The following is a 144,179-nucleotide window of genomic DNA, read 5'->3' as shown; positions in this document are numbered from 1 at the left end:
GTATCATCAGTTTTCATGGCAATCTTTAGGCGTTGGGTTTTTAAAGTATATTATCGTGAAGAAGTGTGAGGATCATAAGCACGTTCCAAAGGCAAGCCACACATCACGAGATATAGTGTCGTGTACATGTTGAAAGGATGGTTCAGAGATAGTGGAGACGAGCAACATATGAACACATCATTCGAAATCCAGATGGCATGGGTAGGATTGGGTGCGATTTCTCCTTCTTTGATGGATATTGTTGTTGCAGGTGATGGAATTATGCTATCAACATAGCCAAGAAGATTGTTTGCTTGTAAAAATGGATGGATCATTGTCTTCCGGTATCCATAATTATTAGGGTTTAGAGTAAATTCAAACTTGTGTGAATTGTGGATTGTTTTCTCAGTAGTTGTGAAGGCAATGAGTTGCGCCATTGTAGAAGAAAGAGGAAAGAAGAAGACTTCGTCAACAACAGGTTAAGGGGAGGCCGACAATTTCAGTAGGTTGTTTAGGGTTGGCTGCTACGCCCTGATACCACAATAGAATCGGTAATGAGAATTGTATTATCATTAACAAAATTACATAGGTTTACAAGGATATATATATATATATATATATATATATATATATATATATATATATATATATATATATATATATATATATATATATATATATATAAGTTTAATAGAGAACCATAAGAGCATCTCCAACCCATTCCCATTTTTCAATTATTCTCCCATTTCTCTCCAACCCTACCTCATTTATTTTCACATTTTTGGGGAAATGAATAGTATAATACCATATTTGGTGTTTACTATTCATTTTCCCCAAAATAGGGATGAACTTTAAGTTGTCAGTTTTAGTCCATCTTTTTATATATTTATACATTATTAGTTTATTTTATCTACTATTATACTTTAAATCTATTATTTAATACTTATAATATTGTATTATGTATTAAATTATATTAATTAATTATAAATATACAATTTATTTTTTGTTTATCAAAAATCATATGAAAATTTAAATACATATTGAAATTTTAAAATACGATATCATATTTTGCAAAAGCTTATAATTATGTGTTATAAATATAATCTTATTTATTTAATAGTATTGTAATGAAAAAAATATAGATTATATATTTGTTAAAACCAAACTAGTAGAAGGGGTATAATTGACAATCTATATAAGTTGGAAAAATAGAATATACTAGGAATATACTTTTTGGGGGTAAAAATAAGGTAAAAAATGGAGTAGGGTTGGAGATGCAATACTTATACTCTATTTTTTACTTCATTTTTGGGGGGAAAAATGAAAGTGGATTGGAGATGGTCTAATTATTGGTTCTTCAAGGAACCAAATATTTTTTTTCAATATCTAGAGCTTATTCTTTATCGAAAAAAAAATTTAAAAATATCTAAATTCATATAGTAACATTGTGAATGTGAAAAATATTTTTCGGATTCACGTTGTGAATTTGATGTAAAAAAAATCGAATTTGATATCATTGGAAAAAGAATAAAAAGTTATGAATTTTTGTATTTTTAGTTTTTTTTTTAATAAAAAGTAAGTTTTAAAAGTTGAAGAAAAGATTGGTTCCTTGGTTAATTGTGGCTCTCTATTGAACCTCACCATATATATATATATATATATATATATATATATATATATATATATATATATATATATATATATATAAATTACACTCTAATCCCTCAACTATCACTAATATAAATATTGTCTAATAATGTGCGATAAAAATCAGACAATTGATCGACGCTTGAATTAAAGCTAACCCAATCCAAACCGATTAAAATGCGAAGTAGAACAACTAAATATGTGTCGGTGTCGGGTTCTTTGTGTCGGTCTTCATCGACCTTGCTTGCTGCCGCGCTTCTCCTCCAATAAGATCCTCGACCGTCAAAAGATAATTCCAACTTAAACACATTGAAATCTCCGTCTTCAACTTCCACCTTCCATTTTTATCATCACCCGGAAAGAAAAATCATCACCCTAGAAATCAGGGCAAAAAGCAACCCATGTAGGTGATTGAAGTCAAAGGCGTCGGTGATTATGAGGAAATCGCTATAGGTAGAACAGATAGAAAAAAATGAAAGCGGACAAACCAGAGGTGGAATCCATGGAGGTTTGGAGTCGGTTGAGGAGACATCGAGAAGAGATCGAATATAGGGTGACAGTGGTCGGTGGAAACAACCCGTTTCCAAACCACCTAGTATTGGAGTCGGCTCCAAACCGGGTACTATAGATAAGCATGTTGTGATTTAATTGTATATATAATAAGATATTAATGAAAATACATAAAACGCACTATGGTAGTCAAAAGCCATGACAATATTCTCATGTCCCACCAAATCACCTATCATAAATGACTTTACTGATGGAAAATGTTTTCTAGAAACTTGATTATACATACTCATTTACTTTTCCAAAATTATCCTATGTTTGTATATATTTATCTCTCTATTTTATCTACTAAGGGAATTGTAAACAAAAAGCATGATCATAACTTCCCACGTATTTGATAATTATTAAAGAAATTCTTAGATTTTGACCTAATTGAAGTATGATGATAATGACCCAAATAATTTAATGTTCGTAAGCCATAATTGCATAGTATTGCCTCAGTAAATGTGCATGTTGATCCTTACAAATATTCCAAATATATACACCAATATTATATGAAAAATCAACATCACATCTAATTTGGATCGGAAAGATTGTCAAAGTTAAATGGTTAATCATTGAAGATTACTACCAAAAATGATACATTTCCTTTTGTGCCTTTAACATGGACTATCTTCATCTTTGAAATTGACTACTCCAAATCCATAATCTGTAAGAAATATAAGGTTGACTTAAATTAGGAGTGCTAATAAGTAAAAACATTACTTGCATATTTCAAAACGAAGTATGTGTTAGAAGTAACTAATATCCACCTTAATGTAATTGAAGGGTATCTCCAATTTAACCCTGCTATTACTCATATCAATATAAGTTTTCTGATTAATCAAAGATGAAAAAGTGTCCCTTGCTTCGTCAGAAACTGAGACACTACTTGATTAAATGGATCCACATTAAAAAATCTTCACCAACACCACTTAGTAAAACATTGAGTAACAACTCCAACATTCATATCATTTTAAATTCAAAACTTGTGAAATTAACAAAGTGTGAGATTAAAAACTCGTCTTGATTTGCGAATTTATTTTAAAATTAAATTAATTTAACTTAATTAAATACTTAATGTTTTCCTATTCCAATTTGACACTAAATAAGAATTGTATTTTTATATGGTGAATTTTCATAATATACATTAAAAATTCACGATAAAATGAAAAATTTCGATTGATTAATTAAATCAGATTGATGGACACATAATGACATTGATGTCATAGAAGAAGCTTCTGGTGGTTCGGTAATTAGTAACCGTTTCTACCCTTGCTTGAGTTTGGGTAATTGTGAAATAATCTGCTGCTCTCGTCAATCTTACTTGGCTCTCTCCTGTTGATTATACCTGATCTGATTTGATGGAGGAAGAACCCCTCTTGATCCATAAGTCGTCGATATTTTACAAACTATGACATATGTTTATAATAGGCACATTTATTTGTTACGTCGTAATTCGTCTGTCTCTAAAAGTGTTTTTTCTACAAATGTACATTTCATACAATTTAATCAATTTTTTTTACATTGCATTGAACTCTACAAAGTTCAATAGAAAAATTACAAAAACTAATTTATAGTGTGTGCGTGTGTGTGTGTGTGTATATATATATATATATATATATATATATATATATATATATATAAGAATAAAAAAATTTTCTTTTTTCCCATTGAAGAGTTCATTGGCCATTGAACTTCAAATCCATTAAATGTCAAGATGACATCTAATTATGATAGAATTTAATCTATTGAATGACAAATAGGTTTGCCACCTCATTCAACTCTCCCATCGAACTCACGATTGTGGATGCTCTAACACATAACACACTCACTAATAGATTAAGCATGAAAAAGAACGTTTAAATTTTTTAGCACAAGGCCATGTGGTTTATAGCGTTTGGCTCTTTCTAGCTCACGCTCTTCTTCACATAGTAAAATTCATAGTAAAATTTTTATTTTTAAAACCATAAACAATATGATGGGATTTGAGCATTACAACATTCCTATGGTGCACATGCAACTCTATTTGCTTTGGATCTAGGTTTTCTCAAGTTATACATGCAATTCAATTTTCCAAAGCAAGAATCCTAAACTAGCATACAATTTTCGGATTTAACAATCAAATAAGAGTTATAAGAATACCTTTCTTGTTACCTAGTAGTACCAAGCAATCCATTCCTTGATCTTGACCTTCAAGAGCTTAATGACTCAAGCGTTGCACCTCTAATGGAGTCATAAACACCACTTAGAAATGGATGAAAAATAGAGAGGAGGAGGCTATAGAATTCGGCTAGAGTTTCCTCTAACGAATCAAGTGGCTGATTTCAGGAGCCTTGGGGTTCCTTTTATAGTTGAGGCTACTAGGGTTATCAACTGGAAACCCTAATTCCCTTGGTTAGGCCCTAAGCAACACATGGACCCCCACATGGTATGCCTTGGACGAAAACTCTATGGGATTCCCATAGATTTCCGTCCATCCTATACCAATAGGATCCATTAGCCTACACTATAACTACTACCGATTTACATAATCAGTCCCCATTCTTTTAATCAGTCTCTTTTGATCTCTAAATTAATTACAAATTAATTTCTAATCAATACTAATTAGATAATATGATTTCTCAATTAATATATTATTCCTATAATATATTAATAAACCATTTAAATAACCTCTTTCTCTTAAACTCATTCTGTCCAGTTGATATGATGAAGTCAACCCAAAAGGACCATGTTATTATCGGGTCAAGTACATACCAATTATAGTTATGGGCTTAGACACCTAATCCAACAGTCTCCCACTTGGATAAGTCTAATAATTATTGTTGGGTGTTATGCACTATAACACTCCTATGGTGCACATGCAACCCTAGATGCTTTGGATCTATGTTTTCTCTAATTATACATGCAATTTTAATTTTCCAAAGCATACATCCTAACTAGCATACAATAAAGGATATACAACGTAAAAACCAAGTTAGATGAATACCTCTTGATGTAGTTTGTAGTTCTTGGAATCAAGTGTGATGCCTCTAATGTGTCACAAACACCAAATGCAAGAGGAGTCTAGAGAGAATATGCTAGTTAGCTTAAAATCGATTATCACACTCTTAGAATGAATGTGCAATCGATTTTAGCTCTGGGGGTGTGCTTTTATAGTGTTACAAAGGGTAGGGTTTCAACCATGCAAACCCTAATGCATCATGACCTTTCATATTACTTAGGCTCCATAGGTTAAACCACCATGGACTATCATATTGGTTTAGCCCATCCTAATTAACCATGAGTCATTGGTCCACACTATAAGAATCATTAATTTACTTAATCAGTCCCCGTATATTTAATCAGTCTCTTTTGATCACTAAATTAATTCCAAATTAATTCTTGATCAATACTAATTAAATAATATGATTTCTTAATTAATATATTATACTTATAATAAATTAAAAAATCACAAATAATCTTATTCTCAAAAGTCAACCCTATCAAATTGCACTGGTGAAGGCAACCCAAAAGGACCATGCTACTATCGGTTCAAGTACATCCCAGTTATAGTGATGGGCTTAGACACCTAATCCAACAGTCCCCTACTTGGATAAGTCTAATAACTATAACTGCCAATTTAACTTCAAAATCCGATTAGCAATTGTAGCTTTCAAAAAGCTGCTGTCGAACTATAACGTAGGCAGTGACACACCCTTTAGATAAGGGATCATATATTCCTCTGTGTCTTCAAGATATCATGCGGAAAAATACATGGAACGTAGTCATACTTATTGTATTTCAGTTTGTTTTCTGATTTCCGATTTGTCTGAGATAGAACATAATTGAGCACATCAATTTAGTTATGACCTGGACCGACACATAAGTCAAAACAAAATCATCGAAGGCCCCAATATATCGCTTTTAATCCTTTTAGGATAAAAGGAACACATAAACTTTGACATTATATGCTTGTACTAACTACTCGTTAAATCATGCACAACTATACGTTTTATAACATCAAGTTACTAATGTGTTTTCATATCATCAATGCGCAACCAACTCGTAGTCAAAAACTCATATATCTTGGTTTGAAGACTAAAGGATATTATCGTCTCGCAATCACTCGTGATAAATTCCATAAAGTGATTCATGTGAGCGTGAGTTTAATCCAATAGTCAAATCTTATTTCACGAGCACTCATGAATGGTGTAGCAAAATTTTTCTATGTGTAACACTGTAGACAATCTACAAGCCAACTCATGACAGTCTAGCCTCATAACCTACTTCCAAAGTATGATCGATTGTGGATAGTTTGAATAATCTTATTATCCTGCAAGTCAAAACATGAAAAAGTGAATCAATAGTTAACTTTACTTATAAATAAAACTCCTATTATGCAATCATCAAATGCTAATTACAATTTAGCTATTTACAAGTTTCTAAATATTTATCTAATCACCAAACTAATATCGTCTGTTAGCCTAATGCCCCTTGCATGCTGGAAGTGCCTAACCATACTCAGTCCCTTCGTAAGGGGATCTGCTTGGTTGTCCTCTAATGATATACTCTTCACCACGAGGTGTCCTTTTTCTACTTGATGTCTTATGAAGTGGTACTCCCTGTAGATATGCCTGGATCTACCATGATCTTTCCTTGGTTAAGGCAAACGCCCCTTAATTATCGTAGAAAACATCCACAAGCTTCTTTATGGATGGTACAACTCCAAGGTCTCCTGCTTGGAACTCTTCGATGTTGTTGCTCCTCCATTTAGGGTAAACACCCAGCCCGATTGAGAGCGCAAATTATATTTGTCCATCTGAAAACCAGCGTTACAATACCCTGTCACTCTCAAGTCATCACTCCCACTGAGGGTAAGAACCAGTCCTTAGTCCTCCGTAGGTATTTAAAAATTTTCTTTACTGTAGTCCAATGAGCTTTACCGGGATTCCCTTGATATCTACTGACCATGCTCAAAGAAACGACCATATCAGGGAGAGTACAAGTCATAGCATACATGATCGAGTCAACCGCGGATGCATATGGTACTCTACTCATCTCTGCTATCTCAGCCTCTGTACTTGAACTCTAAGTCTTAATCAGTTTAGTATTGCTTTGGATAGGTAAGTCACCTTTCTTGGAGTTCTCCATGCTGAAACGCTTCAACACCTTGTCCAAGTATGTACTTTGACTAAGTCCTATTAGTCTTTTACTCCTGTTTCTCAATATCCTTATCCCTAGGATGTAAGCAGTTTCCCCAAAGCCCTTCATACCGAAACACTTCCCAAGCCAGAAGTTAACCTCCTGCAAGGTTGGAATGTCGTTTCCTATGAGTAGTATGTCATCCACGTACAACACTAGAAAGCTAACTATACTCTCTCTAGCTTTGACATACACATAGGACTTGTCCTCACTTCTCGAAAATCCAAACTCTTTGACTTTCTCATCGAAACAAATATTCCATCTGCGAGATGCGTATTTCAATCCATAAATGGATTTCTCAAGCTTACACACTCTATTAGGGTACTTTACATTGACAAAACCCTCTAGCTGACAAATGTAAACATCTTCAGCCAACTTTCCATTAAGGAAAGCGATTTTGACATCCATTTGCAATATTTCATAGTCATGAAATACAACTATGGTAAGAATAACCCTTATAGATTTAATCTTTGCTACTGGTGAGAAGGTCTCATCATAGTTAACTCCCTCAGTTTGAGTAAAACCATTCATAACTAGTTATATGTGTGTACTTTCCCATCCATGTCGGTCTTCTTCTTGAAGATCAATTTGCACCCGACTATCTTACGACCCGGTACATTGTCAAACAAGTTCCAAACTTCATTGTCATACATGAACTAAATCTCGCTATCCATTGCCTCTTTCTATTTAGCAGACTCGGGGCCTGCCATGGCTTCCTCGTAGTTGTTAGGTTCATCCAGATTTATCAATGTACTATCACTAATAAATATATCACCTTTAGCTGTTATATGAAAACCATATAACACAGGTGGAACACTAACTCTACCGGAACATCTTAGAGGTACGGACTCATCAATTGGTTCAACAGGAGATTCCTCCTTGGTTTGAGAGCTAGTGTTTGAGGTTCCTTCATCACTTAACTATTGAAGCTCTTCAAGGTAAATTTGTCTCCCGCTGTCGTCCTGAAATATGAGTTCTCTCTCTCTCTCTCTCTCTCTCTCTCTCTCTCTTTCTCTCTCGGAAAACCCCTCTCCTCGCAACAAAGAAGATATTGTCACTTGGTCTATAGAAGAGATATCCAAAAGACTTCTATAGGTAGCTGATGAAAATAAATCGCTCACTTTGAGGTTCAAGCTTGTCGTGAGTCTCGTGTATCACGAAAGCCTTGCAACCCTGAACTTTTATGTGATCTAATGAGGGAACCTTTCCTGTCCACATCTCGTGAGGTGTTTTAGCAACTTTCTTAGTAGGGACTAGATGAAGGATATGTGCGGCAGTCTCTAAGGCATACCCCTAGAATGAAATAGGAAACGAAGCTCGAATCATCATGTAACAAACCATGTCCAAAAAGGTTTGATTTCGCCTCTCAGCCACACCATTAAGTTGTGGTGTCCTAGGTGGCATCAATTATGAAACAATTCCACATTCCTTAAGATAGTCTAAGAACTTGATACTAAGATACTCTCCTCCTCGATCGGATCAGATCATCTTTATCTTCATGCCTAATTGATTCTCCACCCCCTGCTCAAATCTTTGAACTTTTCAAAGGTTTCTTACTTATGCTTGATTAAGTAGATATAGCCATATCTGTTGTAATCATCAGTAAAAGTCACATAGAAGCGATTATCATCCCTTGTGAGGGTTCTGAAGGGTCCACACACATCAGTGTGTATGAGGTTCAACATACCTTCACCTTTTTCACAAATACCAGTGAAGGATGACTTAGTCATCTTTCCAAGCAAACAAGTTTCTTAAGTGTCATCCGATTTCAAGTCGAATGACTCCAAAACTCCATCCTTTTGGAGTTGGGCTATGCACTTCTTGTTGAAATGTACAAGAAGATAATGCCATAAGCATGCCTTGTCCAAAACATTAGACAAATCAATATTCAACTCATTATTTCCTAGGTTATCTACGACCATCAAATTTTCATATATACCATTACAAGGTAATGCTTCAAAATAAAATGTACCATTATAATAAGCATTGATACTACGAATTTCGTTATTGAAAGAAAAGGTAAAACCTTGTTTATACAAATTATGATAGGAAATAATATTTCTCGTCATATATGACGAGTAACAACAATTATTCAATTCTAATTCTAACCCACTACTAAGAAATAAAGAATAAATTCCAATCTTGGTGACAGGCGACATTTTCCTATTTCCCATGATTAAGTTTATCTTCCTGTGCTCCACATCCGTACTTCTTTTTAGTCCCTGCAGATAATAACAAATGTGAAATCCACAACCTGTATCAAGGATCCAAGAATTAGCATGTGATGAGTTATTATAATGAATCATGTAAATACCTGCGAAGGTGGGCTTTATCTTCCCATCCTTAATGTTTTGCAAGTATTTGAGGCAACTTCGTTTCTAGTTCCCTTTTTCATAAAAATGGAAGCACTCTACTTCCTTTGGATTGGTAGAGCGATTGACAGAACCAGATTTGGTCCCACTGGAAGAGGATCCATCATGAGACTTTCCCTTGCAGCGCTTAGAAGGAACCTTCCTCTTCTTCCCTTTCCCATGTCCAATTGCCAGAATAGGGGCAACAATAGTAGAAGTAGGTACAACCGACTTGCATTTCAAGTTACTTTCTGTAGTTATTAGAAGGCCTTGAAGCTTGCTAAGAGTGACCTCCTCCTTGTTCATATGATAGGTCATATGGAACTGATCATAACTAGAAGGTAAAGAATGTAGGATGATATCAATGGCCAACTCTTCATCAAAGTTCACATTCAACTTCAGCAAACGGTCCACATATCTCTGCATCTTTTGCAAGTGGGCCGTGATGGACTCTCCATCCTTCATTTTGGCTGTGATCATGGAGGAAATGATCTCATACCTTTCCTGCCGAGCACTTTGATGGTATGTTTCCATCAAATCTTGGTGCATTTCTAAGGGCTAGAAGTCCTCATAGGACTTTTAAAGTTCAACAGTCATGGTAGCAATCATAATGCACGACACCTTTACCACGTCCCTCTCATGATTCCTATATTCCTCGATTTGTTTGGGAGTAGCAGTTATTTCATCAATCTCCTTCAGCTCTTTATCGAGAACATATTCTTTGTCCTCGTAGAAAAGGGCCATATGAATGTTTCTTTTCCAATCGTTAAAGTTTGACCCATCGAATATAGTTCTCCCAACCAAGTTCATGAGGGAGAATAAGCTAGAAGGGTTGGAGTCTGAAGCATTGTTTGGGATAGACATCTGAAAAGAAAGAAGAACAAAGTTTAGATTAAATGATAATCCTTAATATGATACCCAACTGAAATATTAAAACTAGGACCCAACACAATATTTTACAATTCGGAAGAGGGATGTCGTAATCCAATTGCAAAATATTTGAAGGTAGGTAAATGACGATTTACCCATTTCCACCATGAAAAATGAAATTGATTATTAAGTTTTAATTGGATTGAAATTCCTAGATTCTTTTGAGATTCATTGAACTTTTCAATGGCATGTTTAAATCTTGATTGAGCCATTCAAGTTTGTGACTGGGATGCCGAGCATCACAAACAAGGTGTGAATTGATGGGTTTTGGTCCTAAGAACATCCTATGTGCTCATACAAACCCTAATGCTTGGATCTAGGTTTCTCTATTGTACATGAAAGTTATCCAAGACTATAAACCCTAATTCTAGCATTCAAATAATCATATTAACATGAGAATAGGTTTATAATGTTACCTTGATTGTTATGTAGCAATAACAATCCCAAATCTCCTTGTATTGACTTTGGAAGGCTTAGAGTCACAAGTGTCACTCCTCTAATGGTTCACAAACACCATAAGCAAGAGGATGAAGAGGAGAGAGGATGGAGGCTACCAAAACTCGTGTGAAACCATATCAAGAAGCTTAGCCACGTTTTTGGTCCTTAAGGGATCTATATATAGTTAGGCAATTAGGGTTATCTAACAAGGAAACCCTAATTTGGATGCTTAAGCCCTAAGCAACCCATGGAGCCCTTTCCTTAATGCCTTGGACGATTTCATATGGGCTCCCCCATAGAATTCGTCCACCTTATAATATAAGGCAATCCATGGCCCAAATTGTAAATATCTAATAATTACAAATCCAGTCCCTTAAGTTTAATTAATCTCTTTTAGTCACAAAACTAATTACAATTAATTATTGACTAATATTAATCAAACAATATGATTTCTCCTTTAATATATTATTCCCGTAATATATTAATAAATCATATTTAATCCTTTCTCTCCATAATTCATCCTATCATGTTGCTTTGGTGAAGGCAACCCAAAAGGACCATGCACCATCGGGTCAAGTACATACCAAAATAGTTATGGACTTAGACACTAATCCAAAATGAATAACCATGCAAGTGTATTTGATACTCTTAATGTTACAAATCACCTAATCAATGTGCCGGTTAACCACACACGCTCCATTGTTTTATGATTAACATCAAACTACCCTTTGCCACGCTTTTTAGTCCCAAATTAGTGTGCCGGTTAACCACACACGCTCCACTAACGACTTGACAAGGTGCAAAATGCAATTTCATGGAATAACACCATTTTCACATTTTTCCTAAAGTAAGTAAGGTTGTAAATTTAATAAATGATTTAGTTACTTTATAATTATCATTATACTTTAACGAGAATTAATGGCCTATCCTACCCATTCGGATAACAACCCTCCGCCAGTCAAGGAAGCGGTGGATGAGAGTGGACACCCATTAAACCACCATTTTATAGGCAGTAACCTTATACCTCTCTTATAAAGCGACTTCGTGAATGAGGCCTACTAACGGTAAGACTGACTTGTCTTATATATATATATATATATATATATATATATATATATATATATATATATATATATATATATATATATATATGTATTATTATTATTATTATTATTATTATTATTATTATTATTAAAACTATAATATTATAATAGTATAAGGGTTGAATTTTAAACTTTTAAAATTCTAAGGTTTGGAATTAAATGTTTCATGAGTGAGGCTTTACAAATTCCAAAATTTGAGGGAAAGTTTTGTAACTCTTCAAAACTTTTGGTTTCCATAACTTATGAAAACTTATGAGTTTTAATTTTCATGAATGAGACTCTTCATATAACTTGAGGACAAGTTACAAAACTCACTTCAAGAACAACTTAGCTTAAATTTAACTAACAACATTATCATATAATATAATACTGATCTAATCAAACTCATATTGCAAGGCAATTCATATCAAATAATACAAATAATTATCTTATTATCTTAAAATTTTGACAATTGTCAGAGGATCATCATTACCAAATCAGAAAATATGATTTTTATGATTACAAAATAGTTTATGGTAATGATCCTAATCCAATTCTGGCCAAAAACTCAAAATTCTGCAACCATAAGCCTCTACTCGACGAGTACATGAATTGGACTCGTCGAGTTGCCTTTTTAGTGAGTGAACTCATCGAGTCAGTTCATGGACTCGGCGAGTTCATCAGTCAGAGGCTAGAAAATCGAATTTTTTTATCTTTGAAAAATTACCAAGCATCAAATATAATAGCAAACAATCCTAGACATTGATATCACTATTGGGTTTTAAGCACTTATCACTCCTATGATGCACATGCAACCCTAGATGCTTTGGATCTATGTTTCCTCTAATTATACATTCAATTTTAGTTTTCCAAAGCATACATCCTAACTAGCATACAATAGAGGATATATAACATAAAAACCAAGTTAGATGAATACCTCTTGATGTGGTTTGTAGTTCTTGGCCTTAGAAAGCTTTAGCACCTCAAGTGTGATGCCTCTAATGTGTCACAAACACCAAAGGCAAGAAGTGGCTAGAGAGAATAGGCTAGTTAGCTCAAAATCGATTATGACTCTCTTAGAATGAATGGGCAACCGATTTTAGCTCTATGGGTGTGCTTTTATAGTGTTACAAAGGCTAGGGTTTCATCCATGCAAACTCTAATGCACCATGACCTTTCATATTACTTAGGCTCCATGGGTTAAACATCCATGGACTATCATATTGGTTTACCCCATCTTAATTAATGATGGATCATTGGCCCACACTAAGATAATTATTGATTTACTTAATCAGTCCCCATATATTTAATCAGTGTCTTTTAATCACTAAATTAACTCCAAATTAATTCTTGATCAATACTAATTAAATAATATGATTTCTGAATAAATATAATATACTTATAATATATTAGTAAATCACAAATAACTTTATTCTCAAAAGTCAATCCTATCAAATTGCACTGGTGAAGGCAACCCAAAAAGATCATGCTACTATCGGATCAAGTACATCCCAGTTATAGTTATGAGCTTAGATATCTAATCCAACAACTATAACTGCAAGTATGACTTCAAAATCCGATTAACAATCGTAGCTCTCAAAAGCCACTGTAGAACTCTAACCTAGTCAATGACGTATCTTTAGATAGGGGATCATATAATCCTCCATTCTACAAGATATCGTGTGGTAAAAAACATGGAGAATAATCTTTCTCAATGTCCAACAATTTGTTTCCCGACTTCTGATTTGTATGACATAGAACTTAATTGAACACATCAATTCAGTCCTGACTGGGCCCGATACATAAGTTAACACAAAATAATCGAGGGGCCCAAGATATCGCTTTTACCCTCTTATGATAAAAGGAACAAATAAACTTTGACTTATATGCTTGTACTATTTAATCATGAAATCATACACAAAAACACGTCTTATAACATCAAGTTACTGGTGCGTTTACGCATTATCAATGCATTACCAAGTTGTAATCAACAACTCATATATCTTGATTTAAAGATTATACAATATTATCGTCTCACAGTCACTCGTGATAAATTCCATAAAGTGATTCATGTGAGTGTGGGTTTAATCCAATACTTAAATCTCATTTCAAGAGTACTCATGAATGTTGCAGCAAAGCTTTGCTATGTCTAAACACTTAGACAGTCTACAAACCAATTCATGACAGCCTCGCCTCATAACTTACTCCCAAAGTTTGATCAACTTTGGATAATTTGAACAATCTAATTATTCTAGAAGTAAAACATGAAAAAGTGAAACAATAGTAAATAATTCACACAAGATAGTAAACTTTACTCATAAATAACTCTCCATTATTTAATCATCAAATGTCAATTACATTTATCTATTACAAGTTTCTAAACACCTATCTAATCACTAAAACTAATATCGTCCTTCAGACTAATGCTCCTCGCATTCTGTAAGCACTTAAACTTGCTCAGACCCTTTGTGAGGGGATTTGCTGGGTTCTCCTCAGACGATACCTTCATAACCACGAGGAGTCCTTTTACCCAATGTCTGATGAAGTGGTATTTTATGTCAATATTTTTGGATCTACCATAATCCATTGGTTCCTTGGTCAAGACAACTGCTCCTTCATTATCACAGAAAATCTCCATAGGCTCCTTTATGGATGGTAAAAATCCAAGGTCTCTAATGAAGTTCTTCAACCATATTGCCTCCTTCGTTGCTTCGCTCGCTGCTACGTACTCTAATTCTCACATTGAATCAACCACGGTCTCCTGCTTGGAACTTTTCGAAGTAACTGCTTCTCCATTTAGGGTAAATACCCAACCCGACTGAGATTAAAAAGATTATCTCTGTTGGTCTAAAAGTTGGCGTCACTATACCCTATCACTCTCAAGTCATCACTCCCACTAAGTATAAGGACCCAATCCTTAGTCCTTCGTAGGTACTTAAGAATGTTCTTCACTGTTGTCCAGTAAGCTTTACCCGAGTTCCCTTGATATCGAGCTAACAACGGAATAATATGACACTCGACTAATTTTCCCTAACTTGGCATCGGTACTCGGAATCTGAGCCTTACGTTGCTTGGTATTGCTTTGGATTGGCAGTTCCCTTTTCTTGGAATTCTAAATGCTAAAACGTTTCAACACCTTGTCCAAGTAAGTACTCTGACTAAGTCTTATTAGTCTTCTACTCCTATTTCTCAAAATCCTTATCCCTAGAATATAAGCAGCTTCCCTTAGATCCTTCATAGTGAAATACTTCCAAAGCCAGGACTTAACCTCCTGCAAGGTCGGGATGTCGTTTCCTATGCGTAGTATGTCATCAATATACAAATTAGAAAGCTAACTATACTCCCACTAGCCTTGACATATACATATGACTCATCCCCGCTTCTCGAAAATCCAAACTCTTTGACTTTTCATCGAAACAAAGATTCCATCTACGAAACGCTTGCTTTAATCCATAAATGGATTTCTCAATCATGTTCCAAACAAAGATTCCACTTGCACTCGACCATCTTACGACCCGGTACATGGTCAACCATGTTCCAAACTTGATTGTCATACATGGACTCAATCTCGCTGTCCATTGCCTCCTTCCATTTTGCAGACTCCGGGCCAACCATGGCTTCCTTGTAGTTGTTAGGTTCATCCAAATTTATCAATGTACTATCACTGATAATCGTATCACCTTCAACTGTTATATGGAAACGATACAACATATGTGGAATACTAACTCTACTAGAACATCTTAGAGGTAAGGACTCGTTAACTGGTTCAACAAGAATCTCTTCCTCAGGTTGAGTGCTAGTGTTAGAGTTTCCTTCATCGTTTGATTCTTGAAGCTCTTCAAGAACAATTTGCCTCCCACTTTCCACTTGGGATATGAGATCTCTTTCACGGAAAACCCCTCTCCTTGCTATGAAGACCACGTTGTCACTCGGTCTGTAGAAAAGATATCCAAAAGATTTCTGTGGGTAGCCGATGAAAATACACCGCTCACTGCACGGTTCCAGATTATCGTGAGTCTCTCGTCTTACAAAAGCCTCACAACCCCAAACCCTAATATGTGCCAACGAGGAAACTTTCCCTGTTCACATCTCGTGAGGTGTTTTGACAACCTTTTTAGTTGAGACTAGATTGAGGATGTGAGCGCCAGTCTTTAAGGCATACCTCCAAAATGAGATATGTAACGAAGCTCGACTCATCATGGAACGAACCATATCCAAAAATGTTGGATTGTGCCTCTCAGCCACACCATTGAGCTACGGTGTCCTAGGTGGCGTCAATTGTGAAATAATTCCACATTTCTTAAGATAGTAATGGAACTTGATGCTAAGATACACACCACCCCTATCGAATCTGAGCATCTTTAGCTTCTTGCCCAATTTATTTTCCACATCATGCTTAAACTCTTTGAAGTTTTCAAAGGTTTCCACCTTCTGCTTGATTAAGTAGATATATCCATATCTGCTATAATCATCGGTAAAAGACACATAGAATTAGTTAGCATTCCTTGTGGTGGATTTGAAGGAACCACACACATCTATGTGTATGAGATCCAGCAATCCCTCACCTTTTTCACAAGTATCAGTGAAAGGTGATTTAGTCATCTTTCCAAGAAAACAACATTCGCATGTGACTTCTGACTTTAGGTCATATGAATCCAAGACTCCATCCTTTTGGAGTTGGGCTATGCGCTTCTTGTTGACATGTCAAAGACAACAATGCCACAAGCATGCATTGTCAAAACTATTAGAAAAATCAATATGCAACACATTATTTCCTAAGTTGTCTACAACCATCACAGTTTCATATATACCATTACAAGGAAATTATTCAAAATAAAAATTACCATTATAGAAAGCATTAATATAAAAAATTTCATTGTTAAATGAAAATCTAAAACCTTGTTTGTACAAACCATGAAAAAAAAATAATCGTCATCATTTCTGACGAGTAGCAACAATCATTCAATTCTAATCGTAACCCACTACTAAGCACTAAAGAATAAATCCTGATCTTGGTGAAAGGCGACAATTTCCTATTCCCTATTATCAGGTTCATCTTCCCATGCTCCTCATCCCTACTTCTTCTTAGCCCCTACAAGTCAGAACAAATGTGAAACGACATCCTGTATCCAGGACTCAAGAACTAGCATGTAATGAGTTATTAGATTGAATAGTATAAATACCTGCGAAGGTGGGATTTATCTTCCCATCGTTGATACCCTACAAGTATTTAGGTCAGCTTTATTTCCAATGCTCGTTTTCGTGACAGTAGAAGCACGTTGCTTCTTTGGGATTGGATGTGGGAGATGCAGAACCGACTGTAGCTTTGGATCCATTTAATGTAGATCCATCATGAGACTTTCCCTTGTGGTTCTTGGAGGGATCTTTCCTCTTCTTCCCTTTTCCATGTCCTATAGCAAGGACCGGGGCAGCAGCAGGGGTGGACTCGACAACTTTTCTTTTAATTCTATTTTCAGTAGTTCTCAATAGGTTTGCTTAAGATGACTTCCTCCTTGTTCATATGATAAGCCATCTTGAACTGATCGTAACAAGGAGGTAAAGAGTGGATAATGATATTAATCTCCAACTCTTCATCAAAGTCGACATTCAACTTGAACAGTCGATCCACATACTTTTGCATCCTTTCCAAGTGGGTCACGATAGACTCTCCATCTTTCATCTTGATTGTGATTAACGAGATAACAATCTCATATCTTTCTTGATGTGCACTTTGATGGTACTTTTCCATCAAATCTTGGCATATCTCGTAAGGCCAGTAGTCCTCGTATGTGACATCCCCAATTTCACGGCCACAAAAGACCAATTTATTTATGCTTTGTTTTAAAAATCAGAGTAATCTTTTAAATAAAAGAGTTGCGGAATTTGTTTCGAAAACAAAATATGATAAAAATTATCAAAGCATTTCTTTAAAGAAATGTATTTTCATTATATAACAAAATTTCGAGATGTCATGTTCGATACAGACCAAAAGCATAAACAGAACAAAATAGACCTTACAACAGTTATTCATAACCACTGGCCTATAATCCAAAATCTCCCATCAAGTCCACCAACTTATACTCTTGTGCCATTACCTGTAATGCAAAGAAAACTGAGTGGGTCAGGCTTGGGAGCCTGGTGAGCATATAGGGTTTTCAACCCACAATAATATAATTATTATATTTAATGATCAAACAATCAATTCAAATACCCACCCCCACTATCTCCATTTATTTCTTAAAGATTTATCCTAAGAACTAATTACCCTTCTCCCATTCATTCCTAAGGATTGCCCTAAGGAACTTGCACAATGTCTAGTGCTGCCAAGGTTCTTAGATTACCTCTGGTGAACACGCAATTCACAATAATTGATGAACACCTAGTTCAAGAACACCTAATGAACACTTAGTTCCAATATTACCCAACGAACACCTAGTTCACAAACACTTAATGAACACTTAGTTCAATTATCCCTGATGAACACTAAGTTCAAATATCTAATGAACACTTAGTTCGAATATCCCTGGTGAACCCAATCACCTAAGGAACATAGAGAATGAAAGCTCTTAGTTCAAACAACATGATAATAATGTATATCTCGATCCTGCGAAACCACTAATGTTATAAACACGTATAAATTATATTTCTAAAAGAATATATCCCATATCGTCGATCCCCACATAATGATCCTATACAATGATCTTACGAGATCTAGCCTAAGGAATCGATATGAACCAAAAACTGACGAAGTTGCTTCGAAAATTCCCTGGCAGCAAACGAGGATCAATAAAGACATAAATTGAGGGGAATGGTATAAGTTTCACCATGAACCTTTGTTCGTAGAAGAAAGAACCACAAGACAGTTAAGTCAGGGGTAGTTATCTAGATAACAATGCCTAGGTGTGGTCCGATTATCATGAGGTATTATACCCCCAGACTCTACCTATCCCATCATCGAACTTTGCCTAGCAGTGACCTGAATACATGAGGTATTTCACAACCAGACGCACCCTATCCAGCAATATAACACCAGACATACCTAGCAGTGGTCTATTACCGACACACTTTACTAGGCAGTCTACGAAGTTCCCTTAATTACTTCGTGAAAGAAAATGCTGACATATGAAGCTCGGTCGATCACCTTATAAAAGAAACGCTGACTCCAAAGCTCTCTCAAAATAAAAGTATGGGGAAATACTACTAGAGTACTCCCGTACACTCCCGTAACCGACACACAAAATTGTCAAAAAGACTTTGTACATGATAGTACTTCTGGCACATTATAGTACTCTGGTATGCGAAAGAATCGTACCCAAGAACATAATAGTACCCTGGCACAAGCAACACCCAAGACACAGAGCTTTGAAAAAGACTTCGTACATAAAATGTACTTCTGTACGTAGGACGTACTCCACCAATCATCAATCTCACAACACACATACTCTTAATAAGAGGCTACCCTATATCCAAACTTATTGAACTAAAAATCCCTATTTAAGCCTTAACCCGTCACTAGGCAAGCATACAATGCTTATAATCAATTTTCGATATTAACTCCGTTTAGGAAATGCTAACTAGTGTATACTTAACATAGAGTTTTAGATAATAATATCATATTCACATCTATTGAACCATAACTGATTTGCATGTTGTATATTGTCAAATATATCTAACCCGTATTTCGGACAATAACAAATACTTTACATACATATGTATATTTCATACTTTAGTCAATACACGTATAAAAATCACGTTCCTAAAAGGGACTATATGCATGATACCTTATCGTATGAACATATAATTCAAAAATACATAATCCGTACTCCCGGATCTAAAACTAACCTCTTGATTTAATCCATATTCTCAGATCTAAAACTAACCTCCTGACTTGATCCATGCATCCAGATCTAAAACAAGTTTATCTCTTTATCCTTTTATTTCCTGGTCCAACCCACCTTTTATCACCTACCAACAACCTCATCTACTCATGTTCTACCCAACATATTTTTAGATACAAAATACGTATATAGTTTCACTCATTAAAAGTTATATAATTCATCCATTCCATAATCATCTCAAATAAACAACAAAATATTATACACGTAGCACGTATTTCATAGCAAATACTTAATATTTATGTGTTAGAAGAAAGTGACCACATACTCACTTGATCAGAAGATGATTGGACAACACTACGGTTTGTAGAAGTAGTATTCTTCGGTAGATTTGGAAGATCTTCACAAAAATTGGCTTCTCGCGGGCAGAGCTTCGGCTCGGGAATCGCACTTCTCGGGATCTTCGGGGCTTTGGGACTTGCTTCGGGTCTCGGGAATGATACCGGGGCTTCGAGATATTTCTTGCACGAAAAATGAGGTAAAAACGCTAGAGGAAGGAAGAATGGAGCAATAGAACTCGGCCGCCCTCGACTTCCTTTTATAGGGGGCTAAAACCCCGAATTACGCTGGGCGTAATTCTATGTTATGTTGGGCGTAACCCGGATAAGTCCGGTGACTCCCCACCTTGGATAATATCAGATTTTATGATTAAATTAAATACTTTAATTATTTAATAAACTTCAAAATTTTATATCTTCCTCATGCAAACTCTGTTTTCGACGTTCTTTATATCCACGTGTAGGTGAGACTACACTCTACAACTTTCATTTTGACTCCGTCGGCTAATTTTGAATTTATTTTTATTATATTATTTTAGTAGACCGGGACAGGAAAACTCCGTTATATTATATTATGCACGTAGCACGTATTTCATAGTAAATACTTAATATTTATGTGTTAGAAGAAAGTGACCATACACTCACTTGATCAGAAGATGATCGGACAACACTACGGCTTGTAGAAGTAGTATTCTTCGGTAGATCTGGAAGATCTTCACAAAAATTGGCTTCTCGCGGGCAGAGCTTCGGCTTGGGAATCGCACTTCTCGGGATATTCGGGGCTTCGGGACTTGCTTCGGGTCTCGGGAATGATACCGGGGCTTCGAGATATTTCTTACACGAAAAACGAGGTAAAAACGCGAGAGGAAGGAAGAATGGAGCAATAAAACTCAGCTGCCCTCGACTTCCTTTTATAGGGGGCTGAAACTCTGAATTACGTTGGGCGTAATTCTATGTTACACTGGGCGTAACCCGGATAAGTGCGGTGACTCCCCCCCCCCCCCCCCCCCCCCCCCCTTTGATAATATCGGATTTTATAATTAAATTAAATACTTTAATTATTTAATAAACTTCAAAAATTCATATCTTCCTCATACAAACTCTGTTTTCGACGTTCTTTATATCCACGCGTAGGTGAGACTACGCTCTACAACTTTCGTTTAGACTCCATCGACTAATTTTGAATTTATTTTTATTATATTATTTTAGTAGGCCGGGACAGGAAAACTCCGTTATAAATTCATAACTTCTTCATCTGACGTCCGTTTTCGCCTATCTTTTTATCGTTTCACTACAATTGACGAGATCTTCGATTCTCGTTTAGATTGTTTCTGCTAAAAACCGCTCGATGTCAAATCGAGTATTCGCGTTGCATACTACTAAGTTGAAACTTAGAAAATTCATAACTTCATCATACGAAGTCGGATTTGGACATTATTTTATGCACACTAATGGTTTAACGAACTCTACGAATTTCGTTTAGATCGCTAAGGCTAAATATCGCTCTAACATAAATTCACTTTTTACGTCATTCAGCGTCGTGTCGGTTCTGTCGCGAAACTTCGACAGGTCATAACGTCTTCGTTATAACTCGGATTTCGGCGTTCTTTATATGCACGAAAACCTTGTAACATATACTATAACATAGTTAATATTATTCATTCTAAATAACCTTTCATCAAAAATTCATTTTTGACGCCTATCGTCTTTAAATTGACTAGCCTGGATCTACGGGCGTTACATCGTAGAACCGTTGTAGCTTAGGAGTCATAGTGGATACCATTATACACGAAACCTTTGTCGCGTCCTTCTCGTGATCCCTATACTCATCTATCTGTTCAGGAGTAGATTTAGATTCATCGATCTCGTTGAGTTGCTTATCGATAACGTATTCCTTCTCTTTGTAACACAAGACCATTCGAATGTTGCGAATCTAATCATTGAAGCTGGATCCATCCAAGGTGTTCCTCTCACAAATTTTCATGTGAGCGAAGGGGCTTGAGGAGTTAGAGCTTAAACCAGAAGCGTTGTTTAAGCCAGACATCTAAAAAAGAAAAAGGGAAAAGGTTAGATTAGATTAAGAGTCCTTAATATAACACCCAAACGAAATATTAATGTTAGGACCAACCACAATAATTCACAATTCAAAAGAGGGATGCTGTAATCCAATTGCAAATTATTCGAAGGTAGGTAAATGACGATTTACCAATTCCTCCATGAAAAACAACATAAAGATTTAGGTTTTAAATGAAATGAAATTCCTAGATTCTTTTGAGATTCATTGAACTTTTCAATGACATGTTTAATACCGATTATGCCATTCAAGTGTATGATTGGGATACTGAGGATTACAAACAAGGTGTGAATAACCATGCAAATTAGCTTGGCACTCTCGAGCCATTTACCACCTAATCAATGTGTCGATTAACCACACACACTCCATTGATCTATGATAATTCTCAAGCTACCCTTTGCCACCCTTGTTAGTCCAAGTTAGTGTGTCGTTTAATGAAACATGCTCCATTAACGACTTGGCAAGGTGCAAAATGCAATTTCATGGAATAGCATCATTTTCACATTTTCCTAAAGTAACTAAGATTGAGAATTTATAAAAAAAATTTAGTTACTTTATAATATTCATTATACTTATTAATGAGGAATTAATGTCCTATCCAACCAATTCGGCCAACGATCCTCCACTAGTCAAGAGTGCGGTGGGTAAGACGGTTATTTTATAAGCTGTTTCCTTAAACACCCCTTATATACCAGCTCCGTGAATGAGACCTACTAATGGTAAGACTGACTCATCTAATATATATATATATATATATATATATATATATATATTTATATATATACATATTAATCTTTTAATATTATAATAGTATAAGGGTTGTATTTTAAACTTTTAAAACATTAGGGTTTTAGAATTTAATATTTCAAAATTAAAACTTTTAAATCAAATTTTAAATTCCAAAACTTGAGGGCAAATTTTGAAACTTTTCAGAACTTCTAGATCAAATTTTAAATAATTAAACTAATCACATAATTTTGAACATTATCTTAAAATTTGACCATTATCTTTCAATTAGATGAGGATAATCATTACCACAATAGAAAATTCGAATTTTAACAGTTAAAATAGTTTATGGTAACTATCCTTATCTAATTTAGGCTTTAAATTTGAAAAATATGCCAACAGACGAATCAAATCGTCGAGTCAGGGCTGACTCGTCGATTCCATCTTTGGACTCGTCGATTTCTGCTGTCAAAAACCAAAAAAGATTTTGTTCCAGCTTTGGCAAAACACAATAGCATCAAATATAACAGAAAAATGCCCTAAGCTTTGATACCACTGATGGGTTTTGAGCATTACAACATTCCTATGGTGCACATGCAACCTTATTTGTTTTGGATGTAGGTTTTTCTCAAGTTATACATGCAATTGAATTTTCCAAAGCAAGAACCCTAAACTAGTATACAATTTTCAGATTTAACAATTAAACAAGAGTTAGAAGAATACCTTTCTTGTTAACTAATAGTAACAAGCAATCCTTTCCTTGATCTTGACTTTAAGAGCTTAGTGCCTCAAGCGTTGCACCTCTAATGGAGTGACAAACACCACTTAGCAATGGATGAACAATAGAGAGAATAGGAGGCTATAGAATTCTGACAGGTTTTCTTCTAGCAAATCAAGTGGCCGATTTCAGGAGCATTGAGCTTCATTTTACAATTGAGGCTACTAGGGTTTTCAACTAGAAACCCTAATTCCCTTGCTTAGGACCTAAGCAACACATATACCCCACATGGTAAGCCTTGGACGAAAAGTCTATGGGCTTCTCATAAATTTTCGTCCACCTATATCTTATTAATACAAATGTTATAATAGATGTTTTTGTATTTTTATGTAACTAAAAATTGTAGTTCATATTTTTTGTCCATACATTTTGTTATCCATTATGTATAGATTATCATACGTTTGATATACAATTTACATAATTTTAAATGGTTTATAAAATTATCAAATAATTGTATATATCGCAATGATTTAAAAATTAAAAATATAATGTTTAATAAAACTAATATGTTAACAATATGTTTGCTTCACTACTAATATTTTATTTCAAAGTAGAAATACTAAATAATAAATTGGTAAAAATTATTATTTTAGCTATATAATTATATTATCGCGCAACGCGCGTGGATTCTCCTAGTAATATATATATATATATATATATATATATATATATATATATATATACACATACACACACACATAGAGAGAGAGAGAGAGAGAGAGAGAGAGAGAGAGAGAGAGAACTAAATTAAGGAAAAGAAACAACAAACTTTTATCTTCAATTAATTTAGTTACTAGATTATATATCTAAGAGGATTACAAAAAAAATTGAAAAAAATTATATGCTTGTGTATATATATATATATATATATATATATATATATATATATATATATATATATATATATATATATATATATATATATATGAATTAAAAATACATTTTTTTGAAAAAATCCTCTTTTTTAAACCTTATTTTCGAAATATAAGCTATATTATTATTAATATTATTATTACTATTTATTTATTTATTTATTTATTTTTTAAGTCTACGAAAATATTCCTTAAATTTCAAAATTAATATTTAAAAAAAGATTTTTTTTTAAGAAAAATGCATTTTTAATGCACATGCATATTTAAAAAAATCATTTTTAATCTTTCTATACGCATAAGAATAAGGTATGCATATGCATATCCATATGATTAAGTATATGCTTATCAATATGCATATGCATAAGAGTAAGTATATGACATATGCATATGTTTATTCATATCTTGACAACCCTATTTTCACGGTCAGAAAGACTGATTTTGTTATGTTTGTTTAAAAATTAGAGTAACATTTTAAATAAAAGTATTACGGAATTTGTTCCCAAAAGAAAATATGATAAAGTTATCAAAGCATTTATGAAGAAATGTATTTCATTAAAAACCTTGGGATGTCATGTTCGATATAGATCAAAATCATAACCAGTACAATATAAGCCTTACAATATTTATTCATATCTACAGGCCTATAATCCGTAATCCCTCATCCAAACATCACATCTATGCTTGAGTGCCACTACCTGTAATACAAGAGACTGAGTGGTCAGACACAGAAGCCTGGTGAGCACATAGGGTTTTTAACCCACAATAAATAAGTTTATTAATTTCATCAACCAACAATAACCCGATTACCCGTTCCCGTTATCCTTACTTTACGTCCCTAAACACCTATCATAAGGGACCTAGCCTAAGGATCATCATCGGGATGGATATTACTGCTTAGGGGGTTCCTCAACAATAAATGTCCGTAAGGCAACCATGAGGGAGATGGAGTACACTGGTGAACACATTGTTCATAAAACACCTATAGGTTATGAGTTTGCTAGCGTTCCACTGGACTATCTAGAAACGTTTTTGATCGTCATCTATAATCTGATAGATGACTGGAAACACCGTCTACATTGAAGCCTCTCATCATTTTATTTCATCATACAATAACTATTACATCTATTTATGTTTTACCCAACTCATTTTGTAGATATAAAATACATATACAATTTGAATCATTTAAAACATGTATAAAAACATTTATCCAGCATAGACAACAAGTATTTAGATAATATGTCCACATAACACGTAATTTATATAAAATACTTCATATCTATGTGTAAGATGAAAGTAACTATGCACTCACCTGTTAAGGTGGTGATTCCGAACTAAGACAACGCTTCACTTCTATTAATTTATTTTCTTTCGACGAAACTAGTATCATTGCCACTAGATTTTAGTCTAATATTCATTGTGACTAATTATTAGTCTAGATTCATCATTAACTCAAAGTCTACTTCATGATCTATTAAGCAAGGAACAACCATGTAGGATCATATCGGAGGTAGGGTCCGTTTTGTATACAAAGTATACTGTTTGAAAATACCACTTTAAACACCTCGCTAAATCACAGCCTAGACGTCATTCTTGTAAGTAGATAAATCAATATAACGACTTTGAATCACTGATAAATCTCATCTATAACGATATTATATTTATATATAAGCTATATTTAATGTATGGTAAGCGTATCTCATTTACAGCGGGTTTCGCTGGAGCAACGTTTCTTAGCCGAAAAGCTCTTTTCTCGAAGCCTTCGGGAGCTCCGGGGCTTCCTTCAGGTGCTAGGGTGTTTACCTAGACTTTAGGAGGGCTTAAGGGGAGCTAGAGAGAGAAAGTATGGATTTTGGTGTGACAAACCGGGAAATCTCACAATCAATTTATAGGTAGGAGGTCCTTGGATTACGCAGCGCGTAATCTCGGACGCGGCGTGTTCGTACATTGATGTGTCACCTCGCTGGTGGTGTATCATGGCCACATTCGGAACTGCAGAAGGCTTTGGTGTACGCACAACGTTCCCTTCGGACGAAGGGTGCTCCTCAGACGCTGGACGTTCCCGTATACACATCATCAACCCCTCACAGATTCGTAATTTTCCTTCCCCACTTCTAAAATTCATAACTTTCACATACGAGCTCCGTTTTCGATGTTCTTTATATCCACGGGTAGGCGAGACCGTACGTTACCACTTTCGTTTGGACTCCGTCGGCTAGTTTTGATTTTATTTTTAAAGTTATATTTTCAACTGGCCGGGACAAGATTTGTCCGTGTTAAAAATTCATAACTTCTTCATCCAACGTCCGTTTTCGTCTGTCTTTTTATTGTTACGCTAGTATTAACAAGATCTTCAATTCTCATTTAGGTTATGTTGGCCAAAAGTCGCTCGATCTATTATTCAGACTTCGGGGTGTAAACTACTGACCCGAAATGTAGAAAAATAATAACTTCCTCATACGAAGTCAGATTTGGGTGTTCTTTTTATGTGTGCTCTAAGTTTAACGAACATTACGACTTTTGTTTAGATCGCTAAGGCTAAAAATCGATCTATCGTAAATTCACTATTTACGTCCGCAGTGTCGTGCAGGTTTTGTCGCGAAATATCAACATGTCATAACTTCTTCGTTATAACTCGGATTTCAGCGTTCTTTATATGTTCGGAATCCTTGTCACGACCACTACTACTTCATGTATCAATATCGGGTTTATCTAATACTTTATTTTGGATGCTTATTTTTATCCTTTATTTATTATTCCATTATAAATAAGTATAAAGCATATAAATTCACATAATTCACATAATACTCAGTTAATTCATCTTTATTACTTCAAAATAGGTTACAATGGTTGACCTATACTATTACATAATCTACTAATTCTTAGTCCAGAAACACAGGCGTTATAATTCTCTCCCTCTTAGGACGATTCCATCCTGGAATCATGCATCAACAAACATATGTGGATAGCGACTGATCATGTCACTCTCTGTTTCCCAAGTGAGATTCAGACCATTCAAAATTTTCCAACGGACTAGCACTAAGTCGACCATCTTGCGTCGTAACTTCTTAGTCTTACGTTCAACGATTGCCTCGAGCTCTTCGATTTGCCTCTTATTCTCATCCATCCTTAATTCTGAGATTGGAATTATGTTAGGAACTTCTCTTGTGAATTTCCTTAAATAACACACTTGGAAGGTGTTATGTATACCATCTAGTTCTTCAGGCAATTCGAGCGTGTAGGCTTGGTTCCCAATTTTTTGAAGAACTTTGAACGATCCAATAAACCTTAGACTCAAATTTCCTCGTTTCCCGAATCCTATAAGTCGCTTCCACGGTGAGACTTTAAGTAAGAATGAATCCCCAACTTCGAATGTCATTGATCGTCTTTTCTTGTTAGCATAGCTCTTCTGACGATCCTGAGCTGCTAACATATTTTTCCTGATCACCTTTAATTTTTCAGCAGTCTCATGGACTATCTCGGGGCCCATAATTTACCTTTCTCGAGCCTCAAGCCAACAAGACGGCGTAAGAAACTTCTTTCCGTACAAAGCTTGATAAGGTGCCATCTTGATGCTCGAGTGTTAATTACTGTTGTAAGAAAATTCTACCAGAGGTAAGTGCTCATCCCAGTTACCTTGGTATTCTAGGGTACATGCTCTTAACATATCTTCTAGTGTTTGAATCGTTTTTTGGCTTCGACTATCAGTCTGCGGATGGTAAGTTGTACTTAAACACAGTTTCGTACCCAATTCCTCTTGTAGACTTCTCCAAAACCTTGACGTGAAACAAGTATCACGATCCGATATAATCGTTAGAGGAACACCGTGAAGTCTTACTACCTCCTTCACGTAAGCATTTATGAGCTTATCCATAAACCACCTCTCGTTGGCTACTATGAAGTGTGCACTCTTAGTGAAACGATCCACGACCACCCAAATCATGTCGTGACCGTCCTTCGTCCTGGGTAGTTTAGTCACAAAATCCATGGTGATGTCTTCGCATTTACCCATGGGTACAAGTAAAGGTTCTAAACTCCCATACGGTTTTTGACGTTGTGCCTTAACTCTTGCACAAGTTACACACTCGACCACATACTTTGCAACATCGAGCTTTATCGTCGGCCACCAGTAGTAGGGTTTTAGGTCCCTATACATTTTTGTGCTGCCAGGATGAATTGAGTACATGGTCTTGTGAGCTTCTTCCATAAGAAGATATCTTATTCCTCCTGTCTTAGGTACCCAAATCCTTTCTTAGAATACCTTTAATCCTTGACTGTTTGTACTGAACTCTAATGTTTTTCCTAAACGTTCTTCCTTTCGGTCATTTTTCTCTGAAGCTTCTTCCTGAGCTTTCTTTATACTTTCCACAATTATTGAGACAATTTCTATTCTTAACGCTCTTGGCCTTTTTCTTTCAAGATTTACTTTTCGACTCAGTGCATCAGCTACAACATTTGCTTTACCACGGTGGTAAAGTATCTCATAGTCGTAGTCCTTGAGTAACTCTAGCCAACGTCATTGCCTCATGTTCAATTCCTTTTGATTAAAGAGATACTGGAGACTCTTATGATCAGTGAAAAGTTTGCACTTCATGCCATAGAGGCAATGCCTCCATATATTTAAGGAATATGCTACCACTGACAACTCTAGATCGTGAGTGGAGTAGTTCTTTTCGTGCTCTTTCAATTTTTGAGATGCGTATGCTATCACCTTTTCTCTTTGAGTTAGAACACAACCCAACCCGGATCCTGACGCATCGCTATATACTATGATGCCTTCAACTCTATCGGGTAAAGAAAGAATTGCTACTTCACATAGCTTCTTCTTTAGCTTCTCAAATGCTTCTTCATGCTTCTCACTCCATGTATATGTAGCTCCTTTATGGGTCAAAGCTTTCAATGATGCAGCTATCGAAGAAAAGCCTTGGATAAACATTCGGTAATATCCGACTAATCCTAGAAAGCGTCGAATCTCTATGGGACGTTTTGGTCGTTCCCACTTTATCACCACTTCGATCTTTGTTGAGTCAACCATTATTCCTTCTTGGTTAACCACATGACCCAATAATTGGACTTCTCGGATCCAAAAATCACATTTGGAGAACTTTTCATAAAGCTTCTCCCTCTTCAACAATTCTAACACTTCTCGTAGATGCTTGCCATGCTCCTCCTGGCTTTTTGAGTAAATCAGAATGTTATTTATGAATACTATCACAAATTTATCGAGGAATGGTTTACAAACCCTGTTCATCAATTCCATGAATGCTGCTGGAGCATTGGTTAATCCAAACAACATAACCAAGAACTCATAGTGTCCATATCTTGTTTGAACGCAGTTTTCTCAATATCCTGCTCTCTTACCTTCATCTGTTTATGTCATGACCTAAGATCGATCTTCGAGAAATAGCTCGAACCTTGCAGCTGATCGAATAGGTCATCAATCCTTAGCAATGGATACTTTTTGTTCAATGTTGCCTTGCTTAGCTCTCGGTAGTCTATACACGTTCTCATGCATCCATCCTTATTCTTCACAAATAACACCAGAGCTTCCTAGGGTGGTGAACTAGGTCGAATGAAACCGTTGTCCAACAACTCTTGAAGTTGCGTCATAAGCTCCTTCATCTCCGTCGGTGCTAATCGGTATGGTGCTTTTGGTATTGGTGTCGTTCCTAGTAGCAAGTCTATTTGGAACTCTACCTGTTTATTAGGCGCTAATCCAAAAAGATATTTGGGAAAGAATTTCGGATAATCACACACCACTGATATACTCTGGACCTCCTTTTTCTCCTTCTTTGCATCGATGAAAAAGGCCAAGTATGATGTGCATCCTTTGGAGAAACATTTCTTGGCTTTCATCAGGGAGATGATTCCAGAATTCACTTTGCATTTGTTCTCGTACACCATAAATGACTCTTTTTTGGGTGGGTTTACCCTCACTATATTCTTCCTGCAAAGTATCTCAACATCGTTGGCGCTAAGCCAATCCATTCCCAGAACGATGTCGAAACTGTTCAACTCTATGGGTAATGGCTCTTTGTGGAATTCGTTTCCATTTAAGTCGATGATGATGTTCTTAATACGGTCACTAATAGGTATGAAATTGTCACTGGCAACTTCCGCAACTAAGGCATTATCAAGTTTTTCTACAGGTAATGCGAATTTCCCACCAAATATATGCGACACAAAGGAGTAATTCGCTCCCTAATCAAATAGTATATTGGCAGCCAATCCATTTTCAAGAAAGGTACCTGCAGCGACATCTGCTGCCTCATTTATAGCCTTAATCTTCATCTAGAAGGATCTCACATTCGGCTTTGGTGGAATGTTGGGTCTTCCTGCCTCTTTCTTCTTCGGGCAGTCCCTCGAGATGTGCCCTTCTTCATTACACCCGTAACAGACATTCTGGGTGAGGGTGCATTCATTGGCATAGTGTCCGGGATTTCCACACTTAAAGAAATTAACCCTCCCCTCCCTCCCCCCCGGTCACATTTTCTATGGTGTTTCTTGTTGCACTTGTTTCAGCTGTCAACTTTATTCTTGAATTAAAACAATAGTTGTCCCATGCTCCAAGCATGTACACTATGTTTTTTCTAAACACTAGTCATGCCACACACCAAATATGCATATTATGTTTGTCTATGATCTTTACTTTGCAAAATAGACCAATTGAACAAAACTCCAATGATTCTCATTTCATTGTCCCAAATCCTTACTGCAAATGCAAGAATTCTAAATTCATGCCATTTACTGAAATTTGTTAGATTCTAAACTTATATGCATTGATGCTCTTGTAATGATTATGCACAAAGTCACAAGGACTTGACAACAAACATTACAGAGCATTCCAAAGGAGATCAACTCGTTGGAAACATCCTTCTTGCATTAAGTTTCCTAATCTTACACAGATTTATTGAACAACTTCCACCTATGGGATCATGTCCATATTCCGCTTCTAACTATCACTTCTGAACAAGAGTTGCCTTTTTTTTTTCTTTAGAAAATGTCAATATGGTCCCTCTAACAATTAACACTATACTTTCAACTGTCCTTAAGAAACCAATCTTTGGTAAACCTTAGATTGTCCTTAACAATTGTTTAATCCTTTCTGTCATATCCAGTTCTAGACCTTTTTCCCTTCTTAATTCCCCAGGCATTTGGAAAATTTTAGAAAGGATGAATATAGCACATGTAATCGATCCTATATCCGAAGCATATGGGACACGATTCATGATGTCTCACATAAAGACTAAACCAATCTTTTGCTATAATATTTCCATTTCAATTTGCCAAGTTCTCATAATTCTAATTATGAAAAGGGATGCCGTAATCATAATCGAATTTTAGAACGCAAATAATGGACCCATATATAGAATTTTTTTATGTTGAGCCATTCCAACATAACATTCATATATATACTTGACTAAATACGATTAAAACCACAATCTAATCTTTTAGATTTGAGATGAAGTATAATTTCCTCTCCATTAATTATAGCAAAACAACTTTTTCCCAATTGAAACCTTTTGTTTTCTATAATTAACATTGCTAACTTGCAACCTTTATCATAATTATCATGTTCCCACTAACATGATGATTATTAGCATAACACTTATGCTCCCACTAGCTTTGACATGTACTCAAAAATAATCTGGACTTCTAGAAATCAATATTTTATTGACTTTCTTACCAAAGTTTAGATTTCTGATATTAGATTGCTTTGATAAAACTTTATAATAATCATACACCTTATCTTTGATAGCTCAGAGATGTGTCTACACAATTTCAGAACTATGAAAAGGGATGCTATAATCATAGTCTCAATTGTTTAGACCTTTGCCACTTCTCACAACTCTATGTTAGTGCGCAGGTAAACCACACACGCTTCACTAACGACTTTGAGAATGCAAATATCACAATTGATATCTACTTAATAAAATCTACTTAGTGAAAGTGTTTCCTCACCATCATTTTTCATGAATCGGAGAGAATCCTTATGACACTTAGATTTTTATGGTGTATGAGTTCCTACCCATATGAATTTGTCAAAACGATAATCACAAGACAAGGTTAGTGACAAATCCAAACTCATATGGATTGAACTTGTGCAATATTAAGTTCTTGCCACCTGGCAGCACAAGGGCCGACCATAGCTTCCAAGTAGTTGTGTAACCAATTGAAAACTCTCAGAACTACTATGCAAAGTCAACTTGAATAGGCACAAAAATGTCAACACGATAGGTTATACACCTCAAGTCGTGTGCTAGTGAAGAATTTCAGGTTTTATTCTTGATTAGGTCTTGAAACTTTCAAAAGCTTTAGGACTCCCACTGTCCTCTTGACATATAAGACTCACTTGCAAAATATACAAGATATAGTACGGATTCTTTATGAAGACAAACACTTCACACAATTCGTCTAAGTTGGTCCTTGTTTTATCCAAAACATCACAACTTACCAATTTCAAATGTAAAAGAGTAGATAACCTTTTACTCTTACATTTGACAAGTGTTAATAAACCTTCTTTAAGATATATCACTCAAGTTACAATCTTGGAGTATGACTCTAAGAATTGTTTTGGAATTAGTCTGTAACACACAAAGTTTCGAAGGCCAAGAAAGGAAAGAAAAGCCCTAATTTAAGGGTAGACTCGGCGAGTCCAAGGAGGGACTCGGCAAGTCCGAGCGGGATCCGAGTCGAGGAGTAAGCGACCGAATCGGCGAGTCGGCCAAGGTGACTCGGCGAGTTTGGTCTAAACGAGGAAAACCCTAATCCTGGGAGTTGTATCCTATTTAAAGGGTGTTATGTCCCTCCCTCAGCCCCCATATCACCCTAGAGAGCCAGTGCACCCTTGAATTCGTGAGAGCTTCCATCATTTTAAGAGTTAAAGCTTGGAGGAAGGAACTTTGGGGAAAGGAACTTGAAGGGCAAGTAGGTTGCTTCAAGGAGGAGGTGTAGATCTGAGATCTACTTCAGTGGTGTTCATCTTGGAGGTAACAAGCTGCTATCTCCCCTCATTTACACCTAGATCTTTGTGTGTGTTTTGGGCATTCTTGGCTTAAGAGTAACCTTTGAGCTAGAGGTTTAGATCTGAGGTTGCTACCTCAGATCCATGCTTATTTTGGTCTAGAATTCCGTAAAGTATCAGCCCTTGTGTGGATCATGGAGCCTTTTTGCCTTAAGCCCTAGTTTATAGCATATTTTGCCTAGATCTCCTTCTCTACACGTAAAGTTTGCAACTTTATGTGGGGAAAAGGCTTGGGAAGGGTGGATCTACAGTTTGGAGTTCATGCATGACTCAAATGTCCTCTGCATGTAAGGAGATATGAAGGGACTCGGCGAGTCCTTTGGATGGACTCGGCAAGTAGCATGAAGTTGTGGAGAAACTCGACGAGTGGGATGAACAACTCGTCGAGTCGTATGAAGATTGCCTTGTACTGGGAGAGTCAGGTCACGAAACCCCAAACCCTTCGAGTTGAGACTCGAATCAGTGAGTCGGGTGAAGACTTAGTGAGTTGAACCGGTCTGGACTCAGAAATCGGTAGACTCGGCGAGTCATGGACTAACTCAGCGAGTCGAGTCGCGAATGGAAGGAATCTAAACATTATGAACTCGGCGAGTCAGTAGGGTGACTCGGCGAGTAGGGTTGACCTGGAAGGTTGACTTTGACCAGGACTTTGACTTTGGACCAGGGTGGACTTTGTTGTCTTTCGGGGGTCAGTTAGACTCAGTGTTGCATTGATATTGGTAGTTCGGGGAGCAAGGGGAGCAGGAGTTCCGTGAGTTGTTGGGCAGCAACTAGTGAGATCATTAGCAAGTTTAGCCAGTGCAGGTGAGTTTCCCTTTGTGTGAATGGGTCTAAGGCCACAATGCCGGCCCATGTAGTTATGAGTAGAAGACCCGGGGGTTAGCCCTAGGCACAGTATGCTAGTATTATTTTCAGGACGAGGTCCAGTAATAGTGGGCGGGTGCCCAAGGAATTGTTTATATGATAGTTATACTTGTTGTCTGTGTGATACATGTATGTGCCTGGTAGGGAGGTGAGTGTGGGCGAGGTCCCATATCTCACCAATAGCAGAGTGTGGATGGGGTTCCATATCTCATTAGTAGCAGAATAGGGGCGAGGCCAAACTAGAACAGGAGTGAGAGTGGGCTAGGCCCGTACCTCACTACCATTAGGAGCGTGGATGGGGTCCCATGACTCATCAGTAGCAGGACATGGGCGAGGCCCATGATAGGCGAGGCCTTAGGACAGAACCAGTTGTATGTGTTAGTTATGTGTTGTGAAATGTTTATGTGTTATTATTTGTTGACGGGCGAGGCCCTGTGACAGGCGAGGACTAAGTAAAACAGATCTGTATCCGAGCGGGGCTCGAAGCCAGGCGGGGCCTGGAGCGGCGGGGCCGTTGTAGCGGGAGAGGACCGAGGTAGGGGCGAGGCCTAGTATGTGCAGTATGTGGTTATACGTGGTATGTGGTAGGGTGGGGAACTCACTAACTTCGTGCTTACAGTTTTCAGTTTTGGTTTCAGGTATTTCCGGTAGCGGAGGGAAGAGATCGGGGTGATCGCATGGCACACACACCATAGATTAGACAGCCTGGGAATGTTTACTCTGATAATGAACATGTGTTTTGAAAATTGGAATGATGACTTTACTTTAAGTAATGATTTATTAAAAGAAATTTTTGGTCCTAAATTTTAGGTCGTTAGAAGTTGGTATCAGAGCCTTGGTTTGAGGGATTCAGACATGATCTCGGGTGTGTCTGAACTCAAACTGAGGAATTGGTAAGGAAGTTTTCAAAATGGAAAGACAGTTTTGTAAAAAGAGTTTTGAGAAAGAAAATGGTTTTAGAAAAGTAAAAAGAATTCAGAAAGAAAAGAACTTTGAAAAGAGAAAAGAGGTGTGGTGCATGCAATCAACCGAGCTCAAGTAAGTACCCCAAAATACCCATACAAGTTTATGGTTTGGTTATCAGTTAATAGAACAACATGCTAGATTAGGACTAAGGATCTAGGGAGGATGCCTTATGTGCCTGTTATATGTGCTTTTGATCTGCATGATAGTGCTGAATAGTCAGTAGTAGGATAGCCTGATTAGGTTATGCCTGAGTTTATGAGTTGTGTTGCATGCTAGTTCAGATTCTTGCTATGTGGATATGATTGCTTGAGTATGTTATCGTTAGATTTTCCCTTGTCTGAATGCTGCTTGCTTTGTGCATTGTGGGATTCTAAGTGACTGGAGTTAGCCATTAGGTGGATACGTCACGTCACATGTGATCAGGGTTGAATAATCTCAGAGTGTTGGATTTGGTCCTATTGCGCAGCTCTTGTTTGAGTCCAACCGTTATAGGAACGAGTCTTTTACTTGAAGGATTATCTGAGCCTCGTCACATGTGATGGTATCCAGGTGATGGCTAATTAGCATTGTGAGGAGGCCTTCAACAGCTGAGGACTGGTTTGAGTTGAGTCAAAGGTTTCCCTTAGGGTAAGCCTAGGATGAGGTAGTGCTGGGAGCAGTAGTAGTAGAAAAGGGACCTGGTGGAGTCAAAGCAGTTCTTGAGGAAAGTACGGATAGATGTGGAAGGTAGTATGGTCCTGTACTACTGAAAGCAGAGGATCCATACTCGATTCGGGAAAGGCCGAGACAAGACCGAGAACCTAGTAGTGAGTATGTTTGGTCTCGCGGCAGTGAGGAGTATTTTGATAATGGTTATGTTATATGTTTTAGTATGGTGACATTGCAAGAGGGACCAACGGGCGGATCAGGCGCCGGAGAGGGATTGGGCTCAGGTTTAGGGGCTGAGCAGCTCGAGGAGCGGATGAGAGAGTTGATATCAGCCGAGGTGACGCACAATATTCTAGCTCAGACTCATGTGATCTTTGGCACGGTCAAGGAGGGTATATTGGAGATTTTGGATGAGAGGCTGGGAGCCTTCCGTACTGAGATGATGGCCTTGCTGGGAGCGCGTACCTTGACATTTAGGGAGTTCAGGGCTTGCGGGGCACCAGATTATCATGGGGCTAGGGACCCCATCGCTAACAGCAGATGGTTGGCTGATGTTGCCAACGCATTCCGTACGAGCTGGTGTCCTGAGGAGGACAAGGTCAGACTCGCTTCCTTTCTTTTGAAGGACAGAGCGAGGGATTGGTGGGAAGAGATTGGTCATGCTTTGGGTGATGACGTCACGTTGGACGCGATGATTTGGAGTGATTTCTCAGCTTGGTTCAGAGCGGAGTGTTCGCCGATTATTGAGGTGCAGCAGTTGGCCCGGGAGTTTCAGGATTTGACGCAAACTACTGAGACTGGGGCGGAGATCACCGCCAAGTTCAGAGAGAGAGAGAGAGAGCCCTTCTTGTTCCGTAGTATGTCGCGGATGAGGAGATGAAGAAGGCACGATATCACGAGATGCTGAGGGATGACATCAGGGAGTTCGTGAGCAGGTCCGGTTGTAAGACTCTGGAAGATATGATTTCTCGGGCCAGGGAGAGGGAAATTGATTTGGAGCAGATCCGGAAGAGGAGGCCGGATGAGTTTCAGGTATCCGCAAGTTTGGGCAAAAGGCCCAAGGGATGGGAGTCGAGATCGAGGGATTATCAGGACCGCAGTCGATGCGGAAGGTGTGGCAGGACGCACGGGGGCGCGTGTAGGAGTGGTGGTGGTGGTGAGTCTGGCTGTTTCAGGTGCGGTCGGACTGGTCATTTTAGCAGAGATTGTACTGCTACCATCACTCAGGGATCAGACTTGATATGTTTTCACTGCAATCAGCGGGGCCACAAGAAGGCCCAGTGCCCCAGTTTGCTTCCAGCAGGACGGGTGATGGCACCTTCCCCTGCAACTTTGAGGATCACAAACGGCCGTTAGGGCCGTGCGGAGGCACCAGCAGTTGGACGCATGGCTTTTCAGATGGCTAATTTGGAGACGCGAGCAGCGCCGGACGTTGCAGGTATGCGACTTCCGTTTTCAGTTCTTTTATTTTGTGCATGATTATATTGTTATGGTTCTGCATCATTATATGTATGAGTATTTTATTTTTGAGCGGATTGATTATGATCGACTTATATGCCATCTGCATACCTTGGATATTGGTTAGTAATTAAGGGATGGGTTGTATCGAAGAAGGTTACTTAGAGTGCAGTATGTATAGCATGCCTTGGAGAGACTCGGTATGTCTCGCTAGTTCGGAGCCGTATAAGTTTTAGAATGGTCAGGTTAGACCCTTAGCTATGGTAAGCTTGGGATTCCTCAGCAGATTGATTATGGTAGCAAGGATTGGGATTTCTCTTCATCAAGCATCAAGGTGTAAGCAGGATCAAAGTGGGGGAGAATCCTCCGAGTGTATAAGGGTAAGGGCACGCAAATCCAGATCGGGATATATGATTTCTGAGAAGGAAAGGAGGTAGTTCAGCGTTTGACGGATTGAATAGTTTGGGGTTTGGAGTTTGAGAACTTCCCATCAGTGCGTGCGTGTAAAGGGTAATGGTGGGTATGTGGTTCGGATTCAGGTTAAAGGGCCGCATGTAGGACTCGTGTGAGTTGGAATGGAGATCTTGAGGTCAAATAGCAGGAGATGTTTTCGTGTTAGCAGTCAGTGGTGGAAAGTGATGTAAGACTACGGGGCGGCCGTAGCATTCACTAGCAGTCAGTGGTGGAAGTGTTGTCAGACTTCGGGGTAGCCGTAGCATTTTGTAGTAGCTTCGTTGGCGGAGTCGGGGCGAGGCCCTTATCTCCTAGCATTCAGATAGGGATCGGGAATGGGGAATGGATGAGAATGGTATGGAGTTGCCTGTATAGCCATTGAGAGATGAGACCTTGGAAGAGGCCGCTCTAGGATATAGTCGGGTGAGACCTGTGGGCGAGGCCCGTATGAGGATAGCAGTATAGGTGAGACCTGGGAGCAGGGTTTCTCAGTAGTATGGTTGGGTGAGACCCGTGGGCGAGGCCCGTGAGTTTTAGCAGTGCAGGTGGGACCTGTTAAGGATCTTAGTGTCTAGATAGGGGGGGTCGTGGATCCCAGAACATTGTAGTGCCAGCCTGGTAGAATAGATTGAGAAGTATATGTGGTGGGAGTTCCTTCGAATGTCGCTGGGAGCGACTAGTGGTTGTGTTGGGTCAGGAATCGGTGAGAGTCGGTAATCCAGAAAGATTGTCAGTTGAGTAAGTTGTGTTTGCAGCATGTTCAGGGTCAGGATGCACCCGAGATTATTATCGGTAAGGATCGGCGTTAGTCCGAATGACTAAACGGAAGGCCAACAAAGTTAGGCAGATGGTGTTAGAATGGATGGTGGGGCATTGGAGGCAGATCGCTGGCAGTAGAGTATATTAAACATCGAGGATGAAGTTTAGTTTTAGTGGGGGAGAGTTGTAACACCCAAAGTTTCGAAGGCCAAGAAAGGAAAGAAAAGCCCTAATTTAAGGGTAGACTCGACGAGTCCAAGGAGGGACTCGGCGAGTCCGAGCGGGATCCGAGTCGAGGAGTAAGCGACCGACTCGGCGAGTCGGCCAAGGTGACTCGGCGAGTCTGGTCTGAACGAGGAAAACCCTAATCCTGGGAGTTGTATCCTATTTAAAGGGTGTTATCTCCCTCCTTCAGCCCCCATATCACCCTAGAGAGCCAGTGCACCCTTGAATTCGTGAGAGCTTCCATCATTTTGAGAGTTAAAGCTTGGAGGAAGGAACTTTGGGGAAAGGAACTTGAAGGGCAAGTAGGTTGCTTCAAGGAGGAGGTGTAGATCTGAGATCTACTTTAGTGGTGTTCATCTTGGAGGTAACAAGCTGCTATCTCCCCTCATTTACACCTAGATCTTTGTGTGTGTTTTGGGCATTCTTGGCTTAAGAGTAACCTTTGAGCTAGAGGTTTAGATCTGAGGTTGCTACCTCAGATCCATGCTTATTTTGGTCTAGAATTCCGTAAAGTATCAGCCCTTGTGTGGATCATGGAGCCTTTTTGCCTTAAGCCCTAGTTTATAGCATATTTTGCCTAGATCTCCTTCTCTACACGTAAAGTTTGCAACTTTATGTGGGGAAAAGGCTTGGGAAGGGTGGATCTACAGTTTGGAGTTCATGCATGACTCAAATGTCCTCTGCATGTAAGGAGATCTGAAGGGACTCGGCGAGTCCTTTGGATGGACTCGGTGAGTAGCATGAAGTTGTGGAGAAACTCGACGAGTGGGATGAACAACTCGTCGAGTCGTATGAAGATTGCCTTGTACTCGGAGAGTCTGTTCTTGGACTCGGCGAGTCAGGTCGCGAAACCCCAAACCCTTCAACTTGAGACTCGAATCAGTGAGTCGGGTGAAGACTCAGTGAGTTGGACAGGTCTGGACTAAAAAATCAGTAGACGCGGCGAGTCATGCACTGACTCAGCGAGTCGAGTCGCGAATGGAAGGAATCTGAACATTATGAACTCGGCGAGTCAGTAGGGTGACTCGGCGAGTACGGTTGACCTGGAAGGTTGACTTTGACCTTGGACCAGGGTGGACTTGGTTGTCTTTCGGGGGTCAGTTAGACTCAGTGTTGCATTGATATTGGTAGTTCGAGGAGCAAGGGGAGCAGGAGTTCCGTGAGTTGTCGGGCAGCAACTAGTGAGATCATCAGCAAGTTCAGCCAGTGCAGGTGAGTTTCCCTTTGTGTGAATGGGTCTAAGGCTACAATGCCGGCCCATGTAGTTATGAGTAGAAGACCCGGGGGTTAGCCCTAGACATAGTATGCTAGTATTATTTTCAGGACGAGGTCCAGTAATAGTGGGCGGGTGCCCAAGGAATTGTTTATATGATAGTTATACTTGTTGTCTGTGTGATACATGTATGTGCCTGGTAGGGAGGTGAGTGTGGGCGAGGTCCCGTATCTCACCAATAGCAGAGTGTGGATGGGGTTCTATATCTCATTAGTAGCAGAATAGGGGCGAGGCCCAAACTAGAACAGGAGTGAGAGTGGGCTAGGCCCGTACCTCACTACCATTAGGAGCGTGGACGGGGTCCCATGACTCATCAGTAGCAGGACATGGGCGAGGCCCATGATAGGCGAGGCCTTAGGACAGAACCAGTTGTATGTGTTAGTTATGTGTTGTGAAATGTTTATGTGTTATTATTTGTTGACGGGCGAGGCCCTGTGACATGCGAGGCCTAAGTAAAACATATCTGTATCTGAGCGGGGCTCGAAGCCAGGCGGGGCCTGGAGCGGCGGGGCCGTTGTAGCGGGCGAGGCCCGAGGTAGGGGCGTGGCCCAGTATGTGCAGTATGTGGTTATGCGTGGTATGTGGTAGGGTGGGGAGCTCACTAAGCTTCGTGCTTACGGTTTTCAGATTTGGCTTTAGGTACTTCCGGTAGGGGAGGGAAGAGCTCGGGGTGATAGCATGGCACACACACCATAGATTAGACAGCCTGGGAATGTTTACTCTGATAATGAACATGTGTTTTGAAAACTTATACTCATATTATGTTTTGGAATGATGACTTTACTTTAAGTAATGATTTATTAAAAGAAATTTTTGGTCCTAAATTTTGGGTTGTTACATAGTTATAAGAATGCACTAAGATGACCTTAGAGGATCAATTGTGATATGGCATCTTAATCATTAAGATGATCATAAACATGGTACTAAAGTACTCTCTCATCTTTTCAGATTTGAGAAACTTTTATTTCTGCCAAATTTGATTCTGCTCATTCGTTCTGCCATAAATTGAAGCATTTTCAATGTTTCAGAATTATACTTAAACTTGTAAGTATAACCTTATTTACTAAGCTTTAGTAAATCATGAAAAATATTCTTTGTGGTTGACCTGACCAGCACACACCCAAGTAAACCCGATCCCTTTGCCCTTCCCTTGACTAATATATACATGTGAACAAGGAATTAGTCATAATTTTCCAAAGATGAAAATTCTCATTCATCATACTATACAACTTTCATGATTCCATGTTGCGGTTCAATTTAAACTTGGTTGATGAGAATCTTTCCTTATTTGGTAAAATTAGACACTACCACTGACGAAAGAATTAAATCCATTTTCAATATTGCTATCAATGGAATATTATAAGCAATAATATTTCACAAATTCCATTGTAAGGATACTTAAAAGAAATGAAATCAAAAATTTTCCTTTTATTTTAAAACTTTGCGGAAAATCTTATCATTACAATCCATATGAAAACCTTGTTATTATTTATACCTAAGCAATATATCATAACTCTTAAGCAACAGCTCAAAATTCTGATCACCGAACCATGCGTCGAAATCCATCTTCGCAATCAGAATCAACATATACTTCCTTTAAGTTTCTTTACTTTTCTTTCATTCTTAAAACATCAACATGTGATCCAGTCACATCATGTAATAAGAATCTTTAAGTAGGAACTTAATGGAGTTAGACAATGGACTTTACCTGAAATAAAGACAAACTTATTGCTTTACCATCCTTAGGTAAGTTTGGCAGCTTCGTAACCAAAGCCCCTTCCTTTGGCAATAGAAATATATGGACCCTTAGGTAATAGTACATGGGACTATCTCAGACTTATCCTTTCTCTTTACCATTTGGTCAACCAAGTTGACTATGGCCAATACCTTTCAATTGGGAAGAGAATGCTTTTCTGGATTTCCTGTGTCACTATTGTCCCTGTCCATAATGTTTTGGGAAGTTGATCTCCTAATCAAATTTGCTTTACTAGTACACCAAATCATTTCTGATTTAGCAGCACCAAGCAAATAGATAATATCATTTAGGGTCTTGTTATAGTCTATATCATAGGAGTCCCAAAGGAATTCACTATGTAACTTAGAAAGTGATTGAACATCCACTTCATGTAGACTTTGATACCTAACTCTCCCGGCTTGTCAATACGTGACTTCATTTCCAAGATGTGATCACACATAGACCTTGCTTGCCAATAGGGATTGAGTGACCTTAAACTTTTCAAGAACTTGTCGGTTAGGGAGAATAATTGGAGGAGGTCAAAGAAGTATGATTTCCATGGGACATCATCTTCATTTAGAAAACTTGTTTCAAAGGATTCAGGATGATCATAAATGTCTAAACTAGACATCCTTTGGGAAATATTCAAGATAGTTGATTTAAAGTCCTTAACATAGCACCCAATACGAAATATTAAGGCTAGGACCCAACAAACTATAAAATAATTTATTAAGTTTTTACCATGAAAAACGAAATAATTTATTAAGTTTTTACTTGGATTTGAAACTCCTAGATCTTTTGAGATTCATTGAATTTTTCAAAGGCATGTTTCAATCTCGAGTGTACCCTTCAGGTTTTGTGACTGGGATGCCGATGATCACAAAACAAGGTGTGAATAACATGCAAATATACTTGGTACCCTTAAGTGTTTACCCCTCAATCGATGTGTCGGTTAACCACACACGTGATGGGTTTTGGTCATAAGACATCCTATGTGCTCATACAAACCCTAATGCTTGGATCTAGGTTTCTCTATTGTACATGCTTTGAATCCAAGACTATAAACCCTAATTCTAGCATACAAGTAATCATATTAACATAAGAATGAGTTTATAATGTTACCTTGATTGTTATGTAGCAATAACAATCCCAATTCCTCCTTGAATTGACTTTGGAATGCTTAGAGTCACAAGTGTCACTCCTCTAATGGCTTACAAACACCAAGAGAAAATGGAGAAGGTATAAGGAGAGAGGAGAGAGGTTAGAATTAGTCCTTAGGACTCCTTGGGAAGGGATACATGAATTCATGAGCCAAGGGGTGTTTATATAGGTGTAGAGATAGGGTTTCAGTCATTATCCTTATCTAGTTGCTTATCCACAAAGCAACCCATAAGATAATCCTTGAATCATTATCATAGTCGAATTCTAAGGCCTTATCACCTTAAATTCGTTCACCCTAATAATAAGATAATCCTTACCTTATTTTGTAACTATCACATAATTACAAATCAGCCCCTCTAGTTTAATTAATTACACTTGATCACAAAATTAATTCCCAATTAATTATTGACCAGTATTAATTAAACAAATATGATTTCTCCTTTAATATATTATTCTTATAACATACTAATAAATCATAATATCCTCTCTCTCTTTATTTATTTCTCCAATCAAGTTGCTTTGGTGAAGACAACCCAAAAGGACCATGCACCATCGGGTCAAGTACATACCAAAATAGTTATCCACTTAGACACTAATCCAACAGTCTCCCACTTGGATAAGTCTAATAACTATTCTGCGAATGACTTTAGATCCTGATCTGCAATCGTAGCTTTTCAAAGCCGCTGTCAACTCTGATCCTATCAGATACGCGTGTCCTTAGATAAGGGATCATATATTCCTCCATTCTAGATATAGTATGAGATATGATTTCAAATCATTCTCTTTGTACTACTTCTCGATTTCCGATTTATGACGACAGACTAATTGAACAAATCAAATTAGCCCTAGCCCGGCCGAGCATTTACGTATGTCATCACTAAACCATCGAGGGGCCCAAAAGATATCGCTTTTATTCTTTGAATAAAAGGAACGGATAAACTTTGATACAATGCTTGCTTGCACTCACTCACCGAATTACACACAACAAAATGTTTTATAACACCAAGTTACTAGTGCGTTTACATATTATCAATGTGCAACCGATTAGCAAGATACAACTCACACATCTCGGTTTCAAGAATATAAGATGTTATCATCTCACCAATCACTCGTGATACAATTCATGGAGTGATCCAAGTGAGCGTGGGTTTAACCAATGCTCAAATTCATATTCATAAGCACTCATGAATGTTGCAGCAAACATTTGCTTATGTCTAATACTTTTCTAGACAATCCACACACATATTCATGATAGTCTTCATTCATATCTACTTCCAACATATGAACGACTGTGGCTCGTTTCAATAATTCGATTATTCTTAATAAACTCAATTATTCTGGAAGTCAAAACACGCAAAGTGAAACTGAAAGACCCTGTACAATGGTTTGGTCTAGGCATAGTCGTAGATAGCAGTAGATATGTAATTGTTTGTGATTTGCTTTGTGTTTACGGTCAGAATGGGTTTACGACCGTAAACTCTTTACGGCCGTAAACACCTTACGGTCTCTAGTCAGGTCTTTAGATAGCGAGTTGTGTCAGTCATTGTGGGTTGTTGATGCTCTCGTATACTTCCAAGTTGTATCAGACGTTTTATAGCATTAAAGCGTATGCAAGCTTGGCCTTTTTGCTCTATATTTGTTTATTAATTCGTGTTTGCATCTGTTATTATCTTTGATCATTGATAGATCTATTTTTCGGGACTTTACAATTGGTATCAGAGCTTTTCCAGTGTCAAAGGCGTTCAACAGCTGCGTTTTCAACTAAATCAACATTCACAACAGTATAGAGGGATTTATTTCAGTCGAAATCAAAGTTTCTAGAAGTTTACGGCCTTAGTTTACGGCCGTAAACTCCTCTTCACGGCCACAACTGAATATTTCGAAAACGATAGTTTTTCACATCATTCAAGCCTTCGTAATCACATATTGGTTCTGGCATTTAATTGAGTTGTGTTTAAAAATAAAAATCGAAATTTTTATTTGAATTTCATTGACCGTAAACTAAAGCATTCACGAAAAATTGATTTTCTGTTAATCGAAATTTACACCATTATTTTTCGGAGTTTAAATCAACAAGTATACTTGGACCGTAAACTCGAGTTTACGGCCTAAGGTTTACGGCTTAAGAGTTTACGGCTAAGTCAGTTAATTCCATAAATTGAAATTAATTCATGAGTTAAATTTTATTCATGAGTTAAATTTTAAAAACAAAATAATTTTTGACCGTAAACTCCAGTTTACGGCATAAAACAGTTTACGGCCTTTGAGTTTACGGCCTAGTGTTTACGGCCTAAGCTTACACAAAAAAAAAATAATAAATAAAAATAAATTTACAGCCTTAAAATTTTCTAGTAATAATTTTTTTAAATATGGATACACAAAATTCAACTCAATACCAAGAGCTTGATGCTGTGATGGGTACAACCACGCGAATTCCAAGACTTATGTCTGCTGATGGTTTTCCCGAATGGAAATATAGAATTGAAAAGTATATAAAGATGAAGGACTTTAAGATTTGGAAATGTGTTTTAAAGGATCCAGTCAGAATCACCACTGTAATTGGGGGCAAGGTGGTCGACAAGAAAATCGAAAACTACACTGATGAAGACTTTGAGAGTATAGAAGAACAAGAAAAGGCATTAGCCATTTTGACTATGGCCTTATCGCCAGACATTGCTCAAGGATTCAGAGAGTATACTTCTGCCAAAGCTCTGTGGGAAGCTCTCATTGAAGTATATGAGGGAAATGAAGACATGCGGGAAAGTCGCCAAGATATGCTGAGACAACGCTTCAATATGTTTAATTATGTTCCTGGAGAGACTCTCGAAGCTCAACTACAACGATTTACAACTCTCAACACTGAGATGACTGTGGCAGGGATTTTCTATACAAAGTCAGAAATTAATAAGAAGCTACTAAATGCAGTCCCAAAATCTTGGGACATGAATGTAGCAGTAATCAAGAAGACTAAGGATCTTAATCGCCCTTCCCTAGCTGAAGTGATGGCTGTCATCAAAGCGTGTGATATTGATGACAAGCAGCGAGAGATCAATCATGTGAACTCCTACTCAGCTGCCAATCTTGGCATTTCAGCTAATAATGCTCTCTCTTCTTTCTCCTATACTTCTGCAGGTTCATCTTCCTCTACACCGGTCATTCCTTACCCACAAGGCCAGCCTATTACATCTACCCAAAATGTTTCATCCTCTAATGTGGCTTCTTCACCAAAGGGAAAGGAGGGTGATGAAAACCTTGTCTTTGCAGCAGGGCTTGTAAATTGCTACAATGCTCTTGTAGCTGGGGAACTTCCTCCTCAATTGTCATTTGCAGATCTTGATCAAATCCACCCAGAGGACGTTGAGGAAATGGACATCACATGGCAAATTGCCATGGCTGTATTAAGGGAAAAACAGTTTGCCAAAAAGACAGGGAAGAATAATTGGGGAATGAGTGCTGACAAGAAGGTTGGATTCAACAAAGGAAAGCTTCGATGTTTCAATTGCCACGAGCCAGGGCATTTTGCTCGTGATTGCCCACACCCTGATAGGAGGGTTAATAATGACAGAACAATGGTTGCAGTTGGGAATAATCGAAGCAGTGGTCAAGCAAACAATGAAAAGGCTATGGTTGCACAATCATTTGACTGGGATGATCAAATACAAGCTTTAAATTTGTCTGGACCAGAAAATGCTCACGTAGCACAAGTGAGGGATGACGCTCAAGCAAGGACTGCAGCAGCTGAAGACAACATGATGAAACTACAATTTGGCTTGATGGTATCCTCCTCCCATGAACCTAATTCATCCAAGGTAAGTCTTCCATCATGCTCTAAGGCTTGTATAGATTATGTGAAAACTTTACAGAATAAAATTGAGACATTAAGTGATGAAGTAGAAAATCTTAGGATTCTTCGTGAACTCAATGACAAATTAATAAGAGACATAGAAGACCTTAGATATGAAGGGTACCGACTTCGAAAAGGACAAAAACCACTTAAAGCTCAACTAGAATAAAAAATTAAAGACTTTAGGAGACTCCAGGAAGACTACAACAACAAATGTGAAAATTACGATTATGTAGTCAAACAAAATGCTGAGCTTGTAGCTGAAGTTGAATCCTTGAAAGAAAAATTTGAGACTGCCAAACTTGATGTCAGAAAATATGATTTTTCAAGTGAGGTGGTTGCAAATATGATAGACCAAAGTATGCAGTTTAAAAGAAATCAATCAAAAGGTCTAGGGTATAATCATGTACCTCCTCCTTTCAATCATTCATACGTGTCCAAGCCCTTGTCCAAAGAAGAGATTGCCAATGAATCATTTATGATTTATGGCAAGCCCTCCGGTTTTGTTTCAGGAGGATTTATTAATGTTGAAAGTACTAACATTTCTACTTCTCCTGCAGATCAATCCTTGAATCAGTCAAAGCACAAAGTTGAAGGATGTGTTTCTAAAAACAAAATCGAGTCCAAACTTGAAGCTTTTATTTTAAATAAAGACAATTCTTTGTTAAATGTTTTAAGTGACAATTTTTCTTGTGGTGTTTTTAATTATCCTGATACAGTAGTTGTTACCTCTGATACGGTTTTGAATGTTTCTAATATGTCTGATAAATATTTGAACAGTTTGGTTGACAATTTAAACGTTTGTGATAAAAATGTTGAAATACCACTAGTCTCACAACCCTCAATAAGTATAGCACCCTCACTTGCCTCACAACTTGATAATATTGCATGTTTTTGTGAGACAAGCAAGGGTGTTTGTGGGGAAAACAAATCTGACAAATGCAGCACAAGTTCTAACGATAACAATCAGATTTGTTTTAATTGTGGCACTAAGGGTCATATTGCTAGAAATTGTCTTAATCGAATGTTTGTGAGTTATAATCTTCCAAGAGGAGAGAACGAATTCAAAGGAAGATCCTTAACTAGAAATTCCTCTAGAAGTTGCTCTCGAAATGATTATTGGGTAGATAAAAGAAATAGAAAAAGGGATATTTTTCACAGTCATAAAAGGTTTTTTAATCACCTTGTCCTGAACAGTCTGCCAAAAAGGAGCATAGCCATGCAAAGGTCAAGCTCATCCCAAAGCAATAATGGATCTTCAACCAATTCTGGTAGAAGTAACACATGCTTTAAGCAGATCGTCAGACATAAAATGACAAAGTTGACTGAACTTTAAAAAAAAACCTAATTATAAATGGAAACCCAAATCTACTCCCAATACATCATCGGGATCACCCAGGAAGATCATGACCTGGGTGCCCAAATCTAATTAAACCCGCACATTTTGCAGGGGCAGTTGCGGGGAAGTGTCGTCAGACCATGGTTCGTCGACAGCGGCTGTTCCCGGCACATGATAGGAGACATCACCCAATTGAACAACATTCAATCATTTAATGGGGGATACGTCTCTTTTGTGGGTGGAGATGGAGGAAAAATTACACAAAAGGGCACGGTATCAAATGGAGTTTTGAGTTTTGAAAATGTGAATTTCGCTCCAGAGCTAAAACACAGCCTGCTAAGTGTTTCGCAGATCTGTGACAAGGGCTATTCTACGCATTTCACTGACAAGGAATGCATGATCTTAAAGCCAGGTTTTGTCATCCCTGAAGAATGGATTCTCGTAAAGTCAAAAAGGGATGGAAATGCTTATATTATCGATATGAATAGCAATCTCCCAAAGCAAGTTACTTGTTTGTTCTCAAAGATCTCTGAGCAAACTGCAATGTTATGGCACCGAAGATTAGGTCACGCCAATGCCAAAAATCTCAATCGTCTTGCAAAGAATGAGATGGTCCGTGGATTACCTGTCAAAGACTTTATCACGTTTGAGAAATGTGTGTCCTGTGCTCAAGGAAAGCATCATCGAAAGCCACATTTACCGAAGCAAGTTAACTCAATAAGTCAGGTTCTACAACTTCTTCACATGGACCTATTTGGTCCAGTGAATGTGCTAAGCATCAATAGGAGTTCCTACTGTCTAGTTGTGATTGATGATTTTTCTCGTTTTACGTGGGTTTTCTTTCTATCCAATAAAGTTGGCGTCACTGAATTGATCAAGAGGTTCATCATACTTGTTGAGAATCAGACCAATCATAGGGTGAAGGCTCTTCGCACTGATAATGGAATGGAATTCAAGAATTCTGTTCTCAATCACTTCTGTTCTGCGAAGGGGATCCTACGTCAATTTAGTTCCGCTCACACACCTCAACAAAATGGTGTTGCTGAGAGGCGAAACAGAACACTTAAGAATGCTGCAAGGACGATGTTGTGTGACTCCAAGCTCCCAGTTTTCTTTTGGGTAGAGGCAATAAACACTGCCTGTTATGTTCAGAATCGAGTAGTCATCAACAAAGCTCAAATGAAAACTCCATATGAAATTTACTATGGTCACAAACCGTCAGTTAGTCATTTTCGAGTATTTGGCTGTCCTTGCACCCTTCTTCACCTAGATGCCAATCCGAAGTTTAATGCCAAAGCTGATGACTGCTATTTTGTTGGGTATGCTGCACGTACTGCTTATAGAGTCTACAACAAGAAAACCAAACAGATTGTGGAATCCTATGACGTGCGTTGGTTGGAAGAGAATGAGATAGACGCAAGAGTGGGTCCGGACTGGTTATTTGATTACACGTCACTTTTCAAATCCTTAAACGTGTGTTCAAATGATGTCTCAAGAACTGATTCGCATTTGAAGAGTATCTCTGAAGATGAAGTCGAAGAAGTTGTATACAAACCTGTATCTAAACCTTCCAATTCACTGAAAGGAAAGTCTAAAGCTTCAACCGAATGGAAGTCCTCCGATTCGCACAAGGGAGAATTTTCTGATCCATTTGAGGGGGAGTCTTCTGCTTCATCTGAGGGGGAGCCATCTGCAGAAATTGAAGGGGAGTCTTCTGCAACATCTTTCGATAAGTCTTCTGCTAATTCTCAAGGGAGGCCGTTATTGGAACATGACAATCCTCAATCAGACCACATTGATTCTTCGGATGCTGAATCAAGACCTCCCACATCATTAGAGAAAGAGTTCATTCCAAATGATGCTTCCGCTGTCTCTTCAACCCTGATGGAATTACTCTTTCCTGACCTTATTGCAGATGAGTATGTTGCAGAACCATCTAGTTCTACTTAAGAAGCAAATGAAGGAGGTCTTAACATTCACACTCTACCTGTCTCCATCAATGACATCAGCCAAGAAATACCCTCTAGGATTCAACGAGATCATCCGCTCAAAAACGTTATAGGCCAGCTAGATAGTGGTGTTAAAACTAGAAGTCAAAGTGGAGACGTGAATACATGTCTGTATTCTTGTTGTATCTCTCAAATTGAGGCCAAGAATGTAGAAATGGCTCTAAATGAACCTAGCTGGGTGGATGCGATGCATGAAGAATTGCATCAGTTTGAAAAACTAGGTGTTTGGAAGTTAGTTGAGTTACCAAAGGGCAAAAAGTCTCTTGATACACGGTGGGTCTATCGTAACAAGCAGGACAACTCAGGGGTCATTGTGCGAAACAAGGCCAGACTGGTAGTTCGCGGGTTTCGACAAGTCGAGGGTCTTGACTACACTGAGGTTTATGCTCCTGTAGCTCGCTTGGAGGCCATTCGTATCTTCTTGGCGTACACTTCGTATATGAACTTCACTGTTTTTCAAATGGATGTCAAGACTGTCTTCTTGTATGGCAAGGTGAAGGAAGAAATCTACGTTGATCAACCTCCAGGGTTTGTCGACCCGAAGTTTCCTAATCATGTCTACAAGTTGGATAAAGCGTTGTATGGGCTGCATCAAGCTCCTAGAGCATGGTATGCAACTCTAACAAAGCATTTGCTCGAACATGGCTATACACGTGGTACTATTGATCAAACATTGTTTATAAAGCATGTCGACAAGGACCAGATACTTGTTCAAATATATGTCGACGACATAATCTTTGGATCAACAAGCCAACAACTTTGCAAGGAGTTCGAAAGTGTAATGAAGAAAAGATTTGAAATGAGTTCTTTGGGAGAAATGACCATGTTTTTAGGGCTTCAGGTTAAACAGAATTCAAATGGCATCCTTCTTCATCAGGCCAAGTATGTGGATGATATTCTTGAGAAGTTCGCACTTCATGATGCTAAATCTGCCTCAACACCGATGGCTGAACGACCCCTCCTGACTCCAGATCCAGAAGGCGAACCCGTAGATCAAACTCTTTATCGATCGATGATCGGATCCCTAATGTATCTTACTGCAAGTCGACCAGACATTATGTTCGCAGTTTGTCAATGCGCACGCTATCAAGCTAATCCTAAACTCTCTCATCTTATTGCTGTTAAAAGAATTTTTCGATATATCAAAGTGAAACGACCCAAAAATCACGACCAAAATTTTTTTCTTTAAAAGCATTACTAGAATCATAATTATAAAAACTGTATCATAAGTCATAACATAAATTCTCGAGTATTAATTCAAAACATAATATCATTATCAGAGTCAAACATTCCCAGGCTAACTAACTATGGTGTGTGCACTGCAATCTCCCCGAGCTCCTCTTTTGAAAACTGAGTACCTGAAACCAAAACTGAAAACCGTAAGCACGAAGCTTAGTGAGCTCCCCCAAATTACCACATAGCATACAATAACATATAAACACATATTGGGCCTTGCCCACTGCATCGGGATGAAGCCCGGAAACTGCATCGGACCGGAGTCCGGAACTGACTGGGACCTTGTCCCCTGCATCGGACTAAAGTCCGGAACTAACTGCATCGGACCGAAGCCCGGAACTGACTGGGACCTTGTCCCCTGCATCGGACCGAGGTCCGGACTAACTGGGGCCTTGCCCCCTACATCGGACCGAAGTCCGGAAACTGACTGGGACCTTGTCCCCTGCATCGGACCGAAGTCCGGACTAACTGGGGCCTTGCCCCCTACATCGGACCGAAGTCCAGAAACTGACTGGGACCTTGTCCCCTGCATCGGACCGAAGTCCGGACTAACTGACTGAACATAGCATAGCATAACATATCAACTAGCATGAACACATATACTGCATACTACATCGGGCCGTAGCCCGGAACACATAACACATAACACATAAAACATAGCACATAAATCCTGTCTGAGCCACGAAGGCATCAAACATACTAACTACTGCATCGGACCGAAGTCCGGAAACTACTGCTAACTGAATGGGCCGGCATTGTGGCCTTAGACCCGTCCCTACTGGAAGGAAACTCACCTGATGCTGCTGAACTGTTGCTGCTAATCCTTTTGACTGCTACCTGACCTCTGACTTCGACTGCTGCTCCACTAGCTCCTCAAGCTACCAATATCAATATAACACTTAGTCCAACTGACCTCTAAAGGTCATTAGGTCAATTCTGGTCAAGGTCAAAATCCTGGTCAAAGTCAACCTTTCGGGTCAACCCTACTCGCCGAGTCTATCTACTGACTCGCCGAGTTCATCTGCTCTGGGTCTTTCTTATTCGCGACTCGACTCGCCGAGTCAATCCATGACTCGCCGAGTCCAACTAGGTCCAAGTCCTGTCCTGTCCAACTCGCTGAGTCACCACCCGACTCACTGATTCAAGTCTCCACTCGAAGGGTTTAGGGTTTCGCGATCTGACTTGCCGAGTCCAAGAACAGACTCGCCGAGTCCTAGACAATCTTCAACCAACTCGTCGGGTTGTTCATCCAACTCGCCGAGTTCATGCCTAACTTCATCCGACTCGACGAGTTGTTCATCCTACTCGTCGAGTTCCTCCTCATCTTCAAGCTACTCGCTGAGTCCACTCGAAGGACTCGCCGAGTCCATTCGGTTCTACATACATGCAGAGGACCTTTGAGTCATGCATGGAATCCAAACTGTAGATCCACTCTTCTAAGGTCTATTCCTTACGTAAAGTGGCAAACTTTACGTGTGGCTGAGGAGATCTAGGCTCAAAACATTATAAACTCGGGTTTAAGACAAAGGCGCTCAACAATCAACCCAACAACTGATGCTTTATGAGTCTCTAGGCCATGATACATTTAGATCTGGAGTAGCAACTTCAGATCTGAGCTTCCCACTCGAAATGGGTCTTAATCAACCATAAAACCCCCAAAACTCATAACAAAATAGATCTAGATGCAAGGAAGGGAAAATGGCAGCTTAATACCTCCAAGAAGAACACAAACTGAAGTAGATCTCGGATCTACACCTCTCTTTTGAAGCCACCTTCCTGATCTTCAAGTCCCTTCCAAGATTTCCTTCCCCCAAAGCTATTTCTCTCAAATGATGGAGGCTCCTACGAATCTAGGGTTTACAGTTTCTCTAGGATGATATGGAGGCTGAGGGAGGGGCATAACTCCCTTTTATATAGGATACAACTCCCAGAATTAGGGTTTTCCTCGCACAGACCAGACTCGCCGAGTCTCCTTGGTCGACTCGCCGAGTCGGTCACTTACTCCCCGACCCGGATCCCGCTCGGACTCGCCGAGTCCCTCCTTGGACTCGCCGAGTCGACCCCTAAACTTAGGGTTTTCTTTCCTTTCTTGGTCTTCGAAACTTTGGGTGTTACACAAAGGAAGCCCTAAATTGGGTCTTTGGTATCCGAAGAATTCTGAATTTAATCTTTATGCTTTTACTGACAGTAATTATGGAGGTTGTGAGCTTGACAGGAAATCAACTTCAGGAGGATGTCAATACCTAGGTGACAGACTAGTTTCATGGCAATGCAAGAAGCAGCACACTGTCTCGACCTCGACAACAGAGGCGGAATATGTGGCAGCATCAGCTTGTTGTTCTCAAGTTATTTGGATCCAACATCAGCTGTTGGACTATGGTTTGAATTACTCAGAAACCCCTATCTATTGTGATAATGAGGCTGCCATACAAATTGCTAAGAACCCAGTCCAACACTCTAAAACCAAGCACATCGATATTAAAATTCACTTTATCAGAGACTGTTATGAACGATCCTTAATTCGAATTGAACAAGTCCACACTGATAACAATGTGGCTGATTTGTTCACAAAACCTTTTAACAAAGCTCGTTTTGATGTGCTTGTGGGATTTCTGAAAATGATACGTTTTGAGGATTAATTTTTTTTTCTTTTCTTTTCCTTTTCTTTTTCTTTGTTTGGTTTTATTTTTTCTTTTTATTTATTTATTTGTTATTTTTTTTATTTTTTTTTTATTATTTATTTTTGGTCTTCTTAGTCTATTTTCAAATTTTACTAAGTTTGTCTTCAATTTTTGTTAGGTTTGTTTAAATTTGCGCACTTTTCTTTTGTTTAAATTCTCAACCATGCACAAATTTAGGGGGAGAAAGAAAATCCAAAAACATCAAAAAAAAAAAAAATCCAAAAATAGTGTCATTTCAGTAAAAAATCCAAATTAGTGTCATTTCAATTCTGAAATTTAAAAATTTTTGTTAGCAGCCTTCGTTGTAAGTATTGTGATGGGAAATGATATTAATAAGTGATAAAGGACGACCTGAATCGGCGTAACGTACCTAAGTTGAATCGTCTACGCTCTGTGCTCGATGTGCTGGTAGGCGCGAAAGATTTTAAAAAAAAAGGGGGACTTGACTAGGAAAGTTGAACCTAATGAACTTAAGGACTCGACAAATTTTGACCTAGTTAGATCCGTTTAATCTGACATCACGACGCTCGAATAGGTTGAGCAGGGAGATAAACATGAGAATCTACTCGTCACATTAATTGAACCCGTACTTGGAACCGTGGCTTAACTTTTCCTCGATGTGCGGATTCTGTCCTTAATTCCGGTTGGATGGGGCGACTGGTAAATTCCGATAAATTAGGTCTGTAGAAAATCATTTTCTTTCTTTCTTTCTGTTAGTCATATGTTGTCTCATTTGCGCGACTTCTAATCCGACCTGGTACACAACATATGCAACTCCATTTCTCTGTAGGAAATATATATGTGCTTGAAATATATGTGTGAACTGTATGTGTGAAAAACTTCTCATCTGTTAGCCATATGATGTCTCCTTTGCACGACTTCTAATCCGACCTGGTACACAGCATATGCAACCTTCTTCTTCTCAACCCCTCTGAAGTAGGTAGAAATAGAATTCTATATCCCTTCTCTCTCTGAATGATTGTTTGCTCACCCGGTGTAAGGAGTACTCTGGAAGTTCTTGATAGCTGGGGCATATCAAGAAGCGGGAAACACGTATCAGTACACCTAAAATTGAACTCATACAGATTGTCTGTAGATCTCGCTGCTCAATTTAGGTGGACAACAATATCCCTGGTTGTAGTCAATTAAATGGTCATAAGGTAATTTCACGTAAGATTTAGGAGTTTTAATAATTACCAGAAATTTACAATCAGGTATATGCCCGAATCATGTCATTGGTAAAAGGTCCAAAAATGTCACAAATCCTTCGCGCTTAAGTGGACCACAATACTGGCAATCGGTCAGACGAAGATGTGAAGATAAGGGTACCGACAAGTAGAATAAGGCCGTCCAATAACTTTGATCCAAGCATCACAAAAGAAGTGATAGTTAAAGTGGTTCTTAATTTATTTGACGTTGATTTTTTTTATTTTTTATTTAATTTTCAATTTTCTTCAACTTCAAATTTTATGTTAATTTTATTTTTCTTTTATTTTTCTAGCATTTAAAATTATGGTGTGTTAGTTTTTATTTTAAAAGTTTTTTTAAAATTAAATTAATCCTCAAAAAGTCTTCTTAATTAATTGGCGAAAAAAAAATAGAAAGACTAGGTAGCTATGAGGCATGAGGGTAAGAAAGGTGGAAAGGTAAAAAGGTAAAAAGGGGGAGTTCACGGCCGGAATCTCCCCACTCAACAGTTTCCGGCCGCAAACCACTCCCAAAAAGCTCTCAAGGTGTTAAAAAAAATTTCTTCGATTTTCAGAAAAAACGAGTATATCATCGTGAAGGTAGCATCGTGTAGATCTCGAATATATATTTTGTTTCACGGAATCACATCGCATTGTGTTTAAAATTAAATAAACTCAAGTCGAGGAGTTTACGGCCGTAAGCTTAGGCCGTAAACTCTGAAACTTGATGATTTGGGTTCGAAACTATTTTATTATGATGCTATTTCTCGTCATGATCACGACTGTGTGCTTTTCGTTCGTCATTTCAAAGAGAAAGACCAATTTTAAGTTTTTTTTCGGCGTAGACATTCATAGGCCGTAAACTCCCAGTTTGCGGCCCGTGAATTCGAGTGTAATTATTCTGGATTGTTTGAAAGATCTCTATGATAATTGTGCATCGTGTTTTCGAAGTAATTTCTAGACCGTAAACTAGAGTTTACGGCCCAAGAACCAAAATTGTCAAAAGGTTAATTTTTTTTTTTTGCAGTAAACATACATCATTAATAAATAATTTTTATTTTGATCAAAATTTTATTGTCATACTTTTGGTCAAAATAAGTTTTATTATTGGTGTCGGTTTCTTACAACTGTGTTTGAGTGCAGGAAAATGGAAAATCTCAAGTTTGCAGACATGCACAATCTGGCGATAGTTCTTGCTGATCCACCTGTCGTTCATTCCAATATGCTTTCAATGGTTCACAGGTTGCGTGAATGCTATGTTGCATCAGCATTGACAGTCAATCCAGTGATCTATCAGAACATCGTTCGTGAGTTTTGGGAGACGGCAAGGACGCAGATAGATGATGATGGAAATTTCACAGTCGCGGCGAAGGTGCAAGGACGAGATATTGTAATCGATGAAAGTTTTGTTCGAAACGCGTTGCTGATTGATGATCAACCTAACTATCCGACGGAAATTGGCATAGAAGATGTTCAGAGAATACTACGACGAATGAGTTATGAAGGAACCTACCCGCCAACATTGAAAAAGCTGCTTCATCCGTATTGGAGATTTCTGGCTCATGTGTTCATAAGTTGCATATCCGGTAGAAGGAGTGGGGCTGATGAAATTTCTCAACGCACAAATGGTGCATTGGTATCTTTAGCCTCTGGAATTCATTTCAATTTCTCAAAGTTCATCCTAGAGGAATTTGTCATAAACATCCGGGCTTCTACAAGGGATACCTTTCTCCAATATCCCCGCTTCATTCAAGTGTTTGTCGAGATGTAGTTTCCTGAGGTTAGAAAGGCGGGAGACACCTTGGATATGAAGTCTTTGGGTCCACACACTGTGGGACTCATTAAGCAAGACCGAAGAGGAAAAGTTGTCTTTCGAGGGCGTTATCCATTGGAAAAATTCGGAAAGTTTACAGAATTGGATGAGACGTCAGTGTCATATGAATCATCAAAACCAACTTCTTCTGAGAAAACGTCTACTGAGGGTTTGACTCCAGCAAACATTGTGGTAGATGTGACTGAAGATGATGAAGATTCACCAACTCAGAGAGATCAAAGTGCTTCTAGTCATGAACATGAGTCGAATGAAAGACAGGATGAAAGGGAAATAGGTACTGGTGATGATGGACATGACTCATTTGAAGATCTTGATCTTACGAGGTTTGATGATGATGATATTGCGGCTTCTTTAGCTAGTAGTGCTAATGTTGTGTCCAACGAGATATTTGACACGATTTTTCAAAATGTCGATGATAGTGTTTTGCCGTCAACTGAGATGAGAAAATCGAGCGAAACTCTTACTCCAACTTCTGAGCAGATGGTGTCAACTTCAATCCCAATGGAGGTAGGTGTGGGATGTTCCCCTCCCGTGTCTATTTCTCCTACATCTGAACCATTTGTTAGTATAATACCTCCACAGGCTGACCAACCTCAATCTAAGAGGAGAAGACTTGATGAAAGACAATCCAAGCTAATTACTAGTTTGGTCAGTGGTCTTCCTACACCACTAATTACTACTGCTACTACACGACTTTCCGCAACAAAGATGTTTGCAACTGGACCTAGTTCAATTTTTGATGTTGGTGGCCCTTCAGCTCCGCCTGGTTTTCTTGTTCCAAGATTTGATAGGGATGCCGCTTCTGAGAGACTAGCTTTGCATATGGCAGAAGAACAGCTTCATTCACCTAGTCCTCAAGGAAAGAACATTTCTATGAGTGAAGGGGGTCCTCCTGATGATGATTCATCTATTGATAGTTTACGAAAGGAGATCTCTGTATTAAGTCAGAAGAACATAGAGCTTGACATTCAAGTAGCTGAACTTCGTGCTCAGAACATTGAGCTTCGTACTCAAGTGTCTAAACTTCAGTCAGATAGAACTTATCTTGGCGGACAACTCGCAGAAGTTAAAAGGGATAGGAAAGTAAAAAATAAGCAGATTTTTGACCTTCAAGAACATTTCAATCTGCTGACTTCAAGCTACTTCGAATTGAAAAGGAAACTGGAGGATGATTTTGGTGAGAAGTATAAAACAAGCGTAGAAGAACAAAGAATAAATTTACATGTGCAAGCGTATCCAGTAGATGTGCCAGCTGGTCAATCTTTTGGTTCTGCTGAACGTATTGGAGCTGTTCCTCCTATGGCTTCTCATATTCAAGAGATCATTCAGAAAAATCAAGAAGATGATACTGAAAGTGGGCAGTTATTATTCAAGCGAAATGTCACTCAGAGCAGTTTTAAAGGGGAATCCTTGATCACTGTTACTGATCTTGAAATTGTTCGGTTCAGAGATACTTTTGGAGATCAATCGGGTGTAGCTGCTTGGGGATTTCATGATCCTCTTCGACTTTGGATTATTATTCGCAAGAGTGGTAATTCAGAGTTGTATAAGGATGTTCGTGCTTTTAGTTCATTAACAAGGGTTGATCTTGCGGAGTTATCACAAGCTCCTTTTATCAATCTATTAAACAATCCTCAGGTTTCGCAGTTCAAATTCTTTCTAGATGAGCAAGTAAAGAAGGGATTTCCTACAATGCCAACTACTGAGTCAGTCATTCTGGAACATCCAGATGTGTTTGAAGCTTCTTCTGATAAACCTCTACAGTTGGTTATGTGGCCACCCACGACTCAAGTTAAACAATTTCCCATTGTTCAAAGTTATAAAGATGGATCGCTCGGTTCTATGGAGTGCTGGGTTTATGATGAGAGTACTTGTGGTGCAGTCATTAAGCTCAAGAATGGGTGCATACGGTTGTATGATCGAAGAGACCTACTGCAGTTCAGGAAATGGGATATTCATTATCTGAGCAATTTTCAGATCAAAGTGGTTGAAGATATCTATGACCAAGGAGCCAAGGCGTATACCAGGATGGTTGCTGAAATTTTGAGCAAGAAGATGTGGAATGGCGCTATGGGCCAAATGGATGTCATGCTGGTAAAGAAAGTAATGGGGCCGAGCTAGTCCAAACCAAGGGGGAGATTGAAAGACCCTGTACAATGGTTTGGTCTAGGCACAGTCGTAGATAGCAGTAGATATGTAATTGTTTATGATTTGCTTTGTGTTTACGGTCAGAATGGGTTTACGGCCGTAAACTCTTTACGGCCGTAAACACCTTACGGTCTCTAGTCAGGTCTTTAAATAGCGAGTTGTGTCAGTCATTGTGGGTTGTTGATTCTCTCGTATACTTCCAAGTTGTATCAGACGTTTTATAGCATTAAAGCGTATGCAAGCTTGGCCTTTTTGCTCTATATTTGTTTATTAATTCATGTTTGCATCTGTTATTATCTATGATCATTGGTAGATCTATTTTTCGGGACTTTACAGAAACACAAGAATAATACTAATCCCATATGGCCTCAACCCTTGAGCATAAATAAAACACATTTTATTTATCACCATATCGATTACTCATTATTTGTCATTTCGGGTAATCAACTTCTTACTTGAATTATTACACTTGTCCCATGCTCCTAGCATGCACACAATGTTTACCTATGGTTCTTACTTTTGTGAAATAGACAAATTGAACACATTTCCAATCATTCTCATTTTACAACTCCAAATCCATTTTCTTAAGTGTAAGAATATCAAATTCTTGTTACTTATAGAATATACTAGATTCTAACACTTTATGCAACGATCATTTTGTAATGTCACTGCACCAAATTCTCAAAGACTATTACCAATGATATTACAAAGTCCTCTAACGTAGATTGTTACAAGACAATTCCTTAGATATGATGTCTCTCACTCAAAGTACATTCCTTTGAACATCCTTTTGCATAAAAGTTTCTAATCTAGTCATAGATTTTCAATATTTACTTCCCAATATGAACACGCTTCCATATTTTCCTCATGACAACTCATTCTTAATAGAATCTTTTCTATTTGTAATGATGTCGATATGGTCCATCCAATATGGAAACATTTCCATATTTTCCAATACTATACTTCCAACTACTCACAAGCGACCAATCCTCGTCGAACTTTGGATTGTCCTTTGATAGTTGTTTAATTATTTTAGTCAAAACCAATTCTAGTCCCTTTTTCCCTCTAAATGCGCTAGACATTTGGAAAATTTTAGAATGGTTAAACATTAAAGCATTTGCAATCGATCCTATACCCGAAGCTTATGGGACACGACGCATAATGTTTTATTTGCTATGTTCTCAAAATTCGAATTCTGAAGAGGAATGCCGTAATCATAATCGAAATTTTAAGAACACACTATGTACCTTTGACTAAATTTATCAACATTTCTCAACCTAATCCTTTAGATTTGAAATGAAGCATAATATTCTCTCCCTTAATTATAGCAAAACAACTTTACAACCCTTACGACTTTGCAAGGTATAAATCTTTTTTTTTCTATAATTAATATTGCCAACTTGCAATACTTTCTATAATAATCATACAATCATAACTTTTATGCTCCCACTATCATGATGATTACTATAAAACATAACACCTATGTTCCCACTAGCTTCGACATGTATTCATAAACATCTTAACTTTCAGAGAGACAATACCTATTGAATTTCTTAAGTCCATGTTTCTAATACTTAGTGCTTTGATAATCTTTTATCAAGGATTCTTGAACTTATACACCTTTGCCTTTAGTAGTTCATATGTGTGTCTAAACAATTAAGACTAATTGCCAAACCTCACAATTCAAATCATGGAAAGAGATACCGTAACCATAATTGAATTTGAGAATGCAATTTTACGATCACTATCTTCTTAAAATCTTTCTTAGTGAAAGCATTTCCTCACAATCATTTTCATGAAGGAGGAAATCTTATGACACTTAGATTTAAATGGTGTATTTGTTCCTATCCATGTGAATTTGTTAAAACCAAAGTTTACGACAAATTCAAACTCATATGGACCGAGCCTTTTTTTAATCTTGATTTCTTGCCTTATGGTAGCACAGCTGTCCACCACGTCTTCCAAGTAGTTAAGCATCTCACCCTTTTCCTATCAATGTACCTTTCATTGATCAAGGTGCTTTGCCTTTTATGCGTTCAAAATGAGTACTCATAGGACTCACATGCATAATTAACTCAATTGGAACAACACAGAATCAAAATATCGTCAACACGATAGGTTGTAAAACTCAACTCGTGTGCTAGTGATGATCGATAAGGTTTATTTGATTTGTTCTTGAAACTTTTCAAGACCATTAAGACTCCCACTGACTCCTTGACATATAAGATTCTCTTGTCAATAAACATTTGTTGACAACCAAATATTCAAGAGTTAGTGTAGCTTTTATCAAAACACTTCATAAATTGGTCCAAGTTGGTCTTTGTCTTATTCAAGACATCACAACTTTCCACATTTTATGAATGTTATAAACCTTTAATACTTTTCACTCATTGCCACAATCTTAACTTTAAGACTTGTTATTGGAACGAAGTATGATAGACTTCTTGATTTAACCATTTCTTCAATCCTTGATTCCTCTTCTTAAACATACAATTGTACTAAGACTTACTTAGAGGATCAATTGAGACATGGTTCTTAATCATTAAGACCTATCATAAAGCATAAAAGGTACTCTCCCTTCTTCTTAGAATGGAGAAACTTTTATCTTTCTGCCTACTTGACTCTTCTTATTCGTTCTGCTATTGATTTAAACATTTTCAATCAATTCATAATTAAACTTAATCATATTTACTAAACCTTTAGTAAATCATGACGAATGTCTTTGTTACTCTTATGGTGGACTTTGATCAACACGCAACTTTGTGTACTTGATCTCCTAGTCCTTCACTTGACACTTTGTCAATGAATTAGTCTAATTTCCAAAATATAAAATTTCTCATTCATCGTGCAACCAAGTTGCATGATTCCAAGTTTCTGTCCAATTGAAACTTGGGCGATGGGAAACTCTCCCTATTTGGTAAATTCTTGACTTTCCATAACACAATAAGAAACAAATCCATTATTGCTAATAATTTTAACATCAATTTTTCATACATGCCATTTTAAGGATAAATAAATAAAATTTAAAATCAAAATTTATTTTATGGCGGAAAAATTTGTCCTTACAATGCAACTCATTGAAAAACTTATGTTAATACATCTTTCTTAGCAATCTAATTCTAACTCTAAGTAGTAGCTCAAGATTCTAATCTTCGAGAAACGCGATCGAAATCCATTCCTTCACGGTTAGATTCTACTCACTTCTTCCCTTAAGCTTCTTTTCTTTTCTTCGATCCTTCAAAACATCAATTGTAATCTTATCACATTATGTATTCAGAATCTAGAATGAATCTTAAAAGAGTTAGTCAATGGATTTTACCTAAATTAGAGCCATATGTTTTGACTCTCCCATCTCTTAGATCTCTTAGGTAAATAGGGCAGCTTCGTCTCTAATGCCCCTTCTTTTGGCAATAAAAGAAAATTGACTCCTTTTGGAACAGGACATGGAACTACTTCAGACATCGCCTTTCTCTTATGATCACTCTTTACAATCATAGCATGTCTTTCGTTGCCATTGTCTATATCCATAGAGGTCTCGAAGGTATATTCACCAATCAACTTTGCTTTTCTATTGCGCCAAACCATTGCTGATTCAGTAGCAATAAGCATATAGGTGAGATCTATAAGGGTCACGTCGCGGTTCATCATATAGTACTCTCTTACGAACTCACTATATGAGTTAGGAAGTGACTGAAGAACCCAATCAACAGCCATTTCCTCAGATCCCAACATTCTTAACCTATCAATGTGTGACTTCATCCCTAGGACGTGTGCACACACCGACTTTCCTTCTTTATGTTCACTTGCCAAAAGGGCTTGAGTGATCTTGAACTTTTCAAGCCTTTGAACTTGTGGGTTAGGGAGAATAATTGGAGGAGGAGGAGGAAGTCAAGCATGATCTCTTGTTCCTCGATCGAATCGTGGAATATCATCTTCATGTGGAATGCTTGTTCCACGGGATTTGGGAAGACATTAGTTGTCAAACTTTGACATCTACAAAACGGGAGAAACAAATTCAAGTTAGTTGATTGATTGAGTCCTTAGTAAATCACCCAAATGAGATACTAAGGCTAGGACCCAACACAATATTCTACAACTCGGGAGAGGGATGCCGTAACCCTAATTGAAGAATATTTGAAGGTAAGTGAATGACGATTCACTAATTTCCACCATGAAAAACGAAAAAGAAATTTAAGTTTTAAATCTATGAAAACTCCTAGATCCTTTAAGATTCATTGAACTTTCAATGGCATGTTTAAATCTCGATATGCCCCTCTTGTTTGTGACTGGGATGCCGAGGATCACAAAGCGGGTGTGAATAACCATGCAAACTACATGGTGCCCTCACATGTTACAGTCACCTATTCGATGTGCCGGTAAACCACACGTGCTCCACCGAACTATGCCAAACATTGAGTCACCCTTTGCTACCTTTGCTTAGAACCATTTAGTGTGCCGGTAAACCACACACGCTCCACTAACGTCTTCGCAAGGACACAAAGTGTAATTTCATGGAATTGCATCAATTCACTTTTTCCTAAGTAACTAAGATTGGGAATTTGAAAAACATTTAGTTACTTTGTATTTCATTATACTTATAATGGAAGGTTTTGTCCTATGCTACCCGTTCAGCTAACGACCCTCCACTAGTCAAGAGTGCGGTGGGTAAGAGTGAATACCTATTCAATCGCCATTTTATAGGCAATTTCCTTAAACACCCCTTATAGACCAGCTTCGTGAATGAGGCCTACTAACGGTAAGACTGACTTTTACTCATACATATATATAATGTTAGACTTTTAATGTTATATATAGTATAGGGTGCATTTTATACTTTTAAAATACTATGTGGTTAACTTTAACAATTACACTTTTAATTCAATTAAATTGTTAACCTAAAATTTTATGGATTTATTAAATCTCTTATAATTATACTCCTTAATTAATTAATAAAACCATAAGGGTGTATTTGAACTTTTCAAAACATTTCTAGGGTTTTAGAATTTAACATTCCTAATTAACTTTTAATCAACTTTTAAATTCCAAAACTTGAGGGCAAGTTTTGAAACATTTCAAAACATTAGGGTTAGAATTTAAATATACATCAAAATTAAACCTTATAATCAAAATTTAAATTCCAAAACTTGAGGGCAAGTTTTGAAACCATTTTCAAAACATTAGGGTTTTAACTATTTAAATTTCAAAACAACAAAATTTTTGGGTTCAAATTTAAACTATAAAACCTAAATGGTAAAAATATGAAACTTTTCATAACAACAAGGATCAAATAACAAATAATCTAAATTAACATTTAATCACATAATTATCTATATTTGATTTATTTAATGATTTCTTGCAAAACAATTTATCAATTTAATCAAAATAATAAATTAATTATCATATAAGGAAACAAATATTTTATTAATTGATAATTATCTTTAATTAGATCAAGGATATAGTCATATATATCATAAAATCGGATTTATATTGATCTAACATGATAATTTAACTATCCATATGCAAAAACAGCAAGAAATCCCGAGATAAGCATTATCTGACGAGTTGACTCGTCGAGTCAAGCCTGGACTCGGCGAGTCCAGCCTCTAAAACATCAAAAATCGAATTTTTTAGGTATACAATGCATCAATACAATTGAAACCATCCTAGGCTCTGATACCACTGATGGGTTTTGATCATAAGACATCCTATGTGCTCATACAAACCCTAATGCTTGGATCTAGGTTTCTCTATTGTACATGCTTTGAATCCAAGACTATAAACCCTAATTCTAGCATACAAGTAATCATATTAACATAAGAATGAGTTTATAATGTTACCTTGATTGTTATGTAGCAATAACAATCCCAATTCCTCCTTAAATTGACTTTGGAATGCTTAGAGTCACAAGTGTCACTCCTCTAATGGCTTACAAACACCAAGAGCAAATGGAGAAGGTATAAGGAGAGAGGAGAGAGGTTAGAATTAGTCCTTAGGACTCCTTGGGAAGGGATACATGAATTCATGAGCCAAGGGGTGTTTATATAGGTGTAGAGATAGGGTTTCAATCATTATCCTTATCTAGTTGCTTATCCACAAAGCAACCCATAAGATAATCCTTGAATCCTTATCATAGTCGAATTCTAAGGCCTTATCACCTTAAATTCGTTCACCCTAATAATAAGATAATCCTTACCTTATTTTGTAACTATCACATAATTACAAATCAGCCCCTCTAGTTTAATTAATTACACTTGATCACAAAATTAATTCCCAATTAATTATTGACCAGTATTAATTAAACAAATATGATTTCTCCTTTAATATATTATTCTTATAACATACTAATAAATCATAATATCCTCTCTCTCTTTATTTATTTCTCCAATCAAGTTGCTTTGGTGAAGACAACCCAAAAGGACCATGCACCATCGGGTCAAGTACATACCAAAATAGTTATGCACTTAGACACTAATCCAACAACACGCTCCATCAATACTATGATAAGCATTAAGTTATCCTTTGTCTACCTTGTTAAATACGAGTTAGTGTGCCGGTTAACCACACACGCTCCACTAACTGACTTAAACAAGGTGCAAAGTATAATTTCATGGATTAATGCCTTATTCATATTTTCCTAAGTAACTAAGATCGAATATTTATAAAAGGTTTAGTTACTTAGTATTTAGGATTAATACTTTTAATGAAGGGAGATTTATAGTCCTTGTCCTACCCGTTCGACTAATGATCCTCCACCAGTCAAGGAAGTGGTGGGTGAGAGTGGACACCCATTAAACTGCCATTTTATAGTTACTAATCTTATACCCCTCTTATAGACTGGCTTCGTGAATGAGGCCTACTAACGGTAACAAACGTAATAACCTATATATATATATATATATATATATATATATATATATATATATATATATATATATATATATATTCTTTGTAAGAAGCATAAGTTAAATGTTTATTTTTTTTACAAATAATAAAAGTGTAAAAATATATTGTGTGTTCTCTAAATTAGTAAAAAAAATTGTTTTTTTATATTTATCATTTAAAATACGGTTGACGGCCAGATAAAACATAATTTCAATAACCATTTTGCAATTTTTTTAAATAAGAAACTACTTCTACATTTACAACATGTTTGAGTAATACATTTCGCCAATAAACACCATGACGACAATGTCTCATATTCATATGTATCAGTTTTATTTCAACCTCATTCTTAACTTTTTTTAGTAATTACCCTGCATCCAGTCCAAAAGACTCGGAATACGCATACAATTGTTCAAAGGCTACACTTAACGAATTAGCAACATCATTTGGTAAATGTTTCACAACCTGCAACATAGTTAATATAATCTTGCAACATATTAAATGGGGCAACTCTACAATAGCATATCTTTCTTTCTTTATAATCTTGCGACCAAAAATTTGGTTGCTTTGGTTATATATATATATATATATATATATATATATATATATATATATATATATATATATATATATATATATATATATATATATATATATATATATATAACAAAGGGTTGTATATGAAATATTTTAAAATTTAAAAGGATTAATATAGAAAATAAATTATATGATAAAGGAACAGAAATGTAATTTTGTTAATAATGGGTTTAGTATTGTTGGAGATTTTTACTGGTTCACATTTCAATAATTTCTACGTTATTAATTGTATATTAGTAGTTGTTTTGACCGTCTAAGTGGTTTTGACCTATATAATTAACAATACCTGGAATTCTGATACAAAGGTTTTTATAGATTCACCCTCAACTCCAAAGTAATTCCAACTTAAGCAGCCTACTATTTTTTTTATCCTTTTTTTCACCAATACTCTCAAACGTCATAGTCCATTTTAACAAGATATTACTTTTAAGAATCAAAGAAATTAACCATCAATTTCTCAAACTATAAGGTGGTAAACTGAACATTGCACAACGATAAATAACTATCTTTTTCTTATCATCTCCACAAGCTTCAAAAGCTAATCACGAGGGATGGAAGCAATTGCAGTTCTTTGTGTTCTTGGAGTAGCAACAATCATGGGGTTATATATATGGAGGATTTCCAACTGGTTGTGGTTTAAACCAAAAAAGATAGAAAAATTTCTAAGAGATCAAGGTCTTAGAGGTAACTCTTATAGGTTTGTTTTTGGAGATTTGAAAGAGATGATGCAGATGACAAGGGGTGCCAAATTGAAACCCATGAATCTTACTCACGATATAGTTCCTCGTGTGTTGCCCTTCATCCATAAGTCAATCGCAACTCATGGTACGTCTTTAGTTTTATTATTATTATTATTATTATTATTATTATTATTATTATTAATAAATTCGGTTACGTTATGTTTTAAATATGACCGTCAATTACGACTTTTTATGGTTGGCGAGTTATATATATATATATATATATATATATATATATATATATATATATATATATATATATATATATATATATATATATATAGGGTTAAGTTCATGTGAGACGGTCTAATTTAGTAAGACCGTCAGACATATTTTTTTATTTATTTTTAATTTTTTTTAGTTAATTCAAGTTCCGAAATTAATATTTAAAAAAAGAATTTTTTGATTTTTCCATTTATTTTACATTTTAAAATTATTTTTGGAATATGTACAGTGTAATATTCTATTTAGAATATTTCACGTATTTTAAAAAAAAAAAGATTTTTTTTTTAATTTTTTTAATTTTTTTTAGTTAATTCAAGTTCCGAAAATAATATTTAAAAAAATAATTTTTAGATTTTTTTATTTATTTTGCATTTTAAAATAATTTTTTAGAATATGTCAGTGTAATATTCTATTTAGAATATTTCATGTATTTTAAAAAAAAACGGGATTTTTTTATTCGTTTATTATTATTTTTTTATTTTTTTATTTATTTATTTTTACTTAATTCAAGTTCCGAAAATAATATTTAAAAAAGAATTTTTGGATTTTTTCATTTATTTTGCATTTTAAAATTATTTTTAGATTTGGTCTCACGGTCTCACAAAATTAGAATTGTCTCAAATGAACATGAACATATATATATATATATATATATATATATATATATATATATATATATATATATATATATATATATATATATATATATATATATATATGGAAAAGTTCAATAGAGAACTATAATTATTGGTTTTTTAAAGAATCAATTTTTATAATTTGTAGAGCTTATTTTTTATCGAAAAAAAATCTAAAAATATCTAAATTCATATATTAACATTGTGAATGTGAAAAATATTTTTCGAATTCACGTTGTGACTTTTCAAAAATTCACATTGTGAATTTAACGTAAAAAAATGAATTTGATATCATTGGAAAAAGGATAAAAAGTTATGAATTTCTGTATTTTTAGTTTTTTTTTTTAATTAAAAATAAGTTTTAAAAGTTGAAAAAAAGATTGGTTCCCTTGTTAATTATAGTTCTCTATTGAACTTCACCTTATATATATATATATATATATATATATATATATATATATATATATATATATATATATATATATATATATATATATATGTTCAGGTTCATTTGAGACCATGCTAATTTTGTAAGACCGTGAGACCAAATCTAAAAATAATTTTAAAATGAAAAATAAAAGGAAAAATCCAAAAAATATTCTTTTTTTAATTATTATTTTCGGAACTTTATTTAACTAAAAAAATTACTGTTTTTTTTTTTTGAAAAATACAAGAAGTATTCTAATAGAATATTACATTGTACATATTCTAATATGATTTTTAGAGTGTTTAGAATATTATATTAGATTTGTCAGATATGTAGAATATTCTAAATTTTTTACTAAAATACGTTAAAAAATGTATTTTTATTTTGTATTTAATTATTATTTTTTTGATATTTTTTTATCTTTTTTGGAAAATATATATTTCGAAAATAATATTGGAATTTTTTTTTTCCGAAAAATTTCAATTATTTTGCATTTTAAAAATGTTTTTGTTTTATCTAATAAATAAGTGGCTAGGATAGTGTCTCATGATATCACAAAATTAGGCCGTCTTACATGAACCTAACCTTATATATATATATATATATATATATATATATATATATATATATATATATATATATATATATATATATATATATATATATATATATATATATATATAGAGAGAGAGAGAGAGAGAGAGAGAGAATGAGAGAGAGAGAGAAGCTGGTTCAATTGAGAAAAAAAAGGTTGAGAATGAGGGAATTATTCTCAGCCAATCATTTAATTATCCTCTAAACATAAAGGACACGGTGACAATCTTGTAAATATGATATAATAACCTTCAATCACAAATACGTAAGTGTAGAAAATTAGATAACAATTGAAATTCAATCTAATCGATCGTTTATTATCCAAATTTCTCCTCCAACCTTCAGCAATCATTCATATTTCTTCATTTAAATCATCAACGTCATCCTGTGTTAATCAATCATCGATTTTCGTCAATAACACGTTTATTAACACCATTCAACAGTTGATAACAAAAATTCGTTTTTTTCTCTTTCAATCCAACCTTCAATTCTGCTTGAATACAAACATATCTTTAACATCTACGATTAATTATACTCCCAGCATCATTAGAACCACATCATCGATAATCAACAAAAAATTCAATTCGTATCATTTATTCAACATCGATCATCAAATAAAACATCGAAATTAAGGTTAGAAAAAGATCAAATCATTTTTTGTTTGAAAATTTTCATATATTTCTCTACCAATCAACTGTTTTGTAAGATTTAAATAGTCAAAGTATCATATTTATCACATTTTTAAAAATGTTAACTTGTATGCACTCCAACTGTTTGATGAAATGCATAAACTAAATTACCACTTTATATTTACATATGAATATGTGATTATTAAAACACAAAACAAATATGCAAGTCTGTATGTTATTCATATGTGAATAACATATAAAAATTATATATATATATATATATATATATATATATATATATATATATATATATTTCTGAAAACACCTTATAATATTCATATATGAATATACTGTGCAATATTCACATATGAATATATCAACTATTATTCATAAGTGAATATACGATCTAATATTCACAAGTGAATATACTATGTACTATTCTCATGTGATATACCATGTAATACTATATAATATTCACATATGAAAATACCATCTAATATTCATAAGTGAATATACCATCTAACATTCATAAGTGAATGCATCGTTTAATATTTAAATATGAATATACTATGTTTATTATATGCTATATTCACATATGAATGATACTAAACTGTAAAAAAAATTAATCATACTTTTTATTCATAAGTGAATAACGATGTACTGTAGTAAAAAACTGATTCGTTTTTATTTACTTATAAATAATGAAAGCTGAAACTATAAGAAAAATAAAAATTTTATTTTATCTTAAAACTATATCAATATAGATGTCTATTTGTAGAAAATAAAAAATTATGAATTTTGATATATTTAAAATTATTTTTCGATAAAAATAATTCCTTAAAAAAAAAAAAAACTAAGTTTTTATAATATATATTAAAGTAATGATTAACATAGTTTATGGAAACATATGCATTCATTTCCAATTTCCGCCGATACGTTGGAGGCTTTTGTGGTAAAAATAAATTATTGACTGAGAATAATTCCCCCATTCTCAATATTTTTTATTTTCTCAATTGAATATATATATATATATATATATATATATATATATATATATATATATATATATATATATATATATATATATATATATATATTGCTTCCTATATAAAAGTAGTTAATATATTTGGTGTGAAAATTCATATATCTTCAAAATATCATTATCCGGCATAAAATATAAATATCATATTTACCTTCTTAACTTTCAAAATATAGTATTTGACTATATCTATTTCTATAAACATTTTTAATTATTTTATGATCAATTCTACATCAAATTTACATTTGATAATCAATTCTTCTTTCGAGTATTCCTTACATTTTCCTAAGTAGAATGCCTTTGTATTTCATTTTATTATTTGGTCGAGTTGCACTCTTTGAATACACTGTTTGTTATCAGATTTTGCATTTCAACTCCTGCATATTATCATTTTTCTATTTCATATGTAGTAGTTAATTGATATATATATATATATATATATATATATATATATATATATATATATATATATATATATATATTATCTTAGGTTATTACCGTTACATTTCTAATCATAGTTAGTTTAGTAGTTAACTTAACCATACTTGTTAATCTGTTAGGTGCATATTAGTTAGATGTGCGTAGTGTAAGCTGTAATATAATAAGTATTTGTATTTGTAAGAAAGTCAATACAGTGAAGACAAGTAATTTTCTTCATTTTCTTTTCTCTGATGATATGGTATCAGAGCTTGGTTTTTGCTTCCACATCCTCAATTTCAATCTTGATTCTTGATTGTTCTTTTTTTTCAATCTTTGATTGATTTCTCTCCTCTGATTTTTCTTGATTGCTTGATTCAATCAATTTGTATCTCTTTGTCTTCTTCTTTATGATCGTTATTTTTTTCTCGATCTTTTGTTTTGTCAAAATGTCTGGAGAAAGTTCTCAAAATTCAAATGTTTCTTCAGATGATCTGTATTTTCTACATCACTCGGATAATCCTGGCACTCTTCTTGTCAATCAGCAACTTACTGGAGATAAGTATGCATCCTGGTCCCTATCCATGACAATTTCCCTTTCAGTCAAGAACAAACTTGATTTTGTTACCGGAGATCTTCCTCAACCTATGGCTACTTATGTAATTCGTTTCAAGGTCTGGAATCGCAACAACAATATTGTAATTTCCTGGATCCTAAACTCTATATCTAAAGAAATTTCTTCTTCAGTGATTTACCTAAAAACTGCTTCTACAATTTGGAATGAACTCAAAGAAAGGTTTCAACAGAGCAATGGACCTCGCATATTCCAAATTAAGCGTGATTTGATGAATACTGTTCAAGGATAGGACTCTGTAAGTACGTATTTTACTAAGCTCAAAGTTCTTTGGGAGGAATTATCCAATTTTGTTACTCTCTGTACATGTGGTTTATGTACATGCGGTGGTGCAAAACTATGATGTTTCTTATGGGTTTAAATGATTCATATGCCCAAATTCGAGGGCAAATACTTCTCATGGATCCTATACCTGCAGTTAATCGTATTTTTTCCTTGGTTATTCAAGAAGAAAGACACCGAGAAATTGGAAATAATCAATCTATGAACTTCCCAATGGCTTGTAATGTTCAGACTTTCAATAACAACTTGAACAATTCAAGAAATCGGGTTTCCAACAACAATTTCAACAAAGGTTCCAACAAGAATTCATCGATGTGTTCTCATTGCAAGCGTTCAGGACACACTGTTGATAAGTGTTACAAACTGCATGAATTTCCACCAGGATATCGTTCAAATCAAAACTCAAACTCAAATAATTCTCGTGTGAATGTTGTTTCTGCTGCTACTGAGGGTCAATCTTCTGGTAATGATACAAGTTCTTCTGTTACAAATCTTACCAATGAACAATGCCAACAACTTATTGCTATGCTTACTGGTCAATTGGCTTCAGCAAATTCTGTTTCACATGATCATGTTACCACTTCAGGTAATCATTATGTTTTGACTCTCTCTTCTAGTCATTACAATTCTAATATATGGATATTAGATACCGGAGCAACTAGGCATATTTGCCGTGATAAAAATATGTTACATGATTTGGTGGATATCTCACACACTCATGTTCATTTACCCAATCAAATGGTTATTCAAGTTGAATGCAATGGAAAAGTTAACATAAATGAACATATTACTCTCACTAATGTTCTTTATGTACCACAGTCTGAATTAAATTTGGTTTCAATTTCTCAATTGGCTAAATTCAAGACTGTTAAGGAAACGTTTTATCATGATTATGCTATTTTGAAGTAGATACACACCAAGATAACGATTGAAAATGCTAGAGTTCATGCTGGAATTTATGTGCTTGAGGATATGCGTATAAGAGTACAAGCACAAGTAACTGTGAATGAAGTATCAACTGATTGTTGGCGCCAACGGTTTGGGCATCGTTCAAATGAAAAGTTGCAATCTATTAGTAGTATCACTATTTCAAATAAAGATTTGAATAAAAGTGTATGTTCCATTTGTCCTTTAGCTAAACAGAAACGTTTACCTTTTCAGTGTTTCAACAATATTGCAAATGAACCTTTTGAGTTGATACATTGTGACGTATGGGGTCCTTATCATGTAAAGGATTATAAGGGATATCAATATTTTGCAACTATTGTTGATGATTGCACTAAATTTACATGGGTATACATGATGAAGCATAAATATGATGTTCAAAGCATAATTCCACGATTTTTTGCTATGGTTGAAACACAATTTAACACCAAAATTAAGGGTTTTCGGTCTGATAATGCAAAGGAGTTGGCTTTTACTGAATTTTTCAATCAAAAAGGAGTATTGCATCAATTCTCTTATGTTCAACGTCCAGAACATAATTCTATAGTTGAACGAAAGCATCAACACCTATTAAATGTTGCTCGGGAGTTATTCTTTCAATCAAATATCCCTACAACATATTGGTGTGAATCTATTTTATGTGCTACATTTCTTATCAATCGTACTCCTTCACATGTTCTTGATAATTTGTCCCCTTTTCAGAAGCTGTATGAGTATCCTCCAGATTATTCAAGGTTTAGGAGTTTTAGATGTTTAGCTTTTGCTTCAACACTTCTCAATCACAGGGATAAATTTACTGCACGTTCCAGATGTTGTATCTTTATTGGTTATCTAATGGGAATGAAAGCGTATAAAATGATGGATATTGAGACAAACGAAATATTCGTATCTCGTGATGTTGTGTTTCATGAACATGTTTTTCCTTTTAAGCATTCCACATATAACCATCAATCAGATCCTTTTCATTCAATGGTCATACCTTGCTCCCAGGAAGATACATTTATTTCTGATCCTTTACCTGATTCATCTGTTCCAGTTGATAATACATATCACATTCCCATTGTCAATGAAGATCATTCAATTGGAAATCAAAGGCCTCAAAGAAATAGAACCCGTCCAACTTATCTACAAGATTATCATTGTGGTTTAGTAAACAATGTGACCATTGATACTAATGCAAAATACCCTTTATCTTCTGTTCTCTCATATTCCCAACTCTCACCTAAATACCAAGCATTCACTCTTGCTATTTCAATTGAATCTGAACCACAATCCTATTCCGAAGCATCTAAATCCAAAGAATGGCAATTAGCTATGCAAGAAGAATTAAAGGCTCTCGAAGCCAATAATACTTGGACGATAGTACCCTTGCCTCCTGATAGAAAAGCTTTGGGATCTAAATGGGTATACAAAATCAAAAGACGTTCTGATGGTACAATTGAATGATACAAGGCACGCCTTGTTGCTAAGGGCTTCAAGCAACAAGAAGGTATCAATTTTTTGGATACTTATTCCCCACTAGCTAAACTTGTTACTGTCAAATTGTTGCTTACTTTAGCTGCTCAACGTTCTTGGCCACTTATTCAATTGGACGTGAATAACGCTTTCCTGAATGGAGCTTTGGAAGAAGAAGTTTACATGAAGTTACCGCAAGGGTATAGTTGTAATTTCGTATCTTCGAATGGTAAACCATTTGTATGCAAACTGGAGAAATCTTTATATGGTTTGAGGTAGGCATCTCGTCAATGGTATGCCACTTTTTCTTCATTTCTACTTTCCTAAGGATTTACACAATCAAAAGCTGATTACTCATTGTTTTATAAGGGCAAAGGATCCTCATATGTAGCCCTGTTAGTATATGTGGATGATATTGTGTTAACAGGTGCTTCTCTCCATGATATTGACTCTATCAAACAATCTTTAAGCAACAAATTCAAGCTTAAGGATTTAGGAAAGTTTCAACACTTCTTGGGTCTTGAAATTGCTAGATCAACAGATGGCATTTATATTTCTCAGAGACAATATGTCCTTAATCTTCTAGAAGAAATTGGCATGTTAGCTGCCAAACCTATCCATTATCCAATGGATCCTGCATGTAAAACATCAAATTTTAATGGGACACCCTTATTGGATCCTTCTCAATATAGACGCTTAATTGGCCGGTTAATGTACTTAACCATCACTCAAACGGACATTATCTATGCAGTAAATAGGTTAAGTCAATTTGTTACAGATCCAAGATTACCTCATCTTGAAGCTGCTAATCATCTGCTTAAGTTCCTCAAACTCAATCCTGGTCAAGGATTGTTTTTGTCTTCCAAACCTTCTTTGAAGATTACAGCTTTTTCAGATTCTGATTGGGCAGGATGTCCGGATACTAGGAGATATGTTTCTGGCTTTTGTGTTTTTCTAGGGGACTCAAGATCAACCAACTCAAGCGCCACCAACTCAAGATCAACCAACTCAAGCGCCACCAACTCAATATCCTTTTAAACATAGCATTTCTACTTATACACCTGATTATATGGGGTCTAATTTGTATGATCTAAACCATGAATCGGATAGACACAACACATACTCGTTCCGAGAACTTTTAATGTTCAACCCAACCTTTAATTAGGAACAATTGATTCATAACACATACTTCAACCAAGAGCAAATAATCTATAATTAGATCCACTTATGAATGAAATTCCAATTGAATTTCATCCATATGTCACATGCATACAAAACGCGATGGGAGATGGAAATAATGGATTTCGTATAATAGCTGTGTTTCTTGGTTACATTGAAGATAATTGGCATCAAATCCGTTTAAATTTACATAATGAGTTGTTAGCGCACTCGGTTGAGTACACACATATTTTTTTTATTACGATTTAAACACCATAAATCACCTACTGAATTTCAATAGATCACGTTTCGCGCCAAAATATCGTTGGTTGATTATGCCGCTCACCGGCTTTCTCATTGTTAACAAATATGGTGTAATAGTTCAATTTTTAAGCAAAGATAGCCCGTCAACATGTTTTCCATTACGGCTTGATCCCGAAGACATCTCAACTCATAGAGTTGTTGCTATTGCTCTTATTGGAGGTGATCATTATGTGAATGTTGATTTACAAATAACATATCCAATATCAACTATTTTTCCACTTTTGGTGTTACTACAGATCATTAAGGTCTGCTGGACGGGAATATTTATGCTGCTCGAGAGAATTCCTACATTTCTTTGTTTACAACACACAATAATTGTAATAATTTTTACAATTATAGTATCTTATAACTAATAAGATCAAGTTTATGTTTTATTATTTATAGTTATTGAGATCGCTATAAATAAAACAATTTTTTGTATTAATATATGAATGTGTTCTCTGTGTTATATTGATAAGTTGTAACAGCGTAAATTTTCAAACCAAAATTTTCATTTTTAAAACACATTAAACTCGTTTTACATTTTCTCAAAAACCACAAGTGTCTCAAATGTCAATAAATCCACAAGTAAAAATCACTATCCCAGAATCATAAAAATAATCTCGTTCCAGTGTGTACTATGAAGCTGGTGACTTCCCGCGATCCTGAGAAGTACCTGAAACACATATCACACAACAAGGTAAACATAAATCTGAGTGAGTTCCCCAAAATACCACATACACAAATAATAAGCCTCCCATAGCTATAACTCGGTGTGGACCCTTTGGTTATGTGTCTCAGTGAGGACCCTCCGGTCTCACAACTCGGGTTGGACCCTCCAGTCCTGTATCTCGGTGAGGACCCTCCAGTCTCACAGCTCGGGTTGGAACCTCCAGTCCTATATCTCAATGAAGATCCTCTAGTCTCACAACTCGGTTTGGACCCTATTGTCCAATCTAAGAAAAACACAGAATAACATAGCAAATAACACAAAGACATAAAAGCACAATATCACATAACTCAATATAAGCACATAGGACTCTCTGGTTAAATAACTCAAATAAGGCCCTCCGGCTGCTCGGTATTACCACTCAGGTAAGTATAGTGAGAAGACTCACCTCGTAAGAAATCAGATAGCCTCGAACTCAAATCACTGGTCTAGCCTCCGCCTAACACAAACGATAGTTATTTCTAATTATTAATGGCTCTCAAAGAATCTAGAGTAATCCTTCTATAAACTCATTGAAGGATAAAAGACCGTTTTACCCTTCCATGTCCTTAATAGTCCACAAATTGACCAAACCCTAAAAGTCAGCACAAAATCAATGATAGTGCGTACAAGCCCTCTACGTTGGGTGTACTCCTTTGCCAGGCATGCATCGGGGATTCTTTGTCATATGCTGCGCGTACTGGGATTACGATCAACGTACATCCCAATTTTGTTCTTCTCACTTGTTTAGTCTTAATCCGTTAAGACCTTAGCTAAAATTTCAGATTTGGACGTCCTAATGACTCTTACTCCATAAAGTCCGCAACTTTATGCGTTTGCATGGCTGATAAAGCCACAAAATTTAAAACTCTCACTCTCTATTCCGAAATATGCTCATAACTCATGCATGGTTTGATTCAAACGTTCAAGTATCGATTATTATGACTCTACACCACTCAAAACACTCATAGGAGTTGATAATAAACTCTGGAGCTCAATATCTCATAGAGCATCCAAATTTGGGACCAAAACCCTAAAATGGACTAAAATGATGTACAAATCAAAAGAGTGAGAAAGCTTTGAGCTTTATACCTCTAATTGAAGCTCCAACCACAGATAAGATCAGATCCAAATCTTGAACTCCCACTCCTTCCTCTTCAAAGCTTCTTCTTCACACCAAAGAAACTCATGAACACTCAATAACTTACAAATGGCCTTACAAGCTTAAGGGACGAGAAATTAGGGTTTGAGAGGTTTGATGTATGGGAATGGTGGCCATATATGAGGCCATCATGTCCTTTAAATAGGGGCATACCCCAAATTATGGTTTTTACTATGGGCCTAGTACGCACAGCATACCTTCTGGTACGCTCAGCGTACTAGGTGGCTTCCGCGTCAAAAACACACTTATGAGTACGCTAAGCGTTCACTTACATATTCCCGCATACTCATTTACCACCCTTTTCTCATATATGGACCAACCTTGACAATTACCAAAAGAACAAGGGTTTATAGAGTATACCTGGTCTTGGGATGTTACAATTCTCCCTAACTAGAATCAGACTTCGCCCTCGAAGCCATGCTCCTGAAATAACTTTGGATACTGCTCGCACATCTCAGACTCCGGCTCCCAAGTCCACTCAGACCCTTACCGATGTTGCCACTGGACCTGAACCAAGGGTACCTCTTTGTTCTTCAGAACCTTCACCTTCCGGTCTAAGATCGCTATCGGCCTCTCAATATAATTCAGACTCACATCCACCTGAATATCCTCTAATGGTACCACCACTGTCTCATCGGCTACACACTTCCTCAGCTAAGACACGTGGAAGGTGTTAAAGATCTAACTTAGCTCTGCAGGTAGTACCAACCGGTAACCTACCTTACCTATTCTGGAGATCACTCTGAAAGGACCAATGTATCGGGGCCCCATATTTCCCCGCTTCCTAAATCGGATCACCCTTTTCCATTGGGATACCTTCAGGAGGACAAAATCTCCAACCTAGAACTCTAACTCGGATTGTCACCGATCTTCGTAACTTTTCTGGAAACTCTGGGCCGTCAGTAACCTCTGTCTAACTTGTTGAATCTGCTCGGTTGTCTTCATCACTATCTCAGTGCCACCCATCACTCACTATCCTACCTCTCCCCAACAAATGAGAGTCCGATACCTCCTCCCATATAAGATCTTCAAGGGAGGCATGCCAATACTGCAATGGTGGCTATTGGTGTAAGAAAACTCAGCCAAGGGCAAGTAGGTGTCCCAACTTCCTCAGAAGTCCATGACACATGCACATAGCATATCCTCGAGCGTCTGAATTGTCCGCTCACTCTGCTCGTTTGTGACATCCCCAAAATCTCGGCCAGAAAAGACCGATTTTCATTTATGCTTTTAAAATAATTTCAGAGTAAATCCTTTTGATTTGAAAGAGTTGCGGAATTTGTTCCCAAAAACAAAACATGATAAAACAATGTTTACCAAAGCATTCCATAAAAGAAACGTATTTTCATTATATAATCAAAACTCGGGGTGTCATGTTCCGATACAGACCAATAAGCATAAACGATAACATTACAAGTCATTCAACAAATATATACATATACAGACTTGTAAACAAAACAACTTGATGGTTCATCCATCTTACGCCCTCGCGCCACTTCCTGTAATACAAATAAAACTGAGTGGGCCACTTTGAGCCTGGTGAGCATATAGGGTTTTCAACCCACAATAAATAATTAAATTAATTTTCATCAACCAAGAATAACCCAATTACCCATTCCCGTTATTCTCACTTTATGTCCCTAAAATAACTAACACAAGGGACCTAGTCTAAGAATATTTCATCGGGGTGACAACACATGCTTCGGGGGTTCCTCAGCAATATAAGTCAAATAAGGCAACCATGAGGGGGATGGAATACAGCGAATGAACACCCAAGTTCATTAACACCTACAGGTTATGAGCCTGCTAGCGTTCCACGGGACTGTCTAGAAAAGTCCGTGGTCGTCATCTAAATTCCGCTAGATGACTGGATCAAAACAACATCGAGGCCTTTCATCTGTTTATTACACACCAACTATCTACCCATGTTCTACCCAACATATTAGTAGATAAAACATAAATTTTTATACATAGCTTCAAAACATGTATAGCATGCTCAAACAATACATTTTCCACATAACAGGTGAGGCACACCCACATAACACGTATTTCATAGAGAAATAATCAGATCTATAAGATAGAAGAAAGTGAATATACATTCACACACGTAACGACAAAATATACACATAACACGTAATTCGTATAAAATACTTCATAATTATGCGTTAGAAGAAAGCAACTACACACTCACTTGATCAGAAGATGATCGGACAGCACTACGGCTCGTAGAAGTAGTAATCCTCAGCAGACCTGGAAGATCTTCACAAAAATCGAACTTCTCGTGGGCAGAGTTTCGGCTCGGGAACCGCACTTCTCAGGATCTTCGGGATCTCGGGACTTGCTTTGGGACTCGGGAATATTACCGGGGCTTCGGGGTACTTATGGCACACAAATCGATGTAAAACGGGAGAGAGAAGGGAGAAAAATAGCAAAAGAACTCGGCAGCCTCGCATCCTATTTATAGGAGGTTGGAGCCTCGGAGTACGCGGGGCGTACTGCCTTCGAAACGTCATTGCTTACGTATTCGAAGTCCTCAAGTGCGAGTGTCAACATACCTCGGTGTACGCGGGGCATACTTCGGATGAGTCCGATGACTCGTCTTCGGATAATACCGGGATTTAATAATTAAATTTAATTATTAATTATTTAATAAACTTCGAAAATTCATATCTTTTTCATACAAACTCCGTTTTCGACGTTCTTTATATCCACGCGAAGGCGAGACTACGATCTACAACTTTCGTTTAGTCTCTGTCGGCTAATTTTGAATTTATTTTTATTATTTATTTTTAATAATCCGGGACAGAAAATTTGGTTATAAATTCATAACTTCTTCTTTTGACGTCCGTTCTCCCCTAACATTTTATCGCTTCGATACTAATAACGAGATCTTCGATTCTCATTTAGATCACTAAGGCTAAATATCACTCTAACGTAAATTTCACTTTTTATGTCATTCAGCGTTGCCGGTTCTGTCGTGAAACTTCGACAGGTCATAACTTCTTCGTTATAACTCGGATTTCGGCATTCTTTATATCTTCGGAAACCTTGTTTCAACTACTACAACATTATCCAAAGATATCAACTTTATTTTATACTTAAATTTTGACGCTTATTTTTATTCTTAATTAATCAAACCACATAATTAAGTAATTAAGTACAAAACACATAATACTTAAATAATACTCTTATATTATTTCAAAACGGGTTACAAAGGTTAACCTAGACTATTATATCAACATTAATGACAGGCCCAGAAACACAGCGTTACAATTTTCTCCACCTTAGAATGATTCCGTCCCCGGAATCACACATCAACAAACAAATGCGATTAGCGACCCATCATGTCACTCTCCGTCTCCCAGGTGAGATTCGACCCATTTGTGTGTTTCCATCGGACAAGCACTAACTCGACCATCTTGCGTCGCAACTTCTTAGTCTTTCGGTCTACAATTGCCTCTAGTTCTTCAATCAACTTTTTGTTCTCATCGATTCTCAACTCCGAAAGTGGAATCATGTCGGGAACTTCCCCCGTGAGCTTCCGTAAATAACACACATGAAAAGTGTTATGAATTCCATTCAGTTCTTCTGGTAGTTCGAGCTTGTAAGCTTGGTTCCCAATCCTCTGAAGAACTTTAAACGGTCCAATAAACCTTGGACTTAATTTTCCCCTTTTTCCAAATCTTATAAGTCCCTTCCACGGCGAGACTTTAAGCAAAACCAAATCCCCAACTTTAAAAGTCATCGGTCTTTGCTTTTTGTCAGCATAGCTCTTTTGACGATCCTGAGTTGCTAACATTCTTTCCCTAATTATTTTTAACTTTTCAGCAGTTTGATGAACCATCTCCGGTCCCATAAACTGCTTTTCTCCAGCCTTAAACCAACAAGACGGCGTACGACACTTTTGTCCATACAAAGCTTGGTAAGGTGCCATCTTAATGCTCGAGTGGAAACTATTATTGTAGGAAAATTCTACCAACGGTAAATGTTCATCCCAGTTACCTAGGAATTCCAAGGTACATGATCTTAGCATATCTTCAAGCGTTTGTATCGTTCGTTCGCTCTGGCCATCAGTCTGCGGATGGTAAGCTGTACTTAAACACAACTTGGTACCCATTTCCTCTTGTAGACTTTTCCAAAACCTCGAGGTGAAATGGCTATCACGATCCGATACAATCGTTAACGGAACACCGTGAAGCCTCACAATTTCCTTCACGTAAGAATTTGCAAGCTTCTCCATAGACCATTTCTCCTTGGCTGCTATGAAATGCGCACTCTTAGCGAATCGATCAACGACCACCCAAATCATATCGTGACCATTCTTTGTTCTGGGCAGTTTAGTGACAAAATCCATAGCAATGTCTTCCCGGTTACCCATAGGCACAGGCAATGGTTCTAAACTCCCGTACAGTTTCTGATGTTGTGTCTTGACTCTTGCACAAGTCACACACTCCGCCACATACTTCACAATGTCAAGCTTCATCGTCGGCCACCAGTAGTAGGGTTTAAGGTCCCTATACATTTTAGTGCTACCGGGATGAATCGAGTACATGGTTTTGTGAGCTTCTTCCATCAGAAGATCCCTGACTCCACCTGTCTTAGGTATCCAAATCCGATCATGGAACACCTTCAGTCCATGACTGTTTACACCGAACACCAACGTTTTGCCCAAACGTTCCTCCGTTCGGTCATTCTTCTTAGAAGCTTCACTTTGAGCTTTCTTTATACTTTCCAAAATAGTCGAGACAACTTCAATTCTCAATGCTCTTGGCCTTTTTCTTTTAAGATTGACTTTTCGACTGAGAGCATCAGCAACAACATTTGCTTTACCAGGGTGGTAAAGTATCTCACAGTCGTAGTCCTTGAGTAACTCTAGCCAGCGTCCTTGCCTCATATTTAACTCTTTCTGATTGAAGAGATATTGGAGACTCTTATGATCAATGAAAAGTTTGCACTTCGTGCCATAGAGGTAATGCCTCCATATCTTCAGAGCGAAAACTACCGCTGCCAACTCCAAATCATGAGTCGGGTAGTTCTTTTCATGCTCTTTCAGCTGTTGAGACGCATATGCTATCACCTTTTGTTTTTGGGTAAAAACATAACCCAATCCAACCCCAGACGCATCGCTATAAACAGCGAAGTCTTCAACTCCATCGGGTAGAGAAAGTATCGGTGCCTCGCATAGTTTCTTCTTTAGCTTCTCGAATGCTTCTTTATGCTTCTCACTCCAAGCATAAGTAGCTCCTTTGTGGGTCAAAGATGTCAATGGAGTAACGATCGAAGAAAAGCCTTGGATAAACCTTCGGTAATATCCAACTAATCCCAAAAAGCTTCGGATCTCCGTGGGACTTTTCGGTTGTTCCCACTTCATCACAGCTTCGATCTTCGCTGGATCAACCGTTATCCCTTCTTGGTTGACCACATGACCCAAGAATTGAACTTCACGAATCCAAAAATCACATTTGGAGAACTTAACATACAACTTCTCCTTCTTCAAGACTTCTAACACTTCTCGCAAGTGTCTGCCATGCTCCTCCTGGCTTTTCGAGTAAATCAGAATGTCATCTATGAACACTATCACAGATTTATCATGGAATGGATTACAAACTCTGTTCATTAAATCCATGAATGCTGCTGGAGCATTGGTTAGTCCAAACGACATAACTAAAAACTCGTAGTGTCCATATCGGGTTCTGAATGCAGTCTTCTCTATATCCTGCTCTCTTACTTTCAGCTGATGATATCCTGACCTTAGGTCGATCTTCAAGAAATATCTCGAACCATGTAGTTGATCGAATAGGTCATCAATCCTCGACAACGGATATCTATTCTTTATTGTTGCCTTATTCAGCTCTCGGTAATCGATGCACATTCTCATACTTCCATCTTTATTCTTCACAAATAACACCGGAGCTCCCCAGGGTGATGAACTAGGTCTAATGAAACCTTTGTCCAATAACTCCTGAAGTTGCATCATCAATTCCTTCATCTCCGTCGGTGCTAATCGATAAGGTGCTTTTGCAATTGGCATTGTTCCTGGTAACAAGTCAATTCTGAACTCCACTTGTCTATCAGGTGGTAATCCAGGAAGATCTTCGGGAAATACTTCCGGATAATCACACACCACAGGAATACTCTGCATCACCTTCTTTTCCTTCTTAGCATCAATCACGAATGCTAAATATGATGTACATTCCTTTGTCAAACACTTTCTGGCTTTCATTAGGGAAATGATTCCAGAATTCACTCGGCGTTTGTCCCCATATACCATAAACGATTCCTTCCCAGGCGGGTTCACTTTCACTATCTTCTTCTTGCACAAAATCTCGGCATCATTGGTGCTAAGCCAATCCATTCCCAAAACGATGTCGAAACCGTTAAGTTCGATAGGCAATAATTCCTCGTGAAACTTATTCCCATTCAGATCGATTAAGATGTTTTTCATACGATGGCTAACAGGTACAAACTTGCCACTACCAACTTCGACTAATAAAGCATTATCTAGTCTATCAACAGGCAAAGCTAGTTTTCTACCAAATTCATGCGATATAAAGGAGTAGTTGGCTCCAGAATCAAATAAAATTTGGGCAGGCAATTTGTTTACGAGAAAGGTACCTGAAGCGACATCAGCTTCATCTTTAGCGGCTTCCAGTTTCATCTGGAATGCTCTCGCCTTTGGCTTTGGCGGAATGTTGGGTCTAGCTGCCTCCTTCTTCTTCGGGCAGTCCCTCGACATGTGTCCCTCCTCACCACAACCATAACAAACTTTCTTAGTGATGGTACATTCATTGGCATAGTGACCTGGCTTTCCACACTTGTAGCATGTGGCCACTACCTCACATTTTCCATGATGCTTCTTCTTACATTTGTCGCACCATTTCGCTTCGCCTCCACTTCCCCTCGAACCAGACATCGAGAACTTGTTTTTCTTATTGGACCCTGAAGTTCCATCGAACTTCCTCTTTTTTCCAACTTCTATCCTTTCCAGACCCTTTTTCTTCTGTTGGGCCTCCACATTCTTAGCTTCACGAACAACCGTTTTCAGAGTAGTTGCCATCTTAACTGTCGGACCAAAGTCGGCAGGCAGTCCATTAGCAAACCTCTCAATCTTGGAGAGTTCCGTTGGCACTAGGTACGAAAATAATTTCATTTTTTCAGTGAATGCCATAGCATAGTCGTCTATGGTCATCCTCCCCTTCTTCAAGTTTTGGAACTCGTTGTTCAGATCAATCAGATCTATCTCTGAACAATATTGCACCCTTAACTGTTCCAAGAACTCCTCCCATGACATTTTCAAGGTTTCCCCTCGTGGCATAGTATCTGCCAACAACTTCCACCAGCTCAAGACTCCAGTCTTCAGTTGCCTAACTGCATAGACAATCTTCTGCTTGTTGCTATAGTCGCAACTTTCAAATACCATCTCTATTTTGGAGATCTAATCCATAATTTCAACAGGCTTTGGGCTCCCAGAAAGACTTGGCGTTTTGGCGCCCAAGAAGTTCTTGTACATTCACCCATCATTGTTGTTTCTCCTTTCCGGATCGTTTCTTCGTTCTCATTGAGTCCCAACTTGACTCATAATGCGACTATTGTTCCCTTCCTCCGATTTCTCGGGAATCAATTCAGGTTCCTCAATAGGTATGATAGGTTCGTCCCTATTATTATGCAACATATGTCGCATCTCCTCCCTTTGTTCGGCTAACATAGCCCGAATCATGGCTTGCACCGCAGCCATCGTTATTGGTTCTGGTGCTACTGCTACAACAGGTGCTTGCTCAATTACTGGCGGTTGATTCCTGTTCTCTTTTGCGTTTCCAACACCGCTTCTTGTTCTCACCATTTTTGATCTATACACCGAATAAGGTGAAATTTAGATCTTCATTCACGATAGATTTCAAATCATACTTATCACTCTGAAACGATTACATGCTAGTTCTAATATCGTATACATACGCTTAGAATCCTAAACACATAAACCTTCAGATCCGGTTGGCAACAAACCGTAGATCCGAACAAATAATATCATATATGGCAACATATAACATTTAGCACATAGAAGCATTTTAGGCAACTTTCCTAAAATAAACTAGTGCTTGTGTCTAAAATTTAACAGACACACACCTCGCAATCTCCACTTAGCATTCTAATTTAAGTTTAGAAACCCTGCAAATTCCTAGTTCGCTTAAACTAATGCTCTGATACCAACTGTGACATCCCTAAAATCTCGGCCAGAAAAGACCGATTTTTCATTTATGCTTTTAAAATAACTTCAGAGTAAATCCTTTTGATTTGAAAGAGTTGCGGAATTTGTTTCCAAAAACAAAACATGATAAAACAATGTTTACCAAAGCATTCCATAAAAGAAACGTATTTTCATTATATAATCAAAACTCGGGGTGTCATGTTTCGATACAGACCAATAAGCATAAACGATAACATTACAAGTCATTCAACAAATATATACATATACAGACTTGTAAACAAAACAACTTGATGGTTCATCCATCTTACGCCCTCACGCCACTTCCTGTAATACAAATAAAACTGAGTGGGTCAGGCTTGGGAGCCTGGTGAGCATATAGGGTTTTCAACCCATAATAAATAATTAAATTAATTTTCATCAACCAACAATAACCCAATTACCCATTCCCGTTATTCTCACTTTATATCCCTAAAATAACTAACACAAGGGACCTAGTCTAAGAATATTTCATCAGGGTGACAACACATGCTTCGGGGGTTCCTCAGCAATATAAGTCAAATAAGGCAACCACGAGGGGGATGGAATACAGCGAATGAACACCCAAGTTCATTAACACCTACAGGTTATGAGCCTGCTAGCGTTCCATGGGACTGTCTAGAAAAGTCCGTGGTCGTCATCTACATTCCGCTAGATGACTGAATCAAAACAACATCGAGGTATCTCATTTGTTTATTACACACCAACTATCTACCCATGTTCTACCTAACATATTAGTAAATAAAACATACATTTTTATACATAGTTTCAAAACCTGTATAGCATGCTCAATCAATACATTTTCCACATAATAGGTGAGGCACACCTACATAACATGTATTTCATAGAGAAATAATCAGACTATAAGATAGAAGAAAGTGAATATACATTCACACACGTAACAACAAAATATACACATAACACGTAATTCGTGTAAAATACTTCATAATTATGCGTTAGAAGAAAGTAACTACACACTCACTTGATCAGAAGATGATCGGACATCACTATGGCTCGTAGAAGTAGTAATCCTCAACAGATCTAGAAGATCTTCACAAAAATTGAACTTCTCACGGGCAGAGCTTCGGCTCGGGAACCGCACTTCTCGGGATCTTCGGGATCTCGGGACTTGCTTCGGGACTCGGGAATATTACTGGGGCTTCGGGGTACTTCTGGCACGCAAATCGATGCAAAACAGGAGAGAGAAGGGAGAGAAATAGCAAAAGAACTCGACAGCCTCACATCCTATTTATAGGAGGCTGGAGCCTCGGAGTACGCGGGGCGTACTGTAGTACGCAGGGCGTACTGCCTACGAAACATCATTGCTTACGTATTTGAAGTCCTCGAGTGCGAGTGTCAACATACCTCGGTGTACGCGGGGCGTACTTCGGATGAGTCCGATGACTCGTCTTCGGATAATACCGGGATTTAATAATTATATTTAATTATTAATTACTTAATAAACTTCAAAAATTCATATCTTCTTCATACAAACTCCGTTTTCGACGTTCTTTATATCCATGCGAAGGAGAGACTACGCTCTACAACTTTCGTTTAGACTCCGTCGGCTAATTTTGAATTTATTTTTATTATTTATTTTTAATAAGCCGGGACAGAAAATTTCGTTATAAATTCATAACTTCTTCCTTTGACGTCCGTTCTCCCCTAACTTTTTATCGCTTCGATACTAACAACGAGTGCTTCGATTCTCGTTTAGATCACTAAGGCTAAATATCGCTCTAATGTAAATTTCACTTTTTACGTCATTCAGCGTTGTCGGTTTTGTCGCGAAACTTCGACAGGTCATAACTTATTCGTTATAACTCGGATTTCGGCATTCTTTGTATCTTCGGAAACCTTGTTTCAACTACTACAACATTATCCAAAGATATCAAGTTTATTTTATACTTAAATTTTTGACGCTTATTTTTATTCTTAATTAATCAAACCACATAATTAAGCAATTAAGCACAAAACACATAATACTCAAATAATACTCTTCTATTATTTCAAAACGGGTTACAAAGGTTAACAGTAGACTATTATATCAACATTAATGACAGGCCCAGAAACACAAGCGTTACACCGTTTGTCTATGGGTGGTATGCGGTACTGAAACGCAACTAAGTAGCAAAATCCTCAAGAAACTTCTTCCAGGGTCTGGAAGTAAAGCGCACATCTCAATCTGACACCATCGAGGTCAGCACTCCATGCCGTGCTAACACCTCTCTCACATAAATCTCGTCAGTCTCTCTGCAGAAGAGCTATCACTGATGGTGAAGAAGTGAGCGCTCTTCGTCAGCTGGTCCACAATCACCTATATCACGTCAACCCCGTGCGTAGTCCTCGATAGCTTGGTGATAAAATCAATTGAAATATGTTCCCACTTCCACTGAGGAATCTCAAGAGGTTGTAACGGGATTTGTGGTCGCTGGTGCTCCGCCTTAACCTGGCGATAGGTCAAGCACCTTTCATCTACCCATGCCACATCTCTCTTCATACAGGGCCACCAGTAATCTCTCGTCAGGTCGAAATACGTCTTAGTGGCCCCTAGGTGGATCGAAAACCTTCATCTATGTGCCTCATCCATCAATATATGCCAAGCTCCACCTGTATAGGGTACCCAAATCCTACCTCGGATAGTCATAAGCCCACGACTGTTTTTCACAAACTCACAGTCATTCTCATGCACACATCTCGGATCAGAGCACTCGCTGCTCTATGGCTCAACTACTACATTAGCCTTGCCTGAATGATATAAGATCTTGCAGTCATAGCCCTTTACTACATCCAACCACCTCCTCTGCCTCATATTCAGGTTTGGCTGATCCATGAGGTACTTCAGGCTCTTGTGATCCATCTATATGGTACACTGGAGCCCATACAAGTAGTGGCGCTAGATCTTGAGGGCGAACACCACTGACCCCAACTCTAGGTTGTGGGTGGGATACCTTATCCCATGAGGCTTCATCTGTCTCGATGCATATTCTATCATGTGCCTCCTCTGCATCAGCTCCACGTCCATCCCGAATATAGAAGCATCACTATAAACCACAAAGTCGTCCACTCCCTCGGGTATGGCTAACACTAGGGCTTCGCACAATATCTGGCGAAGGGTCTCAAATGATGCCTACTGTTCAGGTCCCCAAGTAAATGTAACTCCCTTACGGGTCAATCTGGTGAGAGGAACATCAATTTTGGAGAAATCCCTAATAAGTCTCCGATAATAGCCAACCAATCCTAGAAAACTCCTGATCTCGGTAGGGGATCTCAGCACCTCCCATCTCATAACTACCTTAATCTTGGCCGGGTCGACCAATATCCCATTTTGATTAACGAGGTGTGCCAGGAACTGGACCTCCCGTAACCAGAAATCACACTTAGAGAATTTGACATAAAGCCTCTCCGTCCTTAAAACTCTAAGAATCTATCTAATATGATCCTTGTGTTGGTCTCTGGATCTCAAATACACCAGGATATCGTCGATGAACACGATCACCAATCGATACAACATAGGCCAACACACACGGTTCATGAGGTCCATAGACACCGTCAGTGTGTTGGTGAGCCCAAAAGGCATCACCACAAACTCGTAGTGCCCATAACAATTCCTAAAGGCCATCTTCTGGATATTTTCCTCGCAGACTCTCATCTGATGATATCCAGATCTCAAATCGATCTTGGAAAACCAAGATGCCCCATGCAACTAATCAAATAAATCATCGATCCTCAGTAGTGGATAACGGTTTTTAACCGTCAAATTGTTCAACTCTCAGTAATCGATGCATATCCGGTGTGAACCATCCTTTTTCTTGACAAAAAGGATCGATGCTCCCCACGGTGAGCTACTCGGTCTGATAAAACTCTTCCCTAGCAGCTCCGAAACTGTAAGGATAACTCCTGCATCTCTAGTGGCGCAAGACGATAAGGTGCCTTGGCGATAGGCGCCACTCCCAAAACCAAATCAATCCGATACTCCACTAGCCTCTCGGGAGGCACACCCGACAACTCCTCAGGAAAAACATCCAAAAAATCACACTGTCACACACTATTGGAACCTTAGCAACATAACTCGTTATTCCTGTAGTAACCTGCATATCCATCACATACGCCAAAAAGCCCATACAACCTTGATGTAGATTTTGTCTTGTTCTAGCAGCAGAGCAGAAAGCTGATCTAGATCGGGTTCCCTTGCCATACACTGTATGCACTTCCCCACTAGGGTCTCTTATTGTCACCATCTGATGCTCATAGTAGATCACAGCTCCAAACCGGCTCAACCAATCCATGCCTACTATGACACAGACATCCCCTATCGCGATCGGTACCAAGTCTATCAGGAACCCAACACTAAAAATCTCCAGTACACACCCTCGGAATACATCACTAGAAAAAACCGCATGCTTGTCGGATATATAAACTCTCAGAGGTTGACTCAACGCCTCACGTCAGATATTGATGTGGCGACTAAAAGCTAAGGACACGAAAGATCGACGCGTATTCATGTCAAATAACACCAAAGCAGGTACAAACCACACAAGAAAAGTAACTATAAAAAACACAATATAAGTATAAACAAATCTCAAAACAACATAGATTAGGAGATACGTACCAACAACAACATCAGGCATGGCACGAACCTCTTCCGCTGTCAGCTGAAATGCTCTCCCACGAGCCTTCAGAGGCTCGGCCTTCCCTGGCCGTGCATCAGTAACACGCAAAGCAGTAGGAGTGGTAGTGTTGGCTGATCCCTGAGTAAGCTGGGGACACTCGACCTTCCGATGGCCTGCCTGGTCGCAGTGGAAGCAAATAGAAAATCCCTTGGGGTAGTCCCTCGCCATATGACTCTCCTTGCCGTATTTGTAACAAATCCTTGCCCGATAAGATCCATCGTGGTTCTTGCAGCACTTGCTACAAGTGTGACCCTTCTGGCCTCCAGCTCTCAAATAAGCAGGATTATCCTACTTAGCCGCCGGCTACGACTGTGTCTGTCTCATGTCTCTCCCCCTCCTCTCTGGTCAGGATCTCCAACTGAATCTCCCTCCTCCTGGCATTGGTTTGCAACTTAATTAGCCAATTTACGATAAGACGAGTTCGCCATGAACTCCCATATATCCCTCCTCAAAAGGCTTAAGTACCGGCTCAAATGTGCCTGCTCAGTGGGCACGTGCTCGAGACAGAACATTGCCCTCTTATGAAACATCCTCGTAATCTCAGTCATCGACTTTGTCTTCTGCTTGAGAGACAGAAACTCCTACGCCAAACGCTCCCTCTCCACCCGGGGAACATACTCATCTTAAAATTACTTGGTGAACCTCTCCAAAGTCAGTACAACATGATCTGTAGGAGTAAAATCAGTCGTCACAAACCTCCACCAGTCCTTCACTCCCAAGCGAAGCTGGTTCAGTGCGAATCGGACTCTCAGATGCTCTGGACAAGAACATGTATAAAAACACCCCTCAATGTTAGTGATCCATCTCATAGTAGCAATCGGATCCTGTATCCTATCAAACTATGGTGGCTTCGTGTTGCTGAACTCCCAGAACAATACTAAGTCACCTCCCTATGGCCTAGTAGCAGCTACAGTTGCAGTGGCTGCAACAACAACAACCTCAGTAACAACAATGTATCACTCATCAAACGTCTCAATCAGAGTGGTCTCGATAAACCCAAACATCTCTGGTATCACCTCTTGAATGGCTGCGGCCACCTCATCATGGATGATCCTGCAGATCTCCTCATCACTAGTCCCACTACTCCCGGAGTTATGGCGTGTACCCACCATGATGTCTCTGAAACACAACACAAAAAATCATCAGAGACTTACTCGAGCATACTCACACTCGATAACCCATCCCTACTTATTCCTTAGCATCCTAAGGATTCTTACTTGGGTTGCATACAGATCTGGTGCTTTCAGTAGTTCGGGCCCAATACTACCTTCCATACCAACCTGTAGTCACCCCAAGTCCTCCTCCTAGGATTCTAGTTCACAAGTACTCTAAGTTTAACGAATAACAGCCTATTCTCTTAGTTGATCTCTCATGTTCCCATATAGGTATCTCCCCTAGATTATTTCTTAACTCGAAACTCTATCTAAGTGATTGTTGCTAGACACTCTTACTTAGCCCATACTCAAAGCACATAACAGATAGTAACGACACCCTATTCTAAGGCATCACAAATCACGAAACTCTAGCCCTAAGTATGAATTACTTAGCCTATTATCTAGCATGCATCACTAATATCTCATAAATATCTCATAGCACAATTAAGTAAGGGGATTTTGGGAAATCACCGTTTAGGCTCTGGCTGATTGTACACGCTGCTCTAACTCGTTTTCTCTTAAAACTCTTTCTAATTTAAAAAAATCATTTTTTTTGAATTTTTTTTCTCAAATCCTCAATTTCAGTTTAGACATACCTAAAGGTACCTCCAAATCTCTCAAACTAAGGCTCTAATACCAACTTGTAACAACGTAAATTTTCAAACCAAAATTTTCATTTTTAAAACACATTAAACTCATTTTACATTTTCTCAAAAACCACAAGTGTCTCAAATGTCAATAAATCCACAAGTAAAATCACTATCCCAGATTCATAAAAATAATCTCGCACCAGTGTGTAATATCAAGTCGGTGCCTTCCCGCGATCCTGAGAAGTACCTGAAACACATATCACACAACACGGTAAGCATAAATCTTAGTGAGTTCTCCAAAATACCACGTACACAAACAATAAGCCTCTCATGGCTATAACTCGGTTTGGACCCTTTGGTCATGTGTCTCAGTGAGGACCCTCCGGTCTCACAGCTCGGGTTGGATCCTCTAGTCCTGTATCTCGGTGAGGATCCTTCAGTCTTACATCTCAGGTTGGACCCTCCATTCTTATATCTCACTGAAGACCCTCCAGTCTTACAACTCGGTTTGGATCCTCTGGTCTGATCTTAGAAAAACATAGAATAACATAGCAAATAACACAAAGACAGAAAAGCACATTATTACATAACTCAATATAAGTACATAGGACTCTCTAGTCAAATAACTTATATAAGGCCCTCCGTCCTCTCGGTATTACCACTCAGGTAAGTATAGTGAGAAGACTCACCTCGTAAGAAATCAGATAGCCTCGAACTCAAATCACCGGTCTAGCCTCCGCCTAACACAAACGATAATTATTTCTAATTAATAACGACTCTCAAAGAAGCTAGAGTAATCCTTCTACAAACTCACTGAATGACAGCGGTAGTGCGTACGTGGCACGTACAAGCCCTCTATGTTGGGCATACTCCTTTGCCACACATGCATCGGGGATTCGCAGTCCCACACTACGCGTACTGGGATTACGCTCAGCGTATGTCCCTATTTTGTTCTTCTCACTCGTTTGGTCTTCATCCGTTAAGACCTTAGCTAAAATTTCAGATCTGGACGTCCTAAAGACTCTTACTCCATAAAGTTTGCGACTTTATGCGTTTGCATGGTTGTTAAAGCCACAAACTTCAAAACTCTCACTCTTTATTCTCAAATGTGCTCATAACTCATGCATGGTTTGATTTAAACATCCAAGTCTTGATTTTTATGACTCTACACCACTCAAAACACTCAAAGGAGCTGATAATAAACTCTGGAGCTCAATATCTCATAAAGCATCCAACTTTGGGACCAAAACCCTAAAATGGACTAAAATGATGCACAAATCAAAAGAGTGAGAAAGATTTGAGCTTTATACCTCTAACTGAAGCTCCAACCACAGATAAGCTCAGATCCAAAGCCTGAACTCCTAATCCTTCCTCTTCAAAGCTTATTCTTCACACTAAAGAAATACAAGAACACTCAATAACTCATAAATGGCCTCACAAGCTCAAGGGATGAGAAATTAGGGTTTGAGAGGTTTGATGTCTGGGAATGGTGGCTAGAAATGAGGCCATCATGTCCTTTATATAGGGGCACACCCCAAATTAGGGTTTCACGCTGGGCCTAGTACGCCCAGCATACTAAGTGGCTACCGCATCAAAAACACGTTTATGAGTACGCTAAGCGTACACTCACATATGCCCCACGTATTCATTTACCACCTTTTTCTCATATAAGGACCAAAATTGACAATTACCAAAAGAACAAGGGTATATAGAGTATACCTGGTCATGGGATGTTACATAAGTCACTTAAAGTCCTCAATTATATATATATATATATATATATATATATTTATGATTAATATGTTTTAATATATATATATATATATATATATATATATGATTAATATGTTTTAATATATATATATATATATATATATATATATATATATATATATATATATATATATATATATATATATATTAAAACATATTAATCATATATTGAAATTTATGAGGTATAAGTAGGGATGAGCAAAAGGACCGAACCGGCCGGAACCGGACCGGAACCGGGAATCGGCTTCGGCCAAAATCAAGAACCGAACCGGCCCGGCGGTTCTACCGGTTCCCGGTTCCTACTGGTTCTTGTCGTGTCTTCAAATGTTGGAACCGGTCCTTAAAAAATAGCATCATACGGTTCCGGTTTTTGCCGGTTCTACCGGTTCCGGTTATATCGGTTCCGGTTCCTACATGTTCCCGGTTCCAAAAATCCACAAAAATAATGTCCCGGTCCCGGCCCGACCGGTTCCGATGCCGGTTCCGGTTCCGGTACCGGTTCCAGCCGGTTCCCCGGTCCATATGCTCATCCCTAGGTATAAGATAAAAAACTTTTAGTGCCAATCAATTATGCATACACAAATCATTAATACTTTTCAAAAATTTAAAGACTTGAATTAAAAAAAAATTATTTAGAAATTCAATTTTGAGCAAAATGATAAATTTAAAATACTAAATTCATCATAGAGCTATTTATGACCGCTGCTTTGTACGAATACACATCTAGTAAAGTTTAAAAAAGTGTTAAGGTTTGATTTGAAAATTAATGAGTTTAACGGCATTTAGTTTAAATTAAAAGGTAAAGGATTCAAGAATTTAAATGGCGTATTTAATTTAATATATTAATATTAGTCAAATTTCCCGACTAGCATATATAATTCAATCAATTCATTTGTGTATTTGGCAAGGTTTTGGAAACCAGACTCTCGATCGAATTGAGTGTTTTCTTGGTTTGGTTTGATGGTTTAATTGGTCCAATTGGTTAGATCGGTCTTAAAAACGAGATGATATTATAATTAAATAATTATTAGTTTTAATTATATAAAAATTACAAAAAATAAAAAAATAAATATTTTTTGAAATTCCTGATTTTTACCGGTTTAACCGGTTTTCATCGGTTAAAACAGGTTCACATAACGAACAATTTTTTGGCCTCTGAGAACCGGTTCCGGGATTGGTTATACCGGCCGGTTCGGTCCGGTTTTCAAAACATGGGTGTTTGGAATTGAATTCATGTCTTTAGAATTACCTAAAAATAAAATGTTGGTTATTTTGATAACCAAAACATAAACACTGAAGCATTAACTTTAGATCTTTAATCTCGGATCTAATTAAAAGAAAACTTAAACATAAAAGAACGATTATTACATACGTGATTCTATTGAGTTTTTAGGATCTGTGAGAAGAATGAGTTTTCCGGTTGATCTCAATAAACTCTATATAACCCTTATCAAAAAAAAAAAAATGATATTCTTTGTGTATTCTATTGATCTGCTCTTCATCATATATATATATATATATATATATATATATATATATATATATATATATATATATATAATATATATATATATATATATATAGAGAGAGAGAGAGAGATACCCTAATGTAAAAGATGAAAGGGATCTTGAAGATCTTGAATCAAATTGAGAACTTAACCCACAAGATAAGTAAATATTTTATAGATTGGTCCATCAACAATTTATATTCTTACCATAATAAATGAAATTAATGATAACATTACATATATATGAAGTGGTCCCATTATTATCTAACAATCTCCCACTAGACCACAAATATATAAATGTATGTATAACCATATAAACACTTTAATGAATATTATCATAATATTGGTACCCTTAAATAATATCGTCCACTAATCATAATAGTATAGGATGAAAGCGGTATTCATTACAATTTACGTAGCTAAATCCATCAACGGTCACATATAAATATATAACTAACGACATGGATTAAACATGATGTATTGTTTTAAAATCTAAATAGATTTCCAACGTGTTCCTCTTTAGATTGAAGTGAGATCAAACTTCAAATAAGTGCAACTAATAATGAAGTTAACATAATTCTTAATTATGTACAGAAAGACATATTGTTCTTAAACAAACCATAAAGCACCATAAAACTCTCACTAAAACTAAATATAACACCAATGAGTGTAGTATGCTCATGAAATACCTAAGGAGGTAATCTATTTACGAGCGAATCATCTTTAATGGAGTTTGTTTTATATGCTATATATATATATATATATATATATATATATATATATATATATATATATATATATATATATTTCCATTTTGCACTATTGTGTTAATAGAAGGAAACTTGATGTCAATATTCTTTGACTTAATAGAACTTTTGTTGTTGGAATATAACATTGCTGCCTTATTATCATAACTTTAGTGGTCTTTCAATACCAATAACGTGTAGCCTCGTGATAAATTTCAACAAACATATTCCGTGCTACAAATTATGTTGCCATTATGGATGAAGCTATCAAAGTTTGTCCATGAAATGACTCGTCATGCTAAAATGTAAAAGTATCCCGATATGGATCGCTAACCATTTTAGCATCTAATAAATTCAATTTCTTAATAAAAATGATCTCCAAAACATTTAATTTCCTATAGTTGAGCATATAGCCTTTTTTATATACAGATACCTCAAAATCTATTTGGCTGCTTTCTTATGATCCAAACATGGGTTGCATAGATATCTGCCCAAAACCAGAAAGATAAATTTACTTCCACTTAATTTGTGATACACGAAATCATCTACTGTATTTACCTCAAAACCAACAAAGATAATAAATTGATGAAAAATGTGGTGCCACAAATGAGATATCCAAAGTTGAGGTTGTTGAGTTTGTCTATTCAAAATAGGAGATTGCATAACATTGTCGATCACTGATTCATAATTTGCATACTATTGAAAGCAATAAATTGACAAAAAAAAAAAAATGTGGTACCATGCATGGGATATCCAAAGTTATTATTTTTTATATATATTTTGATGATTCCCTAACATTTTTATCCTCATTGTGATGTTTCGGATTTTTGCATATTCTTTGAAAAAGCAGTATGTAAAACGTGTGTCAATTTTCTTTTGTTGGGTTTTTGTCCTAATTTCTAGGTAAAATTTGCTTCACATGGATGGGGACAAAACCTATGGTGCACATATTTGAACCAACTATGATACGGGAAATTTTGGCTAACTATTATCAATTTCAAAAGCCATGGGGTAGACATCCGTTAACAAAGTTGCTACCAAGAGGATTAATCAATGCAGAAGGTGACCAATGGATTAAACATAGAAAAATCATCAACCCCGCATTCCATGTCGAGAAGCTTAAGGTTTCTTAAAACTTCTCTTCTCCTTTTCAATACACTATGTAACCTATATATATATATATCTATATATATATATATATATATATATATATATATATATATATATATATATATATATATATATATATATATATATATATATATATATATATATATATATATATATATATATATATATGAAAACATCATGTGGGTGAATTTGTGTTTTTTTGGCAGCATATGGTACCTGCATTTTATTTGAGCTGCAGTGAGATGATCGAAAAATGGGAGAAACTGGTAACCAAAGAAAGCTCTTGTGAACTGGATGTGTGGCCTCATCTACAAACCTTTTCAAGTGATGTAATTTCACGTACATCATTTGGTAGTAGTTATGAGGAAGGAAAAAAGATTTTTGAATTTCAAAAAGAACAAGCTGAATTGATTATAAAGGGTATACAATCGATTTTCATTCCAGGATCAAGGTAATTAAATACATTTCAAAACAACATTTTAAAAGGGTTAATGTCTTTAATAGATAACAACTATATATAATTTGTTTATTTTCAAAATACAATTAATTTTAGAAACTACTAATAGAATGTAAGTAATGAGGTCTTTTTGTTTACAAAATACTTTTCTTTCGATAGTATTTTGCAAACGTATTGTTCTAACTGCTTATCTTCTGATTTTGTTTTATTTAAATAACCTGTTTTGTTAAAAATTAGTCTGTTACTATTTGTGTCATGGCAAATTATTTCTCCCTAAGTAAACTAATAGTATTCATATTTAATCATAACACTTTAACATGTGTGGTGATATATCATTTGGCGGTTAGATCCGTACAATCACTACATTTTGGTATTTTATGGTAATCAAATAAGATTTTATAGATTTTTGCCGACAAAAGACAACAAGAGGTTGAAATATATTGACCGTGAGGTGAAGGCTTCAATAAAGAGCATTATTGATAAACGATTGGTTGCGATGAAAGCTGGAGAAACTATTAATGATGACCTTTTGGGTATTCTTTTGGATTCCAATTACAAAGAAATCAAACAACAAGGGAGTAGCAATTTTGGATTAAGCATTGAAGAAGTAATCGAAGAATGCAAGCTTTTCTACTTTGCAGGACAAGAGACAACGGGAAATATGCTTGTTTGGACAATGATTTTATTAGGTCAACACACAGATTGGCAAACACGTGCTAGAAAAGAAGTCTTAAATGTCTTAGGAGATAAAAGACTAGATATTGATGGGTTAAGTCACCTAAAAGTTGTAAGTTTGTCCATATTACTTATAAATTTACTAATACGCCAAAGTTCTTATTTCTTTTGTATCTTAATCATATCATTTTGCAGATTAACATGATTTTTAATGAGGTTCTTAGACTATATCCACCAGCAGTAATGTTAAGACGATTGATACATGAAGATACCAAATTAGGTAAGTTAACCTTACCAGGAGGGACCCTTATCCAACTAAACACATTGTTTATGCACCATGACAAAGATATGTGGGGTGAAGATGTGAATGAGTTTAATCCTGAAAGATTTTCTGAAGGTGTGTCAAAGGTGACCAAGGGTCAATCTACATATCTACCATTTGGAGGTGGCCCTCGTATATGTATTGGCCAGAATTTTGCTATGCTAGAAGCAAAAATGGCACTTGCTATGATTTTACAAGGCTTTTCTTTTGAGCTATCTCCATCGTACTCACATGCTCCACATACTATAATCACTCTACAACCTCAGTTTGGTGCTCACTTGACTTTACACAAACTTTAGGTGGTTTGTTTTGCATATTTTAGTTAATAAAATTATGTTGTGTTATACTTTTGTGGTTACAGATCTTTTCAATTGTAACACATGTATTATTTATATCATTATGTATTGTAATCAATCATGCATAATGCAAATGGATACACTAGTTCTAAGACAATATTGTTTACTATATTAAAAAAATCAAATGTATTTGTTAGTAATAAACAAGAACAAATCACACACACAAAGTCACACTATTTTATGTGGTTTGATCAATGTGACATATGTCTACATGGCATGAGAGAGTATTCTTATTCATGAACTTGAAATCGATAATATAATTAAAACCCTAGCTAATAAATATCAACCGTATTCTACATGCAATGTAGACAATGTAAACCTAACTAGAGTAGGGTTAGACCCAACTACACAGATTAACGCAAGGTGCCGAGTTTATTTACTTTGTTTAGTTGGGTAAATATTTATTCAATCATCAATTCTCAAATCACATTTAACAATATATACCATTGATTTGAGTATATTTCAAATCCCAAAAACCAAGAACGTTCACTCCCTCATGCCATTTTTCCCAAAAGGACATATTTCCCACTAATTAATGTTTACCGAGCCCGAGCAATGCTTGAATTTCTAGGTGGGCATCCTCTTTTTCAACATATTAGCTGGATGCTCCTTGGTATCCATCTTTTGAATAGAAAACTTTTATTTTTGATAGTTATGAACTTTTTTAAAGGTTTTTTTTAGCAATTTCTTGTCTGAATGAGCCTTGCATGCCGTTTTTCTTTATGATAGTTATGCATTTTTTTTTTCTAAAAAAACCTTCCTTTTGTGAATAAACATTGAGACCTTTTTATTATAGCCTTAATAATAGACTCAAATTATAAAGTTTAATTGTTAGATATAACCACTTATTTATTTGTTGTATGTGAAAACTGGAAAATTTTAGAACAAGCAAAGTCTAAATTGTAACCGTGTATAAGTGAATTCACAACGTAATATTGTTGCAATAAGACTGTGAAAGCCAAAAGGGGATCATATACAAGTAAATATGCATATATACTTTGAAAACTATGTTCGTAATAAACCTTTAAAAATCAACAAGTTATAGCAAGTAAAGACAAGTGAAATAGTTGGAGCATATAAATCAAGAATTAAAAATTTTCTTTATAGTTTTCGGCCTAGTACCCCACCAACCTAGTGATTTCAGTTTGCCTAGGACTGAAATCACCCTTTAGTGGGTAACACTAAAACCGAAATCCCATGTTAAAGACCCATAGGACTGAAATCACCATTTAATGGGTGATACCTAACCGAAAACACCATGTTGGGAAGACTTAGAACCGAAAACATGCTAGAACCAAAAGACCCCTAGACCGAAATCCTCCTTACACCGAAATCACATGTGATTTCGGTCATACTAAGGGGATTTCAATGGGTTCTCGGTGAGGAAAGTAAATAAGGAAAGTTAACTTTGTGATTTAGATATTTCCTCCTTTCCAATACAAAACTATACCCAACATATATCAATGTTATTAACCAACAGCTAACTAGGCAAATATCATATCATCCTTTCCTCTTTAACATCAACATTTGCATGATCTATTACTATGTGAAAATAAAACATTATTTGCATGAGATATGGTTATCAGTAGCTTTTATACAAATATTTGTGATATTTTAGTTTTGAAATGAAAAACTAACAAAAACAAAACATAATATATGTTATAAAATCATAAGAAAAATTATGATTGTAAAACTATATGTTTTTTTTTTTTTAAACCAAAATATACATTTTCTAACAAAAATAAGTACATTCTAATTATTTCACTATTTTGTGGGTTACAATCCAAAAATATGATGTTTCATCTTACATTTTGAAACTAGACAAGATAATTACTATGTCTTTATATAAATGATTTTATAAATGTTTTTCAAAACAAACATGATAAACAATAATTGGTATAGTTTGTGAAGCACAAACACCACATTTTCATTTCGGAAGAAACATATAATTATTTAAAGGTATAATTATTTTATCTACAAGAATAAGGGGTTTTCAGTTCACGTATATCGGTTGATACTGGTTGCGAGACATTTGGCTTCACTGTACCTACCAGAGTACACATTAGGTCCTACATTACAACCAAAGTCTCTTGTTGGGGGAGTATGACACTTATGTATAGATCTATACGGGATTGACAACCCTGCACCTCAGATGTTAAAGACAGTTAGATCGACCAGTCTAGGGTGACAAATATGATAACAATTCCGACACCTGAAGAACGTCGTAGTAGGCCAACGAGTCGCATTAGTATGGTTATAATAACTCACATAGGGTATTAAAAAACATTTGATTTACGGGTTTACACACATTCAAGTAGTTTTATATAAAGATAAAACTTTACAGCATCATTTTGTAGTACAACACTACTTACATCTTTAGTCTTGGGATTCAAGACTTACAACTCATTTTTTAAGAAAATATTGGATTTTCTGGAAGTATACACTATCATTTTACACGAAATAGTTACAAGATCCTTCTCATACAAAACGCTTATGAACTCACCAACTTAATTGTTGACACTTTTCAAAATCATTTGTATTCTCAAGAGATCAGTAAACAGGTAATCCAACTGTTTTTGGAGGATGAGGCATCGTCACATCATGTTATTATTTTTGTATACATATTTGATATCAAGCAAACAATGTTTGAATACAATGTAAACTTTTAAATTATAAATATGATGGTTGTATGGATTTGATTCATTTATATTCAATTGGTTTTATACTGTACAATGACGTTATCTGCCCCCAGACGTATCCGCCGTTCTGGTTCGAGGGTGTGATAGATTGGTATCAGAGCATTGTTTATAGTGAACTAAGTATATCAATCCACATAAAATATACATCTATAAATATAATGAGGCTAAAACACTCTGACTAAGAAGTATAATTTTAAAATATAATAGTATTTTCATAAAAAAGTATACATACATACATACATACATACATACATACATACATACATACATACATACATACATACATACATACTAGAAACAGTGTCATAATAAGAACCATATAAAAGTATTAAGAGGAGTTAAACACTACGGTTAAGCCTAGACAGTTATGTAATCATATCTTGGATAAATATAGTTTGATCAACTATATTTATGCGAGATATGACTAATATGTATTTTGGAATGGTCGTGGTGGGAAAAGAATCTAAAACTTACCAAACCTATACACCAAGAAACTCTAAAATCAAACATAAAGATTAAAAATACTATTGGAGTATTTTTGAATATTCTAAATCATTCATGTGTTTATCATATCTCCATTCTCGCACAGACGACATGTCATGATTTCACATGCCTGGAGACCCCTATTTCCCTAACCAGGGAAATGGTGGGTGGATTGAGGAGGATCTTGAGGAGCTAGTGGAGGAAGAGGAAGATCCCAAGGAGGACCCATAGGAGAAAGAAGACGAGGAGGAGGTCATTAACCCTCCTTACATCGCCAGGGTTCCCACACACCGACAACAGCGCCAACGTTCCCCTTACGGAACAAAGCAAGGTTTTTATAACCTCAACTATGAGGGTCCGACAGATAGGTCCCTTCCTGTCATGGTTTAGCAAATCTTGCACCTCGGGGATCAGACTAGGGCATCGACGAATCAGATCATGGAGCTAGGGGCCGCTGCTGAGGCCACTGACGCATGGACCCGATGGCTTGAGAAGGACTACACCTGGGCATGTCACCTCATTGACGCTCTCCATGAGGACTTTACCACTACGTGAGCGGAAGTGAGAGAGTACTAGGAAAGGAACTCAGCCCTCGAGGAGAGGCTGATTGCAGCTGAACGTCGGATAGCAGAGATGCAAGCCTCCACGACTTTATCCCACGGCTCACAGGAGACCACCCACCGTGAGTAGAATTGATATATACAAGTAAGTGTTGGTGCTACTCTTTTATGTAGACCTTCTTAAAGGTTAATTTTCACAAAACTATGTACTAGCACTATATTATCAATGAAATGGGCACACATTTTAGTTCATTGGGTGTTGCTATTTGTTATGCAATTGTTTACTTCTATAGTAAATTTCATTGTGAATTGCTTGCAAATTTCTATAGCAACTAGACTTGATACATATACAAAACAAGGCATTCTATTACGGTAATGCCCGATTCATAACTCTTCCCAAACTTATTGTCATTCCACCTTTAAACTTTTTGGCAGAAGTATGCCACCAAAGAAGTCTAACAGGTGCAAAAACAACACACCAACAACCCTACTATCGCCACCACCCCCACAGATGGACTCTGAAGTGTTCCAGGTTGCAGTAACAGCTACTGTGGCTGCCGTCGTGGCCTAAATTAGCAGTAACAAAAAGGGAAGTGGAAATAGAACTAACAGTTCCAATCAAAGCAAAAACCAAGAGCTCAAGCGATTGTGCTCCTACAAAGAATTTATGAACTGCAAGCCCAGGACCAACCATGGCGATGGCGGAGTCATGACTCTAACAAGATGGTTTGAAAAGAGCGAGTCCACATTCGAAATCATTGCATGCCCGGATGAGTTTAAGGTCAAATATGTTGCATGTACATTTGCAGACTCAAATTTGTCGTGGTGGAACCAAAGGGCTTCTAGTCCAACGGTATCAGGTGGTGCCCTCCCTTTTTGAGGTTGAGGGTTCAAGTCCCATCGTGGACATAGGTAGAATTATGTGTTAATTTAGGAGTAGATTAGTATATTTGTATTTGCCGGTTCAAAAAAAAAAAACTTTGTCGTGGTGGAACAACCATGTTAAAACTTTGACTCTAGCCGTTGCCAAAGCTATGAGTTGGGAGGACCTGAAAGCGATGATGCTCGAGGAATACTATCCAAGGAGCAAGATGTAGAAATTGGAACAAGAGCTGTAGGAACATGCCTTGAAGGGTTCTGACATTGCCACATACACTTCTCAATTTAACGAGTTGTCAACTATGTGCCCTGGAATGGTCACCCTAGAGGCCAAGAAAGTGGAACGTTACACTTGGTGATTATCCTCTCAGATCCAGGGAATGGTCATATCTGCCAACCCTAGCACCTTCGACAGTGCCAAGCGTCTGACATAAACTCTTGTCGACCAGGGAACTCGTCAAGGCATTATGACCCCCACACCTAAACAACCAAAGCGAGGAGACAACAAGTGGAAGTCCGGGAATAAGAAAAAGGGTCAACCCACTCAAGACTCGGCTAAGAAGCAACAAACTGTGGCCGTCCATGCCGTCACCACCCTTATCGCCCCATCACCAACCAAGTGGATGAATAGCAACAGATCTAACAACCTCCTTTCTTTCGTTGCTTGAAATCCTTCTATTCTCTTCTGAAGATGCACCAAGATACTCAATATTAGCTCACACACTCTCTCTATTAACACAAAGGGTGATCATGGTTTCTCTCAGTGTAGGCAAGCAACTGATGAGCCACAAATAAGGCTATAAGTGCCCTTAAATAGGCCCCAAACCCGAGGTTTTAGGGTTTCTCTTCACATCGTCTACTCAGCGAGTCGACTCTCAGACTCATCGAGTAGATCATTAATCCACGTGTCACAACGCGACCCTACTCGATGAGTTGTAGCACTAACTCATCGAGTTGCTCAATAGTCCTCCAATTAAATAAATAAAAAATATACCTGGAAGTCCAGTTGTTATAGGTGAGTAGACCGATTAAAACACCGACATATCTAAACCTAAGCAGAGGACCAAATCTATCAACATTCCTAAATTATTGTGGCCAAAACCTAAAATGTGTAAAATTCATTATTCCTAAAGTTACATGTGTACTAATATATTTATATCATTATTCCTATGTCATCAATCATTACTTTTTTTTAAACGACAAATATACTAAACTATACCTAAATTATTCCACCTATGGATAGTGTGAAACTTGAACTCTCAACCTCAAAAAGGAAGGGCACTATCTGATACTAGGCTAAAACCCTTTGGTATCCATTATTAACATTGTTGGAGGTTTGTTCGGCAATCTACAAAGGACCTCAAAAGTTAAAATGGTATCAATTCCAATATAAATTTCACAATTGTCTATACATACGTCTTTCTTTCAAATTTATACATACACCAATCGCTCATTCCACCAATTTATCAATAGTCGATGTTGATCAAATCCAAGCTTCCAACATTGGTACAACTTAAAGTCTAGCCTTCTACAGTTTATGTTATTGTTTTTATTTCTAGTTTTTATTCAATGCTATCTATTGAAACAATATATTAATAGACTGTTGATTATTAAAAGTTAATGAACAACTTTATTTTTATGAATACTATGAGAGCTAGCCTCTTAATTCCCAAAGCTATATAAGATTATCTATTATGTTACGGTTCTTTATGTTACCGTTCTTTTGTTTTTGATTATTGTTATAACAGTTATACTAGTATTGATGAATTTCGGTTATAAGTAAAAAAATGCATATTTAGAGACTCGTTTTTGAATCTTTGCACATGACCTCTTAAATCAACGGAGTGGTCCTTTATATACCCTTGTATATCTCGGCCGTCCCCTTATGGTGTAATCCCTAAATATGTTTCGTTATTGAGAAGGAATGGAATTCATTGGAAAATGTCCCGTCTTCTTTAATGACTATTTGTTTTACATACAAAATTGAAAGGGTATAAGAAAAAGAAAAGACCAAATTGAACTCCAACATAGAGACAAGATGTGTGTGTGGACACGAAAAAGACCAGGGTTTCTAGAAGGTGTTTGGGAGGAAAGGTCCAAATTATTTCACCTTTAATCATGTTATCTGAAAGTATCGACATACTACTTTTATAAAAAAAACAAAATTTACCTATTTGTTTATCAAAAGTATTATAAAGTTTTAGTCAGATAGATTATGACATATAAGGCTTCTCGGTTTTGGTTTATAAAGGTTATCTTATGTATTTAATTATTTAATTTTTAACCTCATTTTTATTAAATTATCTATCATTTCATATCGAAGGTGGTATACTAAAGGAATTATTGCCGTAAAATGTAAAGCTATTGGGAATTTGGATATAAAGATTTTTACATAACTCACCCTCAATCCAAAGTAATTCCAACTTAAACAGCCTACTATTTTTATCCTTTTTTTTCACCAAGACTCTCAAACGTCATATTCCATTTTCACAAGATGCTACTCTTTTAAGAATCAAGGAAACTTTTATTACTATTATTTGCTTATATTATACATTTATACTATTTACATCCTACAACAATCATGTGATAGACGACAATAAAATACACAATTACACATGGATCATAACCATCAATTTCTCAAACCATAAGGACGTACATCGAACATTGCACAATGATAAATACCTCTCTCTTTCTTATCACCACCACAAGTTTCAAAATATCACTGGTTTTATCCTAATCACGAGGGATGGAAGCAAGTGCAGTTCTTTGCGTTCTTGGAGTAGCAGCAATCTTGGGGTTATATATTTGGAGGATTTCGAACTGGTTGTGGTTTAAACCAAAAAAGATAGAAAATTTTCTAAGAGATGAAGGTCTCAAGGGTAGCTCCTATACCTTCGTTTTTGGAGATTTGAAAGAAATGGTGCAGATGAGAAGGGATGCCAAATCGAAACCCATGAATCTAACTCACGATATAGCTCCTCGTGTCTTGCCCTTCATCCATAAGTCAATCTCTACTTATGGTATGTCTTGAGTTTTTTTAATTCTGTTAAGTTATGTTTAATTATGACAGTAATTACGTCCTTTTTTGGTTGTCGAGTTCTACATATATATTTTTATTGTTTCCTATAAAAAAATAATCGATATATTTTTATAAGGTTGATATACACATGTAACTTAATTAATAACAGTCTTGCCGTTAAAAAAAAACACATGTACCTTAATAAAAAATCTTAGAAGCAATTAAAACCCACTTCTTTTGTTACTGATCATGTGATAAATTTTCTAGGATGTCGTATGGCAAATTTTCTAAGATGCAAGTAAATTAAAGCCCACTAATTTCTAAGAACTTAAACATAACAAGATTTTTGACACGTCATTGTTAATTCAAAACCACGTGAACAAACATGTTCACAACTATGCAAATGGTAATTAAACACCCACTGCATAAAAAGTAAAAAAAAAGGTATGTTTCTCGTTATGGTGTATAATAAAATGATAATTATCACGCTGTCTTGATTAATGAAAGAGTACATGTATTCTAATGTGATTATTTGCGTACGTAATTAATGATTATATGAGATCAAATTTTTAATCTTCTGTAGATACCCTTAACATTTTTGTCTGTATTCTAATGTTTTGGTTTTTTGCATATTCCTAGGAAAAGTAGTATCTAAAACGCGTATGTTAATTTTCTTTTGTTGGGTTTTTGTCCTAATTATTTAGGTAAGAGTTGCTTCACATGGATGGGGACAAAACCTTTGGTGCACATATCTGAACCAACTATGATACGGGAAATATTGGCTAACTATTATCAGTTTCAAAAGCCAAGGGGAGGAAATCCATTAACAAAGTTGCTAGCAAAAGGATTAATCGATGCAGAAGCTGATCAATGGATTAAACATAGAAAAATCATCAACCCCGCATTCCATGTTGAGAAGCTTAAGGTTTTCTTGAATCTGCTTTTTTCTCCTTTTTAGTACATTATGTACCTATATATATATATCTGAAAACATCATGTGGGTGTGTTTGCTCTTTTTTGCAGCATATGGTACCTGCATTTTATGTGAGTTGCAGTGAGATGATCGACAAATGGGGGAAAATGGTAACCATAGAAAGCTCGTGTGAAGTGGATGTGTGGCCTCATCTACAAACATTTTCAAGTGATGTAATTTCACGTACAGCATTTGGTAGTAGTTTTGAGGAAGGAAGAAAGATTTTTGAATTTCAAAGAGAACAAGCTGAGCTGGTTATAAAAGCTGCACAATCGGTTTACATTCCAGGATCAAGGTGATTACATTTCAAAACAACGTTTTAAAGGGTTCATGCCTTAAATAGATAGCAAACTATATAGTTAATTTGCTCTTTTACAAAATACCATTGTTTTTAGAAAGCAGTAACAAAAGGTAAGTAACGGGGACGTTTTGTTCACGAAATAATTTTCTTTTGATAGTATTTTCCGAACATGCTGTTCTAGTTGCTTATCTTGTGACTATTTGTGACATGGCAACTTATTTCTCCCTAAGAAAACTAATAATAGTATGCAAATTAATTAAAACATATCACTTTAATTTGTGGGGTGATATATTATTTGGTAGTTAAATCGGTACAATCACTACATTTTGGTATTTTATGGTAATCAAATAAGATTTTACAGATTTTTGCCGACAAAAGACAACAAGAGGATGAAAGAGATTGACCGCGAGGTGAAAGCTTCAATAAAACGAATTATTGATAAACGAGTTGTTGCGATGAAAGCCGGAGAAACTATTAATGATGACCTTTTGGGCATTCTTTTGGATTCCAATTACAAAGAAATCAAACAACAAGGGAGTAGCAACTTTGGATTAAGCATCGAGGAAGTAATCGAAGAATGCAAGCTTTTCTACTTTGCAGGACAAGAGACAACAGGAAATATGCTTGTTTGGACAATGATTTTATTAGGTCAACATACAGATTGGCAAACACGTGCTAGAGAAGAAGTCTTACACGTCTTTGGAGATAAAAGACCAGATATTGATGGGCTAAGTCACCTAAAAGTTGTAAGTTTATCCGTATTAATTATAAATTTACTAATACGCCAAAGTTCTGATTTATTTTGTATATTAATCATCTCATTTTGCAGATTAACATGATTTTCAATGAGGTTCTTAGACTATATCCACCAGCAGTAATGTTAAGACGACTTATACATGAAGATACCAAATTAGGTAAGTTAACCTTACCAGCAGGAACCCTTATCCAAGTAAACACATTATTTATGCACCACGACAAAGATATGTGGGGTGAAGATGTGAACGAGTTTAAGCCTGAAAGATTTTCTGAAGGTGTGTCAAAGGTGACCAAGGGTCAAGCCATGTATCTACCATTTGGAGGTGGCCCACGTATATGTATTGGCCAGAATTTTGCTATGCTAGAAGCAAAAATGGCACTTGCTATGATTTTGCAAGGTTTCTCTTTTAAGTTATCTCCATCGTACTCACATGCTCCACACACTATAATTACTCTACAACCTCAATTTGGTGCTCACTTGACTTTATACAAACTTTAATTTGTTTGTTTTGCACATTTTAGTTAATTATAAAAGTTTCTTGTGTTATACTTTTGTGATTACAAATCTATGCAGCTGTAGCGTGCGTGTATATTATTTATATCATTATGTATGTAATCAATCTTGCATATTGTAAAAGTAGTTCTAAGACGACAATACTTACCATACTAAAAAAAATTCAAAAAAAAATTCAAATGTATAAGTAAGTAATAATAAGAATAAATCACACACAAAAAGTTACAATATATTATGTGGTTCGATCATTGTGACATACTTCCACAAGGAATGAGAGAGTATTATTGTTCATGAGCTTGAAAACGATAGTACAATTTAAACCCTAGCTAATAGCTATTGACCGTATTCTACAAGCAATGTAGAAACGTAAACCTAATTAGACTAAGGTCGGATTCAACTACAAAAATCAATGAAAGGTGTCGGGTGTTTTTACTTTGTTCAGGCAAGTCAATATCCACTAGGATCATCAATTCTCAAGTCATGTTTAACAATTTATACCATTGATTTGAGTCCACTCCAAACTCCACAAAGGAAGAACTTTCGCTCCCCCGTGCCATTTTTCCCCAAAGGGACTTTATTTCATGGTAATTAATATATACCAAGTCCAAGCAATGCTTGAACTGCTAAGTAGACAACAATTATTTTAACATACCAACAAGATGTTCCTTGATATCCATCTTTTGAATAGAAACTTTTTATTTATGATAAAATGTACTTTTTCTAAAAGTTTTTTTTGGCTTACTGAATGAACTCTTAAGGCCCTTTTTATTTATGATAGTTTTACGCTTTTTCTAAAAAAAAAAAAAAAAAAAATTCTTTTTTAAACAACAGCTAAAAACATTTTTATTATTAAATATTAATAATAGACCTGAATTGATAATATTCTATTATGAAATATAAGGGATAATGACTTAAAACTGTAATATATTTTTTGATTTATACATATTTGGTCATTGACTTTTTTTCCGTCCACATTTACCCTTCAACTTGTTAAACTGTACACATTTAATTATTATGTCCGGTTACTCCAGGTTAACCGGAAAAAATGACTTAATTAGGTAATATATTTCTCATTTTGTACACATTCAGTCCTTAATTTTTTTGTACACATTTAGCCTTAAATATATATTTTTTTTTCAAAATAAGTCATTTTTGTTTTTATACCCATTAAGAACTTATGAATGATTTCTTTATGTTTTCTCACGACATCGTACGTGGGACAATTATTGATGAAGTGTGTGGGGCTGTTGATGTTTTTGTGTAACGTCTCATTTTCACAACAAAAAATTTTCATTTTTAAATGTGACAAAACTACCTAATTATAATACCATAATTAAGAAAAAACGTTTATTCCAAAATACATTTATCGAAAATTAGAGTAATATAAGAAGCATGGAATCCTCAATACTATTGATAAGTGTGTAGAACCATGCTTTCGCCTTCGCACGATCAACGATAGAACTTGAAAACATAAACAACCGGGTAAGCATAAATTTAGTGATTTTCCCCCAAAATACCCAATACAACAAACGTATTATCATGCATAATGGGCCCACACTCATCAGATTCGAATACCTTGGCCCAATCTGTCATCGGACTGCAATGCCAACATTCAACGGGCCCAATCAATCTTTGGACTCGAATACATAGGGTTTTTCGACATGTCGCCTTAACCCAACCGCTTTTCTCGAGCCTTTGTGCCTATGGCTTACAACCGGCCCAAATCAGGTACCTTGGCCTACAACATATAGCAGGACCACCTCAACCTGTCCCACCACCATATGGCTATCCCATGTAAGACACTGTGAGAAAACCTAAAGAAATCATTCATAAGTACTGAATGAGTAAAAAAACAAAATTGACTTATTTTGTAACAAAAAAAATATATTAAGGACTAAATATGTACAAAAATATTAAGAACTAAATGTATACAAGGTGAGAAATATATTATCCTATTAAGTAATTTTTACTGGCTAACCTGGAGTAGCTGGCCATAAGGACTAAATGTGTACAGTTTAAAAAGTTGAAGGGATAACTGTGGACAGAAAAAAAAAAGTCATTGACTAAATTGATGAGTTTTGAGCATAACATCAATCCTACAACGCACATGAAAACCCTAAAGCTTTGGATCTAGATTTCTCTTATTGTACATGAAAATCATCCAAAGCTTACAAACACTAAATCTATCATATAGAAATCAAAATTAACATAGCTAAAACGAGTAAGAATGTTACCTTTCAATTGAAGCTTGAAGATCCTTGTCTTGAGAGCTTAGTATCACAAATGTAATACCTATAATCGATCACAAACACCACAAGCAATTGGAGAATGTTAGAGAGAGGGAAGAGACACGAATTTCGGCTATAAGATCCTCTAGGGTTAAAGTCGTAGAATTTAGGTGCCCCAAGGGGTCTTTATATAGCTGCAGAATTAGGGTTTTAGTCAAAAACCTAATTAGTTTGCTTAGGCTCCAAGCAACCCATTAGATCCTTCCAGAACCAAGCCCTTTGACGATTTCTATATGGGCTTCCATATAAAATCGTCTACCTCTTACCCAAGAGGTTCTCAGCCCATTATTGTAATTATCACATAATTACAATTCCAGTCTTTTTAGTTTAATTAATCTCTTTTGACCACAAAATTAATTCTAAATTAATTCTTGACCAATATTAATTAAACAATATGACTTCTATTTTAATATATTATTCACATAATATATTAATAAACCACATTTATCCTCTTTCTCCATTATTTATCTAATCAAGTTGCTTTGGTGAAGGCAACCCAAAAGGACCATGCTACAACCGGGTCAAGTACATACAATATATAGTTATGGGCTTAGACACCTAAATTCAACAGTCTCCTACTTGGATAAGCTAATAACTATAAATGCAAGTAAGACTTCAAAATTCGATTAGCAATCGTAGCTCTCAAAATCCGTTGTCAACTCTGATGTTATCAGCAACGTGTCTTTTAAATAAGGGATCATATATTCCTCCATTCTAGATATCTTATGAAATGAGACATAGATTATAATCATTCTCTCTGACCATGTGTTGTTTCCTAATTTTCAATTTATGATGATTGACAATCAGACTACAGTTGAACACATCAACTTTGTCTAGTCTTAGCCAAGCGCTTTAGGGTGTCATCACTAAATCATTGAGGGCCCATAGATATCGCTTTTATCCCACATTGGGTAAAAGGAACGGATAAGCTTCGACTCATATGCTTGCTCTATTTACTCATCAAATCACACACAATAATATGTTTTATAACACCAAGTTACTGGTGCGTTTACATATTATCAATGAGCAACCGACTCGTAAACTGCAACTATATGTCTCCGTTTCAAGAATATAATATATTATCGTCGGACACCCACTCATGATAAAATCCATGAAGTGATTCACGTAAGCATGGGTTTAATCCAATACTCAAATCTTATTTCAGGAGCACTCATGAATACTACAACAAACTTGTGCTATGTCTAAACACTTAGACAATCTACAGTCGGATTCATGACAGTCTTACCTCATTACCTACTTCCAAAATATGATTGAGTGTGGATGTTTGAATAACCTAGTTATTCGGGAAGTCAAAACATGTGAAGTGAAACACAAGAATAATCGAATCCAATATGGTCTCAAACTTTTGAGTATAAATAAAACTCCTTTTATTTAATTACCATATTAATTACACATTATTCATTGTATAATGTTTCGAGTAATCAACTTAATACTTGAATTGAAAAAATAGTCATCCTATGCTCCAAGAATGCACACTATGTTTACCCATGATCCTTACTTTGTGAAATAGATCACTTGAACACATTTCAAATGATGCCCATTTCACAATTCTCAATCCTTATCACAAGTGTAAGAATACTAAATTCTTGTTATCTGTGAAATTCTAACATTTTACTTAATGATCCTTTTGTAATGACATAGCTCCGAAGTTACAAAGACTTTGCTAATGATATTACAAAGCGCTCTATTGGAGATTGTTACAAGACAACTCCATAGACATGAAGTCTCAAATTCAAAGTACATTTATTTGAACATCCTTCTTGCATAAAAGTTTTTAATCTACATATTCTTAATATCCAACTCCTATTATGGAAACATTTCCATATTTTCCATATGACAACACATTCTAAATAGAATCCTATCTATTTATAATAATGTCAATATGATCCATCAATTAATATAGTTCCAACTTCCCACAAGTGACTAATCCTTGGTAAACCTTATATTGTACTTGACAATTGTTTAATTTACTTCAGTCACATCCGGTTCTGTTCCTTTTTCCCTCTTAATGCCCTAGGCATTTGGAAAATTAGAACGATCGAATATTACAACATATGCAATTGATCCTATACTCGAAGCGTATGGGATACAATACATAATGTCTTACATAAAGACTTGATGTTTTACCAATCTCCTTCTATAATATTGCTATATATAGAATTTCCTTATGTTGAACATTTTCAACATAACATTCATATATGTCCTCTGATTAAATTTGATTAAAATTTATCGATCTAAGGTTTTAGATTTGAAATTAAGTATAAGTTCATTTCCCTTAATTATAGCAAAACAACTTTTCAACCTCTGCAACTTTGCGAATGTAAACTTTTGTTTTCTATAATTATTATTGCTAACTCTCAACACTTAACATAATAATCATGCTCCCAGTGACATGATAATTATATCCTTACCAACATAACACTTGTGCTCCCACTAGCTTTGACATGTTCTCAAAAAACAGCTAATCAATACTTATTGACTTTCTTACCAAAGTTCATATTTCTTATATGTAGTGCTTCGATAAGACTTTATCTAAGCTCATACACCTTTAATTAAAAAGCTCATATGCGTGTCTAAACTATTTCAGAACATATATCAATAATTCCCAAATGTTCAGGCTAATTGCCAAATCTCACAATTCGAATTATGAAGAGGTATGTCGTAATCATAATCAAATTTGAGAATGCAAGTGTCACAATTGCTATCTCCTTAAAATCTTCTTAGTGAAAGCGTTTCCTCACAATCATTTTCATGAAGCAGAGAGAAACCTTACCACGTAGTATTTATGGTGTACGCATTCCTATCCATGTGAATTTGTCATAACCATTATCATAAGGCAATGTTTGTAAGAAATCCAAACTCATATGGACCGAACTTGTTCAATCTTTATTTCTTGCCATCTGGCAGCACAAGGGCCCACCATGTCTTCCAAGTAGTTAAGAAACTCACCCATACAGATCAATGGACTTTCATTGATTATGGTACTTTGCCTTTATGCATTCATATAAGAACTCATAGAACTCACATGCATACTCAACTCAACTGGAATGGCACATAAACAGAAATGTGTCAACACGATAGGTTACAAACCTCAAGTCGTGTGCTAGTGTAAAACAATAGGTTTATTCTTGATTAGTTCTTGAAGTTATTCAAGACCATTAAGACTCCTACTGACCTCTTGACATATAAGATTCTCTTGTCAAAAAACATTCATTAACAAGCAAATATTCAAGAGTTAATGCAGATTATTATCAAGACAAACACTTCACACAATTGGCCTTAGTTGATCTTTGTCTTATCCAAGGCATCACAATTTACAAATTTCAAATGTGCAGGATTAAGAAGACATTTTCTACTCCATATTTGATGAGTGTGTTATAATCCTTCTTAAGATGTATCACTCAAATCACAATCTTGGAGTTCAAATTTACGACTCGATTTTGGAACGAAGAATGATTCACTTTTGATTTCACCATTTCAATAATTTCCGATTCCTCTTGTTAGCCATAGTAGTGTACTAAGGTGTCCTTAGAGGATCAATTTTGTGACACGGTTTCATAATCACTAAGTTAATCATAAAACACGATACATAAGTACTTACCATTCTTTTCAGATTGGAGAAACTTTTATCTTTTTGCCTAATTGATTCTTCCTATACGTACCGCTATATATTAAAACTTTTCCAATGATTCAGAATTACACTTAATCTTGTAAGCATAACCATATTTCCTAAACTTTTAGCAAATCATGACGAATATTCTTATTGTTCTATGTGGTAGACTTGACCTAGTTCACAACAATACGTACTAGATCCTTTATTCTTTCACTTGACTTACATACTTATGTGAACAAGGAACTAGTCTTAATTTCCTAAATACAAAAGTTCTCATTCATCATACAATACCAATTGCATGATTCCAAGTTTATGTCCAATTGAAACTTGGGTGATGAGAATCTTTCATTATTTGGTAAATTTATGACATTACCACAAATAATGTAACTAAGAATCGCATCCATTTTCAATATTGCTAACAATAAAACATACAAACATCAATTTTCACAAAAGTCATTGCAAGGATATATAAATAAATAAGATAAAAAACTAAATTTATTTTATTTATAAAAATGCAGAAAAATTTGTCCTTACAACGCAATTACAAATGAAAACTATGTTACTTAATGTTCCTAAGCAATCTATCGTAACTCCTAAGCAGCTCAAAAATCCAATTATCGAACCATGCGATCGAAATCCTTCTATTCACGATCAGACTCAACATACTTTTCCTTTAAGCTTCCCTTCTTTTCTTCGATTCTACAAAACATCAAATGTAATGTTATCATATCACGCATTAAGAATCTACAAAATACGAAATTAATAGAGTTAGATAGTGGATTTACCTGAAGCAGAGCCATACATCTTGACTCTCCCATCCTTGCGATCCTTCAGGTAAATATGGTAGCTTCGCATCCAATGCCCATTCTCTTGGCAGTAGAAACAAATGAACTCTTTTGGAACATCACATGGGACAATCTCAGATTCAACCATTCTCTTTACCATCCGGTCAAACAGGTTGACCATGGACAATCCCTTTCCATTGGGAAGAGAATACTTTTCTAGATTTCCAATATTGCCATTGTCAATATCCATGGAAGTTTGGGAGGTTGATCTACCAGTCAAATTTGCTTTACCAGTGTGTCAAATCATTGCTGATTCGGTAACAATAAGAAAATAGGTAAGATCAATGAGGGTCATGTCATGGTCCATCATATAACAATATTTAATGAACTCACTATATAATTCATGAAGTGATTGAAGAACCAAGTTAACATTCAGCTTCCTTGAGACATCAACACCAAACATTGCCAGTTTGTCAGTATGTAACTTCATCTCCATGACGTGAGCACATATGGACTTTCCATCTTCATGTTTACTTACCAATAGAGATTAAGTGACCTTGAACTTTTTAAGTCTTTGAACACGTGAGTCAGGGAGAACTATTGGAGGAGGTGGAGGAAGTGAAGCATGATTTCCATTTCCATAATCCAATCATGGAACATTATCTTCATCTGGATAGCTTTTTCCAAAAGATTCGGGAAGACCATAGTTAGAATTTGACATCTACAAAAGGGAGAAATTCAAGTTAGTTGATTTAAGTCCTTAACATAACACCCAAATGAAATATTAAGGCTAGAACCCAACACAATATTCTACAATTCGGAAGAGGGATGCCGTAATCCAATTGCAAAATATTTTAAGGTAGGTAAATGACGAGTTACCAATTTCCACCATGAAAAACGAAAATAAAATTAGGTTTTAAATTTTTTGAAACTCCTAGATCTTTTGAGATTCATTGAACTTTTCAATGGCATGTTTAATCTCGATTATGCCCTTCAAGTTTGGGACTGGGATGCCGAGGATCACAAATAATGTGTGAATAACCATACAAATTAGCTTGGTAATCTCGAAGATGTTTATCACCTAATGTATTTGCCGGTTAACCACACAAAATCCATTGATCTATTATAATCTGCAAGTTACCTATTTCCATCCTTCATTGGTCCCATCTTAGTGTGTCGGTTAACCACACACACTCCACTCACGACCAACAAGGTGCAATGTGCAATTTCATGGATTAGCACCAACTTCACATTTTTCCTAAAGTAACTATGATTTGAGAGTTTATAAAAGCTTTTATTTACTTCGTATTTCATTATACTTATAATGGAAGGTTGTGTACTATCCTACTTGTTCGGCTAACGACACTCCACTAGTCAAGAGTGCGGTGGGTAAGAGTGGATACCCAATGACAATCATTTTACAGGTCGCTTCCTTAAACACCCATTATAGACTAGCTTCGTGAGTGAGACCTACTAATGGTAGGATTGACCTTTTACTTATACATATATAATATATTAGACTTTTAATTTTATATAGTATAATGGTGTATTTTACACTTTTAAAATACTAAGTGGTTTAATCTATTAACAAATTAGACTTTTAATTTGATTAAACTTAAACCATATAATTATGGATTTATTAATTATCTCTTTTAATTATACTCTTAATTAATTTAATAAAACAAAAAGGGTACAATTTGAACTATTCAAATACTAGGGTTTTAGAATTTAAAACTTTTAATCAAAAATTTTAATTCCAGAATTTGAGGGAAAACTTTGAAACTTTTCAAAACCATTAGATTAAATTCTGAAAAATAATTAACTAATCATATTATTAATATTTATCACATAATTTGACCTAATCTATTTTCTTGATAAGATAATCTGAATAAAAAATATAAATAATTAATATTATCTTATAAACTTGTAATTATCTTATTTATGACAATTATCTTCTATCTGGATAAGGATAATCATAGAAATATAATAAAAATAAGATTTTATTAGTAAAAAAACGTTTTTGGTGATTATCCCAATCCAAAATAGGTCAAAATCCCAAAAAATCTGCCATATGACTCCTTAACTCGCCAACTCACAGACTGAACTCGTTGAGTTCATCTAGTGAATCGATGAGTTTATCAGTCAGGGGCAAGAATTTTTGATTTTCAAGCAATGAATGATCAAACAAAGCATCAAATACATAGAAAACAACCTATGCTCTGATACCATTAATGGGTTTTGAGCATTACATCAATCATATGGTGCGCATGCAAACCCTAAAGATTTGCATCGAGGTTTCTCTTATTGTACATGAAAATCATCCAAAGCTTACAAACCCTAAATATATAATATAGAAATCAAAATTAACATAGCTAAAACGAGTAAGAATGTTACCTTTCAATTGAAGCTTGAAGATCCTTGCCTTGAGAGCTTAGTATCACAAATATAATACCTATAAATGATCACAAACACCACAAGCAATTGGAGAATGTTAGAGAGAGGGAAGAGACACCAATTTCGGCTATAAGATCCTCTAGGGTTCAAGTCATAGAATTTAGGTGCCCTAAGGGGTCTTTATATAGCTGCATAATTAGGGTTTTAGTCAAAAACCAAATTAGGTTGCTTAGGCTCGAAGCAGCCCTTTAGATCCTTCCAGAACCAATCCCTTGGAAGATTTGTATATGAGCTTCCATATAAAATCGTCCACCTCTTACCAAAGAGGTTCTCAGCCCATTATTGCAGATATAACATAATTACAATTCCAGTCCCCTTAGTTTAATTAATATATTTTGACCACAAAATTAATTCTTGATCAATATTAATTAAACAATGTGATTTCTCTTTTAACACATTATTCACATAATATATTGATAAACCACATTTATCCTCTTTCTCCATTATTCATCCAGTAAAATTGCTTTGGTGAAGGCAACCCAAAAGGACGATGCTACAACCAGGTCAAGTACATACCATATATAGTTATGGGCTTAGATACCTAATCCAACATAAATGTGTACAAATATAAAAATATATTACCATTTTAAGTCGTTATCCCAAAATATAACTATTTATTTATTTATTATACAGTAAATGAAGCATTAACAGCTAACTCTTTATTTATTATTAGTAGGTAAATAAAAAACATTTATACATTATTAACATTATTATTTGTATGGTCTATATTTTGCTCTTAAGTGTGTGGCCCCATTAGTTCATATTTGAACATTAAATCCAATAAACAAAACCTGAATTGGAACATTATGTCCCTCAGCATAAAACATGGATTGGATTCCAATCTAAAATGAATAGTAACATGTAGTCTTTAGATGGATTTCTATAATCCATATATCCTCCAAAAATATGGTGTTAATACCATTCCTTACATTCATTTTTATATATGAATGAAAGTCAAGTTTGAGATAGGTATCATTACAAGAAGTAGTAAGACCTTTCCAAGGAGATTTTGGCAAGGAAAAAACAAAGAATATATTTCCAAACTTTGATTCTAGAAATGTTATCCCAAGAAGGAATGTACAGAAGGAGTAAAGGAGGAGTTGTTTCTTAGATTATCTTTTGTTTCTTTATTATTTTTTTTTTCAAAAGGTTTAGTCTATTGGATCTGGGTGACAATTCAAAACAATAAAACACAAGGTGTTCAATAATCAATTCGATCACCAAGTTTGAATGAGGGATTAAAAAAATTGCAATACAAATAAATAAAAACAAAGGGAAAAACCATTTTACCTCTTGAAGACTATGACCGATTAAGACCCAAAATAGAGCCCTCTATATCTGTCTCACCCTAAAGCTTGATCTAACTTTGGTGAATCCAATACACAAGAACACCATGTAACATCCTATTTTTCACCTTTGTTGTAGATTTTAATATAAAACATTATTATAAAATTTGAAATATAAATATATTATTTTTTAGCCAAAATAATTATGATGAAGATGTAGTAGACATCAATATGATTCCATAGATATAAACTGTAACGGCCACGTTTCTAGCTAGGCATAATTATAAAAGATATATTTACGTCAATCGACGATTGTAACGTTTTTATGTATAAATAAAAGAGAATTATTTTTAGATATTATGTACGTGAAAACTGGATGAATATCGTGTGTATATAATATTTGTGTAAAAACATATTTTAAAAGTTAATAAATAGGGCTAAAATAAATGTTAAAAATAAAATATTATTTAGGATAAAAATCATCGATAAAAGTTGAAGTAGTCGTGATGGTGAGATTGTGGATATAAGGAACTCTTACACCTGACATCGTAGGAAGAAATTACGATCCCTTGAAGTTTCGCATTCAACCCTATACAAAACACTTCATCGTAGAAAGCAAATTAGAGATCGATTGCTTATTAGCTTAATTAATGTAAACTAAATTCATAGTAATCGTAAAAGAGAGAGTACATTTAGAGAATGCCGAAATCTTACTTCATATGAGGAAGTTATGATTTTTTAAAGTTTCAACATAGTAGTGTGGACATAGAAATCGAAATTAAGATCGGTCGATTATTAGTTAAAAACATTTAGCTGAGAGTTGAATATTTCGTGAATAGGAATTTGTCGATATAAATAAATTCGAAAACGAAGTTCATATGAAGAAGTTATGAATTTTGCACGGTTTTTCGTATTGTAATCTTCATAGGCTATTAAAGTTAAAAATGAAATGAGAATTAGCTATTGAAATCTAAATGAAAGTTGTAGAGCTGTTCAAGTGGATTATGAGGATATAAAGAGCGTAAAAAATGGAGATCATATGCGAAAGTTATGAATTTTTGAAGAGTGAAGTTCTACCTACGTCTTTACTTGCTGCCTACGCAAGACCACAGCTTAGCCAAAATGTACCACGACGTGGCAAGCCATGTCTCATGAAGTAAAAAGCCCTGGACAACTTCTAAATAGTTGTGAGAATTTCTTCATTCACCATATCTTTCAGTCCAACTCCTTTTTAGAACTCCTACTGTACTAGACAATTCTTTTATGCATTTCAACTACTTTAGTCAGGCTATGAGGTACCTTCGAGCCCGACAAAAAAAAGTTTTTGGAGCTCTGACGACGAACTTTCCAAACTTTTTCCAAAAATATTGTAAGTTAAGTTACACTTATTATGGCTTAAGTGTAACTTGTATTTATATTCATAATCATTATTATCAACCTCTAAATAAGAGTTATTAGTCATTCCAAGTCATAATACTGATTGATCTACTTGCGCGAGTGATGAGATTTCCAAACAGTATACATTGTATACCAAATGACCCTACCTCCAATATGGTCTTACTTGGTGATTCCTTACTTGATAGATCTTGATGTAGACATTGGGATTATTTAGAAATATTCTAGAATATTGTCATTATACTTACAATAATTATGAAACAAAGACTAAGACTTAGTGATAACTATATCTAGGTCTTTCAAAAGGAAACGATAAGGTGTTAGGCAAAGCGTTGCGCAAATCACCAGTAAACCACTTTTAAAAAGTGAGTGTATAATTATCTTCATCTTAAACAAATATAGAGTATCTAGATGATTAAATGTTTTATGTTCCTATTATCCGTATTCCTTGATATCTATGTTAGATGAGTTATATGATTTCTATTTGATTTAAATTATATATGTATATTCATATATAAAATATATTGGGTAGTGATGGATGATGAAAATATGAGATGATGATGAGAGGACTTGACTATTGATGAACCAGTCATCTAGCTAAGTATAGATGATGACCACTGACTATTCTATTTAGTTAAGTGGAATGTTGGTAGGTTCGCAACCAGTAGGTGTTAATGAAGTACCAATTCATTTCATGTACTCTATCTCCTCATGGTTTCCTTATTGACATATATTGTTAAAGGAATCCCCCAAACAATATTGTTTACCCGTTGTTGATGATAGACCTGGCAATTTGATACACGACACGATTTACACGACACGAACACGATACGAGTTTTCCGTGTATGTGTTTTAGAAATTCGTGTTTCGTGTATATTCGTGTCTGACACGTATTTTAAATTCGTGTTTCGTGTCTTACACGTGTCAAACACGAATTTACCTGTTTAGACACGTATAAGACACGATACAAATTCGTGTTGACACGTGACACGTATAAACACGCATAAACACGTATAAACACATATATATAATATACACAATTACACATATATATTTTAGGGTTAAATTTTATATTTATAAAATACTAGGGACCGATTGCGTAAAATTTAATAAATAGTTTATAACCCTAAATTGAGTCGTTTATTCGTTCGTTTCCAAAATCGCCGACATGCTGAACTGAGGCCTGACTGAGTTCTTCACTTCTTCATCTCACACGAAATCGCGATTCGCGAATCACTATCTGAGTTCTTCATCGTCGGCGTCACTCGCCAATCGCCATCTATCACGATCGTCGGCCGAGTCTCCCACATCTTCGTGCTTCACAGGCTCACAGCCTTCACAGCTTCTCCAATCGCCGGTTCAGCGGTTCTTTAGCCTTTCACTGAGTCACCGTCGCCATCGTGCTTCACGTCCCACATCTTCGTTCTTCACAGGCTCACAGGCTCGCCAAGTCGCCATCGGACATCGGTGCTTCTGAAGTAAAATCGAAGCTGCTCAGTGCTCACACTGACTCTCGACTTCTCGTGAGTCACCGGTCTCTCAATTCTGTCACCATAGCTTCTTCCGAGTTTATGGCTTCTAACACAAACATGGTATATAATCTTTTCCTTTGTTATTTTCTGTTTATTTTTTGTTTCCTTTGAATCTTTGATCACAGATTCAGCCCTGTGATTTTTCTGTTTATTGTATTGTCTCCTTTGATCACGTATTGACTATTTAAATTGTTAAGACCATAGGATGTTAACTGTTAATTGTTAAGACCATAGGATGTTAACTGTTAACTGTTTTCTGTTTATTTAAATTTGTTTCCTTTATCAGTTTGTCTAATTATTGTTTTTTTTAGATGGATGACAATACTAACAATGATACTAAGGATGATTCAAATGATGATTGTGTGGAGGTAAAGAAGGAGGGAGAACACAATCAGAAAATGAAAGGAACCCGTAAGAGGGAGAAGAAACAAACATCAGCGGTATGGCGTGTATTCGAGTTATTAAATGATGTTGTCACAAAAGATGGAGTTAAGAGAGCAAAATGCACATGGTGTGATGAGGTGAAGAACTATGACAGTAGATATGGAACCGGGAACTTACAACGACATATAAATAAATGTTATAGGCCGGATAGGCTTGTTGTAGGTCAAATGTTATTGGGGAAGGATAAAGATTCTTTGATGTTGAAGTCCTCAAAATTCAGCAAAGATATATTTCGTGAGAAGTTAGTAAGAGCAATTGTCATGCACAACTTACCATTATCATTTGTGGACTATAGTGGTATTAAAGACTTGTTTGAATATGTGTCGGAAGATTTGAATTTAATATGTAGAAACACTGTGAGATCTGATATTGTGAATATGCACAAGAAAGAAACAAACAAGTTAAAATCGTTTCTAAAGGAAGCACCGGGTCGTATTTGCTTAACTTCTGATTTGTGGAGTTCTATTACTACTGATGGATACATTAGCCTTACAGCTCATTTCATTGATGAAAATTGGATTTTGCAGAAAAGATTGTTGAATTTTTCTGATATGCCACCTCCCCACAATGGAATTTCATTGAGTGAAAAAGTTTACTCTATGCTTGCGGATTGGGGAATAGAAGGTAAGTTGTTTTCCATAACATTAGACAATGCTTCCGCGAATGACACTTTCGTTAATATCTTGAAGTTGCAATTGAATGTTAGGAAAGCACTTATTAAAGATGGTCAATTTTTTCATATAAGATGTTGTGCTCACATTCTAAATTTGATAGTTCAAGATGGGTTGAAAGAGATTGATGGTTGTGTTTCTAAAGTAAGAGAAAGTGTGAAGTATGTCAAAGCATCTCAAGCTCGCAAACGACAATTTGTGGATTGTGTGAAGTTAGTTAGTTTGGATCCAAAACGGGGGTTAAGACAAGATGTTCCAACAAGGTGGAATTCCACATATCTCATGCTTCGAAGTGCACTTTACTTTCGTACGGCCTTTACTCATTTGGAAGCAAGTGATTCAAATTATAGATTTTGTCCAACTAATGACGAGTGGGATAGGATTGAAGTCCTTAGCAAATTTTTATGTAGTTTCTATGACATTACTTGTGTATTTTCTGGGTCAAAATATCCTACATCTAACTTGTATTTTCCTTCTGTTTTAATGGCCCGTTTGACCTTGGAGAAACATAGGGACAGCAATGATGCAAGACTTAAAAAAATGGCTGATTTGATGTTTGCAAAGTTTGAGAAATATTGGTCCGAGTTTAGCTTGATTTTGGCTCTAGCTGTGGTTTTTGATCCTCGATACAAGTTGCAAACTGTGGAATGGGGCTACACTAAGATTTATGGAGAGAAATCAAGTCAATTTGATGAAGTGAAAGATACTTTATCGTCTCTTTTTGATATTTATTGTAGTAATTCTGCAATGAGAAAAAATAATGGCTCAACTTTAAATGATGTGAATGAGCCTAACGAAAGCTTGGATGAAATTGGTAGCGGTATAAATGTCAATGAAGCTTGGAAGGTACAACTTTTTGTTTAATATTTATTTTACATTCAATAATTTATTCGTCAAATGAAAACCGAAAACTTGAAATCTGAAAAATAAAAACTGTTTTGTTTTTTGTATGAAAAATAAAAACTGTTTTTTATATTATGAAAAATAAAAACTGTTTTTTCTTTATGAAAAATGAAAACTATTTTTTATTATGAAAAATGAAAAATGTTTTTTTTTATTATAAAAAATGAAAACTGTTTTTTTTATTATTTTTTATCATATTTATTCAAGATTTTTAATGTTCTCATTTTACTAATAGGAGTTCGACTCGTTTGATTACGAGTATGTTGTTTCAACTAAAAAGTCCGAACTTGACTTATATTTGGAGGAGCCCCGAATGCCAAGAACAACAGAGATAAATATTTTGGAATATTGGAAAGGACATCAGGTTCGATATCCCGATCTTACTGCTATGGCACGAGATATATTGACTATTCCCGTTTCCACTGTAGCTTCCGAGTCTGCATTTAGTGTTGGAGGTAAAGTTCTTGATCAATATCGAAGCTCCCTCAAATCTGATGTTACGGAAGCAATTATTTGTACCAAAGATTGGTTATTTGGAGAAGCTAATTATAATGTTGGTGATGTGGTGAACGAAGTTGTCAGTTTGGATGATAATGAGGAGCCTGACTCGGTTAAAAGTTCAACCTCTGGCACGGTTAATAGTTAGTAATTTAGTAATTGACTTGTTTTAAAATATTTTGGGATTGTAATTTTGAGTTTGAACTTTGTACTTTGTACTTTGGATTAAGATTATTGCATGTTATTGTCAATTTGTTCATCCTAGCTTAAAAAATGCATTAAAAGCGTGTTTATTTGTGTTTATTCGTGTTTATTCGTGTTTTCGTGTAACACGGTTAAAAACGTGTATATTCGTGTCGTGTCACGTGTCACACGAATTTTTTATGTGTCGTGTTCGTGTTTGATATTCGAAACACGTTTTATAATTCGTGTTGTGTTCGTGTTTACCAAATTCGTGTCGTGTAAATTCGTGTCTGACACGAATACACGACACGCAGACACGGATTGCCAGGTCTAGTTGATGATAATCCTTAGGATATCTTCCTTGAGATCAGTATTTTAGGATTAGTATGTGAGACTAACAGGAACATGTAATCAGGTAAATTGTTTGATTTGAAATATATATAATTAAAGAACTTAATTATTGTGGTTTGAAATCCATATATGCTTGCCATGATCCCAAGCCTCACCCACTCAGTTTTTTTGTATCATAGGTAGCAATACGAAAGCACATGGATGATCAGAGAATTAAGGAGTTATTAAGCCATCGTATAATAAATTCTTGTAAGGCCTGTTGAAACTAGTTTATTCTAATGCTCTCTATATCGAATGATGACATCACAAGGTTTTAATATATCATAGAAAAATGTTTGTTCAGAAATATTTTGATATTCTATTTTGGAAACAAATTCCTTAATTTGATGAATACTCTAAATTAAATAAGTATAAAGAAAAAGTTTTAAATTGGATGTTAAAATGGGGATGTCACAGTTGGTATCAGAGCATTAGTTTAAGCGAACTAGGAATATTTAAGGATCTATAGGCTTAAACTTATAATATTGAGCAATGATCTTGAGATGTATGTCTATTAAACTACATGTATTATACCTTAATTGACACTGAAGAAATGAGAAAATCAGTAAACTGAGACTTGAAGATTCCAAGTGTTGAGAATACTGAAACATGGTTTTAGAATCTTCAAGTGGCAAGTTGTGTGGAAAGTAAAGAGTTGTGAATCAACCAAGTTAATGATATAAACATTTTTTAATTCTTAAGGTGAATGATTCATATGTGTCACATATTCATTAGAATCCAGTTACAAGTGTTTGAATATAAAACACACTAAAACACATGGCTCTCTTAACTCTACTCTAAACAACAATTGAGCAGAATGAGAAGGAAAAACAGGAGAATCAACAACTTTATAATGTATCCCAAGGGGCCTATTTATATATGCTTTTGAAAAGCCCATGACATAGCCTAAACAATTAGGTGTTGACACGTCATCATGACTTAGTCATTAGTTGACACCTTTTCCCTACTTAACAAAGAATGGATGGAACATTCCAATTCTGTTACTATTCAGTTAGTGTTTCATACAAGTTTTAAGTCTTCATGTTTATTGAGCCTTCTTGATCAACATTGAAAATGTGATGAAAAACATGAGCATCATGTTGCTCAATTGTCTTCTAAGTTGTCCTCAACTTTCAGAAGTGTCATTGATCAAGTTGAGTTTTTTTTTTCTTTTTTTCCGAATGTTGGAACGTGTATTGAACTTGAAGATGTACAACCATGTTTTCATGATGGATCATGGACGAACTGCATGTGCTATTGAGAATTTGGATGTGTCATAATTGTACATGATGTGCCATGAGCGTTCTTGTTGATCCATCAATGTGATCATATTGATCGATTAACTTGATTTGAGCCACCAAGTATTCATGTTGATCCATCAACATCTTGATGCTCCACATATGATCTTGATGTACCACCTGAGATCATGATGGTCCAAATTTCTTTCTTCAAGTGCTCCATGTTAGCTGCAAGTGCTCCATTAAAGCTGCAAGTGTTCCATGTTTAGCAAGTGCTCCATGACAACTACAAGTGCTCCATGTAAGCTTCAAGTGCTCCATGTCAAATTCAAGTGTTCCAACTTTTGAATCTTCAAATACTTGTTGAATCTTCAGGATCTTTCCAACCTAAAACATATTCCCCCTCTGGTTCAATGGGTTGTTATGTTGAAGCAGATACATGAAAAAAGAATTTAAAAACTATTCGAGAAAATGTGTTCCTCGAACTAGAAAGATTTTGTTAAGGAAATTTTCAACTGTCAATATGACAATTGAAAAAAAAGGAATTGATTATAAGAAAAAAAATGTTAGAGTTTGCGCTATCTAGATAAAAAAATTGTTTTGTCAAGATAGGAAAGTAAAGTGAAAGAAAGCATTAACTTGCAAACTTGTGGTGTGTTTTATTTAGGCATGAAGTTTGAAAAAAGTCAAGTGTTGATTAAAAGTGAAAGACTTGATGTTTTTCTGCAAACTGATAAAAAAATAAAAACTTTGACATTTTGCTTAATCATATCAATGTGTGTTATGATAAAACAAAGTTGCTAAGTCTTGGCTTTAAATGATTGTAGCATATCAAGAATAATTAGAAAGATTAAAAAAATGATACTTTCAAAATATGTTTTTTTTAATGAAAATTTGTAGATATATTTTGAAGTCAAATAAATTCTAAAATTTGAAAAGAGAAAAAAGAAAGTAAAATAAAATAATAAAAGAAATTATATTTACAAAAAAAAATAGATGTTTAATCCAAAAACACTTATTTAAAAAAAATAAAAAAATGTAAAAAGAATAGTAAAACAAATTGATGTCGCAAGGAGGAGAAGGGGGTGGGGGAAGCATTAATGAGAAGGTTGAAGAGGGAGGCTGCTCACAAGGATGGAGGTTGCAAGAAGGAGGAGTTGGGCGAGGAGGTGATGGCGCAAGAGGAGAAGAAGTGGCTTAAGAAGGGTGTGCAAACTTGTGCCAAACTGGTAGTTAGGTAGATGACACAAGAAGGTAAGTGTGTGGTGCAAGAGGGGGAGTTGGTGCAATAGAGTAAGTGTATGGCGCAAAAGGGAGAGATTGATCATGCAAGGCTGAGACACTTGTTGTGCCAAGCATTTATGCAAAGAGAAGGAGATGCGCCAAGTGACTTGGCGAGGTGATCTGCAAAGGAAAGTCGGTTACCGATGTTATGCAAGAGAAGAGGTGAGCTAAATAGATGTTGCACCAAGGGCTTTGCGAATGAGTTGTGTTGCGCCAAAGTTTGCGAGGATACGCATGAGCAGAAGTTATGCCAAGAAGCAAGAAGACGCGCCACGAAGTTTCTCATGAAGAAAATTGCTCCATGACCGAAGGTGCGCCAAGAACGAAGCTAAGTAATTTTTTTTTAATTATTTGGGGTGATGTGCCAAAGGGATGAACACAAAAACGATATTGGTTCAATAAGGTTTCTTCCAAGAAAGCTAAGTATGACACAAGGTTGGATGGCACAATATGGAGAGATTGGCACAAGATGATGATGTGCCAAGTAGATGTTCAAATAAAGGGTTGTACCGAGATGCTTGCGAAGGGATTGGAATTGAGTCAATGTCTTGCTCCAAGGTCTTGTTCACGAAATGGAGAAGTTAAATCAATGTAGGGTTTTGTCTTGTAATTCCTCCAAGCAAGGATGTGATGCTCCAATAATGTTGATCACGTGAGTAAAGTTGGACCAACAAGTTTCTAAGCCTAGACGATGTTAAGCCACGTGGTTGAGATGTTGGACCAAGAGGTGATGAGAACTAGAAGTTGATCCATGGAATGAAATAATCACAGCTACAAAAAAATGTATTTATAGGTTAAGGTGTCTAGGCTTTCTTAATGGTCCAAAGTAGGGCTTGCATGGTCCAATCGTGTGGTCGTAGAAGACTTGGATGATACTCAAGTACAAATAAGAGAATGTCAACTTGAGTCACAAGCGAGAGAATGATGACTTAAGAACCAAGAAGAAAAGGTGGCACATGCATGGATGTTATCTTAGAGACGTGCATCACACCTAAGGAATCTCTGTAATGTACTCAAGACGTGCATGGCCTACTTAAAACGTGCATGGCCTACTTGAAATGTGCATGACTCATTGAAAACTTGTATGGCCTATTCAAAACGGAATGAAACATTTATTATGCTTTATGTAGACTTGAAGATCCACATGGACGTGATGCACCAAGTGGCTGAAGATGCTCCAAATTCATGAATATGCTCTGATGTGCTTGAACATGCTCCAAGTTAATGAAGATGCTCCAATATGGTCCAAGTGACTTGCAGTTGATCTAAGGTAGTGGAAACGATTCATGATGGTTCAAGTGATCAAGTTGGTGAAGATGGTCTAAGATCCTTCAAGATGGTCAAGATGAATGAAGATTCTTCCATCATTCGTCCAGTTGATCCAAAGAAGTAGAGATGGTCCAATTTGACCTAAGTGCATGCAGTTGCTCCAAGTTAGATGAAGATGCTCTAAGTGATCAAGTTGGTGGAGTTTATCCATAGTACTTCTCGTTGGTCCAAGTTAATGAAGTTGCTCCAAGAGAATCTAAGATGCTCCAAGTTGAAAGCAGTTGCTCTAATTTTAGTCCATGTACTGGAAGTTGTTCCATGTTGGTCCATGTGTATGAGGTTGCTCCAAAATGCTTCCAGTTGGTCCAAGATGGTTCGCAAATGCCCTTTAATGCTTTTGATCGTTTCCTTCTTCACTATATCTGAGAATGCTCCATGAACCAAAACAAGAACATATGGTTTTCTTGAAAAGGATGATCTACTTGTCATAAGATGCTCCACTTGGCTAAGGAGGTTCCATGATCATGTAAGTGATATTCTCTTTCTAACTTAGATTCTCTACCTATATTCTAAGGCATGATTTAAAAAGAAAGTATGAAAATGCAAACACTAAATAATCTATCTTTTATGGAGATGTGTGTTCATGGTAATGGAGAATCAGAGAAGGTAATAGTAAAATGTGGGGAAGTGTGTGTATGTGGAAAAAATAATCTTAAGGAAACATTAAAACTTATAAGGATAGCGGATTTAGAAGCATTGTGGATCATCTTGATGTCACTTACAAATTTATCAAGCAACTAAATTCTATGTATGATCCTTCACTTCACATTGTAAAGAATTTCCTTTATTGATTATTAATTTTGAACTCATTAAAATCACATAGAAGAACCCGATTTGTAGTCACCAATTATTTCTCACTGCAATGCATATATTTGTGTCTAAGGCCTAATTACTTCCCAAACCCTAAATACTAACAAACCTCATAAACATTCCCCACTTACTTTGAACAACATTTATTTTTAGCATTCCTACCATCGATACCATTTTATTTACCCCTTTTGTTTCAAAACGTATCGCCAAACTGCAAGTGACGCGACTATAAAAGAAAAATACTATATATAATAACTGACCTAAGAATATAACTACTCTTTTTTTTTGTCAAAATCTTTTTATTTTAAAAAATTTATAATCTTTTCTTATAACTCTATCTTTGACAAAGTACACAAGAAAATAATTTCTAGCTTTATTTCTATTTGTATTTTAGTTCGTGAATTTCTAAGAATTTCATTGGAGTGCTCAAAATCGCTTAGGTCACTAACGGAGTCCATGACTTTCTATGAAACCATTTTAAACAATATTTCTTTCCATCCATCCAAGCTTTTATTATTAGGTGGATAGATATAAATATCCCCAGGGGGAATACCCATCGAGTCCCAAAGGTAATAGATTCACACCCTCGAACCGGAACGGTGGAAATGTTTAGGGGTGGATGACGTCATGTATAGTATAGAACAATTGAATAATAGTAATCAATGTAGCCCAACAATCATATTGAAAATATATAATTTACATTATGTTCAAAAAATTGTTTGTTTGACATCAAAATTATAACAAAAGGTAAGATGTGATGCTAGTATGCTTTTTCTTCGTGACACCTGTGAGCGTACCGGTTTACTAATTTACTGAGAATACAAGTGGTTAGAAAAAGTGTCAACAATTAAGTTGGTGAGTTCAAAAGCATTTCATATATAATAGTATGTTTTTTGTTCCTTGAAAACGTTAGTGTGTTCATCCAGAAATCCTATATTTTCTATTGTAAATGTATCGTAGTCTTAATACCTTAAGACAAAAAATGTAAAAGTTTCTTATGTTTATAATCTGTACTTCGAAGTTCTAATTCATGTAAGTGGGGTGACCCATACTGCTTCCTCCTATGATCACTTAGAGTATACAAGTTATATACAATCAAGATCGAACAGACGGTCGAATGAGTGACTCTGCCCTAAATCCACAACCAAACAAGGAACATGAAGTAAGGTGGAAACACGCATTCTAATGTCTATATGATTTTTATTATATATAACCCTAGCGTATACGCTAAGTCATCATAGAGTAAATAAGAATAGTTCTTTCAGATATGTAAGTTGCACTGTACTAGGAAAATAGTATACTATAGTTGTACTAGTATGTGATACCTTTAAATGTATGTTTCTTGAAATGTAATCCGTGTTGTATTGAGAAATCGTGTAATGTAGTTTTATTATTATATGAAACTATTTGATGGTTTGTTTTCCCCATAAACCAAATGTAAAGTTAATCTTCAAATGAAATTGTCTTAAAATATATTACTCCGTAAATGTGTCATCGTTTTCTCCATGTGAGTTCTTATAACCATACTATGACTTAAGATGACCTAAAAAACAACATTCTTTAGGCGTCGGAAACGTTAACAACATTTGTCACCCCAGGCTTGTCCGCCTAACTGTAGCTAACGATTGAGGTGTATGATTGTTAGTCTCGTATAGATGTATACACAAATAACTTTCTCTCCCTACAAGAAACTCTAGTTATGTGTCAGTACTTTCGCTGCCACTTAGATAAGTACTTGAAGGCATCTCACAAATTGCTTCAACGAGTTTACAAGTAATAAACTAAAAAACCTTTAAGTAAATGAAATGTAATATCCTTTTAGTAAATGAAAGGTAATACCCTTTAGTAAATGAAATGTAATACCCTTTTTGTAATGAATAAACTGCATATATGTCTCATAAACTATACATATTATAGTTTATATGTTTGTATTCCGTATTTTATTCTGAACTTAGTAAAATAGTGCATATGTTCCATAAACTATACCTATTATAGTTTATACTGTATATTCTACTGAAATGATAACTAGTGCATTTTAACATACTTTTACGTAAAGTGTTTATAAAATAAAAGGAAACATAATAAGCGATTTAAAATTTTAAACAAAAGATTTCTTGTTTTTTACTTGTATTCTCCCCCTAAAACAAAGAAAAAGCTTGGAAAAATGTGGGGGCATGAACTCGCCTCGGATGTGTGTTCTTGTTAGGTACAATGTGGTTGCGATGATCCTTGTGTTAGAACACGTATAGATTAATCGTATCCTAATTTATATTAACACATAATATCGGGTATAAATTAGATAATCTAATAATTTAAAGTGTTAACTAACACTATTTTGTATTAAATACTTACAAGGTGTAATAGAGTTACTGGGAAATTTGGATGTAGATGTGAAGTTTTCTTGGGTGAAATATGGAGATTTAAAGGTTACTGGGTAAGACTTATGAAGATATGAAGATAGGTATATGAGTTTTGAGAGGATTTATAATTGATTTCAAACATGAAAAGGAATATGTGAGGGTGGTTTTGGATGTGTGTATATATATATATATATATATATATATATATATATATATATATATATATATATGCAATGAGATAAGAGGATGTGATAAGAAGTGTCAGTGAAGTGATATTTGCATCAGTAAGTGTAATAATGCATTAGAAAGGCATCTTATCTTAATCTAAAAGGGGGTTTTCGAACTAAGTGGGAAGGATTTTGGTTTATCATGACCAAAATCACTTTGATTACACTCAAAGATAGAGATTTTAGAGATTTTGGTCATAGATTCTCCTAGGAAGAGATTTCGGTCACATATGTGGTCTTGGTCCCCACAAAACCGAAAATTAATTGTGATTTGATTCCAAATACCGAAATCACAATGGTAAGGTGTAATTCATGCTTTTTACTCATATAAGTATGGTTTTCAAAGTAAAATTCTTAACTTAAATAAACATGGTTCTTAATATATATATATATATATATATATATATATATATATACATACATACATACATACATACAAATCATGCCCTCATTACTAGAGGTGATTTATATCTAATAAGGTTACAATGTCGTCTCACTTATACATGACTAAGAGTTAGACTTTTGTTGGCTTATATTGACCCGAAATAACCGTTTGTTACATTATCCCCCTGTTAGAGGAAATTTTATCCCAAAATTATTTCTAAATTGGGACTCATGAACTAGAGAAAAGATGTTGGTGCTTTTGTTTCATTAGATGTTTCTGTTCCTTAGTGAATTCAGGTCCACGCTTGGCATTCCAATGGACCTTCACTATTAGAATGCAACTTCGTTTCGTTTAATCTGACTGTTTGTTTACGAATGGTAAATTGTACTTAAGATGGGGGGGGGGGGGGAGTGTGGGTTTGGTTCATCATAAGTTACGAGGGTTCCGTTAGTCGGTAAGTTAAGGAGAATGGACCCTTCCGTGGCATGTGAAATTGGTAGGATTAATACTCATCCAATACATGCCAATGATCACATTAAAATTTCCTATTGTAACCATTATTAAACCGATTTTGATTAATTTGTTGTTTTAGTGTTATTGTGCATCCTACGTACTTGTCTTGTTGTGGTTTCAGTCTTACTGTTAGTAATTTGTAATGTGAATGTTCTGTTGTGCGTTTGTGTTTTTGTTTGAACATGTTTGTAAGTTGGTGACTCATGAAAACTCATCTCCTTATTGTTATAGTAAGGTAGGCATGCATATGAGTTATGTAGGTAGGAACATACTGGTACCCATGGTAGGATCGTTTACGGCCTCTTCCTGCCCCAAGGTTAAAAGTCTTCCTACACCCTCGACATTCCTCACTTTTGGGCTATTTCTCTTGAAATGCCATGTTTTACCACATTCATAGCAAACCTGATTCATTCTAGTATTGGTAGCCTGGGCGGTCTCTCTAGCTAGCACCCTACATGGATGAGTGGTATGCCCATTCTTGTTGAAGTGGTTGCATTGCAGTTCTTGGCAGACTCCATAGTGATGGAAGTTGCAGTTGTTGGCCTCCATAATATGATTTGTTCGGTACTGAGGTAGTAGGAGGGTGGTGGTAGGACTGCCATAGTCTGTTGTCTTTTCGTAGGCCTTGCATCGAACGACCGTTCTTGCTCCATAAATTCCGTTTCTTGTTCTTAGGTTTGTGGTTAGGGTGTCCTTGTAGGTAGACACTTGTTGATGCCCTTGGTTATTACTACGATTGGAACTCTCGATACCGTTTGCATTTCCATTTGTGTGGTTAGCGCTGAGTTCTACCATGACACTATCACGATATCAATTACGGCGACTTGGAATGTAGCAGGGTATATCTGTAGAACCGGTGTTGCACTGGTATACTTGTTACTTTCATGTGAATGCATGATTCTGTTGAATGGTGTAAAAATAGTTCGTAAGTAACTATGGTTATTGTTATTTGTATTCTATCTATTTATATATACACATATAAATTTCGCGTTTTGTTGTATGATTTTTAATGTTTCGACTAACATCCCTGTGATGTATTTATAGTAGTAAGTGGTGTAGGCATTGTACCAATGTTAAGTTACAAAATAGAAGATAGATTTCAAAATCTTAAGTTGATCCGGTTTCATGGGTTTTGGAAAGGCGTATCTCTCTTGATTTTACTATTACTAGTTGTGACAAAAAGTGTGGTAAACCTAACACATAGTGTGAGTAGCGTAGACACTAACTCACTAGGCTATATTAGTTTATTTGTTATTAAAATGATACACATGGTGCTCTACCATCTCACACTTCTCGTAAGTGGCCCCTTCTGTTCTCCGATTTGTTATAATTCCCTAGTTTTAACTGTAAAGATTTGTTGTCTCATGGTGGCTATTTCTTCCTCTACAGAGTGTAGTTAGTCTTTATCCTTTCCCTAATCTACTTGTAGGCATGGCATACGTATGGTGTTCTTTGCTCTTCGTGGGTGTGTTGGATTTGTATCGTCATGTTCCGAGATTTGCTACTGATATCCATTACTTCATGATGGACAGTCTGAACCTGAATGTCCAAGCGGCCTCTCATGTCTGCTCATGATAGGGTAAGGTTCATTAACGATCTTCTTGACACCTTTCTCTTCGTCCGATCCCTTCTCAGAATCACTTTCATGAACCCCTTTCTGGTTCTTCCTCAACTCCTTTATTGGTTGTTGTAGTGGGGTTTCGAAGTCTATATATGTCGTTTATGCGATAATAAGGGTGTATAAAGAATCTATGAGATTAATAAAAGCAATTCTATTGAAAATTTTTTGGTGATCCTTACCGGGTCCTCCTATAATCATGTAGTGTATACAGGTTGTATATAACTAAGATTGAATAGACCTTTGAATATTTGATCTTACTCTAAGACCAGAACCAAACACATAACACGATGTAGAGCGAAATCACAAATTCTAAGTCTATAAAATCTTAGTTATATATAACATTAATGTATACACTAAGTAATTATAGACCTACCAGTAAGGGTCATTAGTTTTCACATAAGTTATTTATAATATCATAAAATACTCTTATAGTATTTTAAACTTTATGTTTGGTTCTAGAGTTTCTTGGTATATAGAGATGATAAGTTTTTAGACTTGTTGTTGTTGTATAGTATCATAAAATACTGCTATAGTATTTTAAACTTTATGTTTGGTTCTAGTATTCTGTTGCATGTAGGGGTTGTAAGTTATAGACTTGTTGCAACACCAAGACCATTCCTAGGCATATGCTAATCACCTCACGGATAAATATAGTTGATCAGGCTATATTCTTCCCAGGCCTAATTATATATCCCGAGGCCTGCTCGTACATTTCAACTATCTAAATACTTTTATTTTGTTCTTATTATGACACTATTCTAGTATGTATGTATACTTTTATAAACATATTGTTATATTTTAAAAGTATAACTCTTGTCCAGAGTGTTTTTATCCCATTGTATTTATAGTTGTATATCTTGTATGGTTTGATATACTTAGTTCACTATAAACAATGCTCTGATACCAATCTGTTATCCCCAAACCGAAACGGCAGAAAAGTTCGGGGGTGGATGACGTCATATACATTATCCTAACAATTGAATAATAGTAATAAAAACAACCCAACCATCATATTGGAAATATATAATTTACATTGTGTTCAAAACATTGTTTGCTTGACATCAAAGTTATAACTAAAGCTAAGACGTGATGCTACTATGCTCCATCTTCGTGACACTTATGAGGGTACTTGTCTGCTAATTTCCTAAGAATACAAGTGGTTTGAAAAAGTGTCAACATTTAAGTTGGTGAGTTCATAAACATTTCGTATATAATATGTTCTCTGTTCCTTGAAAACGTAAGTGTGTTCATCTAGAAAATCGTATATTTTTTTTGTTGTAAATGTATCGTAGTCTTAATACCTTAAGACCAAAAACATATAAGTTTCTTATGTTTATAATATGTACTTCGAAGTTCTAATTCATGTAAGTGGTGTGACCCATACTGCTTCCTCCTATGATCACTTAGAGTATACAAGTTATATATAATCAAGATCGAACAAACCGTCGAATGACTGACTCTGCCCTAAATCCACAACCAAACAAGGAATAAGAAGTAGGGCAGAAACACACATTCTAATGCCTATAAGATTTTTATTAGATATAACCCCAACATATACGTTAAGTCATCAAAGAGTAAACAATAATAGTTCCTTAAGAAATGTAAGTTGCACTGTACTAGGAAAATAGTATACTGTAGTTGTATTAGTATGTGATACCTTTAAATGTATATTTCTAGAAATGTAATCTGTGTTGTACTAAGAAATCGTGTAATATTGTTTTGTTTTTATATAAAACTATTTGATGGCGTGTTTTCCCCGTAAACCAAATTTAAAGTTAATGTTCAAATGAAATTGTCTTAAAATATATTACTCCGTAAATGTGTCGTTGTTTTCTCCATGTGAGTTCTTATAACCATACTACGACCTAAGATGATCGGATCACGGCGTTCTTCAGTCGTCGAAAATGTTAACGACATTTGTCACCCCATGTCTGCCGACCTAACTGTAGCTTACAGTTGTGGTGCGAGATTGTCAGTCCCTTATAGATCTATACACAAATACCTTGCTCTCCCTACAAGAAACTCTAGTTGTAAGTCAGTACTTTCGTTTCCACTTAGATAAGTACTTGAAGGCATCTCACAAATTGCGTCAATGAGTTTACGAGTAATAAACTAAAAAACCTTTAAGTAAATGAAATGTAATATCCTTTTAGTAAATGAAATGTAATACCCTTTAGTAAATGAAATGTAATACCCTTTTTGTAATGAATAAACTGTATATATGTCTCATAAACTATATGTATTATAGTTTATGTTTGTTTTCTGTATTTTATTCTAAACTTAGTAAAATAGTGCATATGTTCCATAAACTATACCTATTATAGTTTATACTGTATATTCTGCTAAAATGATAACTGTTGCATTTTAACATATTTTTACGTAAAGTGTTTATAAAATAAAATGAAACATAATAAGGGATTTATATTTTTAAACACAAGATTTCTTTTTTTTTACTTGTATTCTCCCCCTTAAAACATAGAAAAAGCTTGAAAAATGTGGGGGCATGTATTCACCTCGAATGCCCAAGCCCATGCTGATTCCCATGCCCGTGCGCATGCCCAAGCCCATGATTATTCCTATGCGTTTGCCTATGCCTATGCCTATGTCCATGCCAATGTCTATGCCTAATCTTATGCCCATGCCAATGCCTATTCCCATGCCCATGCTCATGCCCATGCCTATGCCTATTCCTATACGCTTAGCCATGCCTATGCCTATGTCCATGCCCATTCCTATGCTTAAGCCTATGCCTATGCCTTTGCCTAATCCTATGCCTATGTCCATGCCGATGCTGATGCCCATGCCCATGCTTATGCCTATGCCTATGCATATGCTATTCCTATGCCTATGCCTATGCCCAAGCCCATACCTATGCTCATGGCATGCCTATACCCATGCCCATGACTATGACCACACCCATGTCATTGCCCATGACCATGACCATGCCCATGCCCTTACTTGTACCTATGCCTATGCCTATGCATATGCCTATCTTATGCATATGCCTATGCCTATGCCTAGCCTTATGCCTATGCCTAGCCCTATGCCTATGTCTATGCCTATACCTATGCCTATGCCTAGCCTTATGCTTATGCCTATGCATATGTGTATGCATATGTGTATGCCTATGCCTATGCCTATGCCTATGCCCATGCCCATGTGCATGCCCATGCCTATGTCTATGCCTATCCTTATGACTATGCCTATGCCCATGCCCATGCCTATGCCTATGTCTATCCTTATGACTAAGCTTATGCTTATGCCTATGCCCATGTTTGTTCCCATGTCGAACCCATGCTAATGGCCTTGCCTATGCCCATGCCCCTGTCCACGCCCATGCCCATGCCTACGCCTATGCCTAAGACTATGGTTATTTGTATGCCTATGTCGATGCCATGCCATTGATCATGCCATTCCCATGCGCATGACCATGACAATGCACATGACCTTGCCCATACATATGCTTATTCCTATAACTATTCCTATGCCTATGCTTATGACTATGCCTATGCCTATGCATATGCTTATGCCTATGCCTATGCCTAGCCCTATACCTATGCCTATGCCTATGCATATGCATATGGCTATGCCTATGCGTATGATTATGCCTATGCCTATGCCTATGCCCATGCCCATGCCTATGCTCATGCCCATGTGTATGGCTATGCCTATCCCTATGACTATGCCTATGCCAATGCCTATGTCTATGCCTATGCTCATGCCCATGCCCATGCCCATTCCTATGCCTATGCCTATGCCTATGCCTATGCCTATGCCTATGCCTATACCTATGCCTACGCCTATGCCCACGCCCATGCCAATGCGTATTCCTAAGCCTATGCTAATGCCAATGCCAATATCGATGCTTATACCTATACATATGCCTATGCCTATGCCTATGCCTATGCACATGCCCATGCCCATGCCCATGCTCGTGCCTATGCCTATACCCATGCCTATGCCTACACCTTTGCCTATGCCTATGCCTAGGCATATTCCTATGCCTATGCTGATGCCCAGGCCCAAACCCATGCTCATTCCCACACTTACGCCTATACGTATACCTATGCCTATGCTAATGCCTATGCCTCTGCCTATGCCTATGCCCATGCCCATGCCCATGCACATGCCCATTCCCATGCACACGCCCATGCCCATGCCCATGTTGATGCCTATGCCTAGGCCTAGGCCTATGCCCATGCCCATGCATATGCCCATACCCATGCCCATGCCAATGCCCATGCCCATGCCCATGCCTATGCCTATGCATCCAGAGCACCTGAGAACAATAACTGGCGGCAGCAGCGTATTCAACTTCATCATTAGAAGTTGAAGCACATGATTGCTTCTTTGAAGTCCAGCTGACCAATCTGCCTCCTAAGAATTGATAGCTACGATAGAATAGACATACAGAAGCAGTTCCTTTCTGATATTTGAAAATTCTTTTGACTACCATGAGGTTTGAATCCTTTGGCTTGTCTTGAAAGCGTGCACATATACATGTTGAAAACATGATGTCTGGTCATCAAGTTGTAAGGTATAGTAATCAGCCAGTCATTCCTCTATAGTGCTTCTAATCTACAAATTTCCCATCCAGGTCTGCATCAAGCTTTTCAGATGTAGACATTGGTGACTTTGCAGTTGATGCGTTCTCCATGGAGTATCTCTTTAACATGTTTTTTATGTACTCCTCTTGACCAATGAAGATTCCCTTAGGAGATTGAGGAACTTGTAGACCTAGGAAGTAATTGATCTCAGCCATCCTACTCATTCTAAATTTGTTTTTTCATCAACTCAACAGACTCGTCAATAAGGTCCTTGCTGGTTGAACAAAATAGGATATCGTCGATGTAGATTTTCACGACGATCAGATGGTTATTGTGGATTTTCCTAACGAGAGTGGGATCGATAGAACCTCTTTGAAATTTGGAATCTTCCAAGAACTTGGACAATGTTCCATACCATGCTCTTGGAGCCTGCTTCAAATCATAGACAACCTTTTGAATCTTATAGCAATGGTTAGTGAGTGTTGGATCTTCATGTTATTGAACATAGACATGCCTATCGATTTCGGCATCTAAGAATGCACATTGCACATCCATTTGTTAAACCTTAAAATTCTTGTGTGTAACAAATTCCAAGAAATCCTGATGGATTCTATTCTTGCAACAGGTGCAAAGGTTTCATCGTAGCCTATGCCTTCTTGTTGCAAATAGCCTGTGACAACAAGTCTAGCTTTGTTGCTGATTATGAAACCATCTTTATCGCTCTTGTTTCTAAAGACTGATCTTGAACCAACAATTGATACTCCTTCTGGTGTTCACACTAAGTCCCAGATGTTGTTGTGTTCAAATTCAACTAACTCTTCTTGCATTGCTTTTACCAAATCTGTATTTTGTAGAGCCTATTTGATTCCTTTAGGCTCTATTATGGATAGAAAGCTTGCATATAAGTATTCGTTCTTGGTTGCTGAATGAGTCACTACTCCAAAATCTAGATCACCTATGATTTGATCAGCTGGATGATTCTTTGTCCATTTTGTGAGACGACTTTCCTTAAGAGTTTGAGGAGTGAAAACTATCTCACATTGTTATTTTGGACGGGGAGGGTAGTCATAAGTGAATGTGCCTTCCAAAAGATCGTCTTGAAAGATGCCGGAACTACGTGAAATAGGTGGTTCCCCCTTAACTGTTGAATGCTTGAAATCAACAAATGGAGTGGATATGAAGGAACTTGAAGGACTGGAACCAGTCGAGTGGTGTTCCCCTACAACCATGGACTAGATAGTTGGGAGGATTGAAAGGTACTTTTAAGAGTGTAACCATTTATAGGTAGTTCCCCCTCAAAAGATGCAGTGACTAGTGTTATAACTGGTCCAAATTGATGACGGGAGATTAGGGTAGATGGTTCAGAAGATTCTAAAGAATTTTTAGGAATAGAATCATTCGAAGATGCTTGCCCCTCAACCTGAGCTTTGGTGGAACTAGATTCTTTTGATGGTTGATGAGGTTGAGAGACATTAGGAGAAGCTGTTTTTGTGAGCTTTTCTGATTCTAGGGTTGAAGGTTAAGTTGGAAAGAGGAATTCGAAATCTACTCCAATAGCATAGATTGGAGTAGAAGGATTAGCAGGTAATGAGCGGTTGATTTTATAAAAATTTACTACCATTTGAGGACCAAAGTGGTTCAGATCTATAACCCTCACATAACTTTCGCTAAATGTGACATCACTTCTTTTTCTCTATGACCCTGGTTCTCTTATTCAGATCTCCATATGCTGCAACATTAAGGCAATATCCAAAAAAGATACCTTCATCAGCCTTGGGTGTTAATTTTCCTAGTTGAGTCCTATTGTTTTTAATGTAGCAACGACAACCAAATATGTGAAATAATTTGATGTTGGCTACCCCTTGTTCATTTCTTCAAAAGGACTGACTTCTAGACTGTTCTTGATTAGGGATTTGTTTTGAGTAAACCAGGCGGCTGCAATTGCTTTAGCCCAGAATTATTGCAGTAGGTTTGTGAAGATCAACATGGATCGAGCAGCTTCACATAGTGTCCTGTTTTTCCATTCAACTACACCATTATGTTGTGGAGTGTAGGGTGCAAAAAAGTTGTGCTTGATGCCTTTGGATACAAGAAAACTATCTAAGGCGTTATTCTTGAATTCTCCACCATTGTCACTTCTCAGCCTTCTGAGTCGCTTGCCTAACCTAACTTCTATGTAGTGAATGAAGTTAATTATCTCATTGGTGGTTTCGGATTTGTTTCGCAGAAAGTACACGCAAGTGAATTTGATATGGTCATCAACAATCACAAGAATGTATTTCTTACCACTTAAATTAGGAACTATAGTGTGACCACACATATCGATATGTATAAGCTGAACAGGTTCAGATATATTATGTTCTGTTATATATTTTTGAGGTGATTTAGAAATTTTTCCTTGTTCACAGGAAACAAAAGTATATCATTGCCATGTTTTAACAATGGTAGTGCTCTCACAAGATCCTTTCCAATGAGTTTGTTGATATAACAAAAGTTGAGGTGAGAAAGTCTTCTATGCCACTACCAACTGATGTCAAAAGCAACTTTGGAAAGAAGACTTATATTTTGGGGTTCCCTTAGTTAGTTTCAATATCAAGTGGACACATGTTCCCATTTCTTGGGGAATCAACAAGGATGTGCTTGTTAGTATCCATAATCAAACTCTTGGTTTTGGTGAATGAAACATCATGATCATTGTCACACAGTTGTGCAACATTGATAAGGCTACGTTTAAGACTAGCTACATACGTTACAGGTTTAACGATAAAGTTCGCATTCGATATGTTTCCATGTCCTATAAATTCACCCTTCATGTTGTTTCCAAAGTAACGTACTGATTTGGCATTGTGATTTTCAAATGTCTGCGGTAACCTTTGTGCCCGGGCATGTGCATGGAGCATCCAATGTCATTGTACCATGTATCTACGTGTGGTACCCCATCATAAAAGGAATGCATTTAGAGACAAGGTTTAGGTACCCATGTTCGTTTGAGTCCTTGAGTGTTATCTTTCTTCATAATTGTTGGAGTTAGGATAGTTTTTTCTTGTTTTGCATCAACTGCTTTGGGTTTTGCTTGGTTTTTAGAGACATTGTTTTTGGCTTTCTTAGTGGTATTCTTTTAAGGTTTAGTTTGTGGAAGG

At 36.2% G+C, this 144,179-nt stretch overlaps 2 protein-coding genes across 2 annotated transcripts; both read left to right on the top strand.

Moving 5' to 3' along the window:
- The first annotated feature begins 67,591 nt into the window (after positions 1 to 67,591).
- On the top strand, positions 67,592 to 100,136 carry LOC145011239 (cytochrome P450 CYP72A219-like). Its single transcript, XM_078969905.1, has 5 exons — positions 67,592 to 67,926; positions 98,041 to 98,261; positions 98,475 to 98,719; positions 99,128 to 99,512; positions 99,596 to 100,136. Exons 1-5 carry the CDS (start codon positions 67,653 to 67,655, stop codon positions 100,019 to 100,021), a joined length of 1,551 nt encoding a protein of 516 aa, XP_078826031.1. The 5' UTR covers positions 67,592 to 67,652; the 3' UTR covers positions 100,022 to 100,136.
- A 7,252-nt stretch (positions 100,137 to 107,388) lies between these two features.
- Positions 107,389 to 110,295, top strand: LOC145008809 (cytochrome P450 CYP72A219-like). Its single transcript, XM_078967418.1, has 5 exons — positions 107,389 to 107,719; positions 108,423 to 108,643; positions 108,742 to 108,986; positions 109,354 to 109,738; positions 109,822 to 110,295. Exons 1-5 carry the CDS (start codon positions 107,446 to 107,448, stop codon positions 110,245 to 110,247), a joined length of 1,551 nt encoding a protein of 516 aa, XP_078823544.1. The 5' UTR covers positions 107,389 to 107,445; the 3' UTR covers positions 110,248 to 110,295.
- Positions 110,296 to 144,179: the final 33,884 nt, after the last annotated feature.

The sequence above is a fragment of the Lactuca saligna genome, chromosome 8 (assembly GCF_052625555.1).
Source record: "Lactuca saligna cultivar CGN05327 chromosome 8, ASM5262555v1, whole genome shotgun sequence".
NCBI classification, from domain to species: domain Eukaryota; kingdom Viridiplantae; phylum Streptophyta; class Magnoliopsida; order Asterales; family Asteraceae; genus Lactuca; species Lactuca saligna.
The sequence above is the reverse complement of the archived record's forward strand: the minus strand, read 5'-3'. Positions and strand labels throughout refer to the sequence as shown.

Bases quoted from the DNA above. Each gene is read 5' to 3' on its own strand.
- LOC145011239 (XM_078969905.1), top strand. From the start codon at position 67,653: ATGGAAGCAATTGCAGTTCTTTGTGTTCTTGGAGTAGCAACAATCATG. The intron at 67,927-98,040 runs GTACGTCTTTAG...CCTAATTTCTAG, and splicing joins TAAGTCAATCGCAACTCATG to GTAAAATTTGCTTCACATGG. The intron at 98,720-99,127 runs GTAATTAAATAC...AAGATTTTATAG, and splicing joins ATTTTCATTCCAGGATCAAG to ATTTTTGCCGACAAAAGACA.
- LOC145008809 (XM_078967418.1), top strand. From the start codon at position 107,446: ATGGAAGCAAGTGCAGTTCTTTGCGTTCTTGGAGTAGCAGCAATCTTG. The intron at 108,644-108,741 runs GTTTTCTTGAAT...TCTTTTTTGCAG, and splicing joins TCCATGTTGAGAAGCTTAAG to CATATGGTACCTGCATTTTA. The intron at 108,987-109,353 runs GTGATTACATTT...AAGATTTTACAG, and splicing joins GTTTACATTCCAGGATCAAG to ATTTTTGCCGACAAAAGACA.